This window comes from Paramisgurnus dabryanus, chromosome 4, assembly GCF_030506205.2.
Source record: "Paramisgurnus dabryanus chromosome 4, PD_genome_1.1, whole genome shotgun sequence".
Taxonomy (NCBI): domain Eukaryota; kingdom Metazoa; phylum Chordata; class Actinopteri; order Cypriniformes; family Cobitidae; genus Paramisgurnus; species Paramisgurnus dabryanus.
The window spans coordinates 31355376-31476392 of NC_133340.1; the positions used below are offsets into that span (position 1 = coordinate 31355376).

Here is a 121017-nt window from a genome sequence, read left to right on the forward strand (position 1 = left end):
CGTCATAAACGTGACAAACTTTAAATATAGCCTAAAATCCATTTTTATATTATGTGAACTTAAACAATAACCCTAGATTAGCTTATAATTGTGTGGAAAAAATGTGAATAGTTTGTCAGTGCCAACAAATTCATGTTTATTTACAATAAAATAGTTTAAACGCTTGTCCAAATAAACGGTGTCGATTCACCAAGTCATTGGCAAAGTTAATTTTGGACCCTTCATCATAACGTCAGCGCACAACAGGCAGCGGGGGAGTGTCGCGCGCATTTCGCGGAGGGCACGCGCTATATTTGGAATACCCTGCGCGCGCTCCGGCATTCCTGCTCTTGCGCTGTCAGTGCGTGTCAGACCTTTACGCCAATTTTAACCGGACGTCTACAGCAATAGCCTAAAATAAGTCCTCTCCTGACCGACGCCTGGTCCGTCCATCGCGTCCTCCCGCGTTTAAAGAGTGCGTCTTGTCTTAAATGTTCCTAGTCATATAGCACGTAGCGGAGCGCACTCCGCGCGCATGCGCTGTGCCCGGAGCAAAAGAACAAGCGCAAATGGATAGCAGCACGCAGGTAGGTGACAGTATGGACTCGCATACGACAGCAGGTAATAGCGTGAAGGCTTTCTCCCTGGTGAATATTCGCGACTGGGGCATGAAGTATGAAATATGCACGATAAATTAACAGTTTGGCTGACATAAAGTAACGTTACCATCCTTTCTAAAAGCAATTGAAACCATCAGAAATCATAAAAAATAAGAAATAACAACCAAAACGCAATTTCTAGAGTAATTTGTCATTATTTTACAGCTAATGGTGTCAAATTTGTAATTTAATCTAGTAAAATGAGTAAAGATGGTATTCTTTGAAGATCCTTTGAGTATCCAAGGATACCATGTTGTGTATGGTAACTACACAATATGACAATAATACATCTTGTTCTTTAAGTGTTGCGTAAACTAAAGGCCATGCTATATGAATACAGTATATATCATAGAGTACCATGGTAAACTCATACTTTTTGTAAGTTACGTTCTGGAGTAACCATAATGAAAATGACTATTGTCATGATGCATGCTCATGTTGTTACAAACCTGTATTTCTTTGTTTTGATGCACACGAAGGAAGAATGTTGTAACCAAACCGTTTATGAGCCCCATTCACTTTCATAGTATTCTTTTTCCCTACTATAAAAGTGAATGGTGCTCATGACCGATTTGGTTAAAAGCATTCCTCAAAATATCTTCCTTTGTGTTTATCAGAACAAATAAATTTATACCGGTTTGTAACTAAATGAGCGTGAGTAAATTATGCCTTTTTTTTGTGAACTATCCCTTTAACATGAATGTGTAATTTATATATTTATATTTATGTACACTATATGCTATACTTACATTATGTGTGATTTAATTTTCTGGCAGGAAGATTGCCATGAGGACCATATAATGAACAGTACAGGTAGGGCAATGTCCACAGTTCATAAAGCTGTTAAATCACTAGCATCAGATAGACCAACTAACACAAAATGTTACATTTTTGTAATATTTTACATGTATATATTTTTGCAATATTTACTTAATACATCTAAAATATCTCTTGCATGTCATTTTGATGTAAGATGGAGCTCTGACCTTGAATATCAGTGTCACAAGCATGTCTCCTATTTCTTATAGATCCAAATGCAGAAGCTTATATGACCTTCATGAAAAAACATTGTTGTTATGATGCTATTCCTACCAGCTGCAAACTGGTCATTTTTGACACCTCATTGCAGGTTGGGATGCAGTATATCTAAATCTAAATGCATATATTTAAATGCATAAATATACATTTATTATTGCATACATTTGATTGTAAATAATAACAATTTATGCTACATATTTATATGTGATGCATCTTTTGTACTGAAACAGGTAAAGAAAGCCTTTTTTGCTTTAGTAGCCAATGGTCTCCGAGCTGCCCCGCTATGGGATAACAAGCAGCAGAAATTTGTGGGTAAGACCTCTAAACATGTGCATGGTCCTTTTGCATCAGAATACATGCATTAGTTGATTTTCCTCCTTATCGACAACTACACAGGTATGCTGACTATCACAGATTTTATCAACATTCTTCATCGGTATTATAAGTCACCTTTGGTAGGTTGATTTTTCACTGCGGTTACATCTGTTAACTTTCTAGATTAACATTACTATCTAATCAGAAAATATTTTGAGATATTGGTAATACAGAATTGGTAAATGCGTATTATGCATTACAGTGTATGTTTCTTTCTTCTATATAGGTTCAGATCTATGAACTGGAGGAGCACAAGATTGAGACATGGAGAGGTGATTCATTTCAAAGTAAATAATCTCAGATCATGGTGAGATGTTGCATCACACATTTTGGGGTGGAGCCACGTTCCTTGTATAAGTCACCGTGGCCAACCCAGAGGAGAGCCTTTATTTATTTCTGTCTTAAAGGAACATGGGTCTGTTTTGCTGAGCTGCTGCATAGATTAGTTGTAAAACATTGCATTAGTAATGCAGAAGGTCTTGGGTTCGATTCCAGATCTATCTATCTATCTATCTATCTATCTATCTATCTATCTATCTATCTATCTATCTATCTATCTATCTATCTATCTATCTATCTATCTATCTATCTATCTATCTATCTATCTATCCTATTCCTAATGTCTCACTCTTGATCTTTTTCTTGTTTGTAGATGTCTACCTGCAGTATCACAAACAAAATCTTATCAGCATCTCCCCTAATGCAAGGTATATAAATTTTAAAGAGCTTGATTGTATCGTTTTCTTTAAAATGGTGCATGCAAAATAATATACCCAATGACTAATATATGTAAAAATAAATGTGCCCTGGACCATATACACACTCATTATTCGCATGGGTATATTTGTAGCAACAGCCAACGCTACATTGTATTGTTCAAAATTATCGATTTTTTATTTTTATGCCAAAATCATTAGGATATTAAAGGCTTATCATAAATCATTTAGCCATGTGTCATTCTAAACCACCCGAGTCCTTTGATTGTTTTAATTTTTTTGATATTTTGTGACTGTCCCATAGACTCTTTTTTTACTATCGTAAATATATAAAAAATGTCATTATCATTAGTAATCATGTGTTGCTAAGGACAACTTTAAAGGCGATTTTCTCAATATTTACATTTTATGCACCCTCAGAATCCAGATTTTTAAATAGTTGTATCTCAGCCAAATATTGTCCTGATAAACCATACATCAATGAAAAGCTTATTTATTCAATTGACCTTATGACTGGTTTTGTGGTCCAGGGTCACAAATATATTATATTAAGTATGTAGTGTACCATTCTCTCATTTCTTTCTGCACACAGCCTCTTTGACGCAGTCTACTCTTTACTGAAACACAAAATCCACAGGCTTCCAGTTATCGATCCAGAATCTGGAAATGTCCTTCACATACTCACCCATAAGAGAATCCTCAAGTTCCTTTATTTATTTGTAAGAGGATTTCATTCACAAATAAAATTTCACTTGTCATTATTTACTTTTCCACTAACTTACATTGAAACTCGTGCTCTCTCTCTCTTTCGCTCTCTCTCTCACACTCCAGGGACCCACAATACCAAAGCCATATTTTTTGCAGAAGAAAATTAAAGATGCAGGTATAGGAACGTTCAGAGATATAGCTACCGTCCAGCAGACCGCCACCGTCTATGATGCTCTGTCTGTGTTTGTTGATCGACGAGTGTCTGCCCTTCCTGTTGTGGATGAGAATGGTACCCAACCAAAAAAAACGCTGTCTTTAACCAGATTTATTTTACTAAAAAATGGACAGTAATATTTCTTTGACTGTTTTTTTTCACTAGGTAGGGTGGTCGCTCTGTATTCCAGATTTGACGTGATTGTAAGAATCATTTTAATTTCTTTTAAATTTTTGTTAGCTTAAATACATTCCTATCAATACTGTCCTGTGATAACCCAGCTAAAGTCATTTTTTTGTGATTTACTGTTTTCTACATAATGTTAAGAACATATTGATATCTTTAATATTGACTGATTAAGGCCACAAATGAGTAAAATCAAACTTTGGTGACTTTAGCCTGGATTTCACAGGCAGGGTCACACATGTCTATGCTATGATATCAACACGAGTGAACCGTTTTTGTGGCCCTGGTTTATTTATCAGAATCTTGCAGCACAGAAAACGTACAATAACCTGAGCATGAGCATGCAGGAAGCGCTGCGGAGGAGGCGATGTTACGTGGAAGGGGTGATAAAATGTTACCCTGACGAAACTCTGGAAACTGTTATTGACAGAATAGTCAAAGCAGAGGTAAGCATGTTTGAATTGTTTATGTATTTGTTACATGCATTGTTTTTAATTTTTGATTTGTGTCCAGGTCCATAGGCTGGTGCTTGTGGACAGAAATGACGTGGTTCGGGGAATCATCTCTCTCTCTGACCTGCTGCAGGCTATAGTCTTATCACCCGCAGGTATTGATGCTCTGTTTTCCTAATCTGAGAGGATATAATCCTCCTCTTCATTCATCTAACCAACCCGTATAATCCAGGTAGGCTTTTCTTTGCTTGCTTATGTTGACTAACTTTGCCAACTTGTGCATTGCTACTGCTTATTAAATGCAATATTTTCCACCTTTATTTTCCAAAGTTGCAGGGGCCAACAAATGCCTCTTATTTTTCTGTATAATATTTTTACTGATTTACTGATGACATCATGGTTTCTGTGTACTTCCCATAATACACCTTACAATGTTAAGGGATTATTCCAAAATAATCCCCTGCATTTGGTATTCATATGCAGTGAGCAATGGAAATGATGAAAATTCCTTTATATGAAATGCTTATGTATCCGGTTCTCGTTTGTTTGTTATCTTTGTATGTGACCTTTTTGTTTGTGGTATGAATAGCTGAATGTTTGAGAATACCCATATGGGTCAGGGATGTGACCCTGTGTGCCTTTGTTGTTGTCATTTAACCCCAGTGCAGTTGAAAACATAGTATAGTGTTACAAAACGCTGGGTTTCTATGCTGGAAGTCACCTATTTTTGTGATAATATCATATTTACACTTTTAATAAAAGGCTTTAGATTGAATAATACACTTTTAAATCAATAAATGCATTATAGTTGATATCATACTTTGATATATATTGTATTTTAGTATTTATAGTACTCCATGGCACTGCCCATTAAAGTACCTTCAAGCAAACATTATATTACCATAGTACTAAAATTCTCTTATTCTCTCATTCTGTTTCAGGTTTTGAAAGTGGATGAAGTATGACTGTGGCCAAGAATGAAGATAATGAAATATATCCCTGCAAAATATTTACATAGCATAATTTTTTATTTTATACAGTATGTTGTTTTAATGTTGTCATTGTGTTATGCTGTCTGTTAAGGTTGCGTGTGTACAATAAACAATGATACATTTCTTATTTAATATGTTTTACAATAACAATATTTTCACAGAAAACAACTGTTTTCTTGTATGTATGAGGACACGTGAGCTTGGGTTTTGATCAAATTGATCTCATTTGCCTTTGTGGGCTAAATGTATTGTTAGAATATCATTTGTTTTTGTAATAAATTATTTACTGCAATATTTTGCTTGCATCCCACAATGCAATGAATTTGAAGTTGATTTTCAATGTGATGAATGAAGCAATATCTTAAAATATCAATAAATACCTAATTTTTTTTTTTACATTTTGTGACTCATTTAATCAATATGGCTAAGATTTTTGTACACAAAAAGCAAAATAAATTTTCTTCCCATTATGGGCACCTTTGGTGATGAAATAATGTAAACAAAGTAGCATACTACTTTTCATCACTACATACTTTTGCTATTCTTCTAGACTTTTTGCCAATTACTATTGCACCTGTTTAATTTATTTATTTCCAAAATAAAATAAAATAAAATAATTTTGCTAATAACAAAAATGTCTTTAGTTCAAATGTTTTTTTTTTTTTTAAATTCAGAGTAGTTTGTATTGAAATAGCTATATTTCGTTGAATATACAAAATTCTGAGTGAGAAAATTAAAAGGTAATGCTAAATAACAAAAACGTCAATTCCGTTAATAAATTTTTTCATTTAAGAATTATTCTTAAATATTTATATTGTAAGGCATTATTAAATTGTAGTTGAATGCTAAATTTTATTCCAAGTAAATCAAAATACGAAATAACATAACGTCATTTCTACTTCATTTTAAAAAATATTTCTAATTAAATAAATTACATTTTTAAATTCTAATTTCATGAAAAACACAAAATTCTAATTAAACAAATAAAACAAAATATTGTTTAATGCACGTGTTGTGGATATCGCCAGCAGATGTCACCCGCGGTAAACAGTACGCACGTGACACCGCAACAGCCTGTAAAATCCCCTCTGTCGGTGTTTTTGTTTTTTCTAATAAATCGTGACGCGTGTCTTCTAACCAAACCCCGTGATCAACACGCACAACAAACAAAAGTGGATCAGTGAAAATGGCGAGTAGCGAGGAGGAGGCGAGCGCGGCTCTGGAGGCCTGGTTCCCCGCACCTGGTAGCGGAGTCAGCAGCGAGGACGAGCCTGAGCCCGAGCTGAGGCTGCTGCGGGAGCGGCTACGCGGGTGGCTGTCGCAGTACGAGCGCGCGCTGATCTTCGCGCAGCGGCTGCTGGTGTGGGAGAGGCCGCTGCATAGTAGCGTAGCCGCGCTCCTGCTTAATACCGCTTTTTGGTGAGAGTTTAGCCTGTTAATCCTGATGACTGGTTAGTTATCTGGTTAATGGATGGGCCGGATTAAAGTTCCCTCGTGTTTCTGCACGTCAGACTTGTTTTGCCATGATATTACTATGATGCATTTGGACATTTACCATTGTCATTGTAACTGGACATGGTTATTGTTGTTATGCTAATAACGTTACCATAGTATTATTTAAAGTACCATGGTGTATAAGTACGATAGTCATACAGTACAATGGTATTACTACAGTAGTCATTCTATTATTATGGTAGTACCATAGTATTTTTAAAGTAAATTGGTCTATGAATATGGTAATCATACAGTACCGTAATACTATGATTTTTTTTTTGCATTCACCACGTGTTCAATATTGTTTTTATAGTAATAGCACAGTATTTTTTAAAGTACCATGGCATATAAATATGGTAATCACACAATACCATGGTAATACTGTTTCCTAGCATTCACTATGTTTTAGATACAGTCATTATGAAAATACCATACTTTGTCTCATGTTGTTTAAATACAGTGATAAAGCTGTTATTATGGTAATAACATAGTATTATTCAAAGCACCACAACATATGAATAAAACCATGCAGTACCATGGTATTACTATTTTTTTATTTGCATTCACCACATTTTAAATACTGTTATTATGGTATTATAACGGTATTCTTTAAAATATTATGGTGTATGAATCTGTTAATCACACAATACCGTGCTATTACTGTGTTTTTGGGCATTCACTATGTTTTAGATACAGCTATTATGAAAATACCATACCTTGCACCATGGCGTTTAAATACAGTAATAATATAGTATCATGGTATTACTGTAGTAATCCTGGACATTCACCATGTTTTGGATACTTTATTATGGTACTATTATAATAATAACAATAGTATTAATAATCAAATATATATATTATAAATAAAAATAGTATTCTTAAAAGTACCATGGTGTGTAAATATGGCAGTTATTTATGTACTGTAGTTTTATGTACTTTAAATGCCACGTTATATATCAAAATATAATAGCTTTACCATCTAATTCCATCACATATGCTGTAATGGACCTTTATATTAACTTTGACATACTTTTAGTTATTCATTGATTGATTGATTGATTGCACATATCAATACCAATAAGTATTGATGGATTATTGATGGAGAATTTGAGATTTTAAGTTGTTGTGTATATGTCCCAGGCTTCTTTCGTCGACATCATTGCGACCCTTGTTTCTCTTGAGCGTGTCTCTCATTGGACTGACGCTCCTGGAGAGATGGAAAGACAAGCTGCCGTTGATCTCTGGTAATGTATAAACACAAATATACTTAAATCACTATTTCAATATGTTGCAGAAGTAACGCAACTCTCATTTTCTCCTTCAATCTCAACAGCTTGGCATCCAGAGGTAGCTGTGGTCGAACGGTATGTATTTCGAAATGTCCCCTACGTGTCTCAACAGCGCGCACCCCTGTCCCTTAGCCTGTTAGGTTCATAATGTCATTCTGTTGTCGTACAGTAAAGTTCAGCACATTCTTAAACATGGACATTCCTGTGGGATGTGTGAATGCCTCTTACTGATAACATTGGCAGAAAACTATTTCATTCATGTCAAATATGTTACACTAGCAATGCAGCATAATTGCTTTGTGGTGTATTGAATGCATTTTAAAGGAATGCTCTGGGTTCAATATCAATTAAATGTCAAAACCAAATTGCTTTCAGGGTGGATTTACAATGAAAGTCCATAGGGAATATTTAATATGCACCAGTGTAAATATTAAAATACACACGGGGCGGTTTCCCGGACAGGGATTAGACTAGTTTAAATAAATTACTAAATAAATGTAAGAGCTTTCCAAACTGAAAACAACCTGCACTGACATATTTTAAAATACATCAGTGCTCTCTGTTTTGCCTAAAAATGCACACAAGTAATGTTTTTAGTAAGGCATGGTTATGATAAAATAATCCCTGCCCGGGAAACCACCCCATTGTGTTAAAGAATATCAACAATATTTAAACATTACAGCTTTAAACATAAGACTGAAACTGTATATGTTGAGAATATTCTGGATTGTTGAAAATATTCGGGATAACATAAAACACATGTGAAAAAACTATATCCCATTCAACAAAAAAATTTATTTGGCCAAAAATATGTTTTAAATATATTCTGAACACATTCTGTAGAAAGTAAAGCTTATTTAAATATATTTTATAATTTTTATTTTATTATATTTGTTAGTTTTTATCTCCATATATTAATATTTTTTAAATGTATTTTAGGGGCAACAAAAACATTTCTAATTTTACAACCCTTATGGAAAAATATATATTTTCCTGGCCGAAATAAAAAGTTTGTATAAAGTGTATAAAGTAAAGGTATGTATAAAATATAAAATTAAAAGTATATTTTTGCAGTTCAAAATATATTTAATAAATTTTTTTTTCAAACAAGTTTCTAACAAAAAAGTTTTTCTTTCAATACAAAAAATGGCCAAAAAAAAATTGGTCAAATAAATGTGAATTTTTTTATATTTTGAAATGTATTTAATGTTATATTTGAAAATATATTTTTTGCAGTATGGGATAACACTGTGCTAAAAGCTTTTTGATATTTTAAAGGTGCATTGTGTACATTTTAGAAGGATGCAATATAATATACATAACTGTATTATCAGTGGTGTAAAAAGAACTTAATAAATAACTGTATTGTTTTTATTACCTTCTGCATACACCGCGGGTCCCCTTACATGGAAATCGTCATGTTTACAGTAGCCCTAAACAGACAAACTGCTCTACAAAGCGCGTTTTGTCCCTATGTTGCGATGACTTGTTTGTCCTGTGTTGGCTACCATAGCTTCTTTATGCATTTCGAAAGGGAGGGGTGAGCTGTTGATGCAATTCACAGTCTCACCACTAGATGCATTTTAATGCAAAAACGTACATATTGTGCATTTAACTTTTTTAAATCCATAATATTCCTTAAAAATAAACAATATTTATCATAATTTAGCATATTTTGGTATTTAAGTTTGTGTCTTATAAAATAGATTTTTGTTATGTGTTCTGTTTTTTTTTTACAGAGAAATTATTTCAGATCAGCCCCGTCTGTTAAGTGTGGATGAACTGAGCCATCATCTAGCAGAAAGTTACTTGACGTTTATTCTGTACATTCAAGAAATGCTGCAGTATAAACGCCAAAATCACGGCAAGGTGAAACATTTGAAGTTTATCAAAAAACTATATGAAAACTTCATATACAGTATTTGTATTTTTGCTTGATTAACATTGCAAAATGACAATGGGAGTACTGTTTATAACTTTATTTAATACCATATTTACTGTATATATTGTTCATTTAAAATAAGTGCTGTTATACTAATATAAACTATACTTTAATGGAATCAGTTGGTAATGATGATACTGAAATTCATCATGATATTATTTGGTACCCAAAAGTAATTCCATAGTTGTACCATTGGTACTATTTCTTTGTAACCAAAGTTATGCGTGTGTTTTTTATTGAACAAATCCTTCATGGAAAGCAGAAAGATATTTACAATATAAAATCAATTGTAAAGTTTTTAATCACATCGATTTTATGTCCAGACAGGTTTTATAGTACTAAGCTTTCTTTCTTTGTCATCAGTTCTGTATCATGATGTGCTCTGGATGTTTTCTGATGGCCATGGTTGGACATTACATTCCCGGGATTATGATCTCCTACATTATATGTAAGTAAAGTTCCTCCCTATGCATCTGACCCGTACACATCTGAGAGAATTACGCAACACAAACTTTTCAAATCCACCTCTGCATTTACAAAAGGCTAAATTGAATTAGTTTGTGATTAATAGAGGTTTAATGTGTTTTCTTCTTTGTCCTGCTATCAGTGTTAAGTGTATTGCTGTGGCCGCTGGTTGTTTATCATGAGCTCATTCAGAAGATGTACACCGGTCTCGAACCCATCCTGATGAAACTCGACTACAGCATGAAAGGAGAGAGACAGCGGCGTAAATACGATAAGAAAAGTGAGTGAGGCTTCTTATCTTAATAAATAAAGACAAAGTTGTTAAGAATGAGTGAAATTGGATCTCGGGTTAGATTTTTAGGTTTGACTGCCGTATCCAATAATAAAGGTTGAAGAAAATGTTTTGTTATTTCAGAGGATACTGGTTTTTGAATGGTTTGTATTCTTTGTGTTTGTGTGTATATGTGTATATATAGAGCTGAAGAAAGAGCAAGAAGAGGGAGATGAGCCAAGTGCAGAAACCGAGAGCGACAGCGAGGAAGAACTGTCCTGCTTTGCCCCGACTGTAAGTGTTTTTTAAGCTACGGGGACTTTGTTTTATGTCCTATGATGGGTCAGTTTTTAGGTAAATTATGCAACTGATAAATTTGATGATTTCTTGGAGCAGGTTGATGTTAAGACCACAGCTCTGGCGATGGCCATCACAGACTCTGAGCTGTCTGATGAGGAGGCGTCCATACTGGAGAGTGGAGGTTTCTCAGTATCCCGAGCCACAACCCCACAGCTTACAGACGTCTCTGAAGGTACTCGATGCAAAACATACTTTATCATTTGGATACCTTTCTCAAAATCTGTTTTGAAACAGCTCTACTATATGTTAGATAAACTTGGAATGAATATCTTATTATGTGTAACAGATTTTCGCCAAGCTTAACTATTAATAATCGATTTAGTAATCAGAGATGGCCACAAAACAAAGCAGTTACTTTAAAGTTGCTGTTTAACACAACATAACCTTTAGGTTTCAGTGAGGATAATTTTGTTTATTTTTCTGAAATGCTATTCAATGCATTAAGTGTGAGGCAATTTGAGATAAAATAAAAATGTCTGTTTTTAATAGTGTATTAACTCAAAATCATTCACTCATTTCCTGCCAGCCATTTGCCATTTGAAAAGTTGGGCGGCAGCATTTTTTGTGATTTTCACAAAAGTTTCACAAAATGCCTTTCAGGAAAATTTTCTTCTATAAATCAGTCCTTCCAGAAAAACGCACGTTTTTTTGTGATTGTTGCGGGCAAAAATCCTTGATCTTGTGGCACGTTTTTATAAAAAATGCGGGATATTTATGCAATTTTATGCTATAAAGTTGCAGGAACTGCGGGAACTTGCAAAAACTGCAGTTGGATGAAAAAGAGAAAAAAAGTGATTCCCCAAAACCCTGTTCTCATTCAGTGATGTTCACGTCGCGTAATTACGTCACTTCATAAAGTTCCCATGGCAACGGGGCATGGCTGTGCTTGTGTGAAGTAAATGCAAAATGTTTTAACTTTCTGCTAAGGTATATGTGACTTTTTACTACGAAAATGCAGGGATTATGAAATCATGCAAGCCCTGAATATTTTGCATGCAAAAATCTGCAATTTATGCGGCAAAAGTGAAAAATGCTTCCCTCGCATAAATATGCGGACTTTGGCTGATTATGCATTGAATGCATAATTGCGTTTTTCTGGAGGGACTGATCAATATATAAACATACAAATATATTAAATGAAAGAACAGACCCTCTCCTTTCAAACAAACAATAAACAAACAAACAAAACGGGGGGAAACCATTTGATCTTATCTATAATTTATTCTCTGCTTACAAACTCTTAAATATGGGTATTTTTCTAAAAAATTTTTTTTTTTGCAAAAAGCTTAAATAATTGCATTTTTGTGAAGTTTGTTTGTTAGAGATCAGATTTAGAACAATTATTAAAACATACACAGAGTTTGAAATTAGTAAATACATTTTTTGCTTCAGTTTTTTTACTTATAATTTGGGTAAGTGTGTCATCTATTGGATAATCGCGGTATTATAGATTAACATAAAACCTCATCAGGAACATGTTTTTTATGTAAAATGTTTTCTCTTAATTGATGAGATAACTCGTCAATGGCGGGGAAAGAGTTAAAATTTTAAGTAAATAGTCATAATTATTAATATTTGTTGCTAAGGACTGCAATTGGAAAACTTCAAAGGCGATTTTCTTAATATTTTGATTATTTTTGCACCCTTAGGTTGCCAGATTTTCAAATAGTTGTGTATCAGACAAATGTTGGGTCTCCTAAGCATGCCTACGCACAAATTTGTTCGTAAAATGCGTATTGATGTTTTATCTAACAAATCATGATTCAACAAAAACATTCATACTAAAATTTATTTTAAACGTATGCAATAACGTAAGAACCACTTCGACCATTGCAGAACATGCAAGTATTTTTTTCACATCACACAACTATTTTCCTAATGAAAAGCAAAAGAGCTTGAAATCATTCCGTGTTTCTCTCATATCGCTATATAAATTACACAAAATAAATAAATACTGCAACGTAAGTAATCGCACAATATTGTTCAGGCGAATTTTATTTTACTCTAGAAATTCATCTTTCCTCAACAGATCTGGATCAGCAAAGTGTACACAGCGAACCAGAAGAGGCGTTCAGCAGGGACCTAGCCGAGTTTCCGTCAGTGGACGAGTTGCCTTCCGTGGAGCCAGGTCTGTTTAATTTCCCCCTACGTGTCCTCGGGTCCGAACAGACCGGAGCTCCTGGCTCAGATCTCCAAGAGGAACCTCCATCCCCGGCCAGCCTCCTCATTCAGCACCTAGCATCCCCGCTTCACTTTGTCAACACGCACTTCAACGGACAAGCCGCGGGGGCGGAGCAAACCGTTGTGGGTACTGAAAAAGAGGGACGCATGTCGGCTGCTCGCTCGCTGGAGGCGCTGAGCGAGGAGATAGTGAGCACGGCTATCTCTACCGTAGTACAGAACACTCTTTCAGCCCTATTGCGGTCTACGGAGGCCAGCGAGGGCTCCTCCATGGCCTCCTTTCTTCCCACCGAGACCCCTCCTTGCCCGATGGAATCGTCCCTCGCCCAGGAAGCCGGCGTGGAGGAGGAAGACGTAGACGCGACGGAAGCGAGCACAGAGGAACAGCCAGACGTTACGCTCGTCCCTGCTGAAGAAGAGGACTTTGAACTACTGGACCAAAGTGAACTGGAACAGATGGATGAGGGGCTTGGGTTTGATGGACAGGAAGAGGGCGGGGCATCCGCAGACACGCCCCTAAGTAGTCACCAGACGGATGAACGGCAAGATTCCTAGCTTCCCACTCTAAACTGACCTTTTTATTTAAAGTCCATGTAGATACCGTATACTGACACGCACGTTTTGTGAACGGGAACGTTGCAGTCGACTGCCTTTTATTTTGTCGTCATGAATGAGATCACTGTGATCGTTGATGGGCTTGTGTTTCTTGAGCAGGTGAGTGTCATGTATCGCATGACAACAAATTCAAACTTTTTCATAGCAAACTGAATCATCTTTAGCCTCTAAAAATTGAACAATGAAACCCAAAATTGAAAAAGCTGTCATGATTTACTCAACCTATATGATTTTCATACTCAAAGATACAGAAAAGCAAACATTAATGCCATTTTTTTTTTGTGCAATGAAAGTGAATAGTGACCAGGAGCCGTCAAGCTTCAAAATTATATCCCCATCTGAATCCATACAACGTTTGGAATCAGAAGCGCATACAATTTTCACATTTATAGATCCTGATAGCCTCTGGTCCCCATTATTTTTCATTGCATTGAATTGCATGAACATTTTCTTTCTGTGTTGCACAAAATAAATCGTACAGGTGAGTAAACAATGCCAAAATTTGAGTTTTTGGGTGTCCTGCCCCTTTAAGACTAAAATAACTGAAATGTTTACCGTGTCTCTTGACAATGACCACAACTTTGCGATGGAAAACAGGAGCCCTCTCGTCTGCCAGTCCCATACAGACTGGATTTATTGGATTCAGGTCACGGGAACAAGCCACCTGGGTTGAGTTTTGTTTGATTGTCTGTGTTTCTTTTAAAGGTGGGGCTGGTAGTCTTGTTGAAAAGTTTAGTCCAGCTGCTTGTGATTTGATGGTCTTAACTTGTTGATAGTTTTGGAGGGGGCTGAACTGGGCCAGACTGAACTAGAAAATCTACTTGGCTAAATATAAAGCAGCTGAAACCAGCAAACCACATGAGGCTGGTTTAGGGGCGGTTTACATTTTGCGTATTTTGCGCGTGCATATACGTTATTTTGAATGTAGACGCGCGGTGCTGCAGCAAAATTTTTTTTTGACTTTTTTCGTTGAAAGCGCGTTGGAAAGGAGGAAAGTGCCGCGTGCGGTTTTAGACGCAAAATGTGAACCGCCTCATAAAATTTTATTTTAAATGCACATCCTCAATGAAGAGACATACGGATATTATTTCAAAAAATGATTTTTTCATAATAGATAAAGTAATATATTCTGGAATATACATCTATATATAAAAAAGTGGATTGTTGTATTTATTAAAATTGGTTAGAATGAAGAATAGTTCAGTCTTGCATAATTAATGAAGTTGCAAGGCTTGAATTCTGGGATAGCAAAAACAAAGCAAAGAGTGTAAACATTTAATTAACAGCTTAGCTTAGACAATTAAATGTAAAGCATTTTCTAACAATAGTCTTGAATTGAATATTGGATTGTGCCATTTACTTTTTGCGTTTTTGAAGTACTCGTCGAATTTCAGCACAAAATGATTGTGAATGCCGCGCACAGAATAGTAGCACACACTTATTTAGCCGTCCGAAAATATTCCCAGATCGTAATGCTTTGATTTTTGTCCGAAGAATTGAAAATTTAATCCAAACATATTAAAGGACACTTTTTATTTGTGCTCAGTTTTCGCAGGACATACGAATTTTCATTACATGCCAAAATAATTTGCGTTGTAAAATGTCACATCTCGCGGTCAAGATTGCCTAAAAATATAATTTTAAGTGATTAACTTAGGAGGAGGAGTTTGTGCATGGACTGAATCGTTTTCCCGTTTTTCGATTTCAACGAAAGATTGAGCCTTATTTCTGTTTACATTTGTAAGATGTAGACGATGTATGACCAACGTATTGACGTGTTTCTACAGTTTACACCATGTGAAACTCAAAGCGAAAATATTTTGGATTGTAACGTTTAATGTTTGTTTGCCTTCAAGACAGTTTCTCTCGATGACCATTATATGGCACTTGATGGGTATAGGATTTTAAGATCCGGTATAAATATATATTTTTATTTCAATTAATTATCATACTAAAGGGAAATATCTTTTAAACTGGAAACGTGTGTATAAAACCAATGTGTATATATTTAATGGCCTGTAACATGGTATACACCTTTTAAAATGGATGTTTTACAGACTTGTTCATTGGTTGGAGGCATGTTTACATTCCTCAATGTTGAAAGTCGAATTGCACCGCAACCTAACCAGGTGTGAAAACGTAAAACTGCTTAAATTGATTGGGCAATCAGGATTTTCAATATAATAAGTGCAATATAATTGGTCCAAAATATTACACCAAATATTTAATAATTCATGATTGGTAACTCATCACTCCTGGTTAGGACACCGTGTCAAAAAGTGTTTGTGGTTAGAGTCATTTCTATTGTTGGAGTGCATTTTGCTGATTCATGCAGGTTAGCAGATTTGTGTTTTAAAACGTTCACGGAGAGATTATGTTTATGTAATAGTGATTGTGTTTTGCTCATACTGTTACTGCTTTATGATCTATAAAAAAGCACTTAGCATTCAACTACAAATGTATCGTTGAATGTTCTTTTGTTTGGTCTTGCACACCCATAAATCTTTAATATGCTGATGTTTAACTTCATATGTTTTGTTTTTATTGCAAATGTGGTTTTCTATTTCGAACCCTTGTGTGTGTCACGATCCAGATAGCATTTGCTAAATGTGCTCATTGAGAGGTGAAGCCAGGCATGATGAAGGTCACACGAGGTAAAGGATGCATTTCGTGAGACCTGGCAACCGATGACATGGCAGATGGTCCGAAAGGGGTGAGTCGGAGTATGGACACGTTACAAAGGTTGATGGCATTCACAGGAAATATATTTTACATTTGTTGCACACCAGAACCACAGCGTTGTCTTCACCAAACCTATTAATGTTACTGTTGCTTAAACGTACCCACGGTTTCACAGACGAGGCTTAAGGCTAGTCCTAAATTAAGACGCATGTTTGAACTGGAAATAGCACTGACAGATCTTAAAATATGCCAGCGCCATTGATTTGTCTCACAAGCAGTGGCGGCTCGTGGGTGCTCATCCGAGGGCCGCAAATTCAAGATAAGTGTTCGGAGTGTCGTGTGTTGCTCGTGTTTCAAAATATGTGTTTGTTGCATCATGTGAACCATGTGCATCACGTGTTTTGTGAAAATAAGTTCCTGCTGCACACGCGTCAAAACACGTTCACGTTTACAAAATACATGCAAGACACTCCCTTAACTGTAAACTTTGATTATGCATGAGATTATGCGAGTATCTGGCAAACGCGAGCGTCACTTTTATCATAATCCCTTTAGATGCATCTGCACCAGGCACTTATTTTGACAAGACACGTGATGCACATTGGATCGCTTGATGCGCAGAACACACATTTTGAAATTACGAACCACACACATGACGGGCTTCGCATCCAGCGCCCTCGAAAAAAAAAAGTCACCGGCTGCCACTGCTCACTAGATACACACCAGTAATGTATTTGTCTAAGGCATGTTTATATAAGATCATTAAACATCTTAATTACTAAGGTCCTGGCTTTAGCTACAGATTGAAACAAACCAAGAATGAAACTTTGCATGGATCCTGAGTACAGTTTGTGTTGCACATAAAAGAAATGTGCACAGCTTAGGGGGTAAGCTTATTTATTGACCCAAACAAGATTTTTGTATAAGGTTTCTTGATATAAAAAGCACCTCTTAATGTAAGGTGTGTTTACTTTAGCTTTTTAAAGGAGTAACCGTTGCCTTTACTTCAGAAGACATTTATTAACTAGATGCAGTGTTTGAATTAAGGGGTGTGTGGGGGGGTGTTCTGGGGTGGTCCTGGACGTCCTAGCATTAAGGGACCCCCTATAAAGTACAAAAATATAAATAAGGGGGTGTCCCCTGGTTTTAATAAATTGTAAATACTACATGAATTTTAAATTTTTGTGCCGCACTGCCACAAAGCGATACTGTCCATTATTTGTCACAATTTCGCAATAAACTAATACAAAAGATTTTTTTTGAATAAATGTAAACCCTCAAGTGCGCCTCATGCTATTTTCTGGAGGAATTGACAGATTGTTAGATTTAGATTTAGGATTGGCTTAGGGACTTAAAAAAATTCTTCTTAAACTATTATTTCACACTAATTTGAGGGGTAAAAATGGTTACCCATATGGCAAAAAAAAATTCTCTGGCCAAAAATATGTTTTAAATATATGCTAAATACATTTTGCAGAAAGCTTAATTAAATATATTGTCAAATTAAGAAATATATTTAGTTCATATATCAACATATTTTTAAAATATATTTTAGGGTAACAAAAACATTTCTAAAAAATATTTTTCCTAGCCAAAATATAGAAGTTTATAAAGTTTATTCTTACAATTTAATTTATACTTTTAAATTTTTTTTTACTTTTGATGTTCACAGGTGTGTAATGAAAAGTTTTTCTTCCAGTGCGATGTGAATATAAATGCTTTAAAAAAGAAGAATATATATATATATATATATATATATATATATATATATATATATATATATATATATATTTCAAAATGGCCAACAAATATAATGGTCAAAAATACATTTTCAAATATATTTTTTAGCCATTTTTTGTATATTTTGAAATATATTTGAAAATGTATTGTTATGCTGTATGGTTAGGGTTTGAATTAAGGGTAATTTGGGGTTTCTTTGCATTAAACGTTGATTCAGGACCAACAAAAATTTTATGAATGGATGCTTAGCTAGGGGACCCCCATTATGTTTGCTATAATTCAGACATTGATTCAGCGGATGCATTAGTTTTAATGGATGGATGCTCTTTTTTCAGCTTAAATGAGGCACTATTCAATGCCAGTTTCAAGCTAAAAAAAATGATTTAATATAACTCTCTTGATATGTTTGGCTGAAAAACAAAAGTCATATACACCCAGCTAGGATGGCTTATGGGTCATTTTTATTTTGGGGTTTTTATTTCTTTAATAAACAAGTTTTGCACCGACAAAGAACAATAATTGTTTATTAGAAAAATACAAAAAACAAACCTGAAACAAACAGGATATTTGTTTTTTATACAGAATAATTTGAGTATAATATAGTTTAGTATATACTGTAATTATCTAAGTACTCTGAGGTTTAACTGTACAGTGGTACAACATATGGTATTGTATCCAGCGAACTTCATATAGTTACATTGTAGGAAATTATCCAAAAAACTGAATACATTGTTAAAATCCTTCGTAATCATCAGGGTGGTTCCTTCAGTATCCGATAGCTGCAATGTATCTCTCCTACAGGAAATGTAAATACACAAATTAATATAATTTTATGATATCATAGCGCACAAATCCATCTGCCATGTAACATTTTATTAATAAATCTTTCATACGCACCATTTTAAGTTCATCAATGCAAGCCTCAAGCTTCATCTTTAAGTCATCTGTAACAGAAACATCTAACTGGACTGACCATCGACCATCCCTGCAACTCATGGGCATTGAGAAGACCAAACCTTCTGGAAATCCAAACTGTCCTGCATGGTGATACAGAAAAGATTCATTATATTAATATCCATTCTTTCAACATTATACAGTTATTTATAGATTTTATTATACAATCAGAAACCCTCAATTTATGACTATGATTTAATTTTGCATTTACATTTATGCATTTGTCAGATGTTTTTATCCAAAGTGACATCAAGGCAACATTTTATAAGTAGGCCCAAGTGTGTTTGCTGGGAATCATGACCTTTTGCGCTGCTAATGTGGTCAGCTGTTGACTTATAAAGGTGTGATACCTTTGCATAATCCATTACATTATCTTATAGGCTGTGCATTATGCAACCATCTAATTGTGAACTGTAAATTATAGTCTTACCTCTACTATGTACACCCAATGAAAAGACTTCCCCCGGTAACGTATCGTTGTTCCAGGCTCTTAAAACTGCTACTATCCCATTGGTTGTTGACAGGGCTGTGGCTTTGTTGGTCTTTGATGAAATTGTTGCACGACGTTCATGTACTAATCTCATAAAATCTTTCTCCAGCCATTTCCTTAAAAGAACGTGTATAATTTTGTGGGTGGCAAATAAAGTATACGTTTAAAGATATGTGCATGTTTAACATGCAAATCTTAAAATGCGCCCTAAATACACTTTTAAAAATTAGGGGTGACGATGCAAGAATAGAAGAAACCAAAAATGGCACCTTTATTTTTAAAATGTATTGCACCTGCCTGCTAACACCACAGCTATTATGACAACTCATGAAGCTTAGAAGGAATTCATTTAAAAATAATTTTCAATAGTCATTAGTTGTCTATATAATAGTTATTCATATACAATAATAATCTTTACCAATCATAAATCATCTCCAGGACTGGCTGAGAAAAACTATCTGGTCCCCAAACAGCACCATCATATCTGTAAACCATCGCCTTCTGCAGGTCAATGTGGTAACTGCCGCTTACATTGCCCCATATGATGATGTTAGTGATGTCTGCGAATGTCATACACGAAGAAAATTAAGCAAATTATGTTTGAAAAATTGAGCACTAACTGATCCATTGGACCCACAATGAAAATGTAATGCATTGTTTACAGAATTTAATTATATTGGACTATGATTGACAATGTGTGATCCTGGACCACAAAACCAATTTTTTTTTTAATTGTCATATTTTCTGACAGTGTATTTGTGCAAAAGGGTGGAAATCAAATCTTTAACCCTTTGCACAAATAAATAATAAAACAAATGACATTTCAGATTTTTGGCTACATTGCGTTATTTAATAAAAAGTTTACAATGCTTATCGGGGCAAAAATTTGTTACCTGTGGTCTTGACTGATAACTTCTGTGCAAGCTGAGCTTTTGCTTCATTCTCCAGTTGGGTTGTCATCGCCACAAAGTTGTGCGGGTCGACAGAAGGCGCGTTCTCGACCAGCAGCATGCACTTCAAATTGATAAAGTCCTCTCCGGCCACGAGCACTCTGGCGTCTTTCCGTGCATTTGCCTCGATGAGTTGCCCGTAGCAACTAAAACGCTCTGCTACCCGGCTCACCGTGTGGTCCTTGTCATCCTGCTCATCATTACTTTCACATTTTGTGAGCAAGTCATCCAGAAAAATGATAAAGTGGGCTTCTTGAAAGGCCAGGGTTAGGTCTGAATGGACAGTGACCTCGTGGAGGTGAGGTAGGGCAAGGTCTTCTACCTCCATTTTAAGCCCGTGTAAGGATTCCTCCGAGCTGCCAACATCCAGGAGGTGAAGACTGATGGTGTGAGCATTTGGGAAAAGCTCTGGGGTGAACAATTGAGGAATGAGGATGGAGCAGACGGGATGCAACGCACTGCAAGGTTAAACATTAATAGAAAGACAGTGTATTTGTATATTTCATTTACATGTATGCATTTGACAGACGCTTTTATCCAAAGCGACTTAGAGATCATTACAAGCTGTTTTTAAGTATTATATAACATTGCAGTAGCAGCACAAAGGTCATGAGTTTGATGCCCAGCTACATACACACATAATGCAGTGCTCTACCAATGCAGCTCCAGCTATTTCCTTTGTCAAATCCTATTTCTGAAGGATTTATTTTTAATGAATAGACACGTGTACCTGCTGATCCATACGTGCAATGGTGTGAGTACGTTTTGTCTTTGAATTTCCTCCTGCATGCACCATTCTTTTGTCTGAAGATTTTCTTCTGCGATTTTTAACATCAGATCAGTGGTCATATCTGAGGTAATACCATAGTAACCCTGCAGAAGAGGACAGCGATATAATCGTCACATATATAGATACTGTATAGTCATTAACCTTGGACCTTTTTAAAACTTCATGGTGACCTGAAAAGAAATGAGATGTGAGTGGATGTTGTTGCCCTGAATTAACTTCTTACACCTTATTGGTTATATTACATTTTTAAAGAATTAAACTGAAATTCTGAAAACTATACAGAAGGATCTTATTTGATTCAAACAGGATTATTTATGAATAGTTTACACTGCAAACAAACAAACATTTTTCTAAAATAACCAAGTTTTCTCATCTATCCAAGGTTTTCTCATATTTTGGCACACTATGCCATATGCAAACCTCTGCATGCTCAAGAAAATCGTTGAAGCCCCCAAGTAGCATGCTTTTCCCACCACGATCCACCAACTCCCTCCACACTATAGGAGAACTTGAATGCTTCCAGCCATTAAATGCACAGGTGTCCTCCAGCCAAACCTACAGTAAAACAATAAATAAATGTGCAATGCACAGACAACTTTACTTCAGGGGGACAAGAGAATGCAAGGAGGTCCTAAAGCTAAAACATATATTTACCTTCCATTCACTGGGATGCACACAAATCTTGTGAATGTGAAAATCAGGCAGTTTTTGTCGCAGCACATCTGCGAGAATCTCAGCCTTTGCATAATACGGACAGTCAGCTTTGCCTGCACAGATGAATTGATGCAATAGTATAATATTTCATAATAAACTTATTTAAGTATTTTATAAAAAATACTATACAGTTTTAAAAGTAATGGTAACAATTATAAATGAGTTTTAAATTGTTAACACTATTAATTAATTACATAATTACATTCAGAATTTACTTACATCAGTGAATGCACAACGAACTAACATGCATAAATAACGAACAATCGTATTCGTGTTACACATTAATAATTGACTGTGCATTAATATTAACTAATGTAGTAAGCGAATGTTAAGAAATACAACCTGTTATAATTACACAATAATATATTTTTATTAAATATTATAAAGTTAATTACCCACCCGCAAGTACAAACTTGGCCATGTCTGCGACAACGCTCACCAAGCGTCCAGTGTTGCCAGGCAACCGCTTGTGTTCCGCATAGACGTCCGGTGGGAAACATCCGCTTTCGCTTTCTTTCTTCAAATAATATATATTTTACCTTCCTAAAATTTGTTGTAATTTTTAATCGTATTAAAAGTTTTATAAATTAATTACCAACAACTTAGACATTACTGTAAAAATAACGTGAAATACTGAAAGCGGAACTGTTGTTTGTTCCTGTATGTTCCTGTCAGTGTCATGGCCGCGTCCATAGCGAAAGCACTTCACATGTGAATGAAGGGTAAGGTTGTTCATATAGAATTTCTAAAGATTACTAATTTGTGTGAATTGACTAATCTACATTATTTAAATATTGTTTTCTGCTTGGAAACGTATAGCCAGTATTATAATGCAGCTTATGGTGTCTATAATAGTATTAGCATTAGCAAGATGAAGATGCTGTATTTTGTCCACTACAGTTTTATGTTGTTTAACCCCCCTGATACATTATAATTTAGATTTTTGCGTTTATACGCAGTTATGCTATTTTAACAATAAATGATTTTTTACTGTATATGTAAGTTTAAAAAACTTAAATGTAGTTTTAGCTGTTCTAAAATTGTAGCATGATGCTAATGCCATTTGTATTAGAAAAATAAATGTTAGTCCCGAATTTGATTATTATAATCCTGAAGTTCTTTTTGTTATTTTATTTATTTATTTATTTTTACATATTTTATACCCTGGTATTATGGTAATGCAGTTTTTTTATGGACCATGGAATACCACAATATTATTTTTTTGTGCCTTGGAGTATTATGTAAATAAAAAAAGTTTTTATTGTATTTAAACAGTAATTCACTTTACAGCAGCCCTTACAACCATGTGTCATGATTATCATACTTAAAAAAAAAAATCCAAAAGTTAAAATGTATCATAACTAATCTACATAATAACCAAATTGTCTAAAGTAATACAGCCAATGAGTTAAAGGGCCTTAAACATATTGAAAGTGGCCAACAAATATTTGCACAAAATATTATAAAAAGGGCCTTTTGAGAGTCCAAAAACCTTTTTACTTTGTATGTTTTGATACTCATTCTTGAATTATTTCCTTAAATTATGTAAATTATTAACAATGTTTATATATATTTATATTATATTAATGTAACAATAACTTTTTTCCATACATCTAAAAGTAATTTTAATAATAATTTGTAGAAACCCTATCATATACTATGGTAATTATTCTTTTCTGTGGTTTACATTTTATAATTCTGCTTTCTCATTTATTTCCAGTTTATGTCATGCAAAAATCTTGGAAGAAGAATCCTGTATTAGCCGTATCATATTTGCTAATATAAATATGTATAAATCCAGGGTAGACATGTTGAGATGTGCTCTTAGGTCTGCATCCCTATGGAAATGTGACTCTCTTATACAGACAAGCACTGCTTTACAATGTAGGAGCAGAAGTTTTGTTGCTTCCTCTCGATGGGGAAAAAAACCCACACAAGGATGCCCATCACAAAGAGTGAGATATTATTGTCAACCTGGTGAACGTGGAGAATTTCTCAATGTTGAACAAACAACTAAACTGCAACCTACAGACTCCAGTGAACCCCCATTAGAGAAGCCAGCACCTTTCTACACACATTTGCAAGACTGTTTATCCCCCATTGATGTTCTGGACGCATCTCAGAGGTTTCCAGAGTCCCAACGGCACGTTAGCAGCATGTTAACACGCATGTGGGACACCACGAAGAAGATGACGGAGGAACAGAGACGCTATGAGCTACAGCTGATGTTTGATCACCTGGGGTTTGAGGAGCTCTGCGGCCGGGCCGCAACCGATGCCTGGCGCATGAGGAGCGACGATCTGGTGTACAGTCTGCTGGCGATGATCAAGCTGGGAGTTTCGCAAAACACTCGTGTTGTGCAGACCCTGCTGCGGGTCATACAGGTGAATGTGACCACAATTCATTCATATTTTCACTCACCATTTATTTATTTTTCTATACTTAAATAAAGTAAATAAAAAGAATTCTGTTCTGAATTAATGTATCACACATGCAGGAGCGTGTGAATCAGATGGATGAGAAATGTCTCTCAGTGTTGGCTGGTTCTCTTCGGGATATGGAGGACAGCAAGAACGTCCAGGCCCTGAGAGAGGCTTTGAGGTGGGAAAATTAGGATGCACACGTAAATAATTTCACAAATATCTGTCTATGTATTTATTGTTATGTACTGTGATGTTGAAGGTTGTTGTTAAAGGATCGAATATCAGGCATCCAGAGCATTGTGGTTCTACAGAGCATGATGAGAGCTGTCGGCAAAAACTCTCCTCTACATCTGAAGAAACAGCTGGCGGTTAGATTTAACTATCAATTTTTTTGTTTCAATGTTTTTCTAAAATTAACTTCACTTTTCTTAGCCGTCATTTGATCATTTTTATTGTTACATATTTATTTATTACTTATATATATATTTATATATATACTTATAACATATTTAATATTATTTATAACAATATAACCACAAAGGTGCAATGTGGGACTTTTAGCGGCATCTAGCGGTGAGATTATCAGGGTTCCCACGGGTCTTTGAAATCCTTGAAAGTTTGTGAATCTGGCAAAAAATTTCAAAATTGTATATTTTATTGCATTTTTGTCAAGAGATCCTCCTAAGAGTCCCACATGGCACCTTTAACTATCACTTTCATTTTTTTTCAGTCCTTTATTTTCTAAAATATTCCCTAGTCCTTAAATAAAGAAAAGATTGTTATATCCTCTTTTTGTGCCCTCAGATGAAGGCTTTGTCAATGACAGATAGGTTTAGTCCACCCAACAATCAGTACATGTTCTGCAGTCTGGCTGCCATGGGTCTGAACTTTAAACCCCTGTTAGATGTCTGCAGCAAAAAGATAGCTGGTGAGCAAATAACAACCAATCTCTTATATGTCCCTTATACCAAATTTAATCTCATAAAGCTCATCTTCTCAATTCTGTTCTCCTGCAGAAAATGTGCACGAGTTTCCCTTTAATAGACTTCTAGCCGTTCTTATATCCTGTCGTGACCTCCGCTACAGAAACTACAGCCTCTTCAGCTCTGTGTCTGAATATGTGGTCAATACTTTTGACATGTGGTCCAACAAACAGGTAAGATCTCCATTGGTTTAAATTTAAAAGAAGTGGGATGGTACATTTCTAAGCAGTTGATCTACTGGTGGTAGACATGGAGTTTTCAAACTTTTTGTCAGCTGAACCCCATTGATTGAAATCCTTAACTTGAAGTACCCCCTGAGATACCCCCTAAGTTAATATTTCAATAATTTAATAGCGCTTTTGCCTGTTTAGCTTTAAAAACTTATTTTTCATCCATTTAAAAGTTTATATCAGTATTTGACATGGTTATTGTTATTAGTACCTGGACCTTATTATTGTTATTATTGGACCTTCATTTTATTTTATTTTATTTCAGTTTTTTGATATATATTAGTGTTGTGTAATGGTCACATGACATGCAGATTAAACAAATAAAAATAAAATATTTTTGTACGTTTTTAATTTAGATATAAAAAATATTTAGTTGGAATTAATTGATTGTTTTTCATCAACTTACGACGAAACCCTGTGGTAGATGATCAAAGTGACAGGAAGAAGGAAGAATGTGAATCGTGTCTATGGACCAGAATATCAAAGGTCCTAAGCAATTGCATAGAAACAAGCATCAAATGTCGGATTTTTCAAATAAATTTTTGTAACAATTTTCCGATTTTACATCAGAAGAAATAAGCTTTATTTTGCAAAGTCAACTATATTTATATTTCTTTTTTTTTTCAATTTTGCATTGTTCAACTTTTTGTTGCACTTTTATTTTTAAGTTTAATCATCTTGAATTTACTAATTATTTCAAATTTCTTGATTAGAAAGGAGTTATATTATAAAAACTTTTAATATACAGTATTATTTTATATACTGCATATATAATGTAATATATAGTATTTTATTGGCCTCATAAATAGATAATAAAATAATCAAATGGTATATACTTTATTCTTTGACTTTGATGTAGGAAAGCATAGAAAAGTGAGCGTAGTAATAATGCAATGTATACAGTAAAGTATTAAGTTAAGCCAATGGTTGCGGACTCTCCAGGGGATGAAAAAACCCCTAGGAGAAAAACCCTCCTGTCTAGTCCAGGGGGAAACTCCTTGGAGGAGAAAAAGCCCCTGAGGGAGATACATATATATATATATATATATATATATATATATATATATATATATATATATATATATATATATATATATATATATATATAAATACTATCAAGGTATGTGAACGGGATGGGTAAGCGGATTAAACTGGTTCCGCCAGTGGTCGTTGGTCAGACATCGGCTGGGCATCACATTGAAGGACGGTCAGTAGATCAGTGGTGTGTGATGACCTTCACAGCAGCATGAACAAGTCAGAACAGAGACGCACATTTATTATTAGCAGCCTACTCTTATGATGAATGAACAAAATCGGATTCAGTTATCTGTGTTATTTAATTCCTTCAAAATTCAGAAATGTCACACCCATAACAGAGAAATGTCACATTCATAAAATAGTTTCTCCTCATAAATGCGCATACTAAATTTAAATGAAAAAATATTTAAGTGCAAAATTCAGAATTGTCACACCCATAACAGAGAAATGTCACATTCATAAAATTGTTTCTCCTCATAAATGCACATACTAAATTTAAATGAAAAAATATTTAAGTGAAAAATTCAGAATTGTCACATCCATAACGGAGAAATGTCACATCCATAAAGTTGTTTCTCTTCATAAATGTGCATACAAAATTTAAATGAAAAAATATTTAAGTGCAAAATTCAGAATTGTCACATCCACAACGGAGAAATGTCACATTCATAAAGTTGTTTCTCTTCATAAATGCACATACTAAATTTAAATGAAAAAATATTTAAGCGCAAATTCTGAATTGTCAAATCCATAACAGAGAAATGTCACATTCATAAAATTGTTTCTCTTCATAAATGCACATACTAAATTTAAATGAAAAAATATTTAAGCGCAAATTCTGAATTGTCAAATCCATAACGGAGAAATGTCACATCCATAAAGTTGTTTCTCTACATAAATGTGCATACAAAATTTAAATGAAAAAATATTTAAGTGCAAAATTCAGAATTGTCAAATCCATAACGGAGAAATGTCACATCCATAAAGTTGTTTCTCTACATAAATGTGCATACAAAATTTAAATGAAAAAATATTTAAGTGCAAAATTCAGAATTGTCAAATCCATAACGGAGAAATGTCACATTCATAAAGTTGTTTCTCTTCATAAATGCACATACTAAATTTAAATGAAAAAATATTTAAGCGCAAATTCTGAATTGTCAAATCCATAACGGAGAAATGTCACATCCATAAAATTGTTTCTCCTCATAAATGCACATACTAAATTTAAATGAAAAAATATTTAAGTGCAAAATTCAGAATTGTCAAATCCATAACAGAGAAATGTCACATTCATAAAATTGTTTCTCCTCATAAATGCACATACTAAATTTAAATGAAAAAATATTTAAGCGCAAAATTCTGAATTGTCAAATCCATAACGGAGAAATGTCACATCCATAAAGTTGTTTCTCTTCATAAATGTGCATACAAAATGTAAATGAAAAAATATTTAAGTGCAAAATTCAGAATTGTCACATCCACAACGGAGAAATGTCACATTCATAAAGTTGTTTCTCTTCATAAATGCACATACTAAATTTAAATGTAAAAATATTTAAGCGCAAATTCTGAATTGTCAAATCCATAACAGAGAAATGTAACATTCATAAAATTGTTTCTCCTCATAAATGCACATACTAAATTTAAATGAAAAAATATTTAAGCGCAAATTCTGAATTGTCAAATCCATAACAGAGAAATGTCACATTCATAAAATTGTTTCTCCTCATAAATGCACATACTAAATTTAAATGAAAAAATATTTAAGCGCAAATTCTGAATTGTCAAATCCATAACAGAGAAATATAACATTCATAAAATTGTTTCTCCTCATAAATGCACATACTAAATTTAAATGAAAAAATATTTAAGCGCAAAATTCTGAATTGTCAAATCCATAACGGAGAAATGTCACATCCATAAAGTTGTTTCTCTTCATAAATGTGCATACAAAATGTAAATGAAAAAATATTTAAGTGCAAAATTCAGAATTGTCACATCCACAACGGAGAAATGTCACATTCATAAAGTTGTTTCTCTTCATAAATGCACATACTAAATTTAAATGTAAAAATATTTAAGCGCAAATTCTGAATTGTCAAATCCATAACAGAGAAATGTAACATTCATAAAATTGTTTCTCCTCATAAATGCACATACTAAATTTAAATGAAAAAATATTTAAGTGCAAAATTCAGAATTGTCACATCCACAACGGAGAAATGTCACATTCATAAAGTTGTTTCTCTTCATAAATGCACATACTAAATTTAAATGTAAAAATATTTAAGCGCAAATTCTGAATTGTCAAATCCATAACAGAGAAATGTAACATTCATAAAATTGTTTCTCCTCATAAATGCACATACTAAATTTAAATGAAAAAATATTTAAGCGCAAATTCTGAATTGTCAAATCCATAACAGAGAAATGTCACATTCATAAAATTGTTTCTCCTCATAAATGCACATACTAAATTTAAATGAAAAAATATTTAAGCGCAAATTCTGAATTGTCAAATCCATAACAGAGAAATGTCACATTCATAAAATTGTTTCTCCTCATAAATGCACATACTAAATTTAAATGAAAAAATATTTAAGCGCAAATTCTGAATTGTCAAATCCATAACGGAGAAATGTCACATTCATAAAGTTGTTTCTCTTCATAAATGCACATACTAAATTTAAATGAAAAAATATTTAAGCGCAAATTCTGAATTGTCAAATCCATAACAGAGAAATGTCACATTCATAAAATTGTTTCTCCTCATAAATGCACATACTAAATTTAAATGAAAAAATATTTAAGCGCAAATTCTGAATTGTCAAATCCATAACAGAGAAATATAACATTCATAAAATTGTTTCTCCTCATAAATGCACATACTAAATTTAAATGAAAAAATATTTAAGCGCAAAATTCTGAATTGTCAAATCCATAACGGAGAAATGTCACATCCATAAAGTTGTTTCTCTTCATAAATGTGCATACAAAATGTAAATGAAAAAATATTTAAGTGCAAAATTCAGAATTGTCACATCCACAACGGAGAAATGTCACATTCATAAAGTTGTTTCTCTTCATAAATGCACATACTAAATTTAAATGTAAAAATATTTAAGCGCAAATTCTGAATTGTCAAATCCATAACAGAGAAATGTAACATTCATAAAATTGTTTCTCCTCATAAATGCACATACTAAATTTAAATGAAAAAATATTTAAGTGCAAAATTCAGAATTGTCACATCCACAACGGAGAAATGTCACATTCATAAAGTTGTTTCTCCTCATAAATGCACATACTAAATTTAAATGAAAAAATATTTAAGCGCAAATTCTGAATTGTCAAATCCATAACAGAGAAATGTCACATTCATAAAATTGTTTCTCCTCATAAATGCACATACTAAATTTAAATGAAAAAATATTTAAGCGCAAATTCTGAATTGTCAAATCCATAACGGAGAAATGTCACATTCATAAAGTTGTTTCTCTTCATAAATGCACATACTAAATTTAAATGAAAAAATATTTAAGCGCAAATTCTGAATTGTCAAATCCATAACAGAGAAATGTAACATTCATAAAATTGTTTCTCCTCATAAATGCACATACTAAATTTAAATGAAAAAATATTTAAGCGCAAATTCTGAATTGTCAAATCCATAACAGAGAAATGTCACATTCATAAAATTGTTTCTCCTCATAAATGCACATACTAAATTTAAATGAAAAAATATTTAAGCGCAAATTCTGAATTGTCAAATCCATAACAGAGAAATGTCACATTCATAAAATTGTTTCTCCTCATAAATGCACATACTAAATTTAAATGAAAAAATATTTAAGCGCAAATTCTGAATTGTCAAATCCATAACGGAGAAATGTCACATTCATAAAGTTGTTTCTCTTCATAAATGCACATACTAAATTTAAATGAAAAAATATTTAAGCGCAAATTCTGAATTGTCAAATCCATAACAGAGAAATGTCACATTCATAAAATTGTTTCTCCTCATAAATGCACATACTAAATTTAAATGAAAAAATATTTAAGTGCAAAATTCAGAATTGTCACATCCATAACAGAGAAATGTCACATCCATAAAGTTGTTTCTCTTCATAAATGTGCATACAAAATTTTAATTAAAAAAATATTTTTTTTAAAGAGATGTCCCGGCTTCTAGTTTGTGCATTTTTATTCATAAAATTGTCACAGAGTATGTTGTTTCCCAAAAACTTGAGTCCTTTTTTGTGTCATCCATCACGCATGCATGTTTCTCTCATCTTAAATAGAAAACATGAGATTAGACATCAGTAGTTTTCTCATGTCTGGACTCTATCATCAGGGGTTTAGGAAAATATAAATCAATAATTAAATATATCTGTAATAAATGCATTCTCTGACAATTTATATATTTCAAGTTTTGACTGAAATGTCACATCCATAATGCTGAAATTGCCCATATGATCTTTTTTAGGTGATTCTCTTTCTAGTAACATTTGAGGATCTTGGGTTCAATCCCGCAGCTCTTTTGGATGCATTCGCTGAGAGAATTTTCCAGAAATCAGAAATGTTGACCCTGAAAGATCTCTTGAGTGTTTTAAAAGTCTATTCACTGCTCAATCACGACCTGAAAGATGACAAACAAGAGTAAGCTGCTGTTTTCTTAAGTATTTATGAAGGAAAATAAAAATCAACAACCAAAGGAAAAATTATGGGTAGCATTTTATTTTACAGTACAGTTCCACATGTGCATACTATGTATTGTGTTACTGTGTAATAACTAGGTACCAGCCCTGAACCTAACTGTAATACTAACATGAACCCAGAGTATTTTGGCTGGTAAATACAATGTAAGTGCACATAGTGTAAAATAAAGTCCAACCAAATTAATGCACTTAAGGTACAAACATCAAAGTTTATTTTCTGTGCCTTCGAAGTGTGTGTTTCTAATTGTTTATATAATTTTTTTCTCTAGGTTTTTGATCACTGTAACAAGGGCTTTAGAGTCCTATCTGTCTAAGATCTCACATATTGATCTGCTGAAAGCCGTCCACTATCTTGCATTGCTGGAGCATTTTCCCCAAACCCTACTGGAGAAACTGTTTCAGCCGGACACCCTGGATCTGCTTCTGGAAAAAGGTTAACATCTCTTCTCATTCTGCTTTTTTTCCGTCTGAATCAAACCTGGTTTACACCATTTACCGTGTGCTCATAGGCAGACAGTCAAACAGGGTTCAGAAGGGGTTGCAAGGTTTGGATCTTTGTTTACGGTTGGATAAACCTCACCTGCCTCCCTCCTTAACCTCCATCACAAACCTCCAGATCCCAGCTCCTGCTCAGGAGCTTCCAGTCAACCAGGAAGTGCTGAATGTTGTCAGGGAAATTGTGGAAAACGATGCGGTTCAAGAGAGCGTGCTGGAACAGGGGGTTTATTTCATTGGTAAGAATTATTATTACACGGCACTCTGAAATGCTTGCTTCTGATTGGCCAGTCGCACCATTCCAGTTATTTCTGTATAATGACAGCTCAAAACTAATAATCCATGGTCATCCGGGTGAGTCATCTCGACAGGTGCAATATATTCATTATGAATTGTCTTTGGTTTAGACTGTGTGATTACTACATCTGGTCAAATAGAAGAGAACTGTGGAGCCCACGACGATGATTCTGGGACCCTTAAATGTCCTGAAAGGTAACGCATCTAATTTACCTTTATATTATTTAAGCTTTACATTATATAAGCATCTGGGATCAAATCATTTTAATAAACCTAAACTTATTAAATGAAAATAAAAATGATTGATTGAAGATTAATGCATGAGCTCCTTAATATTTTAAAAAAACATTAATATTATTGTTTTGTATTATTCTGTATCGCTCAAGGATCGCCGTGGTCTGTCCTTCGCATAATTCATTTTGCTTCGGTTCAACACATCCTCGAGGCAACCTGGCTGTTAAACTTCGCCATCTTAAAAAACTCGGATATAAACCTGTTTTGGTGAGTTCGAAACAGTTATGGAGAATGAAGCTTTAGTGATTTTTATTATTGTTTTTTAATGTATTTTCCTCTTTTTCAGGTTCCAGTACATGAGCTCAGTTCTCTGACTGAGGAGGAGAAGATTAAGATGATACAAACACTTATTTTACCAGCACAGGAATCCACTGAATCACAGACAATACAGCAAGAGAGTCTAAAAACTTAATCTGTATCATCTACACAACCAATTACGTTGCGGTTTATTGGCACAGAACCTTTTGATCTAACTAAGAGACTTATTTGGGATGTGTATTTATTGATATGAATGTTAAACTGTTGTATTTATCCTTTATTGTGAAGTGATGAATAAACTTTCACTGAAACACAAGTAAAATGCATCTAATTTTGCTATGGAAGTCAATTGAAATAAATAACAAATGTTGCTTGCTTTTCTTCTTACATGAGAAAACATTTATTTTCATCCCTACTGAAAATAAAACCAGCTCACCACCTTGGTATAAGCTGGTTTTGCTGGTGTAGCAAGCTGGTCTGGCTGTGTTTTGGGCACTTTTTAAGATTGTCTACCTGGAAGAGCAGCTGACCCACCAGCTTTGCCAGGCTGGGAGGTCCAATTTAAACCAGCTACCAGTTTAGGCTGGTCTTAGCTGGATTTTAGACCAGCATAAGATGGTAGCTGGTTTAAGCTGGTCCTCCCAGCCTGGCAAAGCTGGTTAAGCTTGTGGGTCAGTCCGTCTTCAAGCCTGACCAGCTAAGTCCAGACCATCTTAAAAAGTGACCAAAACACAGATAGACCAGCTTGCTACGCCAGCTAATACCAAGCTGGGATACCAGCAGCTTACCACCTATGCTTGTTTTAGATGTTTTTTTTTTTAGTGCTGGTGTGCATCTTAAGACAAAACAATGGCACTAATATGTGTTAGGATATGTCAGTGAAAGCGGCTTTCAGTTATGACAGCTCAAACATTTTAGTCTTGGACTAGACTAATAAACCACCCTACACCTGTGTTTGAGCATCCCAAGATTGATCACAAGCCTAAAAATGATGTATTTGCAATTATTTGGACTACATCCCAACGGGAAAAACCAGCACAAGCTGGTGAGCTGGTTTTAGCTGGTCTCCCAGCTTGGCATTAACTGGTTTAGCAAGCTGGTCTAGCTGGGTTTTGGTTACTTTTTAAGCTGGACTTAACTGGTCAGGTTGGAAGACCAGCAAACCCACCAGCTTTGCCAGGCTGGTAGGATGATCTTAAAGGGATAGTTCACCCAAAAATGAAAATTCTGTCATCATTTATTTACTCACTCTTATGTTGTTACAAACCCGCATAAATGTCTTTGTTATAATAAACACGAAGGAAGATATTTAGAAAATAGTTTGTAACCAAGCCATTTGTGGACCCCATTCAATTCCATAGTAGGAAAAAATAATACTATGGAAGTGAATGGGGTTCAGGAACGGTTTGGTTACAAACATTTCTCAAAATATCTTCCTTCCTGTTTATCAGAACAAAGAAATGTATACAGGTTTGTAACAACATGAAACATTAATGATGACAGAATTTTCATTTTTGGATGAACTATCCCTTTAAACCAGCTTCTGCCACTTTAAACCAGCTACCAGTCTTATCTGGATATCAGAAACAAGTCTTGTCTTTTTAATGTAAACACCTATCAAACATTTACAATTTAGGTGATTTAGATGTCATTAAAACAGTAAATGTGTTGCAATATATGATATTAATCGTGTTTTAACGCTAGATGGCGATGTAAAGCATGCATGGCGACATCGCCTGTATTTGCGTTTCACTTACCATCGAAGAAGAATTCGAGCTCTCTGATTGGCTGAAATATACCACGTGACAGTGTGACCCTACGCTCATGTCTGACATGTAGCAGAAGCAACACAATTTCAACCACAATGTCTGAACTAAACGATTATTTGGAGGGCAAGATCACGTTTGAAGAGTTTGAGAGGCGGAGAGAGGAGAGGATAGCAAAAGATAAGGTCATATTATATTTTTTTTTATTAAATTAAAAAGATAAACATGCATATAACTTCAACATTGGATATTATGTTATCGTATTATATATGTATAGTCTATAGTATATTATAAATTGCATGTTTTCTAGACATGTATCGAGGTGTAACTGACCCTCCTGAAGAAAACAACACACCAATTGTACTTTTACATTACAAAGATTATTAACCCACATGAAAAAATATCGTGCTTTAGTATTTACTCCAGTAAACTATTGTAAAATTCTTAGATAACATAGTGTTTTTGAACTTTACCATAGTAAATGTCAAAACAAGCTACAGTATTTACTGCTGTTGTTGTATTTACTATGGTCAATACTAAAGAATACTGCATGTAGTAAGTAGTATACATAACACAGAGTAGTACATTTTATTATATACTACAGTATGCTACAATTTACTGCAGTAAGCTGGACTAATAGTAAGCGTCAGTATCTAAATACCTTTTCCCTGATATAATGTGATTTTAGGCTCTTTTTATAAGATTTAAAAGGATCGTTAATCCAAAAATGAAAATCCTGTCATCATTTACTTACACATTTTATGGTACCCACTGACTTCCATAGTATTTTTTTCCTACTATGGAAGTCATGAGTCCTACTTGAGGGTATGTAATGAATGGGTGAACTATCCTTTCAATGGTGTCATATTGGTTTTCATCCTGCCAATAGATACCTGTAGAGACCCACAGACACCATTGTAGTTTCCATTAAAACCAATACAACGACACATCATAACCATTAAAATGTCTATAATGCTTTCTATTGTTTCTTTTATTTTATTTTTGTACCTTACCTACATAAAAAGCTGTGTTATTTGACCTTCTTGTGTTTCAGGAAGAAAAGGGAGATGTTTCAGATGAAGATGAGACGGTTGAGCAAGAAGATGCAGTCCCATCCACTTCAAAACAATGTTCAAAAGGCACACGGAAACGCCAAACAGGTGCGTTTATGAACCTAGATTATGCTTACAAAATATACTGTGGTAGTACTATAGTAATCAGCATCGCTTAAAAGTATATTACAACAGTACATGTCCAAAAATCATGGTATCACAGTGATAAACGAACAAATAAAAAAGAACACTAACATAAAATTTATATAAAAAATGCCATTTGACATATTAATATTCACACATTATGCAATCTGTGCCTTTTTTATTTGATGTGATCTTGCAGATAAGACAGAAGAGGGTGTCAGTCTGTCTGTTCAGAAAGCTTTTGCCTCCATGATTGGAGACGGAGATGAAGATCAGGATGATGAAGATACAAAGATGGATTGGAAGGACATCGGAGAGTATGACGACGACGATGAAGAGGACAATGATGGCAACGAAGTCACACCCGGAGATGTGTTCGCACTTGAAATGGAGCTGAACCGTGAAAATAAAAAAATGATGAAGGTACGATGATGCATCACCTGCAAAATATTAGCTGTGTATACATTTCCTGTTAAGTCTGATATTAAAAATCAAATAAATAATTTAAAGCACACTATGCATGCATTTGCTCTTTTCTATGCTATATTTGTAGGAGAGGCGTCACCGTAGCAAGTTACCGCGCGCCCTGAGAGGACTCATGGGAGAGGCCAACATCCGCTATGCTAGAGGAGATAAGGAGGATGCTATCCTGATGTGTATGGAGATCATTCGACAAGGTGGGTTTAGATTTTCTAGTTTATAAAAACGCATAGATTAGTTGCATTGAGCTCCTGCTGTCCTCTTTATCTCTTCGGATGTAGTGTAGTGTTGTAACCTAACCTCTTCCTCTATATCGTCCAGCTCCTCTGGCGTACGAGCCGTTCTCCACAATGGCTATGATCTATGAAGATCAGGGGGACATGGAAAAGGCTCTTCAGTTTGGTTTGATAGCAGCTCACCTGAATCCCAGTGACTGTGAGGAGTGGGTCAAACTGGCCGACATGTCTCTAGAGCAGGACAACATCAAACAAGCCATCATCTGCTACTCTAAAGGTCTGTAGAGACATTTATTTTTGGGTGTTTTTAGAAAGACAATAGTAGTAGCACATAGGCTGTACATGTAAAAAAAAAAAAGTCTAGTATTTTTTTTAACACCTTGAGATGTTTGTTCTTCCCAGCGATTAAGTACAACTCCAGTAATGTTCAGTACCTGTGGGAGCGCTCGAGTCTCTATGAGCAGGTGGGGGAACACAAACAGGCCATGGACGGATATCGGCGAATCCTCAGCCTTTTGCCGCCATCGGATGGAGAACAATTCATGCAACTTTCACGAGACATGGCAAAGTAAATAAACACACACACACACACACACACACACACACACACACACACACACACACACACACACACACACACACACACACACACACACACACACACACGCATCACTTAAAATATACTATGATACCGTAATTAAATGTGCCTTTAGTGATACCACAGTAATACTTTTTTTAAGGTACAATTCATGCCTTTATTTACACCAAGCCTGTGGTCTCGCATTGCATTTCCGTATTACATTTATATTTTATTTAGCCCTATTTTTCACCTTAAGCAGCTTGTACCTGACATGTATGTGTGTGTTTCAGGAGTTATTATGAAAGCAGTGAGTTGCCGTCGGCTATAGGAGTCATGGAGGAAGCTCTGGACCGACATCCCGAGCTCGTCTCTCACGAATGCGTTAACATGGCCGCCGAGCTCTTTATAGCCAATCACCAACATGATAAAGCTCTAGCGGTAAGAGCTCCATTCACATCAGGTTTTCATTTATAGCGGACTGGCCAATCACTGATATGATAATTAAAAATATAAATATGTTGTCTGCACCGAAAGTCATTGGGATGCGTGTCGGTATATTGTACAGTAGTGCTGCCGTTGACTCCTTTTCCTCTTTCAGCCCATTTGATTTCATTTACATTAATGCATTTGGCAGATGCTTTATCTAAATGGGCTTACAGTGTATTCAATATATTATTTTTCAGTAGAAATTATAAATATCTTAATGCATCTTAATACCTCAGTTTAAAAAAATCTAAATTTGAATACGCTATTTCTAAGACAATTATACAGATTTGACATTTGTGCAGATTACAACAGCCTTATATACATAGATGATTGTAAATGACATGAGGATTATTTATTAATGTTAATCTTTAGGCCCTGGTGAAGTTTTGTGGCATCGTGCTGAACAGAGAAGAGAAGGGAGAGACAGAATCAGGTGACCACGCGCCTCCAAAAGTCGAAGAAGAAGAAGAACCGAAGAAAACTGAGTGTGAAAAGGAAACGGGTGAGAAGCACCTGCTGTCATCACGCGAACGTTTCCATCTCTGATATGTGTGAAAAAAATCTAACAGCCAGCAAAATCTTGTTCATTAAAAACTAATTCATGTGATATATTGTGATTGCTAAACTTGTTTTTAAAATATTTCAGGGAAAATTCTGGAGGTTGTGGTTCCTGATGATGTTCCTGTGGACATCAGAGTGAAGTTGATGGTCTGTCTCATCCACCAGCACGTCTATAAACCTCTGGATGTAAGTGATTGTTTCATTCCCATTACAAGCATTTATTTATAATCTGTTATTTATCTTATCTTGTTCATGTTTTAGCATACATATTTCTTACCAAACTGATTACGTTGGTCAAATAAGCTTAAAAAAATAAGTACAGAATTCCTATTGGAATTTCTCTAGTAATTTGGAAACAATCTTAATGGATACACTGGATGACTTTTACATTTATACAAGCATGTGTCTTCTCTGGGTTCGAACCCAGGAACTTTGTACTGCTAACATAGTTGATATCCTATGGGTTATTTTATGATCATTCATACATGAATTTTGCAGCCGCTGTTATCCAAAGCATCTTATAGAGCATTACAAAATATATATAATTTTTTTATCTGTATGTGTGTTCCCTGAGTCTACCACTGAGCTATATACAGGAGCACAATGTAAAAGGGACAGTTCACCGAAAAATAAAAATTGTCATAATTTACTCACCCAAAAGTTAATACAAACTTGTACAAATGTCTTTGTTTTGCTGAACACAAATAAAGATATTTTAAAAAAATGTTAATAATCAAACAGATCTGGGGCACCATTCACTTCCATAGGATTATTTTTCCCTACTATAGAAGTCAATAAGTGCCCTAGATCTGCTTCGTTACATACATTCTTCAAAATCACTTTCTTTGTATTCTGCAGAATCAGATCTGGGGCACCATTCACTTCCATAGTATATATTTTTTCCTACTATAAAACTCAATGTTGCTCTAGATCTACTAAGTTACAAAGATTGTTCAAAATATCTTCTTTGTATTATCTTTCTTTGTACTCAGCAGATCTGGGGCACCATTCACTTCCATAATATTATTATTTCCTACTATGGAAGTGAATGGTGCCCCAGGTCTACTTGGTTAAAAACATTCTTCAATAATCTGCTGAGTTACAAAGATTCTACAAAATAGCTTTCTTTGTATTCAGCAGCTCTGGTGAACCATTCACTTTCATAGTATTATTTTTTTTCCTACTATAGAAGGCAATGGTGCCCCAGTTCTGCTTGATTACAACCTTTTTTCAAAATTATATCTTTGTATTCAGCAGATCTGGACCTGGGGCACCATTCACTTCCATATTTTATTTTTTCCTACTATGGAAGTCAAGAGTGCACTAGATCTGTGTGTTTATAAACATTCTTCAAAACTATCTTCCTTTGTATTATTTTTTTCCTACTATAAAAGTCAATGGTACCCTACATCTGCTGAGTTACAAAGATTCTACAAAAGAGCTTTCTTTGTATTCAGCAGATCTGAGGCATCATTCACTTCCATAGTGTTTTTTTTCCTACCATGGAAGGCAATGGTGTCCCAGATCTGGGGCACCGTTCACTTCCATATTCTAATTTTCCCTACTTTGTAAGTCAACGGTGCACTAGATCTGTGTGGTTATAAACATTCTTCAAATATCTTCTTTTGTATTTAGCAGATCTGGGGCACCATTCACTTCCATATTATTATTATTTTTTTCTACCATGGTAGTCAGTGGTGCCCTCGATCTGCTTGGTTATAAACATTCTTCAAATATCTTCTTTTGTATTCAGCAGATCTGGGGCACCATTCACTTCCATATTATTAATTTTTTCTACCATGGTAGTCAGTGGTGCCCTAGATCTGCTTGGTTACAAACATTTTTCAAAATATCTTTCTTTGTACTCAGCAGATCTGGGGCACCATTCACTTCCATAGTATTATTATTTCCTACTATGGAAGTTAATGGTGCCCCAGGTCTGCTTGGTTACAAACATTCTTCAAATATCTTCTTTTGTGTTCTGCAGATCTGGGGCACCATTCACTTCCATAGTATTATTTTTTTACTACTATGGAAGCCAATGGTACCCCAGGTCTGCTTGGTTACAAACATTCTTCATATTCTTGAAATTTCATGCGCTTGTGTGTTTGGTTGCAGTCTATGTTGACATCTCTGATGGAGCAGAGTCCTGAAGAGCTTGGTGATTTGTATCTGGACGTGGCCGAGGCTTTTATGGAAGAGGGCGAGTATAACTCCGCCCTGCCTTTGCTCTCCGCCCTCGTTTGCTCTGAGAGATACAACCTGGCTGTTGTTTGGCTCCGACATGCAGGTTACTATAAAATCTCTCACTAGGGCAAACTCAGAAAAGCCCACGATGCACCATATTCTGACCGAGAGCAGTTCACTTAAACAAATAACATTTTCAATGACTTCTACAATGCAGACATTTAACAAATTTAAGAATTAATAATAACGTAAACTGAAAATAAATAATACAGAGAATTAATGAAATGAATATACTTTAAATGCCGGCATTAAGATAATGGCTGTAGTTTGTTTTTGCAGAGTGTCTAAAGGCGCTGGGTCACTTGGAAGTCGCGGTAAAGAGCTACAGCAAAGTTGTTGAAATGGCTCCATTGCACTTAGATGCCCGTCTGGCGCTTTCCACCCTCCAGCAGCGTTTGGGTCGACCCAACATGGCCCTGGAGGCTCTGGAGCCCATGTATGATGCCGAAACCCTCGCTCAGGACGCTTCAGCTGCCCAGCAGGTTTGTGTCTGTGTGTGTTTCATTGTTTTGTGTTTATAAGAGTTATGGTTGAATATTGCTCTCATGTGTGTGTTTCAGGAGCTGAAGTTGTTGTTGCATCGCTCGACTCTTCTCTCTTCACAAGGACGCACTGATGATTACATCGATACTCTGTTAACTATGCTGTCTATGCTTCTTAAGGTCAGAGTCTGCTCTTTTAATCTAGTTCTAGACTGAGAGGGATTTTTTTCTGATATTTAGAGAGATGATATACTTTCTGAACTTCTTAGAAACATTAGATGCTTCACCAAAAGGTTTATCTATGGGGTGGTTTCCCGGAAAGGGTTCATCCAAGTCCCAGACTAATATGCATGTTTGAGCTGCCTTAATTTAAAAACACCTTGCACTGACATATTTTAAAATATATCCGTGCCATTGTTTTGTCTCAAGATGCAAACCAGTATTGTTTTGTTTGTTAATTACTTAAATGTCCTAAAATAACTAAGGCCTAATCCTGGATTAATTTAAAACCTGTCCGGGAAACCACCCCCAAATGTTTTGAATTATTGAAATATTGCATATGTGCATATTGCAGTGAATGATTTTAATACTTTAAAAAATTATGTGTACATAGTTTTAGATGCACATATGAGAAAGACTGGTGAGAGAGAGACAGTGAGGCTTTCTTACCCAGATAGAATTTAAAACGTACTTAGAATTAAAATATATTTCATTATAAATTCTTTTAATTTTATGAACGCAAGCCATTATTGTATTGTGCATCATATTTATTTTTTCAAGTTATTTCATGTTGCATTTTTTAGTATCCGCGTGCAGCCTAATTTAGTTTCTGTCAATTTGTTCTGTTTAGATTTATATATTTATTTTAATATAATTGCATTTAATGCCTAATTGTATCTCATATAACACAAGTTTAATTAATTTATCGTTCACTGAATTTGTATTTATTTATCTTATTTTAAAGCATTATTGTTTTGATATATATATATATATATATATATATGTGTTACCAATATAATTTATTATAATTTTATTTAATTTTATAAACTTAAAGCGTATCATCTATCACATTATTAGGCAAGTTAACACCCAACAAATTTTCGTTCAATATCGTGCAGCCTTAGTTTAGTTTGTTTCGTTTTTTTATTTAATAAACCTAAGCATTATCATCTCGTGTATCATCAAGTTTTTTTTAATTAATTAAGTTATTGCATGTGGCATTTTCTTCAATATCGCACATTTAGATTTAAAGAAAATTTATTATAATTTTGTTTAATTTACAAACTTAAAGCATAAGCACGATTAAGCAAGTTATCGCACACTGAATTTGTGTCAAAACCGTGCATGCTTAATTTAGTTTGTGTCAATTTGTTCTGTTTAGATTTATAAATTAAATTAAATTTAATTTAATTTAATTTAATACATAATTGTATCACGTATCATATAACATAACTTTAATTAAGTTATCGTACACTGAATTTTATTTTATTTTATTTAAAGCATTACTGTTTTGGTATTTTATATATATATTGCAGTTATTGCATATCGCTTTTCATTCAATATCACACATTTAGATAAAGAGATTTAGTTAAAAGAGAATTTATTATAATTTTATTTAATTTTACAAACTTAAAGCGTATCATATAGCGCATGATTAAGCAAGTTACCGACTAACAAATTTTCTTCAATATCGTGCATCCTTAATTTAGTTTGTGTCATTTTTTTTTAATTCAACTTATTTTATTTTCATTTAAATAAAGCATAATTGTTTTGCTTATAATCTACCCACGTTTAAGCAAGTTATCGCTCACCAAATTTGTGTCAATACCGTGCATGCTCAATTTGTTCTGTTTATATTTAAAATTTCTTTTATTACAATTTTTTTTACATTTACAAACATAAAGCATTACCGTATCAGTTATTGTATACAGCATTATTTCGCTTTAAGTTTTTACATAGCTTATTTCTCCAATATTGTGCAGCCTTAATTTAGTTTGTGTTAATATGTTCTGTATCTCCATCCCAGACAGATTTCATTATTAGATCAGATCTCTGTTTGGATCACACTATCTATCTACTACCTACTATCTATACTAACAAATCCTGATAATCCTGATATCTCAACTGATCATTTGTGTTGTGAAGGTAGGGATGGTGCGTGCACAGGTGTGTATCGTGTCTGATACGTCCTCTGGTGTCAAACATCTGAAGCTTGTGAAAGTGTCACGTAACAAACTGACAGACATTGATGACCAAGAAGCGGCTTACCTGGATATCAAGGGTACAACTACACATACATTCTGCATATTCCCAAAATATACCTCAGTGCTAACCATCATTGACTGTGACTCTTTCTCTTTCAGGTAAGACAAGCGTGCTCTCCAGAGATGACTGGTGGAAATTATTACTGCGCTGTTTGGCCGTGATGTGTGAGGTGAGGCGTTTCACTGAAGCCGAGTTACTGGTAGACTCAACTTTAGAGTACTACTCTTTCTACGATGATCGCGTGAAACGCAAAGAGCTGGAATACCTCGGCCTGTCAGCCGCCTTCCTCGACCGCAACTTCAGAAAGGCTTATAACTACATAAGGTCAGTAAACCAGATACTAAAACATCCTCAAAACAAATAAAATCTCACATATAGACTAAAAATCTGTGATGATAAAATAAAAATTCACAAATTAGTGTTGTGTCATTTATATTATTGATCATGGGCGTCAAATGTGCTAAATTAAAACTCATAAACCTGTTGTTGGGTGCTGGTAGGTTGGCGGTTTATTTTCTGCACAATATAATCATAAATCTTTATTAATCTTGATCAACTAAGCATCATTAGAAAAGTCCAAAAGTTTTTCCTTTGGGTTTTATTATATTAATCATCTTTCTTTTATCAATTTGCAAAAAATTACAGTAGAGTATATACTGGAAAATCTTAACTTTGTGCTAGTTAATGCTTCCAGTGCATACATTTACAACAAAGATGTTTGCGTTAATAAAGTGGTCCTGGTAAATGTACTATTTATGGTAACGGTATGTGCTTTTGAAGTACCTTTGGGTACAAATATGCACCCTTTAAGTACAAAGGTGTACTTTTCAAAAGGGTACCGCCCCAGTGACAGCTTTCGTACTTTTATTTCTGAGATCATAAACACAAGAGAGGCTTGCTAATAGGTGAATATAAGTTGAGAATAAATGTAAATGGTAACACTTCACAATATTAAGTATTTGTATTAGTAAATGCATTAGCTAACATGATCCAACAACATGCAGTTTTAGCATTTATTAATAACATTTGTTAATGTTAGTAAAAGTCAATAATACAATTGTTCTTGTAAGTTCATGGTGCATAAACTAATGTTAACAATTACAACTTCATTACTTAGTTTTAATAATTACATTATTCACTAACAATTGTCAATATACATAACAATGCTAAATAATAAAATAATAGTTTTAACACTGAATTTAATAATATTTTTCATTAGCACAGGTTATTATCAGTCATTATCATAACCAGCGGTTTTTATCGGTAAAACTAGATTAAAGTGTAAAAAGTAGAAATCCACTGAAACAGTTTCTGTTATGATAATCATCGTAAACCCTTGAGTAAGCATGCAGTGTGATGTACACATGATCACCTTTCTCCAACTCTATTGCCGCCCCATTACTTGCAGAGTCGGATCCATCTGCTGAATTATGATCACATGCAGTCAGCAAACGCTCATGGTTCCTAAACAGACTCACACAGGCACTATTATTCTCATCAAATGTGAAAGATGAGACGCTGAAGTAGTAAACCCCCTTCACAGGAGCAGAGAAGATGCCTAAAATATAGACAAAAAGAGGGACCTTTTCAGATGATATCTCTGACTGAAAAGATTGAGGATATTATATTATGTTGTGAAAAATAATGGGTCACCTGATGCCTGGTTGTAAATGTTGCCGATGTTAGTTAAAACCTTTCTGAAGACCAGCGTGCTCTCTCTGTCTGAAGGGCCAATATGTCCCCCGTCCCCCAGTGCAGCGGCAAATGCATATTTCGGCTTGTCTTTGGAAGAAAAAGACACATATATATCCGTCTGAATGTGCTCTTGTTTATGTTTGTAATGTATGATTTTTACTTTAAAATAAGTTTTCTTATTTGATTACCATTGCACTCTGTCCTTATTTCTGTTATCAGGATTTTCTGTTGCAGCAGCTCCATGTTTGTGTTAAAAGATCTGATTTCTAACTGTCTGATCTTTTCTGCTTGATCTTGTAAAAGAAGACCAGACAAATGAAATCAATGCTGTAAAGTCACAAAGACTAAGTTAGAGACCTTAAAGCAAAAAATGTACCTCTGTTTTCGTTTTCCAAAATTTTCAGTCTCATCTCCAAATTTCTTATCAGATCCTGAGAGCAGCAGGTGTCAGTGGCGCTGGCATCAGTCTCTTTTGTTTGTTCATTGGGTAAATCACTGACTTTTTCATGGTCATGCAGACTAATTTCATTGTTTGTGAGCGAATCTTCCGCGGTCCGTGTCTCAGAGACACTCAGAAACAGCAGCACCCACAATGTCCTTTTCATTTTTAACCACACGTTTTGGAAATGACTGAAGTCGAAGGACACATAGCTCTTTATAAACCCACATTTCGGGGTCAGTTTTATGTATGTGTGTGGACTTGTGAACAGTAATTACGGTCTATCTACTTTTATTATGTTTATTATCATCTTTCTTTTATCAATTTATAATAATACCAGTAGAGTGTTTACCGGGAAGTCTTCATTTTGTGTTAATATTTAATGCTTGTTGTGTTTGCAAAGTTGTTTGCGTTAATGAAGTATGTAAATGTGTGTATACTTAAAATAGTACAGAAGCTGTCTCTTGTAACGTACCCTTTTAAAAGGTCATAATATGTTCCATTTATGGTATCGGTATGTACTTTTGAGGTACCTTTGGGAACTACCCTTGAGGTACAAAGGTGTACTTTTTAAAAGGGCATTACCGCCCCAGTGACAGCTTTCGTACCTTTATTTCTGAGATTGTAAATACAAGAGTGGGTTCCTAAAAGTTGAAGAAACAAGTTTTGGAGAAAATGGTGACCTAATGGATTTATTTATTTAAATAGTAACACTTTAAAATAAGTATTTGTATTTTTTAACATTTGTAAATGTGTTAGTTAACATGAACTAACAATAAACTAATTTGTTAGTGCTAGTTTTTGTCAATACAATTGTTTATGTTAGAACAACTTTAGATTTTAAATATGTCTTTGTAAATCATGAAATGAACATGAACTAAGATTAACAAATGCTGTAGAAGTATCGTTCGTTGTTAGTTTATGTTAACTAATGCATTAACTAATCTCAAGTCTTACTTTTTGAAAAATATTTATATAATGGTATCTTCATGTAGCCTATAAATGTTCACCATATTTATGTGTTTTATAAAACAGCAATGAGATTTCTATAGTATCCATCAGTGATCCACCTTTTTTACTTGACACTGAATCTTAAAGGGGTCAAAGCAGATTTTTTCCAGGTTGAAGTGCTTTAATTGGGTTTCCAGTGGTTCTGTTAACCTAGAAAATGTGACAAAAAACAACCCAGTAACTTAGCGTTGGTAAACCCTCTGCTAACATGTGGAAAATTAGGTCGTTCAGATTTTGTGATGTAGGTAGCAAGTCTAATTACAATAAAACCGCCTCTTCATCTGTACTATCCAACCACAGCACTGCCATTTAGTGCACAGATCAGCTCATTTGCATTTTAAAGGACACACCCAAAAACAGACTATTTTTCTTGCACCTACAAAGCCCCACACTTTGGGGACCCCAAAGATTTATTTTACATCTCAACAAAAAATCTCATAGTATGACCCCTTTAAAGGAGTCTTTATACTTGATGTGTTGCAGGTTGATGTTAATGGACAACGTTGAGCGGACGCAGCTGTGGAACGTGTTTAACCAGGTCATTCTGCACTCCCAGGACGCCCGACATCATCGTTTTTGTCTGCGACTTATGCTCAAACACCCAGATAACCACGCTCTGTATCTTCTCAACGGACACACATCGCTCGTTTCTGGAACTTTCAAACATGCACTCGGTATTTGACGTTAACTGTTCTTTGCATTAAAGGAATATTCCATTTTCTTAAAAGAAAAATCCAGATAATTTACTCACCACCATGTCATCCAAAATGTTGGTGTCTTTCTTTGTTCAGTCGAGAAGAAATTATGTTTTTTGAGGAAAACATTGCAGGATTTTTCTCATTTTAATGGACTTTAATAGAGCCCAACATTTAATACTTAACTCAACACTTAACAGTTTTTTTCAACGGAGTTTCAAAGGACTATAAACGATCCCAAACGAGTCATAAGGGTCTTATCTAGCGAAACGATTGTCATTTTTGACAAGAAAAATAAAAAATATGCTCTTTTAAACCACAACTTTTCGTCTAGGTCCGGTCCAGCGTGACCTAACGTAAATGCGTAGTGACGTAGAGAGCTCACGTGTTACATATATAAAACACACATTTGTGGACCATTGTAAACAATAAACTGACACAAAGACATTAATTAGTATCAGTTGACATACAACAACGTAGGAACGGTCCTCTTTCAACACACTTGTAAACACTGGGGCAGAGTTTCGCGTTCGTCCTCTGTGACCTCTTGACGTCATGATGTATTGCGTGGGGTCATCACGACCGGACCTAGACGAAAAGTTGTGGTTTAAAAGTGCATATTTTTTATTTTTCTTGTCAAAAATGACAATCGTTTCGCTAGATAAGACCCTTATGCCTCGTTTGGGATCATTTATAGTGCTTTGAAACTCCGTTGAAAAAAACTGTTAAGTGTTGAGTTAAGTATTAAATGTTGGGCTCTATTAAAGTCCATTAAAATGAGAAAAATCCTGCAATGTTTTCCTCAAAAAACATAATTTCTTCTCGACTGAACAAAGAAAGACATCAACATTTTGGATGACATGGTGGTGAGTGAATTATCTGTATTTTTCTTTTAAGAAAATGGAATATTCCTTTAAGTCTTGATGTGTTTATAGTAGAGCTAGATTAATCTCAGACAAAATAAAAGTAATTTTTTGCGTAACATATTGCATAACATATGTTTTTGCTGTGTGTAATTATGATGTATATATAAATACACACACATTCATGTATGTATTTAAGAAACATTTACTTGTGTATGTATATTTATTTATATTTTTATATATTCTAAATGATATATAAATAAAAAACGATATTTAAATAAAACATTTCTTAAATTTATATACATGTATGTATATGCAAAAAATTACTTTTATTTTGTATGAGATTAATCTAGATGAGTCTATGCCCAGCCCTAGTTTCTAGCTTAATTTATACCGTTCATGGCGCTGGAGTCACATGTAGTTTAGATGCATGGATGCTATGCTTTTATATAACAATCTTTTCTACTTCCTTTTCATCTGTTTTGTGAGTAGGTCAGTACATGCAGGCCTTCAGAAACCAGCCCACCAATCCCCTTTATAGCTTGTGTGTTGGTCTCATCTTTTTCCATATGGCCTGTCAGAAGTTTGTCATGAAAAGGCACGCGCTTATTGTGCAGGTATGTTAATATTTAATGTGTGTGCATGCTTATTAATGTCTTCATTTGCTTTCAAAATGCTATATGCAAGGGGCAACTTTCCGGTCTTTCTTGTAAATCCAACATGGAAGTGACTTAAACTGCAATTCATTGACTGGCCACTAGAGGCTGACTCCAAAAGGGAGTCAATTCCCATAGACATCCATGTTAAAATGTAAAACTTTACAGCCTGGTACAAAGTGTTTTTGGTCTATTTAGCTAAGTTTTACCTTTTATGACAACTGTGAGGGGAGTAAATTTTTTTGGTAATCCATCGATTTGATTTTAAGTCCTGAATAATTAAGGGCGTGGCCACTTGAGTGACAGGTGGATTGCCGCTGCTGTCACTACCGTTGCGCTAGGCGGTGCGGTTTCAGCAACCTCAGCGCCACCCACATTACGCCTCTTTGTCCATTTTTGATTATCTGTGACAGGTGGCAACTGTTGTCTCTGCCCACTTTTGGCTTAAATGCTCTTCAGAAACCTAGTGGTAACGTCACAGACTCTAAGTTCATGTTTTCTACAGTTTGTGGTTATATGTTGTAGCCAATGTTTTTTTTGCGGGGGTTAGTCTTGGTAACAGCTGACGTTTTGCACGAAAAATAAGTAGTTATACAGTATTTTGCATAAACAAATGTGACTCTAAGTAAACAATTAATGTAATATAGTGTTTTTCTTTAAAATAAAATCATTATGAAGAAAAGACAATACCTCAAACAGGACAGAAATGTCTTAATAATTTACTGTTTAAAGTAGCATTACTGTGATGAGAATGAGATTTTTTTGTGTCATCTAGTCTCAGTCATATGCTTTGCTGTTTTTTCCAGGGTTTCTCGTTCTTGTGGCGGTATGTAGAGTTCAGAGGTCACTGTCAGGAGTCTCTGTATAATCTCGGCCGGGCTCTGCATCAGCTCGGACTCACTCATTTAGCGCTTCATTACTATGAGAAAGCTCTCACCCTTCCTTCACTCCACCTGGAGGTACGACACCTGTATGATCCATCACACAGAGCCGTTTACACGACGTTTTGAACTGAAAACTGGAACGATTTTTATGCAGTTTTTTTGGGGGTCCTGAAAACACAAACTTTTTAAGTACTTTTTAAGTTTTTAAAAATTGCACCTTGTCGTCTCCGTGTAACCTTCTAAAATGTAAATATCTGCTAACAGAGGAGTCTTGCGCACATAGGCATACGTAAGCATAACCAAAACAACAATAACCTACATGACTGTGTTTGTGCTGCTCAAGATACTGAGTTTATTAACGCTACAACAACAAAGTTTACAAAATTTATAGTACAGGGTCATTTAAAGTTAAAAACTTGCCTCATAATCCGTCTAAACAAAAACTGTGTGGCGCTTTTGCCGTCTTGATGCAACACTTTACAATAAGGTTGTATTCGCTAACAGTAATAAATGCAAAGGCTAACACGAACTAGCAATAAACAGTATAGTTTATTAGAATTTATTAATGGATTTATATTAGTTAATACCAGTACAATTACAACTTTTCATTGAAATGGTGTATTAATAAATGCTGAAATTAACATGAACTAAGATTAAAGGTGGGGTGCATGATCTCTGAAAGCCAATGTTGACGTTTATTGTAAAGTGTTACCATTGTTCGTATTTATCTTTCTGTAGAAGTTTTTTACTACATCGTTGTCGTGTAAACGTAGTCTTATTATGAGATTAGTAACAATAAAGTTTGATTTCACTTTTGACATGATCTTAGTCATACACTTAACTATTATACAAGCTATTTTATAAGATTTATTTGCTTATTTAATGTTTTTAATAAATCTTTGTTATGTTTACATATACCAGAGTTAACCTTTATGCATTATGAGGGGCTGTTAAGCTAATTCAGACTTATAATTAGTCTTTGCAACCAAGCGATTTATAAGAATCGTTTGTTCATGAATCAGACAACACTAGACATCTTCTATATCTGTTTTGGCCGCAGCTCGTGAAGACAAACCAATAGAAATAATAACTAAGTAATGTGGCTACAAATTCACACCTAAAGAAATATAATAACTTAAAATATATTAACATAAACCAGATTTAATTTGCTAGTTTGTATTTCACTGTAGATTAAACAAATGCTGCAAAAACCCCTGGTATAATTATTTAAGCTGTTATATTTGTGAGATTAACTTTTGCTTTGCTTTTCTTTTGAAGGGAATTGAAGATGATCAGGTGGACTTGAGGAGGGAAATTGCTTACAACTTATCTCTCATTTATCTATCCAGTGGAAATAAGGAGATGGCCCGACAAGTCATTTATACACACTGTACTATCTGACCAAGTGAATCATGGGACTATAAAGAGTTATGGCTCAATTTACAGTACTTTTTTGTGTAAAATTAATGCAAAAGGTTGTTTTCTATTTTTTAATAAAGTAATTTATTATAGCCATGTTGTGTTTGATTAAGCATGGAATCAGATTCAAGCTAGAATACAATTATCTTGGAGAAATGTCAAGTAAATACTATAGTGGATGAATATGGAAATCAGACATAATCATAATATAGTACCACATAAAATAACTGAAACGTTTCTTTTATCACAAAATGCTTTCCACCAATTAACGCTTATCATCTTTTCAATTAATAATTATTATACATACTATTTCTAATAGCAAAATAATAATAATTGAATATCTCAAAATTTCCCTGCCCTGCTCCATTCCTCTCAGACAGAGGGGGTAGTTGGATTTATTATAGCGAATCAGTTCATTCGGTTCTTTTTGAAAGACCTGGATGAACGATTCTGTGAATCTTGAGTCATCACTTAAACACTCCACACTGCTTGTTTCATTGTATTCATGGTAAACCACGTTTTAGTTAAACACTGCTGTTCATACCCAAGTTAAAAGGGATAGTTCAACCAAAAATTAATATTCTGTCATCATTTTCTCATTCTCATGTTGTTCTTAATCTGTATTAATAATTTTTTTCTGATGCACACAAAATAAGATATCTTGATAAATGGTATGTTGTGGTATGTACACCACTGACTGTAACCCTTAATTTCCATAGTATTAGAATTCAATAAGTATCATCGATATTTATCACAATATTTTTATAATATTTGTTTTCCTACTATGGTTACAATCAGCTATGTGCTCATCAAAAAATAAAAAAAGGTTTAGAACAACATGAGGATGAGAAAATTATGACAAAATTTATATTTTTGGGTTAACTATACCTTGAAGTTATAAAGACTGATTTAATACTTTGTCACACCTACCTGTAGGTAATGGTTGAACTTTTTTCTTATTTTTACTTTTGCGTCAAACAAGATTTTTCTGTATTTGTCTGTCCAAAAACTTCTGGACCCAGCTTAACAAAATAAAATTAAGGTATGGCAATGCGTTGGCACCAAAACGCAACGTTCATGACGAGACGCAAGTGATGTAAGTCTGAAGCGTACGTACAGGATAAAGTATTTAGGGGCCCTGTCCCAAATGGCGCACTTCATGTGGACTTTCGGTCTCATGGCCTTAAATTGGGCTTGCTCGCTTAGTCTACGAGTCCGTAGGGTGTCCCATCTGTCACTTTTACGCTCCGAAGTGTGCTCATTAGCGCCCCCTTTGCACCCTTGATGCGGTCCTCGGGAAGCATGCACTGTTGCAGGCCTTGTGAAAGAGCAATCAGATGATGGATGGGAGGAGTTCGGACTGTTTTTTTATGAACAAATGTACATTTACAGATGGCATGTATATTAGTTACACAGTAAAAAAAAATAAAAGCAAGGCGCACAAATAATAGAAAACAAATTACACAAATTAAAGGAAATAAAGTGTAACACAAACAGGGGGTCAATCATCTTCTAGTATATCAAAGTCTCTTATCAGTCCAGCAAATTTACAAGCCTGTTTGCTTTTCATATAGAAAAGTAAAGAAAAATTATTATTTTTAAATACAGAAAAAAAAGGGTTTTATTTTAGTGCATTTACATTTGTGAATAGAGTCTACTTAAAATTAACATTAACAAAAAATTCAGCTCTATTGTAATTTTACAACATTACAAATATTATATGGTCTCTAGAAAAGGCATGCATTGACTGTATTTTTGTTTCAAGCCAGAAGAACATATTTTCTCAAACAAAAAAAAATTGAGTAAAATACAATAAAAAAGATGGTCAGTTGTCTCCATACTATATATCCCTTTGACAAAAAGTACAAATGTCGTGGTCAAAATAAAATCTTAAAAAAGTCTTTAAAAAAAACATCACTAAAATGATACACAAAGCGAGGAGGACTTTTTTTTAAGCGAGGAGTTCACACTGACGGGCAACCTCTCTTCCTATTTCCGGTGGCGTGACGCTCGAGTCTGTCCCAAAATACGACTCCGATGCGCCCTCGTGGACTCGCATCAAGGGTCCCTAAGGTCTGCACTACAAGGTGTCATCAAAGTGTGGACTCTGATAAAGTACACAAGTACGGAGTGTGCCATTTTGGACAGGGCCAAGGACGCGTTCTGTGTGGACAACTGGAATCACGAAGGCGTTTCGAACGAATCATTCACAAGAACCGATTCAGGCGACCGACTCGGTGATTCGAGCATCACAACAATGTGAGTAAACGCCTCCCTCTCATCAGCTGTGGGTCTCTTTGATACTCAAAACAAAAGCAGCGGACGGAACACCGTCGATTTAATTCAACACAAATGCAAAGCAACGTTCATAACAACGACATTGCGCGTTCTTGTGACACGGTACGCATATGTTTTTCCTAAAACGTGTGTGTTCTCCGTGGGTACCTGGTGGCACGCAGCGGATATGGAGCTTTTTCTAAATGTTAACAAGACATGAACGCGGCAGGATCCAGACGCGTCGTGCGCACGGATACGCACCGAAGTGAATATCGTTCGCGTCTGATGTCGTGGCGAGTTTTGGGAGGTTCTGTCAAGTTGTGGTGCCGATGAGACGGGTGGTTTGGTTTTGGAGGAACACGCGCAACCCAAAGCCTGCGTGAGCGCGCTGAATCCCGCTTTGAATCGCGCACGGAGGCCCGTGGCCCTCGGCTGCGCGCATCAGCATCACTGTATATAGGTGCGGATACTTGTGCCCTGAAATTTATCCTCAGATTTGTTTTCATGGTAAGTGATGATATTTTTACATGCATGTTAATGTTGCCAGATTGTGTCATGCCCATTTTGTTTTATAGCAAATAGCTCACTCTTTATAGGATATTCAATCATCTTAAACGCCAACTAAAGCAACATTAATTTATTAAACACATTACATTTGATGTAGTTTACGTGTGCAGGTACAACTTTGTGCTTGGAATTGAATGTCAGATCATTTGCTACCAAAATGCCACAGGTTCTGGGTTCAAATTAAGACAGCATTTGTGCATTTAAATATTGCAAATAATTCTTAAAATTATGTGTATTTGTCCCTAAATTATTAATAAAAAGAATAAAAGAAAGGATTTGTGTTTACAATATGCCACCTACAATGCAAATATTGCAGCACAGTAAATATTACAAAATAGTTTTCTCCACATTTACATACATACAAATCTTTTTTCCAAAGTTATTTTTCAATTTTTTACTCCTAAAGGAGATCTATAAAACATGGCATGGCAGGAGTCGTATGGTGACATGACAACTTAAGGATTTGGTTATAATGTCCTTTGCTGTCAAATGCTTTTATCAAGTTATTTATTTTCATCTAAAAGTGATTCTGTGGGTTCACCTGCTCTATATGAAGTTTTTGAGACTAGTTTTTGTCAAGTAATGAGGTCACACATGACTTTGCTTTGAAGAGCAGCTCCAAAATCCCACTACAGAAAACCGTCAATGTGATCTGTGGATTAAATGACACCGTTAAAGCTGGTGGTTCAGCCTAAACTCAATTTCAGGGTGGCCTGGTTCTCTCTCAATCCAATATTCATTACATATCTGTGCGCATTTTACCAAACATAGTGTAGTAATTACACTACCCATCAGTATGTAGCTTACTGTACCAGAAGTTATTGGTTTCTTTAGGCCACACCCTGATAGTGTGATTAAAATACCATTTCAAATAAATTTATCAAATAAAGATAGAGTATGCATATGCATAGTGCATGCTTGCGTATGTGCGAGTTATGTTTTCAACTACCAGTAAAGCCATAGCAGTTTTATTCACACTTATTAATCATATATAAAATGCCACGTATTGTCCGACCAGATGCACCAAAAGCCTTCATGCTTTGTGTAGGTCTGACCAAATGATCTAATTATTGAATGTTCATCTTTGTGGGTAAGACAGTTATTGAAGATTACATCAGACAGTCTTGGCTGAGTAACAGCAGATGCTCGGGATAGAGACATATACAATATGACATCACTGTAAAGTCAGTTTTATATATACCGCCTGACAGGGCTATAGAGATGTGTGGACATGAGCAGCTTCAATAAGAGATCTGCTGGAATTGATTTGGTTTCACTAGCATGACGAATAACAGAATTTTATTTACTGTATTCAAGGTGAGAAAGGATGTGAGTTTAAGATGTGATTTTTTTTATCAGTGATGTGACATTTTATGTTTAATAATGACGAAGTCTCGTCATTGCGCTGCCATTTTTGAAACGCCTCCAAAAAGTCTCTTCCCAGAGGATGTCATTTTTTTAATGGTTGGCGATTGGCTCTTTTTACTGGAAGGTGGAAGTACAGCGACAAATTTGACCGTTGCGATCTACCTCATTCTCAGCAATAGCAGTGACTTATCTTGTGTAAAATATCTTTGGTGTTAACCAAAGCGATTTGATGTGTTTTTGAAGTGTTTAATGTTTAACTTTAATGTTAAAATCTTGTGCACCACCCTGAAGTCGATGCAAATCCTGGAAATACCCAAATACTGGGTCAAAAAAAAAACAGTTTTTGTTTACAAACTCTTACTAGGAGCATCTTGCATAAACATTTTGGATAGGTTATTTAAAAGCAAATACAATAACACATGAATTATTGTTTGTTTTTAAATTTAGTTAGTTTGTGATACATTAACTAACAGTAACTCCTATTAACAAAAAAAAAAAACAGAAGTAGAAATTGTTTTCTTTTCTGTATCGTGAAACATGTCTAAGTGAAACGGCTTCTTAAATGAGAAGAAATGTGGGCGGGACTTGATTTTGTCCATCAACATTGGATTGCATTGTTGGAAGTTTGCTAATTGCTAATCGCTGTTAGGGCTGGGCAAAAAAAATCGATTTTTCGATTAATCGTTTTTTAAAACGTGGTCGATTAAAAATCGATTCTCAAAGAGCAGAATCGATTTTTTTCATATTTATTTCTGCAAACATTGAACGGAGGAATGGAGGCATTTTAGATTTCGCAAGCAAGACGTGTTGTGGCTTTTAATTTCTTTTTATTTATTACCCACTTGTAAACTGGTGTTCACTGTTCTTTTTTATTAATATAGTATGTGTATTAAATCTTTATTCATTGAGTTGAATCGAGAATCGAGTATAAAAACCTACCTGAGAACCGGAATCGAAAATTTAATCAAGAATCGGAATCGAATCGATTTGTTAGCTTGTGAATCGAAATTGAATCGATCTGGAACATCTGAATCGATACCCAGCCCTAATCGCTGTTATGATGATAAGTCTCTGATAGCCCCGCCCTCATGCCAATTTTTAAAAAATAATGAAGCGCACAGATAAGTGATTTATAAAGAACTCTACAATATTTAATAAAAAAGTTTTTAATTTTAACAAAATAACATTAACAGTAAAATAATACATGTTACCAAAAAAGGTTAAATGATTAAACGATTAGGCAAGCGTAATTTAAAACATTTATTTTTCTTCTTCACCTTTGCGTTTTCTTTCATCATCTCTTCTATGGTGTTACTTTGCAGTGTCCTGTTTTTTTGGCAATCTTTAGTGTTCACTAGTGTTTTTAGCAAAGCTATAAAAAATTACATTGAAGTTTCATTTATATGAATGAGTATTTATTTCTTTTCTTATGAATAGCAGCATCCAAGTGTGAAATCTCAGCAGATGCTTGTACGTCACATTTATTGGCGAATTTATGTTTCGTGTGTGGTAGTAGGAAGAGTTTGAATGTAAGTTACTTACAAACAGAGCAGGTACTTTCTGCTTCTTTGTGGTTATGATGTTGTTGAAAATGTTTATTTACATATGCTAATGTAAACAAAATGTTGTGGTACTCTTAAATGAGGCCTTTAGTAGTTCCTGTAGCATTTCACACGTTTAAGAAGTACAGTATATTTACTTAGTGAAAGTCGATGTGAATGAAGGCGTCTGTGAAATGTTAAAATGTAAAAAAAGATTTCAGCTCAAGAAGATATACACCATGTTGTATAAGAGTTTTGGCCTTTTGGCCTACACTGTTAAAGCTAAAAGTTGGATTAACTAAACTTAACTAAACTACTTCAATTGGTAACACCTTAAAATGTACATTTGTTTCTTACTTAAACTTTATTGCTATGTGAAAAGTGAAAAATTGAAGTTGAAAAAGCTTACATTTTAGGTGTTACTAATTAAAGACATTTTTAAGTTTTTTTCACCTTAAAAAAGTAGAAAAAATATTTTTTTTTGTGTTGTTACCAATTGAAGTAATTTTGAAGTACATCCAACTTTCACTTTTTTTCAGTGCACTGTAAAACGTGAAAAGTTGGATCAACTTGCTTTTTTATTTATTCAACTTTAAATGTTACTTTAGTTTCACTTAACGTGGACATTTTAAGTTGAATAAACTTTACCAATTAAAGTAACTTTTTAAGTTGAACCAACTTTTCACTTTTTACAGTGTGTATGGTGGTTATGAGATGTACTGTATCATGTTGATCGGTGGTTTTTGTGTGGGCAGTGTCTCAGTTCTGTTGCAGTCGGTGAAAACTAGCTACAAATAAAATGTAAGGTTTACCGTTTAATAGTTCACTGCCTGATAGCATGGTTAAGACAGATTTTTCAGTCATTATGAACAATATTTTACAAAAAGTGGAAGATTGACAGTACATAAATCCTCACTTTTGCATCTCGTTGTGCTTATTTGTTCTAGTTTGAAAGAAATATCTGCTATTTGTTAAAAAATTGAACATTTTAATACCTTAAAATATCTATTTAATACTATATATAGAATATTAAATAGAAAAAACTATACCAGTAATAACTGGTAATCCCTGCATAGAAATAAATCAGATTACAAATGAATAAAAAAAAAAATTTCTTGTTGATGTTGGTAATAAAATACTTTCTTTCTTATACTTTTGCCCCCTGCTTAAATACTTTTAAATATGGCTTTATATTGTTGGCTTTTAAATGTTGAATGCTCCCTCATTTAAAGGTCACTCTGGTAAAATGTTTGCTAAGTGAAAAAAATTACATGTAAATAAGCATTTAAGTCACGGCATTTATGCCCCAAGCATAGTTTTATTTTTAACCCTAATACAGCAGTTTAAGTAAAGATTCAAAATTGTCTAAATCTAATTTTTAAGTTAAAAATGTGACCCTGGACCACAAGTCACACGGGTAAATCTGTAGCAATTGTATTGATCAAAAAAAAATTTTTTTTATTTTATGGCAAAAATCATTATGATATAAAGTAAAGATTATATTCCATGAGATATTTCCAGTAAATAGATCAAACATGTATTTATTATTAGTAATATGTGTTGAATTAATTTGGACAACTTTAAAGGTGATTTTTTTCAATATTTAGATTTTTTGCACCCTCAGATTCCAGATTTTTAAATAGCTGTGTCTCTGCAAAATATTGTCCTATCCTAACAAACCATACATCAATAAAAAGCCTATTTATTATATAAATCTCAATTTCCAAAAAATGCCCCTTATGACTGGTTTTGTGGTCCAGGGACCCATTTGTAAACTACACCACTGCACGTTCTTTTTTTGCGTGTACGTACGTGCATTTTAGACATTGCATTATAAACAGTTTTTATTGAGTACATGTTTACGCGATCGGTTTTTCAGTTATAGTTAAATCCTGGGAATAAGGAACAAGTCATTGCGGTCACTATGCTTTATTTTTAACTGTGCATGTTTTTGTATTCAGAATAGTCACAGGAAAAAATCAAGGCCATTTCCTGGTGTTTCTCCTAACTAAAAGCAAATGCACACATGACTTACATTATATTCAATTTGTTCCTAAAATAGCGTATACATCACGGCCTATTGTTCAGCCGAGCGGCACGGTCAAACTGACATGCACCTTTTTTTCACAACGGGCCCGGATGTTTATTTAATGACCTTTATTGACAAAACAGTCAAAGGTCAAAGTCTTTAGTTGGGATAAATTTGATGAGAAATTAAATCTCTGATAAAAAGCTTCTTTTTTGTCATTGCTTTCTGGGAAAAACAGTTCAGATGCTAGATCTCATTTTTTATTAATCTGTCCTTTCATAGTTCAATAGCACTCTGTATGAATCCTACAGATTACACAAATCTGTTCTGTAATGCTAAACAGCAAACGCTATGATGCATATAGTACACTTTGTGTGAATTAAACTTTGTTTATGTTAACAAACGTGCTAGTACATGCTAACATTAGCCTTTTGTTTGTTTAAGTACAGCAGCTGGCATCCACAGACCTCTCTCAGATATGGGTCAGCACTTTGCCATCCAAACGCCAAGGATGTGCTGCTTCCTCTATAAATAGCGTCACCATAAACGCTGTATAAATAAACAGTGACGGTGTTGTATTGTGTAGCAAAGAAGAAAACCGATAAAAAACGAGCACTGAGGCGACTATAAAAGCGTGAATCTGTTTTTGTGTACATATAAATGTTGAAGTGTGGTCTTGGAAGAGAGTCTCAATTGTTTGTTTACATTTTCGAAACATTGTTGAGGTCTCTTTTAAAACTTTGGAGAAAACACATATGTGATCAAATATGAAATGTTGTCACAACGATAAAAGTTTAATCTTGATGGATACTACGGTAAAGGATGTTATGTGACCCCTAACGTACGTATGTCGAAATTCTTCTTAAATGACTAATAACATCTGTTTAAATGGTCATTTCCTTTTCCTGTCCGGTGACGATCTTATCAAAGGAATGAAAAACAATCCTTAAAGACCCACTGAGGAGCCTTAAAATGCAGCTTTGTTAGATGCGTTGACGAGTGGGAGGTATGAAGTGGCTCCTCCTCCTATTAATATAGCGTATGGCATTTCAATTACTTAATAGCCTGAATTTTAATGAGAAGCTGAAGTTTGTCAATTTGTCAATTTTTATAAATAAGACCAACATAATAATGCTTAGTGCAAAAAATGCATTTTTTATTTCATGGGAACTTTAAATTAAGGTTGTGTATGACGATTTGTGATTATAATTCTATATCATGTTGTAATGTTAAATTGAAGGGCTAAACCCCGGATATCCTCATTTACCGGGATAATCGTTTGGCTTCTACTGTACGCGTCATCACGCCATGCCAGCGTTCAGCCCGGGGTTCATGCCTCACGCTGGAGGTATTAGACAGGATTTAGTTGTGATGTCTCAGACTGGGAGAGCTGAGTCAGTCATCCACCGCCTCCTGGCTTTAGTAGGAAGCGCTGTAAGGCGGGGACAGGATATAAGATCATTAGCTAATGGATCTTAGGTGAACTGACAGTTCCTGGCAGAGTTACAAACACAGCCGTTGGCGCCACAGACCGACCTGTTTAGGGCTGTGGGAAAAACAGACCATTACTTAAAGGTGCCAAAGAATGCATTGTTGCATCTGTTAAATTGTTCAAGGTATGTGACTTTAAGTGCCTAAATTATCCAGACATGTTTTTACATGTCCATTTACAACCCTAGGATTTGTCCCCAGAATGAAATAGTCTTATTACCTTATTTGGAAGGGTCATGAATAATTATGTTGAGCTCTGTTCTGATTGGCTGTTTTTCAGAGTGGCTCGTTTTAGTAGCTCTGCGTGTGTGCAAACAGACTTATGTTTGAGGCCTGTATCGGACGAATATGCAGATTTTGAGGAATAATCAATTGTTTGGAGATTGTTAAAGCAACACCAAAGAGTTTTGGCTCTTTGCTCCCCCTATAGGTTAGAAGCGTAATTGTCCATTACCCACTGTCATAAATACTGAGGCATAGCTGGCTCTGATTGGATTGTAGGTCTGCCGTAAAGCAAGTTTTTGTAGTATTCACTCGGACTACAGGACCACTACCCGACGTTTGGAAACTTCTTTAGTGCGGTTTTGGCCGATAGAGGGCTGCAAAGCGAATGTGAAAGTGCTGTTCACCCTGTTTAGAGTGGATGAACGACTGAAACTGTTTTGGAAGCGTTATTTTAAGGTAAAAAAAACTCTTTGGTGTTGCTTTAATAGACATTTCTAAGTGGTAAGTTTGTGTTTTTTCAGTATGGACCTGCAAAACGTAACTGTAACGTCAATAAAAGAACTTCAGCCTAAACATTAGCATGTAGCATTAATTAGCATATAGCATGAACTCAGCAGCCACAACTTTGTTTTTAGCATTGTAACAATATTGTAATTAATGTAATGTGTAATTTAATGTAAAGGGCATACTTCACGACTGTAACATCACAGTCGGTGTTACGTTGAGATTGGTCTGTTTTCCAGTAGTGTTTTGCATGCACATGGTTTACATAAGTAGGAGGAAACAAACGTGTTTGTGGCTCACGATATTGCATTACCATATACAGAAATCTTATTATTCATCTATGCTTAGCTTAAAAAGCAAATTGGAGCAGTAGCCTTCAATTGGGGTTATATGGACTGTACTAACTGGTAAATAAAGTTTGTGGTGGTCAGTTTTGAATGGATTTGGTTACTGATAGATTGAACGCAATCTCATGGCATTTTGTAAATGGGTCAGTGACGTAACATTAATTATTTTGTGTCGATATGGTTCAATTAAATGTAAAAGGGTTAAAATTTCTAAATAAATTTGCAGATTATTTTAGAAATTAGAAATTTCTAATTTTATTTCATTTTGAAAGAATATTTGGGGGAAAATTGCAAAAATGTCAATGTGATGTAACCGGTCTGTGTCAATTGGTGTAACTAGTATTTTTTTTAAATGAAAATATATAAATATATTCATAAAAAATGTGGAATAAAATATAATCATCTAATTTAGTGTAAAATGACTTTTTTTTACATACATTTTTACATAATTTGTCAAAGATTATTTAAAAAACAGAGCTGTTTTCAGCATATGTCAGGACAAAAATTACAAAAACGCATTAAAATTTACATTTTGAAATAACTAATAAAATGATATTTTAAAAGTATTATTATTTTTTTATGATTACACTTACATGCCATCAAGGTGGATAAAATATTTAATATTTCTCATTCTGTGGCGCAATTGGCGGTTACACCATTGGACATTTTCAGGTCCATTTAGTCTTAACTTTCATAAAAATGGCGCAAAAGTAATTTTTTTATTGCATAAAATCAACATAAATACACCATGTGCATTTAAATAAACCTGATGCATGCTTTTAAAACAAGTTTTTAAAAAAGATTTTTGAATTTCTCATCTTGCCAAACCATTTTTGTCACTGGGTTTAGGGGTAGAACTTCATTCTTGCTTTTTTCTGATCATCGTACGTTTTTGTATAACCTTTGCGTTGGATGAATTCATATGAAACTGCTACCTTGTGTTACGTTTTCATATGAGATCTGGATAATGCACCTAACTGTATAAGTTGCTGACGACATGGGTATCCATACACTCCTATAACACGATCTAATTTGTAAAATAGAGAGCCGGAATGTGAATAAACTGTTTGTTGATTGAAAAAATAAATTCATTTATTGAAATAATCCCCAAAAATGAGAGAAGCATATGCTGTGCAATCTTGGAATATCATGTAAGAAATTTCAGCAAATGAAAAATCGGTGTAACAGGTGCAGAAATCAATCAAATGAGACGATTGCAGACAACAGTTTGTGCATGTTTGTGAGAAGAGAGAGAGAGGGAAGGAGGGGCGAACAAGTCAAAGAAATGAAATAAAGCTCTGCTGGTAATACAGGGATTAATAAAAGGGTTCAGTCATTGGAAAATCCACCCATTTTCCTCTTAATCCTCACCCACCGATCAGCCACATCTACTGCATGTGATATGGGGATTTTGATTCACAGATGATTCACTCACTCGAATCTTTTGAATCGGTTCATTAAAAAAGATCCGTTCACCTTTCCTTATTACAGACTGGATTGTTTCTTTTTGTGTGCTATGAGCAATTGAATCATTAATGTAACCGATTTATTAAATCATTAATGTAACCGATTTATTCATATTGTTGCGTTTGAACAATTTCATGCGTATTTTCACAGTATTATACATTTTTTATGGATTTTGGACCATGACCGTCCCCAGGTCCTTTTTATTTTTGAAAAAGGGAGTTTACATTTCTGCATTTGTCCTCTGCAGAAGATGCTCAGACAAGAAAGACAGAAATTTTATTTTTAGGTGAACTGACTCTTAAATAGCTTCAAAGTTTTTCTTTACTGTGTGAGAATAATTGGCCTAGTTTTGATTAAAGCATCACTTTTTTGACTGAATCGCATCCATCTCAGTGTGAAGTCTCTGTGATGCACAGCTCTGGTGTGAAAGTATCACGCTGACCATTACATGGGCCTCACACTTCAGAAGTAAGTAATAATTGGGATATCTAACACTTCATGTCGGCTCTCTCTGTAGTGTAAAACCCCTCCTGATCCCATTAGATCCACCTGCTATCGACTGCAATGCTTTTACCAGACAATCTGAGGCGAAATGATGCTCTTAGGAGCGTAGGACAGTCTCAACTAAAGTTGGATAAAAATCAGTGAAACATCTCATGCTGTAATGTTTTCTTTATTATATGTGATGTTGGTGTTCCTGTAGCTCAGCAATGCCAAAGTCACAGGTTCGATCCCCAGAAATGCTGTGGATGAAAGTATCTGAAAAATGCAATGTTTTTTTACATGCATACATTTGGAGGAGACTTTTATTCGAAGCAACTTGCAGTGCATTTAAATTATGGGTAAGTGCATGTGCAACTGTGCTAGAACGACCCTTTATGTAATAAGAATTTTAATGAGGCCAGATTGGTTTATCGCAGAATAATTCATAAGTTTTACTCCCAAATTGTTAGTCAGATCACTCTGTTGGGAACATTCAGAGCTGAAAGTGGTAAAAATACATTTAGCTTCAGACAACACATGGACAGATCTCGAACAAATTATTGAGCATATTACACAAAAATGACTCCAAAACCAAACATTTCAGTTTTTGATTGGTACAAGTTGCAGGACATGAAGTCATGTTACAATCAACGAGAAATAGTTTTCCTTTGAAAGTCGCATCCTTCGAATGTGACCTGCAATGAATCTTGGGATAGCCTAGGCTGTGAAGGATCCATTCGTTCACGGCTCGAGGGCAGAAAGACGTATTTTGAGGTGCATTTTAAGCATCCTTCCAATTGCGACAGCTTCAGGCTTGCTGTTGTGTAACGCTATCATCTGAAATGCAACCTTTGGAGGTCACAGCCTTTGAATTTGACACAACTATAGTGTATCTCAATGAGGTTTGTTGTACAGTCAACCCCATGCAAATTATTCAAATTATTCATCTCTGCATTTGTTTGGCTCTTTAAGACTAGAAGAAGTCGAGAGTCACGTGTTTGATTTCCAGGGAACATACATATTGATTTTGGGGCAATTTCCTAGGCAGGGTTTAGATAAATCCAGGACTTGGCCATAGTTATTTTAGGACATTAAGCAGCTTTTACAAACATACCTTAGAAAAAATCTTTAATGATGTGCATTGACAAAACAATTAGATCTGATTTATGTTAAATGGGACTTTTCACAAGACTTTTTTTAAGATCCCCAAAGTGCTTATGTGAAGTTCTAGCTCAAAATACCCCCCAGATAATTTATTACAGAAAGTAAAAAATTGCACATTGTAGGTGTGAGCAAAAATGTGCCATTTTTGGGTGTGTCCTTTAAAATGCAAATGAGCTGATCTCTGCACTAAATGGCAGTGCCGTGGTTGGATGTAGTGCAGATAAAGGGGCGGTATTATCCCCTTCTGACATCACAAGGGGAGCCAAATTTCAATTACCTAATTTTTTACTTGCTTGCAGGGAATGGTTTACCAAAACTTAGTTAATGGGTTGATCTTTTAGACTTTTACACATTTTCTAGATTAATAAAAGGAGCATTGCGGACTCAATTATAGCACTTAAACATGGAAAAAGTCAGATTTTCGTGATATGTCTCCTTTAAGATATGTCATCGCAAATGTTTTTTTTTTTTTTTTTGAGCCAGCTCAAACTTGCATTTTAGTCTGGAACTGGGATAAGCCTTGTAAGTCGGTTTGGACAAAAGCATCCGCCAAATTCATGAATATAAATACGGGTGTAAAACTCTCCCCCAAATTCTGCTTGATCTGAAAAGATCTGGTTTCCATCAGTTTAGCAGGCTGACACTAGATTATGATTTTATTCAACTGAAACAATCCAGTCCATGTATCAGATCATTCAGATGCATATAAGCGATGTGGTATTTCGTGGCTGGTGTTGCTTTAGTAAAATGGAGCAGTCGCTCCTCTGAGATTTTGTTCTGATAGCCGCCTGCAGATGTTTAGATCTGGTGAAGTAATGATGAACAGTTCTGACGAAAGCTTTGTGTAACTGCGATAAGGGCTCATTTTAGCTGTGAGAAAAGGTGAGAAGACTTTGTGGGGTCGATAAATACCTCTAATAAAACAGATTTTTTTATTGTGCTTTGAAAGTAAAAACCATTGAAACTTACTACCGTATGTAGATTTTTTTAGACCTCAAAGCATCCTCAAAACAACACTGGGGAATATAAACCACGTACAACTCACAAACACCTGTCACTTTTCGACTTCACAATCGTCTCTATTTGATTCCTAGTAATATTTCCCTGGAAAGTTTTTCACTGTCAGATTTTAAACAATGCAGTGCAGAAATGTGTGGGAGAATAACAGCATGGTGGTTACATAAGCACCAGACCGGCCTGTGGGACCTTCTCAGCTTCTGCTCCACAAACCTCACATCTGTGATTTTATAGCTCACACCTTATTCAGCCAGATTCACAAGAGTGTATTTACTCAAGAACGTAAGCTACATTAGGGTTAGGGTCTAAATTTTTGGATATCAAGAAAAATGTGCCTGATTTGTAGTAGTGCTCATTTCACCAAACGGGTGATTCTCACGAAATCCAGACTTAGAAGGTGCCCAGAATAATGTTTTTTATTTTTTTATTTTGCACATATAAGATTAAGGTCTAAACTTACTATAACCATTATTTTTAGAGGATTTAAAAAATATTTCCTATAGAATTATTTACATTTTTTTTAGATTTTCATTATATCAAAAATTATCATTACCGCAACATGATATTACATTAAATATATGCATTTATAAACTCATGTTTCGGTAATGAGAACTAAAAAGTTGTCTAGGTACTATGACAAAAAAATTTCAACTTTTATCTGGATAGAAAAAATAAGAACTGCTTACCTGGTAGCCATCTTGAGTGTCACAGTCAATTATGTCCCTTCCACTTAAACAATGATTAAAAATTGTTGCGGAGGATGAGAAAATTGGTCTTGGACACATTTATATTCCTTATTATTGTCTCTACATTTACCAATGATCATTAAATACCACATGTTTCTTTATGTAAATGTTTATAGTATAACATGCACTGAAGGTCTTTTATTTTTTAGATTTTTTTAATTATAAGTATTTCCATGTCAATCCCAAATCCAGTCATGGACACGTTGCGGTAATGATAATTAACCCTTAACTGTGGAAAAAACAACAAAATTGGTTTGTATGATGTCATTTGAAATCATGTGCAAAATTTTATTTGAAGAGATGTTTGTAACTGTATGCTTCTTATTTTGATACTCTTACTTTGCATTTACTTTTTTTATCAAAAAAAATTTTCGCGAGAATCACCAAAACACTTTTTCTTCTATGGGCAGTGAGTGTTATGTGCACTTTTCATGCGCGTCGAACGCCTTGTGTTTTTTGCCGCCTGCCGAAGCACGCGTTTTTGAAGGAGCGTTGAGAACGGAAGAGCGCCCGACGTCATTTACGTCTTTCCATTGTCCAATCGAATGATGGGAGAGGCGGGCTTTCCATTGTGGTGACAGAAGTTAACAGTTGTTTGGAACAACTGGAGGCCGCCGTCACTGCACTGTCTCCTGCATCCTTGTGCACCTCTCAAAGTTTCTGCTAATGTGACAGCAAAAGAGCACTCATGCTTCAATATTTGATTGACAAGACAGCTGACTCGGTGGTTGCCTAGCAATATAAAATGCCGTGCCACACTCTCTTTTTTTAAAGTGACCAAAAAAGGCAGTGCGGCGCGCTTTGCGTTTCTACACGTTTAAAACGTGTTTGGTGTGATTGGCCCCTTAGATTGTAATTTAGATAATGATGGATGGTAATTTTTGAAATTGACTGTCTTGAGGATAATGTCTTTAAAATGATCCCCTCTGGCATTTGTCGTTTGTATGTTATTCAATTCGCTGCAATTGATTACATTGGACAGTACAGCTATTGTGATAAATCACTGTTTGGATGGTTTCATAGAAATCTGGTTATCCAGAGATGGACAAATTGAAAGCAATGGAGACAGATGAAGCAGCCGAAGAAGAGACAATGATGAACCAGACAGGGAAGAGATGAGAGAAGAGGAGAAATTACTGCTGCTGCATGAAATTAGTCAATAAAATAAATACAATTAAAATAATATCTGGGATATGATCACGGTGTGAACAAGGCTTTTTATTTGAAAGGATAACTTGTACAGTTGGCATTGCTCTGTATTTTTCTGAAGCAATTTGAAATACACCTGGGGATGAGTGTCATGCACTTGAAGAAATACTGATCTCTTATCAGTGAAACTCTGATATACTTTTGAGTAAAGAAAACACATTGTTTGGTATAATAAGGTAAAAATGCTGGGTGCTTGCTCATGCTATGAAGATGCTAAGTTGATCTGGGTTTTTGCCAGGTCGTTTGCTATGCAGTTGCCAAGGTGTTCTGAGTGGTTTTTAGTGTTGTTGTTAGCATGTTGCTGTTAGTATGTTGCTATGCAGTTACTATGGTGTTACAGCTGGATGCTATGGTGCTCTGGGTAGTTGCAAGGCCATTGCTATGAAGTTTCTAAGTGGTTGTTAGTGTGATGCTATGCAGTTGCCAATGTGTTTATTGTTAGTGTGTTGCTATGCAGTTACTACAGTGTTACGGCTCGTTGCTATGGTGTTCTGGGTTGTTGCCAGGTTCTTGCCATCCATGTGCTAAGCTGTTCTGAGTGGTTGTTAGTGTGATGCTATGCAGTTGCCAATGTGTTCATTGTTAGTATGTTGCTATGCAGTTACTACAGTGTTACGACTGGTTGCTATGGTGTTCTGAGTTGTTGCCAGGTTGTTGCCATCCATGTGCTAAGCTGTTCTGAGTGGTTGTTAGTGTGATGCTATGCAGTTGCCAATGTGTTTATTGTTAGTATGTTGCTATGCAGTTACTACAGTGTTACGACTGGTTGCTATGGTGTTCTGAGTTGTTGCCAGGTTGTTGCCATCCATGTGCTAAGCTGTTCTGAGTGGTTGTTAGAGTGATGCTATGCAGATGCCAATGTAGTTATTGTTGTTAGCGTGAGTTACTACCGTGTTACGTTGCTATGGTGTTTGGGGGTGTTCCAATCTGTATGCAAAAGTGTTCTGAGTGGTTGTTATTGTGATGCTATGCAGTTGCCAATGTGTTTATTGTTAGCGTGTTGCTATGCAGTTACTACAGTGTTACGGCTGGTTGCTATGGTGTTCTGGGTTATTTCTGTCAGGGTTTTTAACAAGACACAAACCTAAGTGCAGACGTAGACAACAAAACTGGAATTTATTAAACAGAAACAGGAAAAAACTAAACAATGTAGACACAACACTAAACTGAGACTAAACTTAACATTAAACCAACAATAGATGTTTTTCAAAACATTTAATAGACTAGACTAAGATACACTAAATACTCACAGGCAAGGATACAGGAAAAAGGACAAGACGAACGTGTACAGAACAGCAAACACAAGGACAATAAATAGGGAGAACTAATGAGGTGCACAGCTGAAATCAATGACGAGTAAGGAAGCGAGGAAAAAGTGACAAGACAAGGGAAACACGTGGCTAGGTAAAAACATTTGATGCGACATGTTCCCACACAAAACATGGTACTGTCAGAACCCTGCCACAAAGATTATAATACAAGACATGATTCTGACAGGATCCTGACAGTTGCCAGGTTGTTGCTATCAGTGTGCTAAAGTGCTCTGATTATTTGTTATTGTGATGCTATGCAGTTGCCAATGGGTTCATTGTTTGTAAGTTGCTATGCGGTTAGTACAGTGTTACGGCTCGTTGCTATGGTGTTCTGGGTTGTTGCCAGGTTGTTGCTATGTGTGTGCTGAAGTGTTCTGAGTGGTTGTTATTGAGATGCTATGCAGTTGCTAATGTGCTTATTGTTAGCATGCTACTATGCAGTTACTACAGTGTTACGTCTGGTTACTATGGTATTCTGGGTTGTTGCCAAGTTGTTGCTATCTGTGTTCTGATTGATTGTTATTGTGATGCTATGCGATTGCCAATGTGTTCATTGTTAGTAAGTTGCTATGCAGGTACTACAATGTTACGGCTGGTTTCTATGGTGTTCTTTCCAAGTCAATGCTATGCAGTTGCCAAGATTTTCTGGTCTGGTGACTGGCCGATAGTACATTGGTAGGCAATAACTAAGGTGTTACAGGTAGTTTCTGTAGGGTTCTGGGATGTTGCCAGGTTGTTGCTATCCATTTTCTAGGCGTTCTGAGTGAGTGTTTGTGTGTTAGTGCTTTGCAGTTGCCAATGTGTTCATTGTTAGTATGTTGGTAACTAAAGTGTTTTGACTTGTTGCTGGGGTGTTGCCAAGTTATTCCTTTCCAGTTGCTGAAGTGTTCAGAGTGGTTGTTAGGGCATTGCTATACAGTTGCCAATGTGCTTATTGTAAGCATGTTGCTAAGTGGTTTCTAAGGTGTTCTGATTCATTGCCAGTGTGCTGCCAAGTTGTTGCAATATGGTGGCCAAGGTAAGCAAAGTGTTTATTGCATTGCCATGCAGTTTCCAATGTCTTTATTTATTTATTTATCAGTTACTAAGGCATTAAGACTGGTTGTTAGGGTGTTCTGGTTGGTTTCCAGATCAATGCAACCATGCTCAAAAAACAATAGAAACTGTCACATAAATTCTATGGGTTTCCATTAAAATACCATTATAGGAACCATTAGCTTTTGCCATTAAAAACACTACTAAATTCCTTATAGTGTGTTTTGGGTCATATTCCAGTAGGATTTAATGGTCACACCAATAAAACACATAACATAACAATAGATACACACAAACACCATTGTATCTTCCATTACAAGCAATAAAATTCCCATTATAATCCAATAGAATTTCTGTGATGGTTTCTATCGTTTTTTAGCAGGGTGAAAAAAGGTGAATTCATGACTTACAAAGCGGCCAGCTCTTGACTGCAGAATGGGACAGTATCTCGACTACTTATATTAGCAGTTTGAGACGAGTTGTTGCTATAGAGGCTGATTTTGGCAATAGGGCTTGGTCAGTAGCCAGGACGTGCTGAGGTAAGATGGGCAGACTGCATGTCTCGGTGCTTCACACCCTTTTGAAAACCTGTGCAGATAACTCAAGCAGAAAGAGCTAATTTAGGAGCCTCTGGAGGGAGGCATGCTTATCTACAAATTTAGAAAGGGGCTAACAGTGAGTAAGATGTATATTATCTGTTGGATATAAGAAGAGATAAACAAAATGTACAAATAACCCAAAGTATATTGGGCCAACATTATCAATATTTATTTATATACAGATTTATTTGGTGGTGTAATAAACACATTTATATTGGGCAATGGGCAACCAACTAGATATTAGACATAATTCATAGTTTTTTTCTACATCTTAATGTTTACATCTCTTCCTCTACTTCCCTTTCTTCTAGATACCATTCTTCATTGATTTATGCCCTCTGGTATATCTCCAATTGTCCAACCCCAGTGTGGAAGGTTTCCTGGACCTCAAGGCAAAATGGAGATCAGGTTCCTTCTATCTCCAATCTAATTGTTATCCTCTTTTCGGTTTTTACAAATGGACAGGAGCAAACCAGCCTGCATTTACTGAAATGAAGGAATAATGCGAGAAGCAGGTGATGTACAATTTTTTCTGTTACCGAGACGTTTTCTACATTCCTTTAGAAATTGCCACACCATGATAGGATTCCTCTGAGACTTTAAATATGGACCTTTAAGAGATCTGGCCCTGCCAGTTGGGTTTTTCTGGATTACATGCTTAAAAAACTCAACACGGTTGGGTATTTGAAAGCAGAGAGATCATATTTTGATGCCGAATACCACTTCCAGGAATTTAGTGAAGGATAAGATCTCTGCTTACTAGGGCAGTGACTGGGTTTGTTGGCCCTTCTTGTGCCTGAACCCAAATCTCAAACCCCACCTCCATTTTTTGCCATTTGGCACCCATTTCTTGACCCCATCTCTTTCCGACATCCACCATTCGCCCCTCGCTGGCCACGGCAGTCCTCCCTCCCCGCTCCCGTCCCCACCCTCCCCCTCCTCATTATCCAACCCCGTCCCCTCACCACACTACCCACCACCCCTCTACCCAGGTCACCATGGCTACCGGCACAACCACGACTGCGCGCGAACATCTCCTAGTGGTGCGGAGGCGTAGCCCGCACATGCGCTACACGCTGAGCCCGGAAAACCTCCGCAGCCTCTCGGCGCAGGGCGGTTCAGGAAGTGGGGGAAGCTCTAGAGGAGGGCCAGAGCCAATGGGCCTGCAACGGGCCAACAGCGACACGGACCTGGTGACTTCGGATAGCCGTTCCTCCCTAACAGCCTCAACGTACCAGTTCACACTTGGGCGAGGACAAAACCTGGTCATCTCCTGGGATATCAAGGAGGAAGTGGATGCTACTGACTGGATCGGGCTGTACCATATTGGTGAGATGTTTTTCAAGCTGATATACACAGTAAAAATGTGTGGTTACTGTAAAAAACAAAACTAATCTTTTTGCGTTGCAACAAAATCCTATTGGCTATTTATAAAAATGTCAGTATGATGAAAATTGCAGCAACACATTTCATGGAGTCTTCATCTGGGGTTTATTTTGGTCTTTGACCGAGTTCAAAACTTTTATTTTGACAGACATACTGAAGGTTTTAGCATAGCTTCTTCTGTATCAGTGGTACACTAGACAGGAAAGTCTTTTTTGGCCTATAAATGTGCGCAAATTACTACTGGGATGAATACGGATGGGCTGTGTCGTGTGGATATAACGAGAGAGATGAGGCGCGAGCTATTAAAAGTGAATGAGCAAAAAGAAAGACTGCTATATAGCTGACTCAGTTATGCATTGGCATCATTGCACCACGTAATTAGCATCGTTTTATCTCGTGTTTCTCTCTCTCTCTCACACTGATGGTTGAATCTATTTACTCAGCGTTATTGCTGATGGCCTTAAGAGCCCATAACCGCTGTAGATTTGATTTGTAAAGGTGAGGTGAGCGGATGGGCTAAACCTGTCCCATGAGACCATAAGCAACCGAGGACAAGCGTGAACCCACCAGTAACCTTTGATAAAGAACTGCACTGGAATTAAACATTAATTGGTTTAACTGCTGTTGAATGACAGACATCTTTGTTATATTTTGAAGCATTATTTTATAATCATGCTCACGTTTTCTTCATACAATGTAAAAATTGAGTGTATATGTTTGTATTGAATTTGAAATATATTTTTTATTTAGCTTTTTTCCAAAATTATGTTACTTTACTTTTGTTTAATATTTAATATTTAATTCAACATTTTATGTTTGTTATTGTTGTTATGTAACATTATACCACGGGGCTGTTGAATGCTTTATTCTGATTGGTTGAGAAATGTTCCACGGGTATGCATTATTATTTCGCGTAATGCCGCATGGCCCATCATCAGTTATTCCTTACATAATATATCAGGGTTTCCCGCAGAAAATTTGTTAGTTAAGGTGGTAGGGTTGTGCATGTGGGCAGGCCGGGGACGTGGCAATCAAAGGGGCGGGGCGTATGCGTCATGATAAAAATATTTTTATTTAAAACACTCAAATAAAACTCAATTTTGAAGAAACTATCACAGAAAATGAACACATACTAGATTATTAATGAATTAAATGTTTTATCAACAGGCTAGTTATCCTTCAGACAGTGACGGACCATGTCTTTCTCTTATTTCGGCCATGTGGCGTTTGGTGGAATTTATTTTTTGGATGACCTAGTTAAGGTGGTAGGGTATCCCAGCTTAGGTGGGCCGCCCGAACTGAAAAGTGCTGTGGGAAACCCTGTATATTTTGAGTTATTTCCCATGATTGTAGCCCAGTAAAATATTTGATATGTGGTGCATTTGTCATATACAACATAATATTATATTCTTATTCTGTCATCTTCTGTAGCATAACAACCATTGTATGTAGTATAGTAAGCTTATGTGTACTCTTTGTAGTATTTCAGATGTGGTATGTATGCCCAGTTTTGTACTTTATGTAGTATGTTAGATATAGTATGTATGCCAGATGTTGTACTATATGTGGTATGGCATCTGTTTGTATTATGGCAACTGCAGTATGTAGTATGCCGGGTGTAATACTGTATGTAGTAGGGCAGGTATAATCCTGTATGTAGTATGGCAGCTGTAGTATGTCAGGTGTTGTACTACATGTAGTATTTCAGATGTAGTATGTATGTCAGATTTTGTACTGTTTGTAGTATTTCAGATGTAGTATGTCATATGTGGTACTGTATGTGATATGTTGGCAGTAGTATGTAGTGTGTCAGGTGTATTACTGTAAATAGTATCATGGCAGCTAACTGTAGGAATGTATGTAGTATGGCAACTGCAGTATGCAGTATGTCAGTTATGTGGTGTTGCAGTATGTCAGGTGTTATTCTATATATAGTATGACAGATGTAGTACTGTATATATTATGGCACCTGCAGTATGTAGTATTTCAGATATAGTTTGTATGTTAAGTGTTGTACTGTATGTGATATGTTGGCAGTAGTATTTAGTGTGTCAGGTGTTGTGTTGTAAATAGTATTGCAGCTGACTGTAGTACTGTATGTAGTATGGCAACTGCTGTACTATGCAGTATGTCAGATGGTGTTGCAGTATGTATGGTGTTGTACTATATGTAGTTTGCCAGCTGTGTTATGTAGTATGTCAGGTGTTATTCTGTATATAGTATGGCAGCTGCAGTATGTAGTATTTCATATCTAGTATGTATGTTATGTGTTGTACTGTATGTGATATGTTGGCAGTAGTATGTAGTGTGTGAGGTGTTGTACTGTAAATAGTATGGCAACTGACTATAGTACTGTATGTAGTATGTCAGCTGTAGTATCAAATTTAGTATGGCAACTGCAGTACGCAGTATGTCAGGTGTGGTACTGTATGTAGTTTGACAGCTGCACTATGTAGTATGTCAGGTGTTATTCTGTATATAGTATGGCAGCTGTATGTTGTATGGCAACTGCAGTATGCAGTGTGTTAGGTGTTATTCTGTTTATAGTATGACAGATTTAGTACTGCATATACACTCACCTAAAGGATTATTAGGAACACCTGTTCAATTTCTCATTAATGCAATGGTGTAATGGTGTGGGGGATGTTTTTTGGCACACTTTAGGCCCCTTAGTGCCATTTGGGCATCGTTTAAATGCCACAACCTACCTGAGCATTGTTTCTGACCATGTCCATCCCTTTATGACCACCGTGTACCCATCCTCTGATGGGTACTTCCAGCAGGATAATTCACCATGTCACAAAGCTCGAATCATTTCAAATGGGTTTCTTAAACATGACAATGAGTTCACTGTACTAAAATGGCCCCCACAGTCACCAGATCTCAACCCAATAGAGCCACTTTGGGATGTGGTGGAACGGGAGCTTCATGCCCTGGATGTGCATCCCACAAATCTCCATTAACTGCAAGATGCCATCCTGTCAATATGGGCTAACATTTCTAAAGAATGCTTTCAGCACCTTGATGCCACGTAAAATTATGGCAGTTCTAAAGGCGAAAGGGGGTCAAACAGTGTATTAGTATGGTGTTTGTAATAATCCTTTAGGTGAGTGTATTATAGCAGATGCAGTATGTAGTATTTCAGATCTAGAATGTATGTGACATGTTGGCAGTAGTATGTAGTGTGTCAGGTGTAGTACAGTAAAGAATATGGCAATTGACTATAGTACTTTATGTAGTATGGCAGCTGCAGTATATAGTACGGCAGGCACTGTATTTAGGATGGCATCTATGGTATGTAGTATGGCAGGCTTTGTACTTTATGTAGTACTGCAACTGTAGTATGTAGTGTAATATGTGTAGTACTGTATGAAGTATGGCAGGTGCTTCTCAGTATGCTTCCTCGTTACCTTGCTCCCACGTCCTACGTCTTTTGATCCGGAAACCATACGAGCTCCGCTATCTTTTATCTTAATTCTTTTATTGCATCACGAGGAGGCGAGGAACAAGGAGTGATGGGCTTCCTGAGTCATGTGTGAGTTTACACAAGTGTATCCTATGTGCAAGGGTTTATTGACTAAACCTGACACATGCATATAAATCTCCTTCCTCTTCACATCATCACCTTGGAGTTAAGCACCCCTTGTTGTTTAGCAGGTGTAGTATGCAGTATGGCAGATGTAGTAACTGAGGAATGTGGTATGGCAACTGTGGTTTGTTATATGGGAGCTTTATTATGTCGAGTGGCAACTGTTGTATGTAGTATGGCAGGTTTAGTATAGGGAACTATGTTCATGGGGTTGTTAAAGAGTTATGGTCAGTGAAAGGTGATCTCTCACGTTACAGGCAGCTCTATGGAGCCATCGATCTGGACAGGGAAAATCCTCTGTGGCCTGTCCCAGAGAAAGGGCTCCGCTCCGGGACGGTGCCAGCCATCGATCCTCTCAGAGCTCCATTCACAGTCTTATTCACCCCACGGGAGCACCTGACACCTGATTTATGACTTCACCTGACACATTATTACAGCATTTACTTGACATGGGTGTAATTGATATTATTTTGGAGTTAATAACTGCCGGTTTAGTTGTGACAAACACGGTTTAAATTTTGTGCTGCAATGTCAGATTTGGTTGGTTGGTTTGTGCATGCCTTTTAAGGTTTCCAGTAGATTGTTTTAATTATTTAGATTTATAGTTTTCAGTCATTCAAGGCTCATTAAGTTTTACTTATACAAAGATTGGGTTAGGTGTAATTGACTTAATTCGAGGGGTATTTAATCCCATCATGATTTCATTAATAAAGTGATCTTACAAACCTCATGGCTGAATCATATTTTAACCCAAACTTGAAAAAATACAAGCCTGGTTTTGTACTTTAAATGTTTTAGACTCCCTTATTGTAATATTAAGGCACATTTATGCCCAAAGTTTAATTACCGTATTTCCAAAAAATTAAAGGGAGTCTCATAAGTGGACTTTGTGGCAAGTTTGCTAACTTTGTTAAATGTAAAGTTAAATGTTAATGTGTTAACGTTTGGTTTATTTTTGTCCACACTTCACGTCTCAGATAACTGGCTCTCCAGTAAACAGCGTGATGCAGGACGTCGCTGTATTAGAGCCAGAAATGATTTATTTTTGTGTTTATTGTGTGACAGTCTGGTGAGTTGTGGTTTTCTATAGATGTTCTGTAACAAAGGACCAGTGTCAGATCAGTGATAAAGTTTCAATTTAGTAGATATAGATCAAAGTATACACAGGTCTGTACACAAAGCCACTGACAGAAAGTCGTCACTGGTCTTTATTCGACACAAACTCGCATTTAATAAATTTGCAATAGACATTTATTTGAATTCATTACAATTAATAACAATCACAATTACTTCCCTTTGTAAAAATGTAAAAAATATATGTTGCATTTCAACTTGTAAGTTTAAATAACTACTGTTTTTTTTCATAAGTTGCTGAAACTTAAAAAAAAATAATGTTGAATTAGCTTTATTGGTAACTTTACCATAAGGTTCATTAGTTAACATTAATTAATGTATAAACTAACATGAACAAACCATGAGCAATACATTTGTTACAGTATTTATTAATCTTTGTTAATGTTAGTTAATAGAAATAAAGCTTTTAATTGTTTGTTTATGTTAGTTCACAGTGCATTACTAACGTAACAAGATTTTAATAAAGTATTAGTAATTGTTAATTAACATTAACAAAGATTAATAAATGCTGTATAAGTGCAGTTCATTATTAGTTCATGTTAACTAAAGTAGTTAACTAATTAGTGATGTACCGATGTATCGGCCGCCGATATTTATCGGCCGATTTTTGATGAATTTGAAACCATCGGCATATCGGCAATAGCACGAGAAAGGCCGATACCGATTGTTTATTAATTAACTGTATAAAGAAATCCATTATATGTAAAAAATGAGTTAATGTTGTTAATAAAATAAATGCTGAATAGCAAAAACCACCTTTGAAGGTTGTCATGCTGTCTTATTATATTTGTTTTAGCTTAATTTGTGCCTCTCTTATTATTTTGGTCAGTTGAATGTTAATTAGATCCAATCCATGTTCAGTAAAAGAATTTGATGCAGAAATAAACTAGCTAATAGACCAACTGTATAGTATTGTATACAAGTGTTTAATATCGGTATCGGCCAGAAGTTGTCTGTTTAAATCAGTATCGGTATCGGCCCAAAAAAATCCTATCGGTGCATCCCTATAACTAATGTTAACTAATGAATCTTATTGTAAAGTGTTACCGCTTAAGTTGTTTCAACTTTATTTTTATAGTATATAACAACTCATCACTAGTCAAGAAAGTTGAAATTAATTTCAAATTAATAAAACCTAGTAAATTAGGAAAAATCAAACAATAAACTCAAATTTATAGAGTTTTGAGAGAGACAAGTATTGAGTAAAAGTTAAAATAATGTTTGTTCTTTTGCTTGCGTAATTTGGAATAATTTTATGAAAAATGCTAATTATTATTATACATATTTTTATCATATGTTTTTTTATTGCCAAATATATGTCTGAGAACATTTTGTGACATTATTGGGATTTTGTATAAAATCAGAGAGGATATTTAACTTCACTTTAGTATTTTTGGTGACAAAAGTAGTTCTAAAGCCAAAATTTTATTTTGCAAACACTTCTTTAAATTCTGCTGGGTTATTTTTAACCCAATGCTGTGTAAATATGGGACAGAACACATGTTGGGTTATAAATAAACCTATGCTGGGTTGTTGTTAACTCAACCATGAGTCGAAACAACCCAGCATAGGTTTAATTAATAACCCAACATGTTTTCTGTCCAACATTTACCCAGCATTGGGTTAAAAAGTTTACTACTTTTAATATGCAGGAAATCACGAATTGTTATGTAACAAAATGATTTCATAACTCATATTTACAGTGCACTGGAAGCGCATTCGATAAAACGTCTGCCAAAAGCATAAATGTAAAAAAATTATTTTCTCAAATAATGTTCATCCTGCACATAGGCCGAAAAATGAAGAGTGAGTTATTGGGTTTCAGGTCTGTGTATCGATTATACTAAGAAATTAAAGCGAATGTGTTTACAGACTCAGTTTACCCACAATGCCATCTGTTTCTCTGAATTAGTGCCAATCAATTAGTGCACTCTATTTACTGTGCCAGCAGATATTTTGATCTGTCATGCAGATTAATCTTTTAAAAAAAGGACTAACAGATTATTCATGGTAGATATAGATATTTATAGATATATACTACATATACATATAGATATTTGTAATACAGTCCGTATATTGTGGTGCATTCAAACTTGAGTGCTTTGTATATATTATGCATGCGTGTTAGTGCAATGAACTGTGTTACTGCTTTCTCTATAGAGTTGGATTTATGAGACAGATGGGAGGTGGTAGGTGGTTTGTTTGATCAGGGTCATGTCGAGTTGACGAACAGGAAACACTTAAAACGAGAGTCCGGACAAACTCACGGGACAAAAGCTTTTGTAGTCTACAGTATTTGTTTTTTCGACCTTTAGAAAAGACTTAAACCATCGAGAGGATGGGCCCGTGTGCTGGCGTGGTTATAACGACGTTCTTGCCTCCATCAATCAACCAATCCACTGTTGTTTCACCATCATGTGATTTCTGGTGCAGGTTATTCTTCTATATTTAACTCTTTATATAACAAATATTTACACTGTTTTGTGTCTTCGCAGATGAGACGTGTCCATCGAACGTCTGGGATTCGAAGAACCGCGGCGTTAATGGCACTCAGAGGGGGCAGATCGTCTGGAGGTTAGAGACTGGGCCATACTTCATGGAACGTAAGTGGAACCTTTAACACGTCTCTTAATTTATTAATGGCGTTAGGGTGACTTTTAGAAGCGATCGTGCAGGTTAGCCATGTAAATAGACTGGTAAACTAAGAAATATCTGGCTTATAACTCTACGTTGTTGAGAAAGGTCCACGTAGTCTGAGCAACAGACATGAGTGAATGTTTGCCGTAAATGAGAAATTGTCCATGATACATTTAGGTTATATACTGTACATATTTGAAGGTTCTGTATATATACACAGAAGCAGATGGCGATATTATATACATTTGTCTGGTGCTGAGACTGCTGTTGTGAGGGAATAACACTAAGAGATGTATGTTTGCTTTGTATATATTATCTTATGCATTAAGCTTACGTGTATTGTATTTCTGTATTTTCTCAGCTGAGACCAAGATCTGTTTCAAATATTATCATGGAGTGAGCGGGGCACTGAGGGCAACAACGCCGTGCATTACAGTAAAAAACCCAGGAGTTACAGTAAGTGTGTATGAGTGTGGTCTTGAGTTACAGTAGCTTGAGTTGTTGGCTGCAGATGGACAGCTGATATGGTAAGATAAGGTTCTAAGAAGTCTCTGGTCATCCCTTGTCTTTTTGGATTTGTAGAAGAAGTGATTTTGCCGCCATAATGGATTTATAATGCAATTCTTGCGCCTAAAAATCATACAAGAGGCCTTAACATTAGACATGATTTTCTGGAGTAAATTATCGACATCTTAATATTGAAATCCTATTGGAGTAACAAAACAGTGGTACTTTGGTTTCTTTCTGTCAATTTTATTGTCACTTTAGGTGTGAGATCTGTGGCTTATGCACATTAGGCCTGGTGTGCATGTTGATGCTTGGGTTTTAAAATTAAGATAATGCACAGGCATTCATTGCTTATAGCTTAATAAACAATGACAGAAAAAATGATAAAAGCCTCAATGCTCATTAAACATTTGTTAATGATAGTGATTGCAAAAATACATTTCTTATGGCAAGCAACGTAGTTCATTCCCACATATAGTATATTTATATACTATACATTATACTATATACAATATACTATACATATATACTATAATGTACATTATATACTATGCCTTATAATATATACTGGCTATGTATACTGTGTGAGACTATTCCCAGTGCACTTATGTATTGCTGTTCTTATGTTGCTATAATTGCTTCTATTGTTTACCTTATTTGTAAGTCGCTTTGGACAAAAGCGTCTGCTAAATGACTAAATGTAATGTAAATGTATATACTATACTATACCGCACTATACCATACTATACTATGCTATACTATACCGCACTATAACATACTATACTAAACAGCACTATACCATGCCATACTATACTATACTATACTATACTATACTATACCACACTATAAAATACCATGCTATACCGCACTAAAACATACCTTACTACACTATACCGCACAATAACATACTATGCTATACTATACCGCACTATACTATACTATACTATACTATACTATACTATACTATACTATACTATACTATACTATACTATACTATACTATACTGCATTATAACATACTATACTACACTGCACTATAATATGCCATACTATACCATACCATACTATACTATACTATACTATACTATACTATACTGCACTATAACATACTATACTATACCACACTATAACATATCATACTATACCGCACTATAACATACCATACTACACTATACCACACTATATCATAGTATACTATATACTATACTATACCACACTATAACATACCATACTATACTATGCTATACTATACGGCACTATAACATACTATACTATACCGCACTTTACCATACTATACTATGCTATATTATACCGCACAATAACATACTATACTATGCCACACTATAACATACCATACTATACTATACCACACTATACCACACTATACTATACTGTACTATACTATACTATACTATACATTACTATACTATACTGCACTATAACATACTATACTATACCGCACTATAACATACCATACTATACTATACAGCACTATAGCATACCATAATATACCTGGGGTGTGACGAGACACTTAATCCATGAGACGAGACGAAACACGAGATTGGATTCACAAGAACGAGACGAGACGATATTTTTACACTTTAAGAAACCCTCAATGATAAAATAAATGAATAAGAAACTGAAATCACATTATTTTTAAATGTTTTAACTAATCAAGGACTGGCCCTAACAATTATTTTGCTAACTGATAATGATAAATTTGTTATTTTGGGGTAATAAAAATAAACCCAAGTGAGCAGTAGCATTTAAAATGACATAATAACGAAGATGCAATTATAATTGGTTCAAATAAAGTATTAAAACCAAGTTAAATTAAACAACATTAACAAACACATTACATTTGTGGCCTATAAATAAAAAGCATTATGTATGTATTATAACAAATGCCTGCAGGGGGCGATAGTGGACTCGTCTCGCAGACGCAGTCTTCACTTTCACTTTCAGACTGAGAGAAACGCTTATTTTTAGCCAAACAATGTTTAAATCCATATTAATATTTAATATGTCAATTTCTTTACACTAGAAATGATACAGCCACTGTTTAATCTGCTGACACATCTGACACTGATCAACAGACAAACACAACGCGTCTCAGACTTCACACGAGTTCACAAACAAACATTATTGAAAACACAAACACAGTAAAAGACAAATCTAATGCATGCACTCTAAAAGGGTCAAACAGAAAGCTGCATCCTCCGGAGGTCGCATATGCAGGCTGCATACGTCATCAAGGTTTATTTAAGATCGTTAACTGAGCATTACATTCGCAAGTCGTGAGCATATTACAACAAGTTGCGATTAACTAAATAATTTGTAAACTTTACATTTTGTAAATAGTCTCTAATAAGACAGTGATGAAGTAAATGCAGTTTAAAAATCTGACCTCCCAAGGATGCAGTCTTTTATTTGAGAAACGGCCAGCACCTCCACAAGAAATCTCGCGAGACACATGTAATCACGCAAAACACATTTAATCTTGCAAGATCTCGTCGCACGAGATCTCGTCACACCCCTATAATATACAATACTATACCGCACTATAACATACTATACTATACCCCACTATAACATACCATAACAAACTATACTATACCGCACTATAACATACTATACTATACCGCACTATACTAATGCTATGCTATGCTATACCGCACTCTACCATACCATAATATACTATACTACACTATACCGCACTATAACATACTATACTGTACAGCACTATAACATACTATACTACACTACGGTATACTACAATATATTACAATTTACTATAAAAACTATAGTATATTACTGTATTTTATATACTATGTATCATGTGAGATTAGCCTGATTTTATTATGTTTATGGTTGCCAAGCAACTAGTATAGAATTAGCTGTTGTGTTTTTTAGTAACATTTACACACAGTAATTGACAACACAAGCACTTTCCCAAAATTGCAAGAGGGAGGAAAATCATTGCATGCATCATTTTTACATCATCATCTGTGTGTGCGTGTCTGTCTTACTGTCTGCCTGTAGGCTGCATTAGCAGGCGTTAAGGTTTGGCTGAACACTACAGAGACATATCGTGTTCACATGCATGCAGGGAATGCATAGGAAGTGGAGAGCTCTCTTTGATACGCTTCTAGTGCAAAGGCCACATACCACAATCTGTAACATGAGTGAAAACTACAGGAGCTCTCTGCTTTATGTGAAAGCACTGATTCACTTATGAGGGAAAATTACTAGGGTTAGAGATTTAAACAAATGATACCTCAGACACGAGTTATATTCAGACATACGAGTTATTTCCAGAGACATTTGAGGAATCAGAGTTGTATTAGGAGACTTGAGGGTCTTTTAAGTTGAGACAGCAGACAACCGAACAGCAGCCGCCCAAATCATCCCGGCATCCACAAATTCAATTCAAGTCTGTAGTGCTTTTCGCAATTTTGCATTGCATTTTTTGTAAATACATATTAGTACAGGCTGTATAAAAATATGAGGCGATCAAATGCAAAAATACACCTTTGTCAAAAATGAGATAATGAAATGAACCGAATCCTCTTAGGGTTTTAATAGTTGCATCTTTAGTGATTTTACAACCGTTTACTGTCTTGTCCAAAAAGTGGATTTTTTTTAGAAGTGGATTTTTTTGCCAAAACCTATGTATTTTTTTATATAAAATAAGGCATTTTAATTACTGTCTAGTAGCCTTTTAATTCCCATTCAAGTAAAATGACTGAATGTAGGGCCTGATAAAAAAATTGCTTGGTTTTGCATCTGAACTAAAGCGAGGCTTACAGTATATATAAAAAATGCTTTTGCATGAAAAAGCTATTTTGCATTTATAAAATCTATATTTTTTGTGAAATTATGCTCCTTTTGCTAACAGGAATATGATCAGAAGTATAATATTTTGCATTAGATTTGAGCATAATTAATGTTTTTGGTAGTTGATTGTGTTTTTAATTGGTTTAAAATTATTCAAGTTTTTGCTTAATTCTGTTCATGTTAGCTGACGGGATTTCAGTACAGATAATACAGGTGGTCTGTCAAATTTTTTTGTATTATATATTAACAGAATTTAAATGTGCATTGAACAAAAACACAATAGAGGCATGCAAAAAATGTATTACATTATGTAACACAGACCACTGCTCTGTTACTTTATCCACATTGCCTAAAAAATGCAAAGGCTTCTGTTTTAGTCCATAACACGTACAAAATGATTCATCTGAATGTGAATTATATATGCATTTGACATGATGCATATGAGATAATGAGGTACTATCCTGGTGTAGTAATTCAAAAGCCGTCATGTTAGTGCTTTGAGTCTATAATCATAAATCACATACTGCCACATTAACCAGCAGGAAGATTTTAATGTGATTCAATTATTCATCATCACAAACCTGCGCAAGTGAATCAGTACTGCACGATTTCTCTTACAGTCCCACAGTTACCATTACTTCCCCTGAAATACAAAAGTTACAAGTGCTGATAATGTTTTAACATGTTGTAGACAAATTCTACCTTTTTTATTAATTTATATACATATTTTCATTTTTTTAAGCACATATCACTTTCAGCAGGTTTTGATATCGTCAAATCAACTTGTGCATCAACTTCAGCTATTATTAATGTTTGAAAATAAATGTTTTCCCTACAGAGTGTTTTTGGGCCACTGTATCGTGAATTAAAAAGTATAATTTTGTGTTATGATGCCCTCTACAGGCCGGTGCAGAAGGGCAGCTGGACGGACAATCTGTAACAGAACACTGCAGAAAATTGGTCAGCTTCACTTTGTCAGGTATGTTTCATATGAGACCCTGTTTGATTAAAACGTCACACAACATGTAAAAGTCTGTCATTATTGTTTTTTTTTTATTGTGTTTTTTTTTTTGGTCAAGCACCCACTTTTTTATATTAAAAAATAAGATTTATACAAATACATATATGCTTGATTCAAATAAATTTGCATATTTATAATGTATTTGTGCAGTTCATTCAGCAATAATATACTGTATTTCATTAAAAGAAAATTTGATTTTACTTGGGCAACAGTACAGAAATTTAGTTGTGTTGCTGCGGACATATTTTGGTGCTGGACTGTTTGATATAATCTAAATACTGTAAATTGCAACTAAGTTCAGCAATAAAAACATTTTACACAACCTATATATCAAAATGTGCATGAGCGGCTACCACAAACAATTTCTTGCAATTCCTTTTTGTGTAAAAACATCATTTTCTTTTTGCCTATAAAATAAAACATCTCACTTTGACTTATCAATAATTTGCCAGAATGATGTTTAGCCTTAAGACAATGAAATTAAAACAAACTTCTTTCATGATTTTGGCTCATGAGCCTTAGCTCACGACTGCTCACAAGGCACAAACACTGATGCATAAATGTCAAGTTTATCCCAAATTATTATAAAGGTCAGTTGGTTCATTTGTTATGCATCATTATTATTCATTGTCCGTTTATTCTGTGTTTGTGCTTTTTTATGAAAGGCAATTATTTAGCGCTATTTTTAATCAGCTCGAGCCCTTCAGAGACCCTCAATGCTATTAAAGGGATAGTTCACCCAAAAATGAAAATAATGTCATTAATGACTCACCCTCATGTTGTTCTAAACTCGTAAGACCTCATTTTTGGAAACACAGTTTAGGATGTTTTAGATTTAGTCCGAGAGCTTGTTGACCCTTCATTGAAAATCTAGGTACGGTATACTGTCCACATCCAGAAAGGTAATAAAAACATCATCAGAGTAGTCCATGTGACATCAGTGGGTCAGTAAGAATGTGTTGAAGCATCGAAAATACATTTTGGTCCAAAAATAACAAAAATTACGACTTTATTCAGCATTGTCTTCTCTTCTGGTTCTGTTGTGAACCGTGTGCATGAGACTAAAGTCACATGACTGCAGTGACGCGACTGACGTGTTATCCTCAGACATGTTTGCGAAGTTTTTTTTTTCAAAAAAGATAGCGTGTGTCTCCTTCAGACTGTAAACGAAGCTAATGCGCACAAAAAAAATGGCTGGGGCGCACCAGATAACACGTCAGCCGCGTCATGTCAGGTTCACAACAGAACCGAAAGAAAAGACAATGCTAAATAAAGTCATCATTTTTGTTATTTTTGGACCAAAATGTATTTTCGATTCTTCAACTAATTCTTACTGACCCACTGATGTCACATGGACTACTTTGATGATGTTTTTTTTTTACCTTTCTGGACATGGACAGTATACCGTACATAGATTTTCAATGGAGGGTTAGCAAGCTCTCAGACTAAATATAAAACATCCCAAACTGTGTTTCCAAAGATAAACGGAGGTCTTCCGAGTTTGGAACGACATGAGGGTGAGTCATTAATGACATTATTTTCAATTTTGGGTGAACTATCCCTTTAAGTGTCAGTTTAATTAACATATTTTTGCCCTCTTATGGTGAATACCTGACATTTTATAGTTTATTTACTTTGTCACTTCACTGTATTGATTCCTGGATCTATGTGTGTGTTTGTTTTGCAGATATCAGGGCTCAGGGTCTGAAGAAAGGCATGTTTTTTAATCCAGACCCGTATTTGAAGATGAGCATCCAGCCAGGCAAGAGAAACGGCTTTCCAACGTTTACCCACCACGGCCAGGAGAGACGAACCTCCATCATTTCCAACACCACCAACCCGATGTGGCACGGAGAGGTCATTTATGTTCCTATATTATCCCATTTACATTTGTGCATTTGGCAGATTCTTTAATTCAATAGGTGCATTCAAGTTGCTTGTTAGTATATGGGATCAATCCCATGACCTCTTGCGCTGCTAACACAATGCTTTACCAGTTGAGCAACTTTTTTACTCTTCGTTAACCTTAATCTCTTTAATGTTCCCTTACAGAAGTACACATTTGTTGCATTGATGACGGACGTTTTGGAAATTGAGGTCAAGGACAAATTTGCCAAAAGTCGCCCGATCATCAAGCGCTTTTTGGGTCAGCTTACAATTCCAGTTCAAAGACTGCTGGAGAGGCACGGGGCAGGGTCGGTATTTCACTTTTCAAATCTTACTCTGAGCATCTATTATGCATAAGCCTCCATTAACATCTGTCTTATTTTTAGACGCCCACATTTTATAACATTTTATAAGGAAATTCACTAGACCTCATTTATGTGATAGATTTAATTTATTGTAAAACTCAATATTAATGTAGTAAGGTTTTTGTGTGATTGTCTGTGGTTTACAGGGATCAGTATGTAAGTTACACTCTTTGTCAACGTCTCCCGACTGAACATGTGAGCGGGGAACTTCAGTTCAAGGTGGAGATCACGTCTAATGGACATGAAGGTATGGTATAGTTGCGTTGAAGTAATTATTGATGAAACATTGGTGTATTTTGTAAAATAAATGTGTTACAATGATTTTACCACAGTTAAAGTTTGCTTTTTGCTTTAACAAATCTCTGACACGCTTTTCTAGATGCTATCGGTTCTCTGCTTGGAGCCTCCTCTATGAACGGAGATCCCGGGAGCCCGTCGGACGACGAGGACGTGTTGCATCCCGTCTCCCGCGTGCCCAGAGGCCCCTCACCCACCGGCTCCGAGGGGTCCCTGCACGGCGATGCCTTCAGAACCGACGAGTGCTCAATGGACCCAACCGAAGATCGTCTCTTTAGAGAAGGTCTCCCAGAAGCAACCCCAAGTCACGCTCACAGACAAGTTTCGCTCAACGACTACCTGGATGCCATCGAGGCCCCCAAGGGCCCCGGAGACAGACCCCTTGGAGCCGCGTCCCCTAAGCTACGCTCGAGTTTCCCCACAGACACACGGCTCAATGCCATGCTTCATATAGACTCTGATGAAGACGAGGAAGGACACGCTTCACGGGAGGCGTCGCTGACCAATGGGGCCCAAGGATCGCAAAGACGCGCCTCCTCTGAACAGGACAAAGGGGTGGGTCGCGTCAAAGACAGAGAAAAAGTTGAGTCAGAAGGAGTGAGCAGCGCCACCGACACAGATGCTACTGCTTCGGGTTCGAGTAGTAGCACCGCAATGAGCCAAAATGGAGGTGCGGAGCGAAGCCACGACTCGACCCAAACCGCTGCCAGATTGCAGCCAGCTGCCATAACACAGGTCTGATGTGTGTTTGATCTTTGTAAAAGCTCTTGTAGCATTAATGCTAATAATTGCATTGTTGCATATCATTGTGTCTTAACATGTGTATCTCATAGGATGGGGAGGGAGTTGCATCATTAGAGGCCACAGCATCTGAGAACTTAGTTAATGAAGGGGGCGGAGCCACTGCAGCCAAGCAATCTGAGCAGGGGAATGCCAATGAGGAGGACGTAAATGGAGAAATCTGGAGGAGGCGGAGTCTGCAGGCCTCGGGTAACGCATCACAGGCTGAAGGGGCGGAATCAAGCAATGAAGTGAGGAGGGCAGGTGATTCGCCACAGGCTGCCATGGCAACAGACACAGAGACGGGTAAGTTAAACATTTTTTTACAGAATAGGTGAATTTGACAATAAATAACTAATCATTGTCAGGTGCCAGTGCTCAAGTGAACGGCCATCAGCCAGTGAGATCGCTTCCTTCAGTGCGCCATGACATCAGTCGCTACCAGAGAGTGGATGAACCACTTCCACCCAGTGAGTGTTTGTTCGTGGTTATTCATGGTTTAGGTCATGTGTTCAATTACCAAAAAAGGCACAGTAATGAAATGTAAAGCTTTGAAAGCACAAGTTATAAGTTTAAAATATAGATGTAATCTGTAAGTACATACACAAGTCTTAAAGGACTAAGTTAAACCAAATGATGTCTATCTTTGATATAAAAAGCTTAACTAACATAACACGTGACATAGCTTTTTTAAGTTTGCCATTATGGCGTGTGTTGTAGACTGGGAAGCTCGGATCGACAGTCACGGGAGGATTTTTTACGTCGATCACGTGAACCGAACGACCACCTGGCAACGTCCGACAGCCCCACCTGCACCTCAGGTCCTTCAGAGATCCAACTCCATTCAGCAGATGGAGCAGCTTAACCGCAGGTCAGTCACAAACACTGCGCAGGTGATGATGTGGTTTAAAGGATTCTGATTGGATGAGAGTTTTGAGCATGCTGTGACCTTAAGATCTCATATCTTGGGATTTATGCGAGTCCAAAATGGCATTTGTTAATCGTATGGAAAACAGCTCTTTTAAAATGTCACCCCCGTCATTCACCACAACAACCTGATCTTTATTGTACGGCATATGAACTCAAAACTCTTTTTTTTATTTTTGTTTTGTTCAGTTGTAAATATGATTTTAAAGTAAGTGGATCGATATACAAGTTGTCCAAATATTTGTGCTTACAATGCAAAAGTCTTGATTTCCAGGGAACACAGTCTGATCATATGCATATCTCGATGTACATTAAAATTGATCATCATTTCTGTATTTTCGTTTCATATAATTTGTTTTATTCAGGTATCAGAGTATTCGGAGGACAATAACCAATGAGAGGACAGATGAGCAGGCTGCAGAGATGCCTTCAGATGAAACTGACATAATGCATCAATCCATACCCGGTACACACACGACCCGTTTAGTAGTTTAGATCTTCCGTGCCATTATTAAGCCCAAAAATGTGTTTTAGGGGGTCTGCCTTATCTGAGCGTGCCCCCCCTAAAATTATCTTTTTTTTAAATGCAAATTTTCAAGCTCCTCTAAAGTTAAATATTTGATTTGTACAGTTTTGGTATCCATTCAGCCGATCTCCAGGTATGGCGGTACCACTTTTAGCATAGCTTAGCATAATCCATTGAATCTGATTAGACCATTAGCATCGCGCTAAAAAATAACCGAAGAGTTTTGATATTTTTCCTATTTAAAACTTGACTCTTCTGTAGTTACATCGTGTACTAAAATCTCACTACTATACTCTCATTCTGGCATAATAATCAAGGACTTCACTGCAGGAGGCGCAATGATATTACACAGTGCCCGAAAATCCTGCTATTGAAAGTTACCAAGGGGACTATTTTTTTAGGCGTCCTTGATTATAACGCCAGAATGAGAGTATAGTTCCTAGCCATATTGGTCTAGAAAATCGCAACTTTTAATTTTCCGTCAGTCTTTGTACACAATGTAACTACAGAAGAGTCAAGTTTTAAATAAGAAAAATATTAAAATATTTTGATATTTTTGAGCGCAATGCTAATGGTCTAATCAGATTCAATGGATTATGCTAAGCTATGCTAAAAGTGGTACCGCCATACCCGAAGATCAGCTGAATGGATTCCAAAACGGTAAAAATTAAGTGTTTAACTCTAGGGGAGCTGGAAAATGAGAATATATATAAAAAATTGAGTGTCCCTTTAAAAACCATGTGTATTAAAAAAAAAAAAAAGACTTTAAATAATTGTGTAAAGGGCGATTTATAGTCGTGCGTAGGTTCTACGCTATCCGTAGCCTGTGCGTAGCTCTGCGTAAATTTCTAACAGCGCGTCAGCTCTACGCGGACCGCAAGCGCTGTGATTGGTCCACCAGAACCCCTCCCGTCAGGTAAAAAAAACTGCGTCATAGGTATTTCCGTTTGAGACGGTGAAAACAAAGATGAGCCAAGTTGAGGAGTGATTTAACTCAAACTGCAACATAAGTCGCTGTTCATTTACTTCCATCATTGCTGGTCTTCTCAAATTATACACAACAAGTTGCTGTTTCTTCTTCGTTTGTGGGTTAACTTGCTTAGCTTCTTCTTCTGTGACTTCTTTTGCTGCTACTGTGGTTACACGCGTGATTACTGCCTACCAGCGGTCTGCGGGTGTGTTTGCACGTCGACGCGGACAACGACACACAAGTATAAATGAAAACCGACGCGGAACCTACGCCGTAGGACCTACACACGACTATAAATCGCCCTTAAGTAGTAAAACAATAAAATTTTTGGACAAAAAATTGCCCTCCCACTGTTAGAAGAAATTTACACCCATGTTTGTGTATCGCAAAAATTATTTTAGCACTTCAGGATATCATTAGCATACATAACAGTGTATAACTATTTTTTTCTTTCAGAATACCGGCGTGATGGTATGGTTGGACCCGCAAGCTCTCATTCTCGTTTGTCTCTGCTGCTTCAGTCGCCCAGCGCCAAGTTTCTCACCAGCCCAGATTTCTTCACTGTACTGCATTCCAACCCTGTTAGTTATCAATTACTTACCCTTTATACAGTAGTTGTAACGTGCAAGCTTTTTTCCAGTTGCTTGAAGGAGTTTTGTGATGTATTATGCTATAAAATGCACTAAGCTAACCGACGCTAACTATAAAGATAACGCTAACTATATTAGCACCCACAAAAATGCACAATAACAATGTTTTATAGTTTATCAGCTGGAAAAATTCACTCTGGATTTTATCTTAATGGTATTGTTTATTTAATCTTAATTTTTGTAGTTGTAGTGTCGACTCTTAAAAAATAAATACGTCCTTACATTGTGTCAATCACGTTTACACACTACCTCCGGAACTATCGTCCGTCATAAAAATATTCAAAACTGATTTAATTTTCTGCGTGATACATGAAGCGACGATCTTCATATTATGGGCGTTTCACACGGTACTCAGGAAGTGGCGCAATCGCCGCACGGCTACAGCTTTTCTCGCATTTTGTGTAGCATTTGATGCAAATATATTTATCTTCAACTGCGCGAAAGGGGCAGGATTTTGGGTGCACGAGCAGCGTGTGCGGACAGCCTCTGTAACTGCCCCGTTTTGCCACTTTCCACATCTCCTTTTGAAAATGAACTAGACACTCGTGAATGCCGCTATTGTGTGAAACGCCCATTACAAGCCTGGTACTGATTTCAAAACAAACAGTGTAAGGAATAATTGACGACGGGCCATTGAATTATAAGAAAATAATTCACACCCAAGGTGCAAAGTTAGGTGTGCGGTTATCAGAAATTAATGCATACCCACTGAACATTTCTCAGCCAATCAGGATACAGCATTCAACAGACCCGTGGTATAAAAGCTTATAAAGTATTATGCTCAAGTTAGCTAAACAGTGGCTTGTTGCTAATGTTGTTAATTTATCCATTCGTAGTGAATAGTGCTAAAGTTATGAAGATTTTATAAGGTTATGAATAAACTTTTAAAAGTAATGAATTACATTGCTGCTACACTCTTTTTTCAAGTAACAAGATGTTATGAAATGTGTTTTTGGATTGCGTAATAATTTAACTTGGTATAGTAATACTTGTTTATCATTTTGTCAGAGTGCCTACCGCATGTTTACAAGTAACACGTGTCTGAAGCACATGATCAGTAAAGTGAGACGGGACACGCATCACTTTGAACGCTACCAGCACAATCGAGACCTGGTGGCCTTTCTCAACATGTTCGCCAACAAACAGCTGGATCTGCCACGAGGCTGGGAAATGAAACATGATCACACAGGCAAGGTCTGTCCATCATTTATTTATCTGTCTATCAAACCATTTGTCTAACCATCTTTTTGTCTGTCTGTTTATCCATCTATCCATCCATCCAACTATCTGTCCATTTGTCTATCTATCATGCCATCTATCCAGTCTTCCATGCATCTGTCTATCTGTCTAAGCATCTTTTCATTCATCTATTTGTCTAGCCATATGTCTTTTTGTCTGTCTCTCCATCCATCCACTCATTCATTTATCCATTTATTCATCCATTTGTCTAACCATCTTTCCATGCATCTGTCTGTCTATCTGTCTACCCTTCTGTCCGTCTATCATCAATTCATCCATTTGTGTAGCCATATGTCAGTTTGTCTTTGTCTGTCTATCCATCAATCCTTCCATACATCTGTCTTTCCATCTGTCCACTCTTCTGTATATCTGTCTCTCTATCTATCTCTCTATCTCTCTATCTCTCTATCTATCTATCTATCTATCTATCTATCTATCTATCTATCTATCTATCTATCTATCTATCTATCTATCTATCTATCTATCTATCTATCTATCTATCTATCTATCTATCTATCTATTCAATCATCCTTTGTCTAACCACATGTCTATTTGTCTGTCTGCCTGTCTGTCTCTCCAATCTTCCATTCATCGATTTGTCTTATGTCTAACTATCTCTTTTTGTCTGTCTGTCTTTCTATCCATCCATACATGTATTAATCCATCCATCCATTAATTTATTTGTTCATTCATTCATCCATCCATTTGTCTAGCCTTATGTCTATTTGTTGGTCTATCTGTCTGTCTCTCCATCCATCCATCCATCCATCCATCCATCCATCCATCCATCCATCCATCCATTCATTTGTCAAAGCATCAGTCTTTTTGTCTGTCTATCTGCCTTTCTGCCTGTCTGTCTATCTACCCATCCATCCATTCATCTATTTGTCTAGCCATATGTCTATTTGTTTGTCTGTCTTTCTCTTCGTTCGTTCGTTTGTTTGTTCGTTCATTCATTCATCTATCCATTTGTCTAGCCATATGTCTATTTGTCTGTCACTCCATCAATCCATCCATTCATTTATTCATCCATTTGTCTAACAATTTGCCTTTTTGCCTGTCTGTCCATTCGTCCGTCGGTCCATACATCCATCCATTCATTCATCTATCCATTTGTCTAGCCATATCATGTCTATTTGTCTGTCACTCCATCCATCCATCCATCCATTCATTCATTCATTTATTCATCCATTCGTCTAACAATTTGCCTTTTTGGCTGTCTGCCTATCTATCATCCATCCATTGATTTATCTATCCATCCATCCATCCATCCATCCATCCATCCATCCATGCATCTGTCTGTCTATCTGTCCACTTTTCTGTTTTGTCTATTCATCCAGTCATCCATTCATTCATACATTTGTCTAGTTATTCGGCTGCCTATCTCTCCATCCATTCATTTTTTCATCCATTTGTCTAATTATTTGCCTTTTTGTCTGTCGGTCTATCCATCCATCACGTATCTTTACACCCTTCTGTTTTGTCTATCTATCCATTCATTCATCCATGTGTCTAGCTATCTGTGTATTTATCTTATGCCGGTCTCTTCATCCATTCATTCATCCATTTGTCTAATCATCTTTCTATCTGTCTTTTCTATCCATCTATTCATCTATGCATGCATCTGTCTGTCCATCTTCCCACTCTTCTGTCTGTCTGTTTACCCACCCATCCATCCATCCATCCATCTGTCTGTCAAATTAACAGCATGCCACCTTGAGGTACATAGAAATAACATTATATCTGTCTATCAATCTGTCTGTCCTCCCATCCACCTGTCTGTCTGTCTTTTTAATAAAGGGCATGCCACTAATGTCGTACATAAAATACACAAAACATAAAAAATACGTACTACATAGAATTTGAATGTTTAAATGTCTTAATTGTTTTTGCTTGACCCTCAGCCTTTCTTCGTGGACCATAACTGCAGGGCCACCACCTTCATAGACCCCCGTCTGCCACTGCAGAGCGCTCGACCCAGCAGCCTTCTGGCCCACCGGCAACACCTCAGCCGTCAGCGCAGCCACAGTGCAGGAGAGGTGAGCAGCCTTCTCATTTGCTCTGCCACCCGTCAGTCACAATGCTCAGCCACGCCCACAAGAACATTCTTTCAATTGGATGCTTGTGATTAGAATTACAGCGTTGGCGTAGTTTGAATGTTTATGAACAAGAATTGGGTGATGAAAGAAGAACAAGATTTTTACTTACTTTATAGTTACGATATCTGTTATCTGCAATGAATTTGGAATGGTGCACCCCCTAAAAATCTATTTTGTATGCATCAGGTTAAGCCTTCATTGAAGTCAAGCATGGGACAGTAACCAGATATTTTAATGAATTCTGCTGACATTTAGTATGAAACGGTAGTGGTTTTAGCCCGCTCTTATAAATCTTTGAATCATAAAATTGTCTCGGCAGGTTTTTTATTATGTCAATTTATTTTCTCTCACATTGCGACAGTGTTGAGAGCAGATCGTCCTCTCAGGGCTCTTTAGATGTGCTGATTAATTTCACAGCGTTGGTCCCGACCGTGTCCCAGCATGCACTGGTTTTATTTTCTCATCAGTTCACCCACAATCTCCTCTGTGCATGTGTTTGTCAGCGGCCATATGTCAGTGGATGCAAACATACTGGGTTTAAATATTGCTTCAGTAATCTCTTTAAATCCTCCACGTCTTGGTAACAAGAAAATGCTAATTAGTTTGCTTATTTAAAAGGTCTCCATGATTTATAAACATCAGCTTAATTTCTTCATTGACAAGTCTTTCCAAGTGGCTTTCCATAGCAATAATATAATGCACAATGTTCAGTAAATATTAGATTTATTAATACAACTATTTAGAATAAACACATCTTTCATCGATTCATTTTTTGGTGCATTATGCCATGGTTACATAGGACTTTTTCTTATTTATTTAAATTATGAATGCCGTGAATGCAGCAGATCGGTGAAGCAAAAAATTGTAGTTTTTGAACTCGGACCTGCAAATTCCTATGAAGTGTTACGTGAAGATGTGAAACTAAAAATAACTGTATCAATAGGTGTCGGCAATTTTAAAAGTTTTAGATTAATTATCCAGTCAGAATTTAGAGACTGAACTATGCGTTATAAGCGTGTTTTATTAATTCACCCTATTTGTGCAAAAAGTTGGCTGTTACAAATAAACTTTATGGTACGTTAAAAAGACCTCAGTAAATTCCTCCTGGGTTTGTGCTGCAGGTTGGCGATGACCCTCGACATGCTGGCCCCGCCGTACTGCCACGCCCCTCCAACAACTTCTCAACCAATCGCAACCAGTGTCAAGATATAGTTCCTGTTGGTGAGTCGTTTCAATCCCTCAAGCTTATTCGTTAAAGTTTTAAAAACGAATGAATTAAAAATACGTCTTTCTAGTTGATTCATTTTAAAATAAAAAATATTCTTTGTTGTTAATTATTTTGTTAATATTTTGTATTCTTTTGTATTATAACACAGATTTTTTATGTACTTGCTCAAAAACTGATTTTTAACCTGAAGCAGTTACAAATTGCGGCTTTCGTTACATTTAAAGAGTTTGGTTCCAAAACGCAATAAATCCATTTTGACTAATTTCGGTAAAAAAAAAACGTGTTTTCTATACCAAGAAAGTGACGATACGAATGTTTTCTGTTACAAAATTTCAACATAGCATCTTTAGGTTATAAAAACATAAAAAAATCAAATCCATAATTTGATTTTCAAAGATTTATTATAAAAACATGACAAGTTTTTTTTCAAAGTGCTATAAATCTATTGAATGAATATATAAATGTGCATTCATCTTCATGTTATATTCATTTAGTTGACTAGTGGTATACACTGATTTAAAAAATAAACATTAATGGCATTAATTACCTGCAAGAATTACCTGATTTGTTCCTATTTCTTTCTCTCTCTGTGCAGCCTATAATGATAAAATAGTAGCATTTTTGCGCCAGCCAAACATTTTTGACATCCTGCAGGAAAGACAGCCGGAGCTCATGAGGAATCATTCACTCAGGTGAGACAACACAATCATACATTCACTTTATAGCTGTTTATTATAGTGATCATGAGAAATGACACCATTGTGCTTCTTTTTCACCTATGACGTGTTTGTGCATCAACAGGGAGAAAGTTCAGTTTATCCGTAATGAAGGGGTGTCTGGTTTAGCTCGACTTTCTAGTGATGCGGACCTGGTGATTTTACTCAGGTAACCGATATATTGTTAACAAAACAAGAAATAAAATCATACTTTTAGCGACAAAAAACATCAATGAAACTAGACAAAACTAAACAAACTTGTATTAAAGATACATTATCTAAAAAAAACTGTATTCATTGACAGTTTTGCTTTGCATTACTTTAAAAAAATATATATTTTTATATAAACATAAAACCGATGAAAATCTCACAAAAAATGTATACAAAAAGTATACAGTTCATAAGACCACAAAAAAGAAGGAACAAAAAATATAAATAAATAAATAATATATAAAAATAAATCAATATAGTTTTTTTATTTATTAAGAAAAAATTACGAAATATATAATATTTTGATGAAAATTATAAAATAAATGAATCAAATTTTTTTAAGCATCTATCCTGGAAAAACGATTCTGTATACATGCAAAAACATTTTTTTTCAAATGGCTTATCCTAAGCATCCTACCGTAAATTCATAGTTAGCATGTGTGTTTCCTAAGAATAAAACCCATGATATTAACATAACCGTCCCTATACTTGAGCCTATATCACCTTAGCTACAGTAATGTGATTTTGTCTTCACTCTTTTCAAAGTACCAAGCGCTTCTCTCTCTCTCTTTCTCACGTCTTCCCTCTGTAGTTTGTTTGAAGAGGAAGTGATGTCATATGTTCCGCCTCATGCCTTACTGCACCCTGGCTACTGTCAATCACCACGAGGGTCACCTGTCTCCTCCCCTCAGAATTCTCCTGGTGGGTTCATCATTATATCTCAAAAGACGATCAAGGAACAGTTTCCTCATCCTTTATCTTTAGGTGTTTGGGGTAATTTTACGCTAATCGCAAAAGCATTAAAGTGGCTATTTGAGATTGAACATGTCGTTTTTGGATAAGCCTTGTGGGTCATATATATTTAGCTCATCCTGCTTTCACTTTAGCTTAATTAAAGACTATTCAGAGACTTTTAAATGGTGTATTGATTGTAATTGTAAAAATTGTCTTAAAATAAGCTTGCATGTTTCTAGATACTGTAATTCAAGGGTCTCCAACTTTTAATTAATAGAATTTGTTTTGGTGGGCAACTGTGCGGGCAAATTGGTGCCAGCGGACACCATGTTGGAGACCACTTCTCTAATAATTTTTGACAACATTACTACTGAGATGGTCTTATGTGGTCTGATTGAATAAAATCAAAATATAAAAGTGTTGTAAAGTTTGTAAAGGGTGCTCTTTTATCCCTTTATCTCTCAGGAACACAGCGAGCCAATGCACGCGCTCCCGCACCGTACAAACGAGACTTTGAAGCCAAACTCCGAAATTTCTATCGCAAACTGGAGACTAAAGGTTACGGACAGGGACCGGGCAAAGTCAAGTAAGCATTTGCGCCGTATCGCATCGTGTTTTATAATACTCAAACATTGCTTCTCACAATGCAAAAATGACTTTCTTACTTAGTATTTTGGTCTTGTTTTTAGTTCAAAAAATTCTTAAATTAAGATGCTTTTTCTTGATGAGCAAAAGTCTATATAATAACCCAAAAAATAAGTCTAGATTTTAAACCAAAAATATCAAATTTAAATGATTTTGTGCATAAAACAAGCAACAAAATCTGCCAATGGGGTAAGCACATTTTTCTTGAATTTAGTGTTTAAGAAAAATTTTCAAGATTTTTTGCTTACCCCATTGGCAGATTTTTTTGCTTGTTTTATGCACAAAATCACTTTATTTTGATTGGTTTAAAAACTAGACTTATTTTTTGGGTCGTTTTGCTCATCAAGAAAAAGCATCTTCATTTAAGAATTTTTTGATATTTTTACTGAAAAAAAGAATTTTTTTTCTTGAAAATCATTTTTTGCAGTGTAAGTCTAGTTTTGGACAAAAAATATACAATTTAAGTGAATGTGTGCTTAAAAGCAAAAAGATCTGCTAATGGTATAAGCAAATTTTTCTTGAATTAAGTGTTTTGATAAAGGTTTTTGCTTAATCCATTACCAGATTTTTTTGCTTGTTTTATGCACAAATTCACTTAAATTTTATATTGGTCTAAAAACTAGACTTATTTTTTTAGGTCATATTTGTACTTAAAACAAGACAAAAGTACTAAGTTAGGAAGTAATGTTTTTGCAGTGCACTTAAGCTGGTTTCTGTTTGCTGTGTTAGGTTGATAATCCGCAGAGATCACTTACTGGAGGACGCCTTCAATCAGATCATGTGCTACTCACGCAAAGATCTACAAAGAAGTAAACTTTATGTCAGCTTCGTTGGAGAGGAGGGGTCAGTTTTCAACTTTAATCTGGGTGACTTTTATAAACATATTGGTGACCCTGTCTGTGAAATCCAGGCTAAGGTCTGATAATCTTTTCAATCTATGACATGATCTTACTCAGTCAATATTAAAGATATAAAAGTTATATTTTGACAGAATGTTTTTTACCATTTTTTTGTAGAAAACAGTAAATCACTAAAACTGACTTCAGCTGGGTTTTCACAGGCACAGTCAGATATAGAGCAGATACTGTAAACATTTATCAATTAACACTGTTGAAAAGACCAACATATGATGCATTTTGGCACACCAACTTGACCAGCGCCAAACCAGCATAATCCAGATCATTATCAATAAATGGGGCACATATTATGCAAAATTTGGACATAAATAAATGTGTGTTAACAGTGAACAAAACCACCCTACAATAAAAATAATCCACCCACCCTTTTTTAATTTTTTAATGTCTCATTAGACATGCTGTTTTGATTCTCATGTTAATGTGATGTCACACAAAGAAAGCCCCGCCCACGGCCACCGACTGATACCCAAAAGCTTTTCTAAATGTGTTTAGCTCATTTGCATTTAAAGGTACACACATGAATAACAGCCCTTATTTGCTCCCACCCAAATAGGGGCATTTTGGACACAAATGGTCTGTGGGGTATTTAGGCGGACACATTCTAGGCACCTGAGACTTATATTACACCTCATAAAAATGGGTTTAATATGTGCCCTTTAATAAAGCAGAAATAACAGAACTGTATGTTGATTCTTACATTATCTCTCATACTTTTCTGATACTTGGTTTTGTTCAGACTGGACTACAGCGGGCCATCGCGCGAGTTTTTCTTTCTGGTGTCGCGGGAGCTTTTCAACCCGTACTACGGCCTGTTCGAGTACTCGGCCAATGACACCTACACCGTTCAGATCAGCCCTATGTCTGCCTTCGTGGACAACCACCATGAGTGGTGAGTTAAGATGTTTTCTGCATTTAACACATTTTCTTCATTACTTACGAATATAAGCTAGGATTATTTTCTTAATTTGTATATTTTCTGATCCGCTCAGGTTTCGCTTTAGCGGGCGTATTCTGGGTCTGGCTCTTATCCATCAATATCTGCTGGATGCCTTTTTCACACGACCCTTCTACAAAGGTCTCCTGCGAATGTAAGTTACAGCGACTGTGGTGGAAACCAAAAACCTGATCGTGTTTTGAGCGTTTTCATAAACTTATAAAAATATATAGCTTGAATGTACTGTAAGTAGCTTTGGATAAAATGTTGGTTGGTTAATGTCAGATAACTGTAAAACATAAACTTTTTTTCGCTTTGGATAAAAGCATCTGCCAATCAATCAATCAGTCTTTATTTGTAAAGCACATTTAAAAACAGCTAAGGCTGGCCAAAGTACTGTACACATTTTTTTTTAAATAAAATACTTTTTTGACAATAAAACATACAGCAAGCGGTGGTACATTTACCATCCAAGATCAGGAAGTATTAAAAGCCAAAGAGAAAAAATATGTTTTCAAAGCAGACTTGTATAAAGGGGTAAGGCTGTTCCAAGTTTTTTAATGATAGTAAATGGTGCTTCTGATTTGTTGTTCAAAGAAGTGCATCCCTTCTTACAAAAGTAATCCACACAGCTTAAGGGGGTTAATAGAAAGGCTTTCTGAGGGAAACAATGCGATTTTATAAGACAAATATCGATATTTCAAACTTTACAAATGACAATAACTAGCTTCCGGTAACGACCGATGCACGTTCATGTGGAAGTGCAGGCAAAAAAACTCAATATTTTAAAATGTCTAGGATCGAATTATAAAACCCTGGTTATTATGTACTGTCTGGTGCTTTGTTTTGCCCTCTACACTTCCACGTTCGTCACTACGCAACTATGTCTGGTACGCTATGAGATGCACTGATATTAAATTTTTCCACTGATACCGATAGCCGATTATTCAAACTGATGTCTGCCGATACCGATGGCAGTACCAATAGTTTGGTCATTATATTAACTTGCATTACCTAAATTCTGAAGGTTACATTTTCTGAATGTTGTTCATTTGTAATAGGACTAATAAAATTGAACATTAAACTAGTGATGTTTCTTTAAATTTTCTATTCACAGAGCCAAATTCATTGCATTTTCCTGTTTTTTTATTTTTTATTAAGAGGATACATCGGCCATGACTATTGGCTGTTTTTAAACTATCATCAGATAGTGTGAAAGTATAGTTTTATCAACCAATATGGATTATTGGGCCATATTTCGGTGCATCTCTAGTACGCTACATTGTAACACTCACCTAAAGGATTATTAGGAACACCTGTTCAATTTCTCATTAATGCAAGGTGTAATGGTGTGGGGGATGTTTGGGCATCGTTTAAATGCCACGGCCTACCTGAGCATTGTTTCTGACCATGTCCATCCCTTTATGACCACCATGTACCCATCATCTGATGGCTACTTCCAGCAAAACAATGCACCATGTTACAAAGCTCGAATCATTTCAAATTGGTATCTTGAACATGACAATGAGTTCACTGTGCTAAAATGGCCCCACAGATCTCAACCTAATAGAGCATCTTTGGGATGTGGTGGAACGGGAGCTTCGTGCCCTGGATGTGCATTCCACAAATCTCCATCAACTGCAAGATGCTATCCTATCAATATGGGCCAACATTTCTAAAGAATGCTTTCAGCACCTTGTTGAATCAATGCCACATAGAACTAAGGCAGTTCTGAAGGCAAAAGGGGGTCAAACACAGTATTAGTATGGTGTTCCTAATAATCCTTTAGGTGAGTGTCCGTCATACGCTGGAAATACACTCTTTGGTGAACGCACATCGGGTTATTTCAGTTTGTAATGTATGTAATGTTTATTTTTTCATACAGAATTGAATTGATTATTAACGTTGTGCAGATGTGTTGATTACTTCATTGAAGGATTGATAGACTTTTTGGGGCTTCAAATCAAAAGCACCATTTACTACCATTATAAAGCTTGGAACAGCCAGGACATTTTCTAAAATAACTCCGATTGTGTTTGTCTGAATAAAGATAATCATATACATCCAAGTAAATGATGGGGTAATTATCATTTTAGGTAAACTTTCCCTTAAAATGTAGATGTTCGCTATTTTGAATTGGATCTTTTCTAATGTTTAAAAGTAAAGTACAGTTGATATTTGTGAACTAGAGTTCACTTGTTACATACGATATGGTCATTTTTCTCGTTGTAGTCCGTGTGATCTGAGTGATCTGGAGTATCTGGATGAAGAGTTTCATCAGAGTTTGCAGTGGATGAAGGACAATGACATCGAGGACATGCTGGACCTCACCTTCACCGTCAATGAGGAGGTGTTTGGACAGGTCAGTGTCTATGTGCATGTGCATCTCAACAGCATATAAACTGCCATCAGGTTGTGCATGTATTTTTATAATGTTAATTAAATTGTATTTAGATCATCAATCTCTCTTAAATCAGAATTGTATTGTGTGTGTGTGTGTGTTTTAGATCACAGAGCGTGAGCTGAAGCCGGGTGGCGCTAATATCCCCGTGTCTGAGAAGAATAAGAAGGAGTACATTGAGCGAATGGTGAAGTGGCGTATCGAGAGAGGCGTCGTTCAACAGACCGAGAGTCTCGTCCGAGGATTTTATGAGGTCATCATTTCAGTCTGCTGTCACAAAATAGATAGATACGTTTTACAAGTATGGGAAATGGTGGTAGATGCTTTATAAGTCTATATAACTACCATAACAATCATCATAGGAGTACATACAGAATATAATTTTTGTATCTACATACACTGCGGGTCCCCTTACATGGAAGTCGCCATCGTGTTTCTACAGTAGCCCTAAATGAACAAACTGCTTTACAGACCACGTTTTGTCTCAGGGGCTGATGTTCTTTGTCCTGTGGCGGCTACCGTAGCTTCCTACAGTATGCGTTTCGAAAGAGAGGGACAGAGCCTTTGGTTGCAGTTCATAGCCTCACCACTAGATGTCGCTAAAAATCTAAACAGTGGACCTTTAAAAAATAAAAATAAAGACCTCTACAAACTCTTAATGTGTCAAACGTTACATTTATAATCTGCGATTACCGTCTGTATACATTTTTATAACGTTTATGCTTTTAATAATTTGTTTTATCATAAATTAACACCACTGTCGAATCAACATTTTATAGATGTGAACTCTGTGTTGTAGGTTGTGGATGCGCGGCTGGTGTCGGTGTTCGATGCACGTGAGCTGGAGCTGGTGATCGCTGGGACGGCCGAGATCGATCTGGCAGACTGGAGAAGCAACACAGAATACAGGGGAGGTAAAAGGGAGGTTTAATATCTTTTTCTTTTTGTTTTGTTTTCAGATAAAAAATATCAAATGTAAGTGTAAATGTAAAAAAATCTGCCAATGGGGTAAGCAAATTTTTCTTGAATTTAGTGTTTAAGAAAAATTTTCACAAATTTTTGCTTACCCCATTGGCAGATTTTTTTGCTTGTTTTATGCACAAATTCACTTAAATTTAATATTTTTGGTCTAAAAACTAGACTTATTTTCTTTGGTCATTTTGCTCATCAAAAAAAGCATCTTAATTTAAGATTTTTTTTATATTTTTACTGAAAACAAGACAAAAATACTAAGATTTCTTTTCTTGAAAATCATTTCTTGCAGTGCACATGTAAACATTTCTTATACATGCATGCATGTGTGTGCATTTATCTATACAAAGTTATTATACATATATGATGTAAACAAAAACTTTTATTCTGCTATAAATTGTAATGCATCCCTACTCTGGAATGCTTGATTCTGATTGGTCAATCATGACATTAACCCTGGTTAACCGTGATAAAAACTGCTAAAATTGATAACACACCTGACACCTCTCATCTAGGTATTGCCAGGTCTGAATTAAGTTTTTACGAATGAGCTAATAAAATATTTTAAATCAATATTTCCTGCCCTGTTATTTACTCAAGTATGAAGCAACAACCCTGCTTAAATTCAGGTCCTGATCACCGTGGTTTATTTTGGGATAACAAGGGGCTGAGTGTACACTATTTCCTACTTATTACACATTTTAGTTTGTGTTTTTTGTCCACGCAGGTTACCATGACAGCCACATCGTGATTCGCTGGTTCTGGGCGGCAGTTCAGCGATTCAACAATGAACAGAGACTCAGACTTCTTCAAGTGAGTGTTGGACGTGTTTGTCTTTATACGTTTTAATGTTTGTGTTCTGGAGTCATGATTGACATGTCTCTGTCATCTCAGTTTGTGACAGGGACATCCAGCATTCCTTACGAGGGCTTTGCCTCGCTCCGAGGCAGCAATGGACCTCGCCGCTTCTGCGTAGAGAAGTGGGGGAAAATTACCTCTCTGCCCAGGTAAACGACACCTGTAAAGATACAAACATGCCAAATCTTCTTTAAGATAGTATCCCCTTCATTTTTAAGAAAATATTGACATCATCTGCTGCTTAAGGGCATTTACACATTTTTGTCCAATAAAATGCTCTCTGTGTATGGGAATGCCCCTCCCACTAATGCCATGGCCCTTTAACTAGCAGCAACAAGTTGGTTATATTAGGCTATGTTGTAATTTAAAGGGCTAAGCTTTTTTTTTAAATGACACGCCCTTTGACATCCACACTATTTTTAATTAATTAAATTAATTTTGTGTCTATTTTATTATGCAAATAAGCAACAAGGCCACCGACTGTGTTGCACATGTATTCCACTAGATGGCGCAAGCTGGCAATTTTTATATGCAGCACAGTAGTGACCAAAAGTGATATCCAGAGGGCATATTTCTACAATATTTGATTTAATTCCTCATCAGGATAAATTAACCCATTAAAAAAGGTGTACAGTACAAAATGGAGTAAAATGAAGCTTTAAGATATTTATTGGACACAATTATTTGGTAATCACTGCATCATATCAAGGACTGTGGGTTCAGTTCAAATACAGTATACAAAAAATCATAGAAGATCGAAAAGCTTAAGGGAAATAAATCATACTTTACTACAGTTTTATTTGTTATTACTGTTTGTCGATCCTCTCTTGCAGTTTTTGTTCGTAGTTATTGTCCTTAGCCTTTACTCAGTGCTTGACTCAAGCTTTGTAAATGTGTTAAATTCTCCATTTGTTGAGCTTTAGTTTACACTCCTTTTTTTCACTCCAATTATGAAACATGAAAGTTTTATAAAAATACATTTGAATAAAAAGCGAACACATCAATTTGTCAAAGTTGGACATCACTTTAGGTTGGAACTGTAGCTTAAGCCTGACAGAAATTAACCATGGGGGTTACTACTGTAAAACAAGTAAATGGTTTTACTTCAAAAACCGTGGTTAATCCATGGGTACTATAGTAAAACAGCCCGATGGTAGAGCATTGCTTTAGCAGTGCAGAATGTCATAGGTTTGAACCCAGGATACACACCGATACTGTAATAATTTTTTTTTTTTACAAAAATGACTTACTTTCTTAGTATTTTTGTCTTGTTTTCAGTACAAATATCAAATATTCTTAAGATTAATTTTCTTGATGAGCAAAATGACATAAGAAAATAATTCTTTTTAGACAAAAAATATAATATTGTAGTGAATTTGTGCTTAAAACAAAAAAGTTAGGTAAAAAAAATCGAGAAAATTTTTCTAAAACTCTTAATTCAAGAAAAATGTAAAAAAATTGTCTTACCCCATTGACAATTTTTTTTTGCTTGTTATAAGTACAAATTCACTTTTTTTATTTTCTTAAGTCATTTTGCTAAACAAGAAAATTCATCTTGATTTAAGAATTTTTAGATATTTGTAATAAAAACATGACAAAAGTGCTAAGTAAGAAAGTCATTTTTAAGTGACTTTGGATAAAAGCGTCTGCTACACTGCAAAAAATACTTTTCAAGAAAAAAATTCTTAGTATTTTTGTCTTGTTTTCAGTAAAAATATCTAAAATTCTTAAAATAAGATGCTTTTTCTTGATGAGCAAAACGACCCCAAAAAATAAGTCTAGTTTTTAGACCAAAAATATCAAATTTAAGTGATTTTGTGCACAAAACAAGCAAAAAAAATCTGCCAATGGGTTTGGCAAACCCTATTGGCAGATTAGATCACTAAATTTGATATTTTTGGTCTACAAACTAGACTTATTTTCTTGGGTCGTTTTGCTCATCAAGAAAAAGCATCTTATTTTAAGAATTTTTTTATATTTTTACTGAAAACAAACAAAAATACTAAGTAAGATAGTCATTTTGGCAGTGTAGCTTTTGTAGAGGAATATTTGCACTGCAAAAAATGACTTACTTTCTTAGTATTTTTGTCTTGTTTTGAGTAGAAATATCTAAAAATTCTTCAATTAAGATGTATTTTCTTGATGAGCAAAATGACCTAAGAAAATAAGTTTAGTAGACAAAAAATATACAATTTAAGTAAATTTGTGCTTAAAACAAGCAAAATTATCTGCCAATGGGGTGAGAACATTTTGCTTAAATTAAGTGTTTAAGAAATTTTTTTTCTTATTTTTAAAACAATTTTCTCACCCCACTGCAGATATTTTTGCTTGTTTTAAGTTTAAATTTACTTAAATTTTATATTTTTTGTCTATAAACTAGACTATTTTCTTAGGTCATTTTGCTCATCAACAAAATACATCTTTATTTAAGAATTTTTCTTAGAAGTCTTAGTTGTTGTTTGATTAACAAAGTCATTAATATAATAAAATGTTTCTCCATTTTTCCTTGTAGAGCTCACACGTGTTTCAATCGTCTTGATCTTCCCCCATATCCCTCGTTCTCTATGCTGTATGAGAAGATGTTGACCGCAGTAGAGGAGACCAGCACATTCGGCTTGGAGTGAATGTTCACTTTTGCACTTTGGCTCAATCTAATAGATTCTCCATCTGGGACAAGACACAACTCATACTCTGGAACAGAAGAGTCAAACCGGTTTGGTAGAAGCAAGTGTGAATGTAAACCTGGATGTATGTGAACTCAAACTCAAGGAAGTGGCCAGATAAGTGCAAAGTGGAGTTACTGAAAATAGTTCAAATGTTTCAAATCCAAAGGACTTTGTTATATCTGTACAGACAAAGACTTTTTTACGCACCATCGATAATGGTTTCTGATCGTTCACATGCAAGATATGATATTCCACAGCGTTTTATTCTTCATCATTTGCAGATACACTTAATATTCAAATGTATTTTTACTTTTTATCATGTTTGTTTGTCTGACGCGTTTTAATGTGATGTTCAAATTGATCACGCGTATACTCGTGAACTTGTGAAGGGCATGTTACACAAAAGTAGGCCCTGTCCCAAGTGGCGCACTTCATGTCGACTTTCGGTCTCGTGGCCTTAAATTGCGCACGCTCGCTTAGTCTACGAATCCATAGGGTGTCCCGTCTGTCATTTTTACGCTCTGAAGTGTGCTCATCAGCGCCCCCTTTGCACCCATGATGCGGACCACTGCTGCAGGCTCCACCCACTTTACCAACTCAGAAGTCCTTGCGAAAGACCAATCAGATGACGGATGGGAGGAGTTTACACTAATGGACGTCTTCTTTTCCTATTTCCGGCATGACGCTTGAGTCTGTCCCAAAATACGACTCTGGTGCACCCTCGTGGACTCGTGTCAATGGTTCGTAAGGCATACACTACATGATGTCATCAAAGTGTGCACTCTGAGGAAGTCCAAAAGTCCAGAATGTGCCATTTGGGACAGGGCATTATTCGCACTTAAACATGAATGTGACCACTATGTGCAAACAATTTTTGGAAAACATCTAGAAATGTTTGGTTTCTCCTCCAACCTTGGCCTTCCTAAATCTAGAAGTCCCATTTTTACTCATACACGAGGGTCCACGTACAGTAGTGTACGTGCACTGCCCGGTTTTTGTGATCGTGCATACTTTGTACGTGTAGGTCGCGTATGCGCTTACAGGAGAATGTAGTATGTAGCCCAGGAGATGCATTGCATTTTGTCGCAATGCGCATGCGTTAAAAGTCTACATTACATGTACGAGTAAAATAAACTATGCGTTCAACCGTGCACGTACACGTAAAAAAAAAACTATACACCGGGCTTAAGAAACCTCAGTTTGATTTCTGATGAATCACAAAGCTATCAAAAGTCATGGGATGAGAAACATGGATTAAAATGGACTCTATTTACTTTGTCATAACTTTATAGCTTTATTGAGATGACATGAATGTTTTCCAAGCTTTCATGAATGTTTTCACTCTTTGTCACTCATTTAATCTGAATACAAACATGTTTTTATGAATCAGTAAATGACTATCAATACCCCCCCCCCCCCCCCCCCAAAAAAAACCATATCAATACATTCCAGACTTTTCCATTTAGATTAAATCTACTCAATCTTTTATGATACACTGCCATGATTTTGGGATGCTGGATCGTAGACTTGTTCTGGATGTTTTATATATGTCTCGGTATCGCTTCCAGTAAAAACTGGCGTAGTTAAAACTGCCATGGGGCTTTATAAGGTCCATCGAATTTTAGAAAAGCTTCAGAAAAAAACTTCAGCATATCATGTTCGGGCTGATTCGATTATAGCTGGCCGGGTCGTAGTAAAACTTGTGCTGATATTTGTGCAGAATGAGCCAAAGGGCTGGCATAGACGGTCCAAATGCCTATTTCGTCCATGTTTTACAGAGGTGTAAAGTAGTGAAGTATTTTTTACTAAACTCAAGTACACGTCTGGGTTATTAAAGGATTTTTTCTTTGACGAACTTTTACGTTACTACTTTTTGGTGGATAATATTGTACTTTTTAATCCACTACATTTTGTTTTACCTTTAATACTTAAGTGTACTTTCTTATCTATACTTAACATGAGTAAAAGCAAGAAAGTAATAGATTATTAATGTAATTGAGTATTAAAGCCACAATATGTAGAATTTTCACCACTAGAGGTCACAATAGAAAGGTGAAGCTTGATGATGTCATTGGAATGATGGGAGATGTTGGCTGCGTCCGAAATTGCATACTGTGACAGTAGGTACACTGCAAAAAATGACTTTCTTACTTGGTATTTTTGTCTTGTTTTCAGTAAAAATATAAAAACCATTTTAAATTAAAATGCTTTTTCTCGATGAGCAAAAAGACCTAGGAAAATAAGTCTAGGTTTTAGACAAAAAAATATAAAAATCTAAGGGAATTTTTGCTCAAAACAAGCACAAAAAAATCTGCCAATGGAATAAGAAAACATTTCTTGAATTAAGTGTTTATGAAAAAAGTTAATTTATTTCAAGAAAATTTGTCTTATTCCATTGGCAGATTTTTTTTGCTTTTTTAAGCACTGATTTACTTAAAGTTTATATTTTTTGTCTAATAACTAGACTTATTTTCTTAGGTTATTTTGCTCATCAGGAAAATGCATCTTGATTTAAGAATTTGTTGATATTTTTACTGAAAGCTTGACAAAAATACTAAGTAAGAAAGAAATTTTTTGCAATTGTTTTCAGTCAAAATATCTAAAAATTCTTAAATGAAGATGCTTTTTCTTAAAGAGCAAAACGACCCAAGAAAATAAGTCTAGTTTTTAGAGCAAAAATATCAAATTTAAGGAATTTTGTGCATAAAACAATAAAAAAAAATCTGACAATGGGTTAAGCACATTTTTCTTGAATTTTTCTTGAATTTATTGTTTAAGAAAAATGTTCAAGATTTTTTTTCTTACCTCATTGGCAGATATTTTTTTTTTGCTTGTTTTATGCACAAAATCACTTAAATTTAATATTTTTGGTCTAAAAACTAGACTTATGACTCTTGGGTCGTTTTGCTCATCAAGACAAAGCATCTTAATTTAAGAATTTTTAAATATTTTTAATAAAAACAAGACAAAAATACCAAGACATTTTTTTCTTGAAAATCATTTTTTGCAGTGTGGATGAAAAACAGTAGGTACTATTTAGTATGAATATGTATAGTATGAATGAATTTGGACGTACTACATCCGCCATGTTGATACATCACGTGACAGTCGTCGTCATAACAAGTTAGTCGTTAACTGATAGCACAAAGGGACAGCTGTTTAATATATGTATTTGCATTTAAATAGAGCTGCGTTAATGCTTTGGGGCATTTTTAAATAAAACAACACCCCTTCATCGTCTTCTTCATTGGATAACTCCTCTCCTGGGGGCTCACGGGATAGCAAAGTGTCCATCGAATTAAGAAATAGTAGGTAACCTGATTACTTTTTGCCCACTGTTTTTTACATACTATAAATTTGGACATACTCGCCTCGCCTACTGCTACTATATAGTATGGAAGTAATAGGCGGTTTCGGACGCAGCCGTTTTTTCCACAATTCAGAGACATTTTGATTCGCTGATCATGTTCATGGATGAGGTAATTAATGAATGTTCTTTTTATCTGCAAGGCACAACAGCTGCATGTAGATGCTGTATACCAGTGATTGAATGGGGGGGGGGCTGAGGTGGTCCGGACCTCCTATAAGCATTCTGGGAGCCCCTATAAAGTCCCTGGTTTTAATAAAATTAAAATATACATGAATTTTAAATTCTTGTGCTGCGCTGCCACAAAGCGATACTGTCCATCATTTGTCCCTATTTCACAATAAACTAATCTAAAAGATTTTTGTCTGAAATAAATGTAAACTCTCAAGTGCGCCTCACGCTGTTTTCTAGAGGAATTGACAGATTCGATTTTGGATTGGGTTAGGGGGTTTAAAAAAATTCTTAAACTATTATTTCACACTAATTTGAGGGATAAAAATGGTTAGGGTTTGAGTTAAGGTTTCTCTGCTTAAAAACTTAATCCAGGACCTACAAAAAATGTTGATCCAGGATCAAATCTTACTTTGTGAAATCACTGCGACCCTATAAATGACAGGGGGCTTGGCCGGGGCTTAGCTTGGGGAACCCCATAATCTTTGACGTAATTCGAACACTAAACGCAACTTGCCGTTTCAACAACCGAAATTGAGAAATAGTGTGGATTTTCTGGAATTTCTCTGGATTGACACATTTTTGGGAACTTTTGGAATAATGTAAGTGGTTCACATCTCCATGAAAAATATCACACTGTGCGATTGGTTTTTGGATATTTTATCACAAAAATCTTACATATTGTGGCTTTAAATTAAACTTATTTTTTAAGTATCTGTATAGCGTTAAAATTATTTCTCTACTTTACACATCTGGTGTTTTATTTGATAAAAACAGGGAACTTTTTTGCATTAAATATTTTTTTACATCTGCTTTTGTTCACAATCTTGTTTTACACTGACCTAAAAGAATAATAAGAAAAAGAAAAACCCAAAATGTTGCTGACTTTGTGCTTTTTGGACTAAAGACACAATAGTATGGTTGATGTGGCTGCAGGATTTATTATGTGTTATTTATTTAGCAAATTAATGGGGTCATTTGTGACCCTCATTTGTGTGGACCTGAAGATTTGTTTTTAGGTTTATGCCAAACGTCATTGTTCTCAGGTCTCTTGGTGCCAAGTTTGATTATCGGGAAGCGTGAATGAGATTTGACACCTATGGGAACCGGGAACATAAAGTTGGATCTACTTCAAAAATTACTTCAAACTGGTAACACCTAAAAATGTAAGCTTGATCAACCCTGTCCTCATTTACTCCCTTGCATAATCTGGTGTTTAAACCTGAGATTAAGTAAATGATGATATAATTTGTATTATTATTTCTAACTTTAGTACCCGTAAAGTATGCTTGCCTTTCTTCTGTACACCAGGAGTGTAAACAAAAACTAGGAAACTGGGATCAAACATATAGTTTATAAGTTTGATTTTCATCTTTTCTGATCACTTTCTGCTGTAGATCCTCGATGATGTCACTTTCTCATTTTTTCACATGATCTGCCACTTACTTGTCATTATTGATTTCTTTTCAGAGCTCATTTTTCAGCACAGATGATTGTATAAAGCTGTTTATCTCACAGAAACCTCGCCTCTTGATTCGTAATTTCTCTGTTTATTATTAATTGAAATTATGTAAGATGGTTTACCATGGTGTGGTGTTTGCTGTTGTTAATGTTATGATGATAAAATTATGATTTGGGACCAATTTGAGGTACTAAAATGCACTATTAAGGTATAAAATTATAGTTTTTTACGACCCCTAGTAAATTTCCTCATGACGTTCAACTAAATGCATTACAATTTGTGAACAGCAGATGGCAAAGCAGCCCTATATATATTTACAATCACATGGTTGCCTAACTGCATTCAAACCTTAAATGTGTCATTTAAAATGCACCTCTTTCATAAAATAAATCTTAAAATTTGTTTTGCTGGATATAAAAAAATAACATTGTGCACTGATGTCAGATTTCATTCAATGTTATTATCAATTACTGTAGATGAATGACATCGATGCTAATTTACACCTACAACTTTATAATGCACAGATGATCCACAGGGAGAGAAACGCTTCTGTGCCGCATGAAGAAGCTTGTTGACGTTGAGGTGTTGAGCTCTCGTCGTACCATCACATGAAACAAGATTGCCTGTTGTGTGAAAATTGGGTCCGGCCCCTCTGCGCATCAATGAGGCTGTATTTTCAGGGCCCCTTAGAAACCTATTTGAGCTGTTTTATCTGTTGAGCAGTGCTTCAATGACACTACCCATAAACCCTTGTGCTCTTAGTGTGACATGGACCATGCTCCATTTGTGTGTGTGTGTGTGTGTGTGTGTGTGTGTGTGTGTGTGTGTCTGTGTGTGTGTGTGTGTGTAAAGCAGAGGTGACCCTGAGCCATAGCAGCTGGTGTGTAGGAGCCCATGGGACATGGATAAACTCATTGCTGGATACATAATTGTATACTGAAAACGTTACTTTTTTTATCATATTAGGATAAAAGCAATCAGTGTATTATGTTACAAGATGCACGATTCAAAATCTTTAAAAGCTATTTTGACTTTTCATTTCAAATAATTATGCATACTGGCACACCGGCAACCGTATTGAGTTATTGACCTTGAGAAAGTAGAAACATAAATTCTGCTCTGACAAATTTTTATTTATTTTTTGGTCGAAATAAGGTGCATATGGTACCTTTTCCTTCTTTGGAATTGTCTTTTGGGATTTTCCCCCTTAAATATCAGGTTATGTCACCCTGCAGATACTGTATTATACAGTATTAAGATATTGTCATACATGAGCTATAAACAGGGTATCCACACCTTAGTTAACTTCAAATTCAAGGACCCTTCAAGGACTTTCCAGGTCCAATACCCTCAAATTCAAGGACTAAATGTGGGGACACATTTCAAGTGAGAGCAAGGTTACATCGTGTTACCTTTTAAGATACATTGTTACAGTTCCCTTTCGAGGGAACTCGCGCTGCGTCACTGCGGTGACACTTTGGGGACGCCTCCAGGGGTAAATGCGTCTGAATGTGTATCAAATTCAACCAATGGTGAGGCTTAACAACAAAGTCAGGATGACACGGGAGCCAGGAAGTATATCGCTATCTAAAATATTGCCAAAGACAGCGTTACATGGACGCAGGAGTATGGCAAGGGAGACGCAGCGTCTTGTTCCCTTCTCAGTGAACAACAGTAACATACGTAAGCCGAGACGTTTTCATGTGTTCAAACACAACTATGCAAAAAAGCATTTTGGTATGAATCAACATTTGCATACAGAAGATATAAGCATTTAAAGCGAACAGTTTAACACGTATGCTTAAAAAGTTTAGAATTTTTAATATGTTATCCTACACTACAGGGAATAATTTGGATTTTCTTGCATAAAATAGATACAGGTCATTAAAAGTGCTTGAATCTATGTACGTATAATTTCAAAAACTTCCCAGGGCATTTAATTTTTTCCCCAAGATTTACAATCTTTTAAGGATTTCAAACGCAATAGTATCCATTATCTGTGATGTAATACCATGTTGGTAACAGTATTACATCACTGTTACCAACATGGTACACCAAAAGTGACAACATCTGCATTGAATCTTGAATATTCCTATTCTTTCCCAATCTTTCTGATCTTGAGATTCATAGCAATCACGTCTCCGAATGGTCCAAACATGAGCCATGGAAACTGAAAGACAGATAGATATTTCTCAGCACGCTTTAACACCCACAGCTCACCCGACGTCTTATCTTAACACGTTTACAAAACACATCTGTGCTAAACTTGATGTATAGCCCCGATGGGATCGGTTAAGATGCGGCACGAACGTTATATCAGCATGGAGAAGAAGAGTAAGACACATGATAAAATAATGAAGCAGGAATGATGTGGACTTCCACGAGTCTATTTTTACGGGCATGGCATGGGGGAAGTGGAATGGAAAGGCTACAGTGTCTTGCATTATGCATGTACCTAGAGAACTACAGTACAGACAAAAACAGCAGGACCTCTCGTATAGCTAAAGAAATAGGAGCGCTATAATGCATATATTGCTTATGCGTTTTTTTACTTGTTTTTTATGTCTGCATTCAGTACAAGCTAGGTAGAAATATGATGGATGCAATGATGTGAACAAACTATATTTCTACACCTGCATTCCTCACTGCTATGATGTGATGGTTGTGGGTATTGCTATGATGTTGCGAAGTGGAATCAACTTGGAGTTATATTTGATACGTTGCTAGGGTGTTGCTAAGTGGAAACACGGCAGCCTTCTAAAAAAACTGTAAATATAGTGATGACATTACGAGATGTAGAATAACGTGTATTATGTATCTCATAATTTAATTTTTTATTAATTTTTTTACTTATTCCTATACTGTTTTTTTGTAAAGCTGCTTTGCAACAATGCAAAATTGTAAAAAGCAAAATAGAAATACATTTGAATAGTTGGATTGTAATTCACTCCCAGCTGCCCCCTTTTCACATTCACTTAAAGGACAAGTTCGGTATTTTCGACTTAAAGCCCTGTTTTCAGATTGTTTATGGTGAAATAGAAAGGTTCTGACTGAAATTTCGACATTTGCGGGTGCCCTGAGAATTTTCGCGTGTTTGTGTTTCAGCTCAGACCTCTACAATGGGTTTAATGGTGCACTGGAACAATCCTTCCTAAAATGCATTAAACTTTCGTTTACAAAGACGTGAAACTCACCGAGTGGTCAGGGGTGTTCACTGGTATGCTCACACAAAAATCGCTCCAAAAGACGCATTCCAACAGGTTTAATCGTAGTTTTTGCCAACTCCATTGACTTGTATTAGATGTCCTGTGAGGTACGGTATTACTCCGCGCCGGGAACTTTGTTCTATTCTTGCTATTGGCAAAGCCGGATTAGCGCCACCACCTGGGCTGGAGTGTCTATTATTCAAGCTCTAAGCGGAAGAATGTACGGGCGTGAGCCGGTTGGAAAAATAGGTCCACAAGTTAACAACGAATGCTAAAACAGCTGTTGGAAACCATCTTTTGCAGCCATTTTTGTGAGAGCATATCAGTGAACACCCCTGACCACTCGGTGAGTTTCACGTCTTTGTAAACGAAAGTTTAATGCATTTTAGGAAGGATTGTTCCAGTGCACCATTAAACCCATTGTAGAGGTCTGAGCTGAAACACAAACACGCGAAAATTCTCAGGACAGCCGCAAATGTCGAAATTTCAGTCAAAACCATTCTATTTCACCATAAACAATGTGAAAACAGGGCTTTAAGTCTAAAATACCCAACTTGTCCTTTAATAAAATCTTCTCAATCAATATTTGCATAATATTTTTGAATGAAATGCTTTTATTTTTTGCATACTCTGGGATTTGTTTTATGTTTCAATTTTTTCTAAGAGAAGATGTTGAATGAATGAATTTGATGTTGTTTTTCAAGCCGATTGTTTTTTAACACCACTCTGTTACGTCATCAAACCTGCGCATGGCAAAGTCTTTTTTACACAAAGTCAAAAATATCAATTCAAACTATTACCCACTCTTACACAACTTATAAATCAATGAAGCATCTGCTGATCCAAATACAGTAAATAATCTGTGTATTAGGGGTGCACCGATATATTGGCCAATGATGCTTCTCAATTAATTACTGTGAAATGCCGATACATCCAAAAGCCAGAGGGCGCTCTCGTTCAGAAACTCAATTTGCGCCGCGGAAGAAGAACCATTACACATGCAGCTCCAGGAAATGATATATTTATATTGCTGTTTTTCAAACCTTTTCAGGTATTTTCATGATAATAAAGAATATGTATAATGATTATGTTTGAAGAGTGTTGCTTTTTCAAATGCATGTTATAAACGACTCAAACTAACAGTGATTTCAGATCGATAAGGACTTACTGATCAAATCCGTAGTACATGAAATAGCTGTGAATAATATACATATTATCAGTGTATATCTGCATTTATTGTTGCATCCCTACTGTGTATGTTTTGATTATCATTCTGAAACTTATTTCTAACAAAATTTCTTTACAAAAATCTTATTATCTCAGCTTTTTGTTAAAAATGTTGTATTTTTGAAGAAACCAGCCCATATTTGAGAGGTGATAAAAAGAGAACAAATGAAGATAGAATGAAACATTTTTTTTGTTTAAAAGCAGAAATTTGGCTCCCCCTACTGGCTTAACTTGCAATCTCATTACTGATTTTAAAGTGGAGGGGGAGTTAGATGCCTGTGATGTCATAAGCATCAGTTTTTCAGATTGGGCCGTTTTCTGGCTGACATTTCTAAAAGAGGAATTTCTATGAGACTGAAATGTTTAGCATGTCTAGCACTTTTTGTATGTTTGTGAATGCGGGTAGACTACCATTATTCAACAAAGACAAGGTAAAAATGTTTTTTCATTCTCTGTCCCCTTTAATATATTGTATGTTTATATAAAATTTTCTGAAAGGCATTAAACTTTTGTGAAAATCATAAAAAATGCCGACGCTGACTAGCGGGGGAATAAGTTGACGGAGAAAGAATTAAGTGGTTCCGTACAGTTGTGACACTGCCAAACTCGAGATCGTGATGCTCGCTGAAAGGAGGCAGATGTATATAAATACAGCCAAAGGTATACAAGGGCCGTCCGCATTACGTGATTTTTGTTATCAGGAGTGTCCATGCACTGCAAAAAATGATTTTTAAGAAAAAATCTTAGTTTTTTTGTCTTGTTTTCAGTAAAAATATCTAAAAATTCTTAAATTAAGATGCAAAAAAATCGGCCAAAGGGGTAAGCAAAAAATCATTTTCAAAAAAAACTTTTTTCTTAAACACTAAATTCAAGAAATATTCGTTTTTTTTTGCTTGTTTTATGCAAAAAATCACTTAAATTTGATATTTTTGGTCTAAAAACTAGACTTATTTTCTTGGGTCGTTTTGCTCATCAAGAAAAAGCATCTTAATTTAAGAATTGTTAGATATTTTTACTTGAAAATCATTTTTTGCAGTGTAAGGCATCAACTAATGTTAAAAATGTTAGCAAAATATCAAAAAAACAAGGTTAAAATTGTGGATCTTCTGTTTGAAACTGAAAGTCAGGCTTGTTGGATATTGCTATTAAAAATCTCCTGTTTCACCGACCTCATAAATGCAAGTGATCGCTTCAAAAAGTAATTGCACACCTCGACAAACCTGACGATTTGAGGACAAACGGTGCAGGAAATGGTGAAATATAATATTTTGTGTTCAATCACATTTCTATCTCTCCATGCAGAATTGTAACGCTTGCCTTCGACAGAACCACCAATAAACCAGTAACAAAAATTCTCTTCAGCAGGTTTGAGAAATGCCGCTATCGATCCGAGGAAGTGACTGTGTGATAAAAGCATGGATACAGTCATAAGTAATGCATATTTGATTTCACCAAATGATGACAGATTTGAATAAAGAGCCGTGAGTGAAGTGTGCGTGTCCATGAGCAAGAGAGGTTTGGATCCCTGGAGACGGTTGCTGACTAATGAGGAGCCTTTTCTGAATCCAGCCATGATGATTAAGTGTTAATTGCAACAGGTCAACTTGACACATTCCCAATAATTGGAAATATTTTGGGACTCTCTGATTTGCAGGACGACACAAAAGAATGCATTAGGGGTCCTAATGAGATGTCTATTTAAATTGCATGTGACCCACTTGACTTTCTGGTGTCTCCTTCAAGGATTCTTGAGAGTTTAGATGCGAGATGTTTTTTTCCAGTAACCATGGTGTTAACCAAGCCAAAGATTTGAATAAAAGGCTTTGAATAAAAGGTGGTAGAGCATTGCGTTAGCAGTGCCTCGCTTTAAATAAAAGCATCTGCCAAATGTTTGAATGTTGAGCATTTAGGTTACTGTTTTCATTCTGTACAGAATCTTACATAATGATCTTATATCTTGCATGCATTGCAAGTTGCTTGGCCCAGACAGCAGATGACTCCGGGCCGGATCTGCTGACCTTGGTGCGGATCTGGTCCGGAGTCGTCTGCTCTCTAAGAAGCGTCTGCCATATGCATGAATGTAAAATGGGATGATGGCGCACTAATAAAGTTTCGAGGGAACGGGTTACAAACCGAGTAACATAGCATGGCAGCGTTTATAATAAAGCTGTAGCGAGTGGCGAGATAAGCCGAGACGCTGAACTCTATTTCCAACTTGGCAGGCTAGTAAACAGTGCCAAATGTGACAATAACGTTCTGTAACCACTGCCAGCTGCCTGCCACGTACCTGACAGACCTCAATGATTCTCCTGTTTCACCGCCAATGGGGTTTGTAAGGGCTGTCCCATTGCATTAAGAAATCTGACGCCTGTAGATTCTTGGAGAGCCTTTCAGTTTCGCCCATAGCACCAGACGGACAACATCCGAGCGATCCGGAGACCCGCTTCGGTATCACGAAGGACCGCCGGCCAAATCTTTGAGCGCCTTTGAATAGAGATAGCAGATTTTGATGCTTTCGAGTCTGCTTTTTGTTTACTCCAAAGTTTTCCAAAAACACGCACCTCTTTCAAACCTTGAAGTATGCTTTTGCTTTGTGGGTCGTCTGGAAAACAAAATGCATTTGACGCTGAGAAGAAGATGTTTAATTCTAATCACACAAAGCTTCTCAGTTAAAGGACTAATTCAATTAAGCCCGGAGAAGAATTCACCTCTTTGTGTTGGTGCCGGGATGAATTAAGGTTTAAATAGACTTGATACAGACTGTCAGACTCCATTAGAAAACACTGATCAGACAAAAAGAGAGGCAAAGAGAGAGAGAGCCATGACACAAAGGCATCAGTGCCAACGTAATTCAGAGCGCTCATATAAATTAAACATTGACTCTACTCGTACAGCTTCAGAGACAAAAACGCTTCAGTGATTATATGCTGTCGGCGTGCAGCAAACACAGCCAGTAGAAGTGAAGGTCAAACATGTAGGCATTTTGCATGAGAGAGAGACTTGGGTTTACGGCATGATTGATGTTACTCTTTTTTCAGGCATCCTCTTGTTCAAGCTTGAGCAGATTTCCAAATCTGAAATGATGCAAGCGATGAGAACCGTATGACAAATTTGTCTACATCAATTCATTTTAAAGTCAGACTCGGGCAAGGAAACCAACTAAAAAATTGTTACATGCATAACTGTTATGGGAATACATATATGTTCTTGGCTTTTTTGACTGATATAAAGTCTTTTACACATACTTTTTTGTGATTTACTTCTACATAAATTCATCCTACATAATGTAAATTCTGTGAATATATCAACTTGATATGTTAAATATTTACTAAGATCATGTCAAAGATTGAAATTAATGACTGAAATCAAACTTAGATGCTCCAAATCTCAAATATTATTATTTTTAAAGAAATTTCCAGTTTCCGTAAAATTATTTTTCTTAATTTAATTATGTAGATCCAACATTTTTTTATGTACACAAGTTCAACATGATTGCATCAAGTTTTCTTAAAATGAAAGTAATTTTTATTTATATTAATTTATTTTTAAGAAAACCTAATTAAATTATGTGCAACCAATGTCCAAAAGTTTTTTTTACATATGTAAATGTATATATTATTATATTTTATAATATATATTTATAATTTAAAAATGATTTATAATATACAAAGCAGTTTTACAGTAAAAGGTGTATAAAATATACACTCTAAAAAATGATGGGTTATTTTCAACCCAGCGTTAAGTAAAAAACGAACGAACCATTGGATTGTAATTTAAAATATTTTGGGTTGTTTTAACCCATTGTTGGTCCAATCTAAACCTTTTCTGGGTAACCCATTGGCTGGGTTTGACCCTTTTTGTCCCAACGTTGGGTTGAAAATAGCCCATCATTTTATGGAGTATACAATAAATGGTATTATTAAAAAAAAATTTTTTATAATATTGAAATATCACAATATGCAATAACTTTATAATTTACAAAGGTTATGTGTGGTCTAAGTTTTAGAGAGTTCAACAGAAAATGAGTGCTTGTGTGTGCTCTGAAGTGTGGAAGATGATGATGGTTTGTTTAATAAATTTCAGTTAAATTTTTTTAATAATTTCAAATTGATTTTACAAACTTTTAAAGCATTATCATTTCAGAAATCGATTATCGCATCATTTAGAAAGTTACTGCATCACATTTTTCTTTACCTCTTTCCTGCCATTGACAAGTTTTTTCGTCAATTAAGAGAAGACGTTTCCCTGCCAATGACGCTTTCCTGAGGAGTATTAACCGTAATCTATAATTCTTCTATTATCCTAGGGGGCGCTCTTACCCAATTTATAAAAAAACTTAAGCAAAAACTAATTTAACTCCATGTATGTTTTGATCATCATTCTGAACCTGATCTGTTACAAAAATCCTTTACAAAAATGTAATTATTTCAGCTTTTTGCTCAAAATTTGATATTTTTAAGCGAACCTATTTAAAAGGTTATAATAAGAGAACAAATGAAGACGGGATAAAACGTTCCCCCCCCCCCCCCCCGTTTTGTTTGGTTTGTTTGAAAGCAGAGGGTCTGTTCTTTTAAACTTGTGAAAACAACAAAAAAATGCTGGTATGCAACTTTTTTTTTTTTTAAAGGTTGGCAGGGAATGAGTTAATGCCGTCCAGCCCTATACATTTCCAATAACCGTGAAAAATTTAATTCAGTTCAATTTTATTTATATTGCACTTTTCACAATTGCCAAATTGTTCCAAAGCAGCTTAACATTAACTCTTTCACCGCCAGCGTTTTAAAAAAAGTTGCCAGCCAGCGCCAGCGTTTTTCATGATTTTCACCAAAGTTTAATGCCTTCCAGAAAATGTTCTTCTTTAAATATATAAACATACAATATACCAAATGAAAGAACAGACCCTCTGCTTTCAAACAAACAAAAAAACCGTTTCATCCTACCTTCAGTGGTTCTTTTGTAATCAGCTTTTGAATATGGGTAGGTTTCTGCAAAAACACCACGGACTTTTCATAGAGATCCCATTCAGAGCGATCATTAAAACAGACATGGACATGCAGCCACTTGCCATAGGGCAATACTTCCGGGTTTAAAAAGTTGCGGAAGGGATAATAGCC

General features: G+C 35.6%; 7 protein-coding genes across 12 annotated transcripts; 5 read left to right on the plus strand and 2 right to left on the minus strand.

The window, feature by feature from the left end:
• The first annotated feature begins 261 nt into the window (after positions 1-261).
• prkag3a (protein kinase, AMP-activated, gamma 3a non-catalytic subunit) lies at positions 262-5712 on the plus strand. Of its 5 annotated transcripts, none has more exons than XM_065254174.1 (13): positions 262-600; positions 1415-1451; positions 1667-1767; positions 1907-1988; positions 2073-2131; positions 2278-2338; positions 2704-2758; positions 3360-3486; positions 3599-3764; positions 3855-3892; positions 4175-4321; positions 4389-4559; positions 5269-5712. In XM_065254174.1, the coding sequence occupies exons 2-12, from the start codon at positions 1439-1441 to the stop codon at positions 4503-4505; spliced, it is 966 nt and encodes a 321-aa protein (XP_065110246.1). In that variant the 5' UTR covers positions 262-600; positions 1415-1438; the 3' UTR covers positions 4506-4559; positions 5269-5712. The 5 variants fall into 5 exon arrangements, with proteins under 5 accessions (XP_065110246.1, XP_065110243.1, XP_065110244.1 ...); XM_065254171.1 differs by having other exon boundaries at positions 262-566; XM_065254172.1 differs by having other exon boundaries at positions 262-566; positions 4389-4482.
• Positions 5713-6444: 732 nt separating this feature from the next.
• retreg2 (reticulophagy regulator family member 2) lies at positions 6445-16465 on the plus strand. Its single transcript, XM_065254177.2, has 9 exons — positions 6445-6738; positions 7954-8057; positions 8147-8177; positions 9842-9971; positions 10408-10492; positions 10652-10789; positions 10986-11074; positions 11177-11312; positions 13170-16465. The coding sequence occupies exons 1-9, from the start codon at positions 6506-6508 to the stop codon at positions 13874-13876; spliced, it is 1653 nt and encodes a 550-aa protein (XP_065110249.1). The 5' UTR covers positions 6445-6505; the 3' UTR covers positions 13877-16465.
• A 2451-nt stretch (positions 16466-18916) lies between these two features.
• Positions 18917-22291, minus strand: mdh1b (malate dehydrogenase 1B, NAD (soluble)). Of its 2 annotated transcripts, XM_065253893.2 has the most exons (6): positions 21483-22291; positions 20696-21210; positions 20221-20362; positions 19743-19918; positions 19256-19395; positions 18917-19153 (listed from the first exon to the last, which is right to left on the minus strand). In XM_065253893.2, exons 1-6 carry the CDS (start codon positions 21599-21601, stop codon positions 19124-19126), a joined length of 1122 nt encoding a protein of 373 aa, XP_065109965.1. In that variant the 5' UTR covers positions 21602-22291; the 3' UTR covers positions 18917-19123. The 2 variants fall into 2 exon arrangements, with proteins under 2 accessions (XP_065109965.1, XP_065109964.1); XM_065253892.2 differs by having other exon boundaries at positions 18917-19395.
• Positions 22292-22864: 573 nt separating this feature from the next.
• Positions 22865-33317, plus strand: fastkd2 (FAST kinase domains 2). Its single transcript, XM_065254178.1, has 12 exons — positions 22865-22978; positions 23977-24640; positions 24754-24857; positions 24939-25047; positions 25484-25607; positions 25696-25835; positions 31420-31592; positions 31921-32084; positions 32161-32385; positions 32554-32638; positions 32830-32944; positions 33024-33317. Exons 2-12 carry the CDS (start codon positions 24044-24046, stop codon positions 33147-33149), a joined length of 1962 nt encoding a protein of 653 aa, XP_065110250.1. The 5' UTR covers positions 22865-22978; positions 23977-24043; the 3' UTR covers positions 33150-33317.
• Positions 33318-34811: 1494 nt separating this feature from the next.
• Positions 34812-51048, plus strand: gtf3c3 (general transcription factor IIIC, polypeptide 3). Its single transcript, XM_065254180.1, has 18 exons — positions 34812-34946; positions 35816-35921; positions 36157-36380; positions 36511-36634; positions 36759-36950; positions 37076-37241; positions 37544-37691; positions 38112-38241; positions 38386-38486; positions 40419-40590; positions 40827-41029; positions 41108-41209; positions 43175-43310; positions 43393-43618; positions 46923-47113; positions 48490-48614; positions 49460-49612; positions 50816-51048. Exons 1-18 carry the CDS (start codon positions 34860-34862, stop codon positions 50936-50938), a joined length of 2709 nt encoding a protein of 902 aa, XP_065110252.1. The 5' UTR covers positions 34812-34859; the 3' UTR covers positions 50939-51048.
• On the minus strand, positions 44383-45657 carry LOC135735471 (complement C1q tumor necrosis factor-related protein 3-like). The gene is made up of 4 exons (XM_065253894.2): positions 45366-45657; positions 45178-45282; positions 44948-45076; positions 44383-44852 (listed from the first exon to the last, which is right to left on the minus strand). The coding sequence occupies exons 1-4, from the start codon at positions 45592-45594 to the stop codon at positions 44569-44571; spliced, it is 747 nt and encodes a 248-aa protein (XP_065109966.1). The 5' UTR covers positions 45595-45657; the 3' UTR covers positions 44383-44568.
• A 2124-nt stretch (positions 51049-53172) lies between the features above and the next one.
• Positions 53173-107887, plus strand: hecw2b (HECT, C2 and WW domain containing E3 ubiquitin protein ligase 2b). Its single transcript, XM_065254181.2, has 30 exons — positions 53173-53740; positions 70650-71667; positions 78943-79050; positions 79446-79540; positions 84331-84406; positions 86136-86305; positions 86501-86643; positions 86847-86947; positions 87080-87732; positions 87831-88083; positions 88146-88247; positions 88498-88648; positions 89070-89170; positions 90657-90781; positions 91859-92044; positions 93994-94128; positions 95310-95409; positions 96012-96108; positions 96218-96301; positions 96935-97044; positions 97543-97663; positions 98452-98565; positions 99376-99528; positions 99629-99727; positions 101806-101935; positions 102081-102227; positions 102774-102888; positions 103674-103759; positions 103841-103953; positions 106317-107887. Exons 2-30 carry the CDS (start codon positions 71337-71339, stop codon positions 106426-106428), a joined length of 4311 nt encoding a protein of 1436 aa, XP_065110253.1. The 5' UTR covers positions 53173-53740; positions 70650-71336; the 3' UTR covers positions 106429-107887.
• Positions 107888-121017: the final 13130 nt, after the last annotated feature.

What these genes read in the sequence shown, in the direction of transcription:
- LOC135735471 (XM_065253894.2), bottom strand. Translation starts at nt 45,594, where the DNA reads ATGAAAAGGACATTGTGGGTGCTGCTGTTTCTGAGTGTCTCTGAGACA. An exon ending in TTTGGAAAACGAAAACAGAG is followed by an intron (nt 45,283 to 45,365) that starts GTACATTTTTTG and finishes TTCTTTTACAAG; the next exon opens with ATCAAGCAGAAAAGATCAGA. An exon ending in CATTTACAACCAGGCATCAG is followed by an intron (nt 44,853 to 44,947) that starts GTGACCCATTAT and finishes TCTATATTTTAG; the next exon opens with GCATCTTCTCTGCTCCTGTG.
- hecw2b (XM_065254181.2), top strand. Translation starts at nt 71,337, where the DNA reads ATGGCTACCGGCACAACCACGACTGCGCGCGAACATCTCCTAGTGGTG. An exon ending in TAAAAAACCCAGGAGTTACA is followed by an intron (nt 79,541 to 84,330) that starts GTAAGTGTGTAT and finishes TGCCCTCTACAG; the next exon opens with GCCGGTGCAGAAGGGCAGCT. An exon ending in GGTCAGCTTCACTTTGTCAG is followed by an intron (nt 84,407 to 86,135) that starts GTATGTTTCATA and finishes TTTGTTTTGCAG; the next exon opens with ATATCAGGGCTCAGGGTCTG.
- mdh1b (XM_065253892.2), bottom strand. Translation starts at nt 21,601, where the DNA reads ATGACCACTGATCTGATGTTAAAAATCGCAGAAGAAAATCTTCAGACA. An exon ending in GTTATCAGTCAAGACCACAG is followed by an intron (nt 20,363 to 20,695) that starts GTAACAAATTTT and finishes TGACATTCGCAG; the next exon opens with ACATCACTAACATCATCATA. An exon ending in CTGGAGATGATTTATGATTG is followed by an intron (nt 19,919 to 20,220) that starts GTAAAGATTATT and finishes CGTTCTTTTAAG; the next exon opens with GAAATGGCTGGAGAAAGATT.
- retreg2 (XM_065254177.2), top strand. Translation starts at nt 6,506, where the DNA reads ATGGCGAGTAGCGAGGAGGAGGCGAGCGCGGCTCTGGAGGCCTGGTTC. An exon ending in CTGCTTAATACCGCTTTTTG is followed by an intron (nt 6,739 to 7,953) that starts GTGAGAGTTTAG and finishes TATATGTCCCAG; the next exon opens with GCTTCTTTCGTCGACATCAT. An exon ending in AACGCCAAAATCACGGCAAG is followed by an intron (nt 9,972 to 10,407) that starts GTGAAACATTTG and finishes CTTTGTCATCAG; the next exon opens with TTCTGTATCATGATGTGCTC.
- gtf3c3 (XM_065254180.1), top strand. Translation starts at nt 34,860, where the DNA reads ATGTCTGAACTAAACGATTATTTGGAGGGCAAGATCACGTTTGAAGAG. An exon ending in TATGGAGATCATTCGACAAG is followed by an intron (nt 36,635 to 36,758) that starts GTGGGTTTAGAT and finishes TATATCGTCCAG; the next exon opens with CTCCTCTGGCGTACGAGCCG. An exon ending in ACGTCTATAAACCTCTGGAT is followed by an intron (nt 38,487 to 40,418) that starts GTAAGTGATTGT and finishes GTTTGGTTGCAG; the next exon opens with TCTATGTTGACATCTCTGAT.
- fastkd2 (XM_065254178.1), top strand. Translation starts at nt 24,044, where the DNA reads ATGTATAAATCCAGGGTAGACATGTTGAGATGTGCTCTTAGGTCTGCA. An exon ending in ATCTGAAGAAACAGCTGGCG is followed by an intron (nt 25,048 to 25,483) that starts GTTAGATTTAAC and finishes TTGTGCCCTCAG; the next exon opens with ATGAAGGCTTTGTCAATGAC. An exon ending in CTGCAGCAAAAAGATAGCTG is followed by an intron (nt 25,608 to 25,695) that starts GTGAGCAAATAA and finishes GTTCTCCTGCAG; the next exon opens with AAAATGTGCACGAGTTTCCC.
- prkag3a (XM_065254171.1), top strand. An exon ending in GAGAGGTGATTCATTTCAAA is followed by an intron (nt 2,339 to 2,703) that starts GTAAATAATCTC and finishes TCTTGTTTGTAG; the next exon opens with ATGTCTACCTGCAGTATCAC. An exon ending in ACAGAATAGTCAAAGCAGAG is followed by an intron (nt 4,322 to 4,388) that starts GTAAGCATGTTT and finishes ATTTGTGTCCAG; the next exon opens with GTCCATAGGCTGGTGCTTGT.